The 137,542-nt window shown below is 37.2% G+C and overlaps 3 protein-coding genes across 6 annotated transcripts; all 3 read right to left on the minus strand.

The window, feature by feature from the left end:
• Positions 1-11,306: 11,306 nt before the first annotated feature.
• On the minus strand, positions 11,307-19,896 carry LOC114104032 (thiol S-methyltransferase TMT1A-like). 2 transcript variants are annotated; one of them, XM_071609188.1, is made up of 2 exons: positions 18,816-19,896; positions 11,307-12,635 (listed from the first exon to the last, which is right to left on the minus strand). In XM_071609188.1, exons 1-2 carry the CDS (start codon positions 19,290-19,292, stop codon positions 12,399-12,401), a joined length of 714 nt encoding a protein of 237 aa, XP_071465289.1. In that variant the 5' UTR covers positions 19,293-19,896; the 3' UTR covers positions 11,307-12,398. The 2 variants fall into 2 exon arrangements, with proteins under 2 accessions (XP_071465289.1, XP_071465288.1); XM_071609187.1 differs by having other exon boundaries at positions 18,795-19,892.
• A 15,983-nt stretch (positions 19,897-35,879) lies between these two features.
• Tmprss12 (transmembrane serine protease 12) lies at positions 35,880-62,624 on the minus strand. Its single transcript, XM_071609280.1, has 5 exons — positions 62,432-62,624; positions 61,326-61,482; positions 54,036-54,304; positions 38,601-38,743; positions 35,880-36,131 (listed from the first exon to the last, which is right to left on the minus strand). The coding sequence occupies exons 1-5, from the start codon at positions 62,622-62,624 to the stop codon at positions 35,880-35,882; spliced, it is 1,014 nt and encodes a 337-aa protein (XP_071465381.1).
• Positions 62,625-75,988: 13,364 nt separating this feature from the next.
• Positions 75,989-121,611, minus strand: Atf1 (activating transcription factor 1). 3 transcript variants are annotated; one of them, XM_071609844.1, is made up of 9 exons: positions 121,352-121,611; positions 117,971-118,071; positions 115,933-116,031; positions 102,507-102,626; positions 100,044-100,144; positions 92,507-92,637; positions 87,613-87,792; positions 87,368-87,527; positions 75,989-77,686 (listed from the first exon to the last, which is right to left on the minus strand). In XM_071609844.1, exons 3-9 carry the CDS (start codon positions 116,023-116,025, stop codon positions 77,542-77,544), a joined length of 930 nt encoding a protein of 309 aa, XP_071465945.1. In that variant the 5' UTR covers positions 116,026-116,031; positions 117,971-118,071; positions 121,352-121,611; the 3' UTR covers positions 75,989-77,541. The 3 variants fall into 3 exon arrangements, with proteins under 3 accessions (XP_071465945.1, XP_071465944.1, XP_027805787.1); XM_071609843.1 differs by lacking the exon at positions 117,971-118,071 and having other exon boundaries at positions 121,352-121,610; XM_027949986.2 differs by lacking the exons at positions 102,507-102,626; positions 117,971-118,071 and having other exon boundaries at positions 121,352-121,608.
• Between the last annotated feature and the right edge of the window lie 15,931 nt (positions 121,612-137,542).

The raw sequence follows: 137,542 nt of genomic DNA on the forward strand, positions 1-137,542 counted from the left end.
GAACTCGTCACTGGTCAACAGAGGTAACATTCACATCCATGCGGTAATTCCATTTAAAAGTATTAAGGAGTTAAAAATGCTTGTGATGTAAAGGAATTTCTAATTCGCCATTTGTACAGAGCTTGATTGAAACAATTTGCAATCAGCCACTCCCGCCAAGGGATTGGGTGTTCATCCCTAGATCCTGCTTGAGTGGTGGGGATTTTTTGCTTTGATGATCAACAGGACTGATTTTTGCTCAGAACAGGCAGAAAGAAATCGAAGGCAAGACATACAAACACCTGTGGACATGTTTTTAGGAATGGGCGAATTTATCAATTTGGAAAGACAGCTAAATTATGAATTTGCAGTGTACGATCAGATTACCACATGCGCTAAATGCGCCTGGTGCCAAATTGCCTCCAGGGTCCAATCTAGCTTAGTTTTGACTTAAGTTAAACAGGGTGCCAATGAGCTCTATTCTGACTTTGTCGCACGGCTTTACCAGACCACGAACCGATCAATTGGAGACCCAGGTGCTTGTGAACTTATTGTTAAACAGCTAGCATTTGAAAATGCAAATAAATTTTGTCAAGATGTTCTCAGAACCCATAGAAAAAAAGGAACAGTTTCAGAATTCATTCGCTTGTGTTCTGATATTGACCCAGCTCATTTACAAACTTTTACTCTCGCTGCGGCTTTAAAACAAACATTCCAACCACAAAAATCGGTACGCCGATCCCTTGGGTGATGCTTCAATTTTGGAAGAAATGGCCACTTTGCGAGAAATTGTAATGTCTGCCATTATAAACCCAGAGCTACCCCTGTTTCAAGTAATCGATATTACAGAGTTTGAGACCACGTGGCAGGGGAAGAAAGAGACCAAGATGGCCTCGACCCGCCTGCATTTTAGCCTTCACTTCCACCTAGTAGGGAGTCAAAAAACTTCTGATCGGCCCCTTCCTGGGCCGAAAAAAAACAGGGGAACCGGAAGAGAGGTCGCACAGCCTAACGTCATCGCGACCGACCATGGGGAGCTGCCATTATTACCGGTGGAGCCTCCCAAGCCATTCCTTTACAGCCATCAATGGTAGTTGATTTGATTCCTGAAAAAGGACCACAGCAAATCCCTACTGGGGTTTTCGCGCCACTCCCTAGAAAAAATATAGGGTTAATTTTGGGACATAACAATTTAAAAGAGGCAATCAAGGTGATACCTGGAGTGGGGGATTCTTGTTTTAAGGGAGAATTAAATGTTACTGTAAAATCAAATATGTCATCCAGCTTTCTCCTAAAAATACAATAGCTCAATTAATTCTTTTACCCTGTAATTCTGATGAATGCTCAGAAAAAAAATTTAGCTTCCAAACCGCTGGACAGAATGTACTGGTCTCAATTAGTGTGGCAGGAGTGCCCCTACTGGAACTTAAAATTAATCATAAAAAGTTCAAAGGCGTAGTGGACACAGGAGCAGATAAGTCAGTTCTATCATGTCATTTCTGGCCTAAGAATTGGCCCTTAAATATAGCATCAGCTAATTTAGAAGGAATAGGGCAAATCTCACAGCCTGCTCAGAGCACCCAGTATCTCTGCTGGGAAGACCAAGATAGAAATAGTGGAGTTTTTAAACTATATGTGTTAGAATCTTTACTAATAAATCTATGGGGAAGAGATATATTAAGCAAAATAGGATTATTATTAATAACTCCAAATTCTATGAGTTCATTTGAGGAAATTAATCAAGGGTTTCTTCCTGGAGATAATGAAAGAGATTATCAGAATGAGTATCTGCTTACAAACCAGTCTCCTCGACAGAGATTAGTAAATGCTCCAGACCAAAATTTTTACTAGGGGCCCTGAGTGTCTCCCCGATCCAAAAGACAGTAAAAAAAAAAAAAAATCACCTGGCTCACAGAAGAGCCTACATGGATTTCTCAGTGGCCAATCTCAGGGGAGAAACTTAAGATAATTCATATGTTAGTTGAGGAACAACTTAAGGCTGGTCATATAGAATCAATGCTTAGTCCTTGGAACACCCCCATTTTTGTTATTAGAAAAAGTCAGGTAATTGGAGGTTGCTACAAGATTGAAAGGCAATAGACCATGCAATTCAGCCTATGGGATCATTGCAGCCTGGACTTCCTTCTCCTATAGCAATTCCTTTAAATTATAGCTTAATGGTGATAGATCTAAAAGATTGTTTTTTCTCAATAAAGTTGCATCCTGAGGATTGTGAAAAATTTGCTTTCAGTGTCCCAGCATTAATTTTAAAGGACCTGTTAAGAAATATTTCTGGAAGGTTTTGCCTCAAGGGATGCATAATAGTCCAACTTTATGTCAAAAATTTGTGGGTCAAGCGATAACTCCTATAAGAAATAACTTTCCTGATGCACATATTATTCATTTCATGGATGATATATTATTGGCTCATGCTAATCCCAAAGTACTTTCAGAAATTTTTACTCAGTTAGAGGCATCACTTACAGCAATGGGTTTGTGCATTGCTCCTCAAAAGATACAAAAAATGCCTCCCTTTCAATATTTGGGTCAGATAATTCAAAGATGTATAATCTGTCCTCAAAATCTACAGATAAAAGTTAAGGAGTTACACACCCTTAATGATTTTCAAAAACTATTAGGAGATATCAATTGGCTGAGGCCATCCTTAAAACTAACTACTTCTGATTTAAGTCCTTTATTCCAGATATTACAAGAAGATCCTTCTCCAACTTCTTCTCGTCAACTGACAATAGAGGCTAGAACAGCTTTAAAAAAGGTTGAAATTGCAATTAAAAATGCACAACATACTAGAATTAATCCTCAAGAGCTGGTATATTTATTAATATTTCCAACTGTTCATGCCCCCACAGGAGCTATATGGCAAAGATTGGGAGTTATTGAGTGGATTCATTTAGCCCACTCTCCCCAAAAGACATTAATTCCTTTTCATGACTCTATTCCTTAATTAGTGATAAAAGGTAGAACGAGAGTTTTACAACTAATTGGATCTGAACCTGATATTATAATCATTCCATTTTCTGTTCAACAAAATAATTGGCCTTTTCAAGCTTCTAGTTTATGGCAAATAGCTTTTGCTGATTTTCCTGGTCAGACAGAAAGTCATTACCCTCATGATAAAGTTATTCAATTTGCATCAATAATACCACTTATTTTTCCAAAGATTGTACGTGCCTAGCCAATAGATGGAGCCCTAACAATGTTCACTGATGGTTCAAGCTCAGGTAAAGCAGGTTTTTATAGCTATGTTCACACAGAGGTAATATAAAACTCATATACTTCTGTCCAAAGAGCAGAGCTACAAGCTCTCATTTGTGCCTTAAATTACTTTACAAATGAGCCTATTAATATTTATTCTGACAGCTTATATGCAGTCAGAGTTACCAAAAATATTGAAACTTCAATTCAACTTCACAAGAGTTATTTAAATTATTTCATAATCTACAAAAGGTGGTGCAAATGCGAAAATACCCATGTTTCATAGAACACGTACGAGCTCATACTAATCTTCCAGGACCTTTAACTTCAGGTAATGATAAATTGGTAGCTGTTTGTCAACAGATGTCTCCATATGATTATACACAAGCTTCACATTCTTTTTTTTTTATTAGCTACACATGACATTACAATGAAGCTTCACATTCTTTACATCATCAAAATGCTTCTAGTTTACATAAAAAATTTAATATTACCAGAGAACAAGCTCATCAAATTATAAGTCACTGCCCCAAGTGTTTATACATACTCCATCTCTGCCATCAGGTATAAATCCCCGTGGATTAAGACCAAATCAAATATGGCAAATGGATGTAACTCATATTCCTCAATTTGGTAAGCAATGTGATGTACACGTAATAGTTGATACACATTCCAGATTCATTTTCGCCACAGCACGTACAAAGGAAAATACTCAACATGTAATTTCTCATTGCTTAGCAGCCTTTGCTGTGTAGGATGCCCATTACAGATTAAAATAGATAATGCACCAACTTATGTAAGCTCTTCTTTTCAACAGTTTTGCCAAGAGTTTTTTAAAGAGAGAGTGAGAGAGAGGGAGAGAATTTTAATATCTATTTTTTTTTTAGTATTTGGCGGACACAACATCTTTGTTGTTTGTATGTGGTGCTGAGGATCGAACCCAGGCTGCACACATGCCAGGCGAGCGCGCTACTGCTTGAGCCACATCCCCAGCCCTTGACAAGAGTTTTGAATTGACCATAAAACAGGAATTCCTTATAACCCCCAAGGTCAAGCCATTGTAGAACAAGCTCATTTATCTATTAAGCTGCAATTACAAAAATTAAAAGGGGGGGATAGGTTTATGACTCCCCAAAATAACCTCAATCATGCCTTGTTTGTTTTAAATTTTTTAAATTGTGATGCAGAAGGTCACACTGCAGCTGAGAGACATATGTCTTCCACAGCAACAGGCCCTTTAGGCCAAGTTTTGTGGAAAGACTTACAGACTGGTCAATGGAAAGGCCCAGATCCAGTGATTATATGGGGCAGAGGTCATGCTTGTATTTTTCCAGAAGGTGCTTTCCATCCTATCTGGGTGCCTGAACACACAATCAGACGTGGAAGAGATAGAGCCAAGATTCAAGCGACTGAAAATCGACGCGGAGAAGCCTTCCCTCAAAAGGAAGAGATATCGAAGAAAAATTAAGATGACCCAGCAAGACCCAGATGAAAAGCTGATCTCATGGGAAGACGTGAAAAAGCTGACAACACATGCTTCACGAATGATTCGACTTGTAGGGAGAAATAAGACCCCATTGATGATGGTAGCTACAGTGATTGCCCTGTTGGGCTGTCAGGTAAAAGGGAGTTGAGCAGACACTTACTGGACATATTTCGCAGATCCACCCTTGGTACACCCAGCTGTGTGGACTGGAGAATCTATTCCAGTGTTTACTAATGACTTATTCATGATGGGAAGATTTACAGACACTCATATTACTCCCAATTATGTGACTAGATTTAATTTTCCTGGCTACAGTGCCCAATTACCTTTGTGGTGGTCCTAAATAAACATGCTGGCTGTCTCAGAGTATCATTTGAGGAAAAGACAGTGATTGGGAGACCTAGACTGATTAAATGTACTATTTATGGAGACATAAAACCTTATACTAGATCAGTGATCAAAATGGGACTTTCCCATAACAAACCAGTCATTTCTACAAAATTTCCACTATACCTCATAGTATACAATAGTTCTACAATAGAAATTGGCACCTTTCGTAGTTGGATAGATTGTGTAAATACCTTTCCAGTGCAATATCAGGTGTCTAAAGATAGTGGGTATATTTTAGACTGGTCTCCAAAAATTGATAAAAGACAATTACGAAAAACTTCTCCTATGACACCTGCAGGATTTGTTAGCAATATTTTGACCTACAGTGAAAGTGGTATTCAAAAAGATGTTTGGCACTTAATTGTTGCCTCAGAATTCTTAAATTTTACAGACAAGCCTTTACCGAAATTTGTTGGCAAGAGCTGTAAGAAAAGTTCTCGCTATGGCTTACAAGCCTGTATCTGAGCCTGTGTCCAATCTCCTTACATTTTAATCTTTGGAAATGTAAAAGTTAAATGGATAGATGACAAATATATTGTAACATATAACAAATGTAACCTAACCAGTTGTATTACTAGATATAATAGAGGAAAAGAAGTGCTGGTACTTCATCAGCCCTCTTTTGTTTTATTGCCTGCTAATATTTCAGAGCCATGGTACGCTGATTCTGGTTTTCAAGTCTTACAACAAATTCATACCCAGCTAGCGAGACCTAGACGTGCCATTGGATGCAAATAGGAAAAGAAGACATCACATTGCAGGTGGCTCAGCCCCACCTGATCCCAGCCCTGTACTTAACCCTGTTGTGTAGGCCCAGTGGGGCTGCCTAGCTGCACTTCAGGGTAGTAGTATGTGGCAAGCAAGGGCATTGCAGTTATCACCCATGCATCTGAGCATGACAAGCATGTACTCACTAGACTTAGGCAGCTCTATTGAAGAAAACAGTAAAAAAGGAAGAGTACCGTTTTGGGAGTCATGCCTGTTCTGTCTTATGGCTCATGGACATTTGTTATGTGCCTTGCATGCATTCCAATCTCTTGTCCCAGTTCCATGTCCTCTTTTCATTAAGAGAATATACAACTTTCATTTTCTGAGTTCACATGCTTATGGTATGCTGAGCCCCCAAGGAGGAAGCTCTGTGATCTGTACATTAGCCAGTCAGCACAGTCCATCCCTGCCATCTTGCTGTAAGGATAGGCTCAGGAATGGACTTATGACACAGTATTGTCAGTCAGAGCTAATTTAGACTCATTTCAGGACTTAAGGTGGAGTTCTTGTGAACATGGACTTGCTCTTTCCACCTGGCCTTGGGCTCTGGAAGGATGAAAGTGGGAACTCATCTTTGAACTGACTACCTAATGGTGTTTCCAGTTGGCTGAGGGTTCTTTTGCTCAATTCAGATGGAAGTCATGCCCAGACAAAGTGCAGCTCCCTTAGAGTTAACAGCTCTGAACTCTGGGTGCCAGTGGTTCTCGACTCTTAGCAGTTCTCTCAGCCAGTCTTAGCAGCTGGAGTTAGCAAGTCCCCTGTAGCTCTTAGTCATTCTCTGGGACTCTTCAGAAGCCCTCTGGCTGCTGGATGTTCTCAGACCAGCAACCCTTGGTGTTAACAGCTGGGACCAGTTTAGCCTGCTCTACTTGAGATAGAAATCACAAATGGGCAAAAGAATTAAGTGACCACACAGATTTTCTTAAAAAAGAAATGAATAGACAAAATAAAACCATCTGAAAGAGGCTGTGTTAGGAACACATGCTGCATCAAAATGGAGAGAAGTAAATGGGAAGGAGACTTGCCCAGACTGATGCAGTGAGGGTGAGGGGAGTGCTGCTCATATGCATGGGCCCAAACATGTGTACAGTCTCTTGCCTGCTAACCACAGAGTTTTTGCATAGAGATGCCAGTCTGTGCCGAGTGTACTGTTGCTTCCTGTGCTGGCTGTCACAGGTGGGAAGGTGCTCTCCACAGACTGGAACACCTGAAGCAGCTTCAGGGTGGGTGGAGCCATCCAGAGAGGCTGCTAAGTGGAGTCATATGGAGGTGCTGTAGCCACAGCAAAGGTCTCTCATGGCCATCATGATGGCTGCTGTGGTTGCCCATGGGATTTCAGAAGCAGTGGAGAGATGCCAGGATCTGACACCATCTCCCTTGACCATTTCTGGGTGGCAGAGACCAATGCTGACATTACATGTGTTGTGGTACCAACTCCATTACCTGTCCTGCCTTCCGCTTGTCCCACTGACCTGGTTCTGCTGTGTGGCTGCATTCCAGGGCAGCAGTAGCTATATTCAGTTTGCCCAGCATTGGGGAGAGGCACAGTGTCTATCAGTTATTAGCTGAAGAGCCACAGCTCTAATATCTGCTTTTTGTAGCCCCAGGTGGTATTATGGTTTGGATATGAAGTGTCCCCCAAAAGCTCATATGTGAGACTACTTAAAGTTTAGATGTGAAATGAATGAGTTATGAGAATTTTAACCTAATGAGTGCATTAATCCCCTAATAGGAATTAATTGAGTGGTAACTGTAGGCAGGTAAGGTGTGATTGGAAGAGGTGTGTCTGATGTTCTGCCTCACTTTGGGCACACATCAATAGAGTCAGCCATCTTTGGACAGAGACCTCTGAAACCATGAGCAGCAAATAAACTTTTCCTCCTCTAAAATTGTTCTTGTCAGGTCATTTGGTCACAGCAGTGAAAAAGGTGGCCAAAACAGAGACTGGTACCAAGAAGTGGGTTCATTGCAGTGATTACCCTGACCTTGTGGTTCAAAAGTTTTTGTAGCTTTCTGGAGTTTGTGGGAGGAATTTTGAAAACTTTAGAGATGCAAGCTGGAAAAGCGTTAGAATATTCTAAGTGGAGTTTAATGGGTGATTCTGGTGAGAGTTCAGAAGACCAGAATGTTGATAGGACTGTGGGCAGTAAAGACTGGGCTTTGAGGTTCCAGAAGAGACAGAGGACTATTGGAAATTGGAATAGAAGCCATTTGTGTTTGTTCTAGCTAAGAAGTTGTCCATATTTTGCCTGACCTGAGATTTTCTGTGAGGCTGATTTGAAAGGTCATAGACTAATTAATTTGGCAGAGGAAATTTCAATGCTAAAATTGTTAAGACTATGGGGAATCTTGGAAATGGATGAAGGTATTTTGCATTGTGAGATGGGCATGAGGTTTTGGGAGCTAGGATTGGAATGTTAGGGTTTAGATATGAGTACAACATTTAGGTGGTGGCATGGATATTGCTGGAAGTTTTTAGCCAAGTTTACTCTGAGAATCAGAAGCAGAAAGTAGAGGAGAAAGATTTGAAAAAACTTGAAGTTTGGCCAGAAGAGTGTAAGTAAAAAAAGGAAATTATGGTTGTTAAAGAGATCATAGCCACTAAAGAAACTTTAAATACTTTACCTGGAAACAATAGGAAAAATGGCTTGAGGCCACCTTGGGAATTGGCAAGACCACAGCCATCTCAGGCTCAGGGTAGTAAAAGTAAAAATTACTTTGAGACACTGCTTGCAGGGGGTGGGGGTAGGAAGTTGTTTCACATGCTCAGCCACCCATGCACTAAGAGCCTGCTGCAGTCATGGTTTTTGGAAGCTTGACTACTGCTCGACATGGTAGCAGACGTTGGTAGCAAATACTTGGTGCTGGTTCTGCAGGAATGCAGGATGTTGGAGTTAGGGGGTCAGAGAGGCTCCCCAAAAATTTCAAAAGAAGGCCTGGGAGGCCAGGCAAAGTACAGGAGGGTCACAGCCCCCATAGGCAGTCCTCAAGAGAGTGATGCATGGAGATGTGAGAAGGAAGCCTAGGGTGTAGTGAAGACCCTTGGCAATACGATATGCCAGGAACATGGGAGCTGTCGGGGAAAGCTGCAGGAATTGAATAGAAACAAGTCAAGAGAGATGCCTTACAGGCTGCAAAGAGCTGGGTCATAGGGGCGGAGCTACACAAACTCTTTGGAGAGAATATCACAATGCCAAGTGCCCCAGATGCTCTACGTGGAGCTACTCAGCTGGATTTTGGTCTTGCTTTGGTCCCATCCCTTCTCTCTATTCCCCTCCTTCTCCATTGTAGAATTGAAATGTTTGTGCCTTTATATATTGGATATATACAACTTGGCTTTTTGGTTTTGTTTTGGTTTTTGGTACTGGAGATTGAAGCCAGAGGCACTTAACCTCTGAGCCACATCCCCAGGCTATTTTCATATTTTTATTTTGAGACAGGGTCTCACTAAGTTGCTTAGGGCCTCAATAAGTTGCTGAGACTGGCTTTGAACTTGTGATCCTCCTGCCTCAGCTTCACAAGCCACTGGGATTACAGGCATGTGCCACCGCAGTTGGCTGTAACTTGCTTTTGGTTTTTACGAGAGATCATACTGGGTTTGCCTTGGTCCTCAGAGGAGACTTTGGATTTGACTTGAGCAATGCTAAAATTGTTAAGACTATGGGGACTCTTGGAAATGGATAAATGTATTTTGCATTGTGAGATGGGCATGAGATTTGGGGAGCTAGGAGTGGAATGTTAGGGTTTAAATATGAGGTGTCCCCCAAAGTTCGTGTGAGACAATGCAAGAAAGTTTGGAAGTCAAATGATTGGGTTATGAGAATTTTAACTTAATCGGTGCATTAATGCCCTTATAGGGATTAATTGGTAGGTAACTATAGGCAGTTATGATGTGGCTAGAGGAGGTGGGTCATTGTGGGTGTGCTGTTGGGGTATATATTTTGTCCCTGATGAGAGAGAACTCACTTTGCTTCCTGACTGTCCTGTCCTGAGCTGCTTTCCTCAGCCGCACACTTTTACTATGATGTTCTGCCTCACCTCGTGCGTAGAGTTGTCTGTCTGTGGACTGAGACCTCTGAAACCCTGAGATCATGAACTATTCCTCCTATAACATTGTTCTTATCAGGTGTTTTGTCATAGTGGGGGGAAAAATTGCCTAAACAGGTCTGTAAAAAGTAGATACACAGAAAAATACCCCTTTGAGGGGAGAATAGGCCGTTCTATTCTATTTCGATAGGACAAACAGAGAAAGAATGTAAACATGATCCTAAAGTCCGTTTGGCTCCTGATAGCATTACCTGAGTCCTAAGCTACCTGTGCCTGAGGCTTGCTGCCCCTGTGCTTTTCACTAATTTGAGGCACTAAAGTCCTTTTTGATCTTAAGCCTGTTTGGGTCATGAGTTACATAATTTGAATCAGTGGGATCCTAACCAAAACAGGACTTGAAAGACATTGGAGGTTTTTTGTTTTTGTTTTTTTTAAATATATATTTTTTAGTTGTGGAGGAACCTTTATTTTTATTTATTTATTTTTAGGTGGTACCGAGAATTGAACCCAGTGCCTCACACATGCTAGGGAAGTGCTCTACCACTGAGCCACAACTACAGCCCCAACATTGGAAATTTTCTTTGACTTTTTCTTTTCTTTCTTTCTTTCTCTTTCTCTTTCTCTTTCTCTTTCTCTCTCTCTCTCTCTCTCTCTCTCTCTCTCTCTCTTTCTTCACAGTATTAAATCACTTCCGGAGGCCTTTAGAGAGATTTTAAGTATGTATTGTCTGGTTTGTAGAAGGGAGCTAAAAGAAAATAAAGTTGCTGCAATGATTGTCACAGCAGATTTTGTGGTTTGGGGAATCAGGGCTTCTAAACTTGCCAAGTGATATGTGGAATAATGTAAGAAATGTTATTTATTTCTCTACCCCTTAATTTTTTTAATCAAAAGTGAGGATGTTATTTGTCATGCTACTTAGACAAGAGGGATTTAATAAGAAAATGACTAGTACTTGGGTATTATCTCCCAGTGTGACAACATATCACTAAGTACACCTGGGTCTTTTCATCTCTCTCAGTCACTAGACCAACCTAACCAATAGTGAGGTGGGTAGATAAAGGAGGTTCCTACTTTTGGGAGACTGCAGGGAAGGAGATTCAGGTTGCAGAGCTTTAGGTGAACATCCCACCTCACTTGCACCAGGAATCCTTTTCCTGTTCAAGAGGCAGAACAATGCATTTCACTAATGGGGTCTTTCTCTGGACATGACCCTTTCAAAGCCCACTCTGATCCTTGCAAGATTGCTATTCCTAAGATTTACTAGCTGTGTTTCACTTACCCAGCTGTAGAAAGAAAAATCCAGAAGTTTAAGTACTTAGTTTACCACAATGAAGACCTCTTAGAGACATGAAGAAAAACAAAACCAAGATGACAAAGAGATCAACTCTCTTTTATTACTATTTTTAAAATGAATGTGAATTTATTGGTTGATTTGGTATTTAAAATAGTACTTTTGCAAAATATTTCAGAAAACACACATTTGTTAAAATACATACAAACTGTTGCTGAACATCCTATGAAATCCTCTGACTAACCAACCTAACACTTGTTTTCAAAGCACTTGTGATCATTTTCATGGCTCCTAGAGGTGCAGAGAACAAAGAAATCATCTTGGATGGAGTAGATTTTGATCAGAATAATCAAAGAAATGCTTGCCTACTTATTTACAGACTCATGGGTTGCTTGATTTTTAGGGGTTCTTATGGAGTCTACTAATTCTGCAAGTTTTCCTATTTGCAGTTTCTTACCTTGCCTGTAATCATCTATATTCAGCAAAATATGTGCTGGATTATAAGGACAATGATCCCCAGAACCCAAACTGCCTCATCTAGTTTTATGTTTATACTAATGTGTCAAGTGTAATCTTTATCTTAAGAAATGAGGACTGGAATGCAAGAAAACAAACTTTGGTGGGACTCTGGGATAAAAGACAGAAAGCTGGACAGAACTACATGTGACAGCCTAGTACTTTAACCCCAGAAGGCAAACCAGTGATATTGAGATGAACAAACAGGTTCATCTTTCTTTTACAGAATGTCTGTGCCATTTGTACTTGGATTTTTCAGTTAGCTCATATTTCTTTGTTCAGTTTGTGAATTGCTAATGTCTTTTCACTGCTCCCTGTTGGAAGTCATGTTTTGAAGTGATTTAACTGCTTCTTAGCACCAAGCTCTCCAAAAGGAGTGAAATGAAAATATGTGGGTAACAATTTAAAGAAGACAACTGAAAAAATTTCCAAATCCCTCAAGAAGGTAAATTTTGGACATAATGGTATTCTTCAATTATGAAATCTCCCCTGTTTCCTTTGAAGGGAGAGTTCCAAGTTGTTTTTTGTTTGGGTGGGTTTAATTCTTTGAGCAAACAATAAAAATGGCTAAATAAGATATAATAGAAACTCTTAAGGATGAATTCGACTTTACATAACATTAAGTATCCCTTTTCCCAATTAGTATTTTAAATGAAAAACTGAAGTCTTAAATTGTTCAAGTCATTCAGCTACTGCCACCCCATGCTATTTCACAGCATACCCATAGACATGAGGGCGCAACACTTTGCAGGACAGCGGAGGCTGTATGTGCTGCAGCTTCAGCTTAGAGAAGCTGGCGCGCTCCAGGGCCTTCCAGCTCTCTCTGGTCAGGTAGCATCCATCAAACACAAGGTACCAAGCAGGCTCCACGACCTGTTGCCAGAAGTAATTCCAGGTTGAATGCTTGTCTGCCACATGTTCTATGAAAAAGAAAGCCCCTCCCTGGGAAAGGAAAAAAAAAATCATTTCAAAAATTTTGGTTTTGGGAAAGCAGATTTTTAACATGATTACAGTTTCAGATTTCAGTGGCTTCGGTGGCCATCTTCATGAGTAGACATAGATGAATTAAGTAAGACTGTATTTTGGACAGTTGTTTCATCTTCTGTCAAAATTTTGCATAGAGGGGCTAGAGTTGTGGCTCAGTGGTACTGTGCTCGCCTAGCATGTATGAGGCACTGGGTTCGATTCTCAGCACCACATAAAAATAAAGACAATAAAGTCCATCAACAACTAAAAAATATTTTTAAAAAAATTTGCATAGAGCTACCAATCTGAAGCATGTGACGTATTTTCTGGTGTAGAAGCAATGCATGTTGGCTAAAACTTAAAACATGTACTGCATGCCAAGTGCTGCCCTTCATGCTTGCCACATGTTAATTTACTTAATCTTCTCAACAATGCGTTTTGGTAAATAGTGGTATCATCCCTCTTTTTGTCTATGAGAAAACCAAGTCACACACACACACACAAAAAAAAAAAAAAAAAAAAAAAAAAAGTAACTTGCCCAGAGTAACACAGCTTATAATTTTGAGAACCAGACTTTAAGCCCAGGCAGTCTGGCTTTAGAAGCTGGCAGTATTGCCTCAGCAACATGTTTATTGTAGAGAGCTTAGAAAATACAGAATAGTTGCTGGGTTAAGTGGCACAAGCATGTAATCCCAACTACTGTGGTGATGGAGGCAGGGGGATTGAAAGTTTAAAGCCAGACTGGTAGTGAGACCCTGTCTCAAAATAAGATTGATTAGAACAAAAAATAAACGCTGAAGGTATATTTGTCTAGAATGAGTGAGGCCCGTACTACAAAAAACAGACAAAGAGAAAAGTTTAAGAAAAAAATACATCAGCCACTATCACTCAGAGAAAAGTACTGTGAAGATTTTGAGTACAGCTTTTATATATAATTATAATGTATTAGTTAAAATAATAATAAAACTAGATAGGGAATCAGTAGAATAGAGCAATTGGATTATGGGGAGAGGGGAGAAGAGGATAAGGGAAGGTCCTGAGGAATGAGACTGATCAAATTATGTCCTGTAAAAATATGGCATCATGAATTCCATTATTATGCATAATTATAATACGTTGATTTTAAAAAGTAAAAAAAAAAGATTTTGTGTATGTGAATTTGTTCTGTTTTCCTAAAACTAGCCCTATAATGTACATTCTACTTTGCAACCTTCTTTATTTCACTTATATATTTGAACATTATTCTAAAAAATGATTTAAATTATTTTTTAGTTGTAGATGACAATACCTTTGTTTTATTTATTTATTTATTTTAATGTGGTGCTGAGGATCGAACCCAGTGCTTCACACACGCTAGGCAAGCACTCTACCACTGAGCCACAACCCCAAATCAAAAATGACTTTAAAATCTTTACATACTATTTCATTCACACATAGAACATATCATCACTTATTCAAATTTCTTTCTGATTTCCACTACTGTAAATACTGTTATAGTGAACATTGTTTGTTACAGTGAACAAACATTTTTATCCACGAATTCTGGTGACCATCTCTAATTACTATCAAAAAAAAAAATAACTAGCTAAAAGTGGAATTATTGAGGCAATCGTCTATGTCTTCTTTTTTTTTTTTTTCCCCAGTACTGGGTATTGAACTCAGGGCCAGGCACATGCTAGCATACACTCTACCATTGAGCTACAGTCTCAGGCCTGTGTGTGCCTTTATTTTTTATTTTTTAATTATTTAAATTTATTTTTTAGTTTTAGGTGGACACAATATCTTTATTTTATTTTTATATGGTGCTGAGGATCGAACCCAGTGCCCCGTGCATGCCAGGCGAGCGCACTACCACTTGAGCTACATCTCCAGCCCCTGTGTGTGCCTTTATTAAACTGTTGGTATAAGTTTTCAGATTGCTCTTTGGAGAAGTTGCATCATATTTATGTTCCAATTAGCAGTGGATGTGTCGATTTCCAATAAATTCTCAATCAACCATTTATTTTTTTCTATCTTTGCCAACTTGATGGGCAAGATGGTATTTTGTCCTCAAAATATGTATATCTTTAATATTCTTAATTGGCACAAAATTTTATACTAAGTTTATTGGTTATTTGGATTTCTTTTCTAATATGCCCATTGACATATTGTTATTTTTCTCATATAAATGTTAGATTTTCCTTTATGGACTAGTAATAGCTTTTATTAAACTAAAGATTATATAAGCTACAGATCTTTTTCCCAGTTTGTGTTTGCCTTTTAATTACTTTTGTTGTTGTTACTTTTACTTTTATCTTTTTAAACCTTTTTATATTTAAAATTTTTTTAAAATTTATTTATTTTTTATGTGGTGCTGAGGATTGAACCCCGTGCCTCACCTGTGCTAGGCAAGTGCTCTACCACTGAGCCACAACCCCAGCCCCCTCTTTTTAAACCTTTTAATTCACCTGCAAATTTGTTCTACCAAACCTCTGGGAGCACCATTGGGAATAGCATAGATTTCTAGCAGGAGAGGTGGAATCTACACCAATCACTCCCTGGACTGAATAGCCATTTATTAAACTTGTGTAATGTTTCATAAATAGGAAAATGATATGATTAAGGAAAATGTCCATTCATCTGAAAGCATTGCTGAATTCATGGCAATATTTTGTCATCAGGTTTCTTCTTCAACAAGTGGATGCTAAGTGTAGAACACTGCCTGAGATGGAATGAGCAGTACTCTAGGACAGTCCATGTAGGTCCAGTGTGGGCACCTGCGACACTACTACATATTACCAGAGGGTCTTCAGCTGTTTTCTATCTATCTACCTTTATGGGGAGGAAGGAAAAAGGGGGACCACATTCACCTCTGAATTTGAGTCAATTCCCACTCCTTTCAGCCTCTTCTTGGCCACCTGAGGTAGAGAGTTTAGAGACTGAATTCAGAGTTCATAGATGAAGATTCTTCAAATTATATGGGTAAGTATAGGTAAGATCTATGTTCAGGAACAGAAAATTTGGAATTTCCTGATTAAAGCAAAATCATTTCCTTAGGATAGACTGGAGACAGAGGAGGAGAGGCAGGTCAGGAGCGGTCCCGTGCCTTCTGGATACATGTTAGCTATTCCTATGTTAGGATGCCTGTGAGACTTCCAGGTGACTTACAGGTTTGGGGTGAGAAGAAAGATCTGGGGTAGATATTTAGATTTGGAAACCATCCATGTATATGTGGTAATTGACAACATTGGGATGCATGAGATAGCCTGGAAGTATATATAAGCAAAATGAGAGTCAAGAGAGGGACCCCAGTGTGTAGGGGACAGATAGAGAAAGAACAGCCAGCAAAAGTGGTAGAAATGTTGAAGTCAGAGAGGCAGAAAGCCCCAGAGACGAACACTGTGGTAGAGCAATAAGGAAATTTTTATTCAAAAGTCAGACCTAGCAGCTGTATAACTTTGGGCAAGTTTCTTAACTTCTGTTTCCTTGTCCCAACAGGAAGATTGTAAATATCTGCTTCAGAGGATTGTTGTGAGGGTTAAATGGGAATGGAACAACACTCCTGGTCTTATCTAGCAGAGAATGAGTGCTTTGTAGGGCAGAGGAAAACTACTGAGGTTATGATCCCTCTAAGAGTTAAATGTATTATCAGAGTTATAAAATGAGGATAATAATTACCTGTCTTGTGGGAAATTATTAACAGTGTCAAGAAAAATATCAACTAATGTACCTGTTAGTGCCCATGCTTTAGATATAAGAATCTAGCAATTGGTTATAAAAATCAGGTTGCATTGTTGTTTTTTTCCCCCTTGGCAACACTAAGGATCAAACCCAGCGGCCCCTTACCACTGAGCTACATCTTCACCTCTTTTTATTTTTTATTTTGAGATGTGGTCTCTGTAAGTTGCCAAGGCTTGCCTTGAACTTGTGATCCTCCTACTTCAGCCTCCCAAGTGGCTGAGATTATAGATGTGATCCAAGCCCAGCCAAAAACATGTCCTTCTCATTTACTGTTTGATATCGTTCTATTACGAGAGGGTCTTCAGCTGTTTTCTACCTATCTACCTTTGTGGGGAGGAAGGCCAAACACAGGATCATATTATGCCTCTAAAATCTACTGCCAAGCCCTTTCTTCTGGAGGAACTTCCTCTATTAGAAAATAAAAGAGGAGATCACAGAACATCCCTTTCCCCTAGAATACTAAATGGAAATGTTGATGTATTCATACTTTGTGTTCAACTTATTCAAAATAAAACTATTTTAACTCTAAGATTTCATCTCACACCAGTCGAATGGCAGTTATCAAGAATTCAAATAACAATAAGTGTTGGTGAGGATGTGGGGGAAAAGGCACACTCATTCACTGCTGGTGGGACTGCAAATTGGTGCAACCAATCTGAAAAGCAGTATGGAGATTCTTTAGAAAACTTGGAATGGAACCACCATTGACCCAGCTATCCCACTTTTATACCAAAGGACTTAAAATCTGCATACATGGTAATGCAGCTACATTAATGTTTATAGCAGCTTCATTCGCAATAGCTAAACTGTGGAAGCAACCTAGATGTCCTTCAATAGATGAATAGATAAAGAAACTGTGGTGTATCTATATAATGGAATATTAATCAGCATTAAAAGAGAAAAAATTATGGCATTTGCAGGTAAATAAATGGAGTTGGAGAATATCATGCTAAGCAAAATAAGCCACTCCCAAAAAACCAAAGGCCAAATGTTCTTTCTGATAAGTGGATGCTGATCCATTATGGGGGGTGGGGCATGGGAAAAACTGAGGAACTTTTGATAGGATCAAGGGGAGGGAAGGGGAGGGAGGGGGAAAGGGGCAGGAAAGATGGTGGAATGGGATGGACATCATTTCCCTAGGTACATGTGTGATTGCACATATAGTGCAACGCTACATCGTGTACAATCAAAGAAACAAGAAGTTGTCCTGCAATTGTGTACAATGAATCAAAATGCATTCTGCTGTTATACATACCTAATTAAATTAATTAAAAAATACTAACGGTATCATGGGAAAATCACATACAAGTATAAAGAATTTCAGACCTTAATAAAAGGTATAAAGTGAAAAAATTGCCTGGGGCAATGGTGCATACCTTCGGCCCTAGGTACTTGGGGAGGGCTAAAGCTAGAGGGTCAAGAGTTCAAATCCATCTTGGACACACCAGACCCCATCTTAGAAAGAAGAAAGGGAAGGAGGGCAAGTTTTTCTTTCCCTGCATCCAATCCCATTCCCAGGAAGTAACTACTACTAATATTTCTTGTCTGTTGTTCTTAGTTTCCGCCATGACACGGTGAGCCTTTTGCTATACATTCTATGCTTTGATTGCTTTTTCTCATTTAGCATTATTTCTTTTTATATCAGCATAGACCACTCTTCTTGTGTTTTAAAATAGCTGCTCAGTGTTCCTTTTTATTATGTGGCAATTTATTTAAACAGCCACCCTCTGATGAACACTTAGATTATTTACAGTTTGTGCTATTGTAAATACTACTGTAATGAATATCATGGAATATGGATAAGTTTTTTTCAAGTTCACAGTGTAGGGTAAATTACTATTGAATGACAGAGCGTACCTCTAAGTTTTGTTATAATTCAGTAATTCTTCAGAGGCTCTTCCTGCAGCATGTGTGAGGTAGTCCCCAAACTAAAACCAACATCACATTGACTACAAAAGTTACTGATGATATAATAGATAAAAATGATTTCTTATTTAGTAAGTTCTTTAACTGAAAGTTTGAGTGTTTTATCATTGGCTATTTTAACTTTCATTTCTGCTCCTGCTCATTGCTCATTTTATCTCTTTTCTACAATTCGAAAAAAAGCTTACTGATATTATTGGTTTGTAATGACTTTTAACATGAGGAAAGTTAATCCTCTGTCTTTCATCTTGGCAAATACCTTTTCCAAGTTCCTCTTTGTATTTGAAATTTATATATAAGACCTTTATTTCCGTACATTCAGATTTATCAATTTTTTTTCCTTTCTAGTCTCTGTACTCTAGGATTTAAAGAATTCAAACATGTCTTCTCTAGTAGTTTACTCATTACATTAGAATCCACCTGAAGTTAATAGGGCTGTCCTTGGGGATTAAGATAATACCAACTCCTCCTTCTCTCCTCCCCATCACTCACCGGCCTCAGCACTCTGCATACCTCACGGAGCATCTGCTCCTGGTTCTCCATGGAGCACAGCACTGTGGTGCAGACCACCACATCCACAGAACTGTCAGCCACCTGGTGCATGTTCTCCCCAGCAGCCACCAAGAAGCGCTCAAACTGCAGGTGTCTGTTCTCTGCAATGCTCTTAAATAAGAACTTCTCAAAGTTGGGGTTGGGATCAACACAGGTCACTCTGCATCCAGGGGGATAGAACTTGAAGTTGGTCCCAGTGCCAGAGCCCACCTCTAGCAGGGAGAGCTTCCCGGAGGGGCCTGCAAAGTCCTGCAGTTTGCTGAAGAGCTCCTGCTTCTTGCCTGCCATCTGTCCATTGTATGTTGCAGAAAATTTCATCATGTAGTAGGGAAACCATTTTTTGGAAATCTGGTTCCACAAGCCCAGAAATTTCAGCAGGTACAGGGGAAATGACAGGATGCGGACTGCCAGCTGGAGGATAAAGACAGTGAATGCCATCTTAGAAGAGAAACAGCAAGCAACAGTTGAAGGCCTGGCTCCTTTAAAATTATAAAACCAAGGCTCCTGGCAAAAGTCCAGACCAGTCAGCTGCAGAGGAGGAACTGACTGTGCTGGAAAAATTCAGCTCAGTACAAATCGTGGGCAAGAGGCCAGTTTTTGCTGAATTTTTGGCAGAAGTTGATTCGTAGCTGAGTTTTCGTGAAGTGAAATGAGAATGTTCCCAGCTTTCTGCAGAAGTTGGTTGCGATCCTTTATTCCAAATCCAATCTAATCCTGCTGCCCCTTCTCTGCGAGTCTCCTGCCCGGTGTTCTCGGTGCAGGGTACTTTCACTCCACGCTGGTGCTCCCCTGTCCTTTACAAAGGAAGGAGTCTGTCAGTGGAGCCTGGCAAGCCGAACAGGAGAATACTGCTATTCCTGTCCGGTCGATGGAGGTGACTGAGGAACAAAGGACCAAGCACCCGAGAGCGGAAACAAACACTGATCAGGCACTGACGGGCCGCCTGTCAATCAGCGGGGTCTCCTGGCCAATCCTGGATCTTACCCCCTGCCCCCTCCCCAACTCCAGTAGGGCTAGGGACTCTAAAAACCCCTTTTCCTGTCCCAAACCCTCCTTTCCTGCCCTAGCCCAATAAAAATCCCAGTCCAGTGGAGCACCCGCGCTTCTCCTTAGACCCTGATCTTACCCGCTCTGTTGGTCTGAGAGTTCCACCCAGAGGGAAATCTCAATAAAGCCTGGTTCAGCAGCCTTTTAAATCTGCCTCCTTTTGGTTACGGCTGCCTGACCTTACAATTCCCCTTCCCCCCTCCTTTCCAACTCTAAAGCCCTTTTTTTGTTTGTTTGTTGTTTTGGTTTTATTTGTATTGTTTTGTTTTTATGTTCCTCAGCCTGGCCTCAAACTTACATCCTCCTGCCTCAGCCTTCCAAGTAGCTGGAAATACAGGTATAGATAACCATGCCCAGGTCTGAACCCCCACACACACCTTTTTTATTCCCTGATGCTGGGGATTGAACCCAGGGCCTTGTGCCAGCAAGGCAAACACTCTACTAACGGAGTTATAACCCTAGCCCTCCAAACCCTATTTTAAAAAGAACCTGAGAAGCCGTGCTTGCCTGGTCACAGTCAACAAGAATTCCCCCTTTTTACTGTGGTGGGCTGAGGCTCTCAGATGTTAATTAACTCAAACGCTAATTTTGAAGGACAAATCTTAGTCTTCAAACTGTGCTTGACTACTGTGTAATTCTACTAATTTAGATAAAAGGAGTCCTCACAATATTCATATTTGGGAGCTTATAGGATTCAAAAAATAGTTGCAAACAACTATTTTCAACAAGAAAGCCTAGACTTTAGGGTGGTTAGGGAACACAAATTTTAAAAGTATATAATGGTATCTTTTTTTTTAAACTGGGCAATGGAAGAAGGACTCTTGTTTCATTCTTACACCTTATATGTACTTTACAAATATTGTACCTATTTAATGTTAAGAGATATTTGGAGATGAAATACACACTATTTAATGTGTACAGTTTGAGAAGTTTATATGCCTATGAAACCATCAGTCAAGAAACTTCAATCAAGATAAAGAAACATGGGGCTGGGGTTGTGGCTCAGGGGTGGAGCACTTGTCTTGCACGTGCAAGGCCCTGGGTTCAATCCTCAGAACCACATAAAAATAACTAGTTATTGTGTCCAACTACAACTACAAAAAATAGATATTAAAAAAAAAAGATAATGAAACATGGGCTAGAGAGATAACTCAGTGTTAGAGCTCTTGCCCAGCATGCTCGAGGCCCTCGATTTTATCCATAATAGTAGGGTGGTAGGATTGTTGTAGGGACAGACAAGGCAAGGCACCGAAGATAGCAGGAAACAGTTTTATTTGGCTGCAGCCAGGTTCAGAAGGCACAGCTTTTGCTGTAATCAATCAAACCCCTGAACCCCGAGTTCAGGTAGTTTCAGAACTTTATACCCAACATGAAAGGGGAAGAGTTCAGAAGTTCACAGTCTTCAGTAGTTCATATAAAAGCAGCTTTTTTCTTTCACTGTTCTGGGCAAGTTAGTTAACCTTTCAAGAACAACACCTGAGAAGGGGAGAATTTCTTCTCCCCTTTCTTTCCTCCCCCTGCCAGCTGTTCCCATGGAGCCCAATTAGTAACTTTTCTTATCTTAAAAATGTAGACATCTCTGTGAAGCCCAGCTCAAGGCCAGAGGCCTTGTTTGCACATTTCTACAAACTACTATACTGGATAGGTTTGTGAAAAACTAGTAAGGGGGTGTCCAGTACCTGGAGTGCTGATTTCTTCCTGGCCAGTAGCCAAGTAAGATAGGGCAACATGAAAATAGGAAGTTTATCTACATTGAACTCTTTGGCAGAAACTCTTTTGCTGACAGTCCCAAAACCAGCCATGGCGAATATTTCTGGAGAAGCCCAGTTAAGACTTTTCTGTGGAGAAAGTGGGTGCCACTTCAAGATGGTAGAAGAAAGGTAAAGAAACGTATCTACCCATCACCTGCAAGCTTCCTCTTGTTCCTTTGTGATCCTTCCTTCCTCCCTTCCTCATCACAAGGCAATCATGTCAGTAGAGATTAATTTGCTTTTTCTAGAATGTTATGTAAATTGAATTATATAGTATGTATTTTCGGGAGGTTGATTTTTATCACTCAGTATAATTAATTTGAGCATTTTTTTAAATCCTGGTTGCTGTGTGTACCAATGGATTGCCATTTAAAGGAATAAATATAGCTGCCATTTTGTAAAACCTTGGAGCACATTTTCATGATTGCTTGAATCTGCATTCCCATATTCCAATATATCCGACAGGGAGTTAATATCTGAAATATATAAGAAGTTTCAAAAACTTAATAGCTAAAGTAAACAAAAAAAATATAAAATAGGCAGTAGCTCTGAATAGATATTTCTCTAAACAAGAAATACAAATAACCAACAGGTACATGAAAAAAATGTTCAACATCAATAATTATCAGAGAAGGCAAATCAAATTCATGTAAATGAGACATCACCTCACTTCTGTAAGAATAACTACTATCAAAAAGACTAAAGATAACAAGTGCTGACAAGAATTTTGGAGAAAAGGAATCCTTGCATGCTATTGGTAAAATTTAAATTATTACTGCCATGATGGGAAATGGTATGGAAGTTTTTTTTAAAAAAAAGGAACTATCACTCCTAGGTATACAACCAAAGGAAATGAAATCAGTATTTGATGAGATATATGCACTCCTGTGTTTATTGCAGCATTATTCATAATAGCCATGAATGTAAACAAAGTAAGGTTCCATCAACTAATGAATAGAATAAGAAAATGTCACACACACACACACACACACACACACACAGTTTCTATTCAACCATTGAAAGAATGAAATCCTTTCATTTGCAACAATACAGATGGAGATAATTAAATCAAGTGAGGTCAGCTGGACATAGAAAGATGAGCACTATGTGATCTTACTCATATGGAATGTAAAAAGGTTGATAGAAATTGGGGGTAGAATAGTAATTACCAGAGGCTGAAGAGAGTTGGGGGGCAGCATGGAAGGGGGGAGGATGATCAATGTTTCAGTTAGATAGAAATAAGAAGTTCTAGTGTGCTATTTATTGAACCATAGGGTAACTGTGGGTAGCAGATGTGTACTATATATTTGAAAAAGCTAGAATTAAGGATTTTGGATTTTTCAGCATAAAGAAATGATAAATGTTTGAGGAGACAGATATGTTCAACTTGCCTGGGTATTGGGGTGCATGCATATGTTATGGTGAGATTGCAATAAATCACCAACTCAAGCTTTTTTTTTTAATATTTTTTAGTTGTTGATGGACCTTTATTTTACATGATATATTTTATCATATATTTCTAGCCATTTATGTTTCTTCTTTTGAGAAGTGTCTGTTTAGTTTTTTTGCCCATTTACTAATTGGGCTATTTGGAGGGGTTTTTTGTTAGTTTTCTTCTGGTGGTAAGCTTTTTGAGTTTTTTAATATATTCTGGATATTAATTCCCTGTCAGAGGAGTAGCTGGCAAAGATATTCTTCCATTTTGTAGGCTGTCTCTTCGAGGTCTTAATCATTTCCTTTGCTGTGCAGAAGCTTTTTAATTTGTTACCATCCTACTTATTGATTCTTGGCTTTATTTCTTGAGCTTTAGAGGTCTTGTTGAGGAAATCAGTGCCTGGGCCAATATGACAGAATCTTGACCCTATGTTTTTTGCTAGCAGTTGCAAAGTTTCTGGTCTAATTCCTAAGCTTTTAATCCACTTTGATTTGACTTTTGTACAGGATAAGAGATAGGGATCTAGTTTAATTCTCTTACATATGGATGTCCAGTTTTCCCAGCACCATTTATTTAAAAGGCTATCTTTTCTCCAACATTTATTTTTGGCACAAGGATCATATGACTATCTGTGGGTTTGTTTCTGTGTCTTCTAGTCGGTTCCTTTGTTCTATATGTCATTGCAGTTTTTGTTACTATCTCTCTGCTTTGTTCTTCTTGCTCTGGATTGCCTTGGCTATTCTGTGTCTCTTATTCTTCCAAATGAATTTTAGGATTGTTTTATCTAGTTCTGTGAAAAATATCTGGCATTTTGATGGGAACTGTATTGAATCTGTATACTTTTTTTGGTAATATGACCATTGGGAAAATATTAATTCTGCCTAAGAACATGAGAAATCTTTCCATTTTGTGAGGTCCTCTTCAATTTCTTCAGTTTTCTATAATTTTCTTGTGAAAAATCTTGTATAGCCTTGAGTAGATTAATTCCCAAGGATTTTTTTTCCAGGTTGTTGTAAATGGGATTAGTTTCCCTGATTTCTTTCTCAGCAGAATCACTGTTGGAGTATAGGAAAGCTATTGATTAATGAATGTTGATCTTGTATCCTGCTACTTTGCTGAATTCATTTATCAGCTCCAGAAGCCTTCTGGTGGAGTTTTCTTGGGTCTTTTAGTTATAAATCATGTTATAATTTGACTTCTTTTCCTGTTTGTATCCCTTTAATTGTCTTCTCTTGCCTGATTGTTTTGGCTAGAGATTCATGAATTTTATTGAGGGTTGGGGTTGTAGCTCAGTGGCAGAGTGCTTGCCTAGCACATGTGAGGTACCAGATTTGATCTTTAGCACCACTTAAAAATAAATACATAAGATAAAGACATGCTATCCATCTACAACTACAAAAAAAATTTAGAATTATATTGAATAGGAGTGGTGAGAGTGGACATCCTTGTCTTGTTCCTGATTTTAGAGGAAATGCTTTCAATTTTTCCATTCAGTATGATGTTGGCTATACATTTATCATATATAGCCTTCACAATGTTGAGATAAGTTCCATCTGTCTCTAGTTTATGCAGCATTTTTAACATGAATGGGTGCTAGATTTTATCAAAAGCCTTTTCTTCATCTATCAAAATGATTATATTCTTGTCCTTAATTCTGTTTATGTGGTGAATTACACTTATTTATTTGCATATGTTGAACAATCTTGCATCCCTGTGATAAAACCCACTTGATCATGTGTTTGCTAATGCAGTTTGTTAATATTAAGGATTTTTGCATCTGTGGTCATCAGGGATTTTGGTTTGTAATTTTCTTTCCTTGATGTATCTTTGTTTAGATTTAGTACCAGGGTTATACTAACTTCATAGAATGTATTAGGGAGTGTTACCTTCCTTTGAGTTTCATGGAATAATTTGAAAAATACTGGTGTTAGTTCTTCTTTAAATCTGGTAGAACTCAGCTGAGAATATCTGGTCCTGGGCTTTCTTTGTTGGAAGGCTTTTAATTGCTGTTTCAATTTTATTTCTTGATATTAGTCTTTGTAGGTTTTCTGTATCTTTCTGATTAAATTAAATTTTAACACATATTAAAGTCATATGTGTCTAAAAATTTCTATCCTCTAGATTTTCCAGTTTATTGGAATATAAATTTTCAAAATAGTTTCTAAAGATCCTCTGGGTTTTAGCAGTGTCTGTAGTGATACCGCCTTTTCCTCTTTAATTTTGTTTATTTGGGTCTTCTCTCTCTTTTTTTATTATTTTGGCTCAAGATTGATAAATCTTATTATTTTCAAAAAACTGTTTGTTGCATATGTCTTGTGTGTTTTATTTTATTCTTGATTTCATTAATTTTGGCTCTGTCTTTATTATTTCCTGTCTTCTAGTGATTTTTGAATTAGTTTATTCCTGTTTTTCTAAGGCCTTGATGTGGAACATTAGATTATTTATTTGGAATCTATTTTTTAATAATGTTATTGTATTTTTTATACCTTTATTTTATTTGTTTATATTTATGTGGTGCTGAGGATCAAACCCAGTGACTCATGCATGCTAGGCAAGCGCTCTACCACTGAGCTACCCCCAGCCCTGGAATCTATTTTTTAATGTAGGTACTCAGGTGATAAATTTTCCTCTTAGAACTGCCTTCATACTGTCCCTGAGATTTTGATATATTGTATCTCTGTTCTCATTTGTTTCTAAGACTTTCTTGGTGGGGCACGGTGGCCCATGCCTGTAGTCCCAGCAGCTCAGAAGGCTGAGACAGAAGGATTGTGGGTTCAAAGTCAGCCTCAGCTATGGCGAGGCTCTTAGCATTCAGTGAGACCCTGTCTCTAAATAAAGTACAAAATAGGGCTGGGGATGTGGCTCAGTGGTTGAGTGTCCCTGAGTTCAATCCCCAATACCCCCTGCCAAAAAAAGAATTTCTTCTGTCATTTCTTCTATGATCCATTCCTTCCCCCACCCCAGTCATACATTCTTTCTTATTTATTTATTTATTTATTTATTTATTGTTTTAGATGGACACAATACCTTTATTTATTTACTTTTATGTAGTGCTGTGGATGGAACCCAGTGCCTCACACATGCTAGGCATGTGCTCTACCACACCCAGCCCCTGATTCATTCTTTTTTTTTCCAAGAGTATTGTTTAATCCCCATATGTTTATATGGTTTCTATTATTTTTCTTGCTATTGATTTCTAGTTTCATTTTATTATGCTCTGCTAGAATGCACAGAATTATATACATTTTTATTGTATTTGCCAAGACTTACGCCGTGACCTAGAATATGGTCTATTTTGGAAACGGTTCCAGGAATTGCTGACAAGAAAGTAAATTCAACTGTTTTGGGGTGAAATATTATATAGATGTTTGTTAGGTCTATTTAATTTATAGTATTATTTAGGCCAGAAATATCTTTGTTGATTTTATGTTTGGATGACCAGTTGGTAACAAGGGTATGTTGAAATCATCCAGTAATATTGTATTGGGATTTAATGTCAAGAAGTATTTTAATACAGTTAGGTGCACTGACATTTGGGACACACACATTTATTACCATTATATCTTCTTGTTGGATTGTTCCCTTTACCATTATGTGGTGGTCTTCTTTGTCTTTTCTGAATAATGTTTGCTTGAAATCTGCCTTGTCAGATATGAGCACCACTACGCCTCTTTGGTTTTGGACTCCATTTGCATGGAATATTTTTTCCATCCTTTTACCTTCAGTCTGAGGGTGTCTTTGTCTGTGAAATGAGTATCTTGCAAACAGTGTATAGTGGGATCTTGTTTTTTTTTTTATTCAGTCTGCCAATCTGTATCTTTTAGTTGGAGTTAGAGATACAACACATTCAGTGTTATTACAGATAAATGTTTGTTTTTTCCTGCCACTTTTATTTGTTTGCTATATTTAATTGTCTTGATTTTCATTCGGTTCAATGCTCTTCTAGTGATCTTTATGTATATGGGAGCTTTGGGGTTTGCTTTTGTGTTCCTCTGTGTGCAATATGTCTTTGAGTATTTTTCCTAGTTCAGGATTATTGGTCATGAATTCTTTTATCATTGTCATAGGAAGTTTCATCAATTTAAAAAGATAGCATTGCTGTATATAGCAATTTTGGTAGGAAATTGTTTTCTTTAGAGCTTGGAATATCTCATTCCAGGCCCTCTTTGATTTTAGGGTCTGAAATGACAAGTCAGAAGTGAGCCTTATTGGTTTGCCCCTATATGTGACCTGATGTTTTTCTCTTGCATTTTAAAATATTCTTTCTTTATTTTTTATGTTAAGCATTTTGATTATGATGTGTCTTGGAGAGGTTCAGTTTTGATCTTGTCTATTTGGGGTCCTGTATACATTCTGTATGTGGACATCTATCTCATTTATAATATGGGGAAATTTGTCTGCTACTGTCACACTGAAGATATTCTTAATACCATTAACCTGTATTTCAGGTTCTCTTCTATTCCAATGACTCTGAGATTTGTTCTCTTGATATTGTCCCAGAGTTCTTGTATATCTTGATCGTGGTCTTTTATTTTTATTGTTCATTGCATGCTGAGTGTTCAAGTTCACATATCCTATCTTCAATGCCTAAAGTTCTCTTTTGTATGCAATCTAATCTGTTGGCCATGTGGTCAAGTTAATTTTTAATTTGATTTATTGTGTCTTTCATTTCCAGGACTTCTGTTTAATTTCTTTCCAATATCTCTATATCTTTATTTGAAATGGTCTTTCATCTTCTGTATTTGCTCTCTTGATTCATTCCTTAGATCATCTTTTACTTCACTGAACATTTTAACAATCTGGTTTTTTTCAGTCTTTCTTTGGAATGTTATTTACTTCCATATCTTTTGATTCCTTTGTTGGGGGATATTGAGTTTTTGTGGGAAATTTTGTTTGCCTATTTCCTCATGTCTTCAGAGTTCTCACATTAGTTGAGATGGGTTCCCTTTCCTCTTCTGTATGCATGTCCTTTTGTATGTAGTTATATTTTTTATTCTGGGACTTCTGTTTTTGAGATATGAGTAGAAGATCTTAGGTCCTCCTCTTATTGTTCCTACTTGGGGACTGGTAATTGGTTTAGGTTTTTTTTTCTTCCCTATTCTATGTGTTGAAGTATTGTCAAGGTTCTAGTGGGGCTAGATCATGTGTGGAATGAGGTTTGCTATTATTTGGGTGAGTTATGAGTATTGCTTGGCAGCATAATCTTTACTCTGAACTTGAAGGGAACTAACCACTTCCCAGCCCCTTGAAGAAGGAAGGGTTGTAGCCAGGAATAGCAATAATGTTAGCAACAGATGTATAACCTTAAGATAAATGTCCAGCATCTACTTTCACATCTGTAACACTAATTACCACCTGTATAGGAATATAGGTCAGCATATAACATCAGTACCAACAATAAACAACCATCAACTAGATCAGATATTAAACAGTAGGCATCTACTACACCATCCACTGTATTAATAATAACAACAATAAGAATGGGGTAGGAATTACATAAACTATATAATTATAACAGATGATGGAATTGCAGTTTTCTTTTTGGTACTGGGGATTGAACTCAGGGGCACTCCACCGCTGAGCTACATCGCCAGCCCTATTTTGTATTTTATTTAGGGACAGGGTCTCACTGAGTTGCTTAGTGCTTCTCTGTTGCTGAGGCTAACTTTGAACTCAAGATCCTCCTGCCTCAGCCTCCCAAGCTGCTGGGATTTACAGGCATGCACCATCATGCCCCACAATTGCAGTTTCTTGAGTGAAGAGAAAATAGGGTAGGAAGGTAAGGGAAAATTTGAAATGTTTAAAGAGTGAACATAGGAGAGGCAGGAGATAGATAGCAGATGACAGCTATATAGAAGGAGGATTAAAAATAACTAAAAGTAATAAAATAACAAAAGAGAGGAAGAGTTAACAGGGAAATGTAGCTATTAGTGGGGAAGAGAGTAAAGAAGAGGCAATAAGAGGAACAAAAACCAAGGTACGGGAGCTGAGGTTGCAGCTCAGTGGTAGAGCACTTGCCTACCATAAGTGAGGCACTGGCTTTGATCCTCAGAATCACATAAAAATAAATAAAATAAATGTATAAAAAATACAATAACATTATTTAAAAAAAAAAAACAAGTAAATGTAAGATCAAAACAGCTCAAACCCAGATCAAAACAGCTCAAACCCAGGTATAATTTTATCCTACCTAAGTCAAACCAAGGCTAAAAAATGGTTGAAGAAGAAAGCAACTAAAAGAAAGTAAAATTATAAAATATCTATATATTTTTTTAAAAAAATTTTTAGTTGTTGATGGACTATTTATTTATTTATTTATATGTGATGCTGAGAATTGAATGCAGTGCCTCACACATGCTAGGCAAGTGCTCCGCCACTGAGCCACAAACCCAGCCCATATCTGTATATTTTTGATCTGTCCACACAGTGAGAAAACACACACACACACACATCACACAGAATGAAAAAAAAGTAAAAAATAATAAATGAAATTTTTAAAAATTATAATTTTAAAGTTAGAAAGATTTTTCAAAATGGAGGGAGAATAGAAAACAAATAAAAATTTGAAATAAAGGGCTTGTTTCCATCAAGGTAGTCAAAACCATTGGCAAGCACGGATTTTATTTATTTATTTATTTAAAGATAAGCATCTGTTTTATTAGCTTTTGTATTGCTGCGTCCAAATGACCTGACAAGAAAAACTTAAGGAAGGAAAACTTTATTTGAGCTCATAGTTTTAGAGGCCTGGTCCATGGTCAGCGGACTCCACAGCTCTGGGCCTGAGGTAAGGCAGAACATCATGGCAGAAGAGTGAGGTGGAGGAAAGTGGCTCGGGACATGCCACCAGGAAGCAGAGAGAGACAGCTCCACTAACCAGGGACAAAATATATATTTTTATATTTACTTCTGGGCTCTGTAACCCTTGTGTTCAGTCCAACCCTTCTGTATTCCTCACCATGCTGCCAGCTGTGTGGCTAGGAGCCAAATCTAGTTGAAGTAGCTTTCAGCTTCCCGATTCCCAGTACCGGATGGGATCCCCTGGGAGTGCTGACAAGTTGTGTACTCCCACAGTGGGCTAGTGCCCAGTTCTAAATTGGAAATTCCAGTAGATGAAATTTAGTCTTAACTGACCTTTGCAACTCTGTCAGTGGGTATTGCAGATTTGATCGATACCCTCTGTTGCTGGGGAGATGCTAATCTCTGCTGAACATCTGAGTCTTGGCCTCCAATAAATTCCATTTTTAAGGTGTGGAGTCTAAACCTCCATGGGTTTCACATTCACCATTATGGATGTGAATTACCCGGGATCAGACCTGCAGTGCAGATGCTCCTATCTGGCCATTATTGGTGTCTTCTCAATCACTTTTATGGAACACCAGCAACAAAGCAAGCTCTCTCTCTTTGGTGTGCCAAACATGGATACCCTGTGAGCCTCTTTCTGTCACACTGGTCCAGACATACTCTGGGTCCCACAATAGGCAACTGGTGGGTAAAGGTGGCAGTTTCTTTTATGAGTTCCCAATCGCCTGCCTCTCCTTGCTGCCACTGTGCTTACAAATGGTTCCTGTGCTGGTGACCTTGGTTCCCCCCAGACTATCCACTAGTGGGCTGAGTTGGTTGCTTTTCACTCAACAACTTCCCTCATTGACTCTGGGTCCATTAAGATCAACCTTCCTCTCTAATCCATAGGTTCTCTGAAGCCAATTTTTTCTCCACTGTATTTGCCTCTCTCTTTCTGTGCTCCCTAATCCCACAACAGCTGGGGTCACCATAGATGCCTGTCAAGCTGGCATGTTTCTAAGGTGTTATTTACTATATTATGTTTCAAGTCTCCAATATTCTGTGTCTCTAGGGCTTCTTTTACTGTCTGTACTGAATTTCAGTGAGTTCCCTTAGTTACCCACTTCACTGAGGAACAGTCTTCCTGTTTCTTGAGCTAAAGAACCACTGGGAAGTGTACCCATCCTCTAATCCATCATCTTCTTTCTCACCCAGGCTATCTTTGAATGAGGCAATCCTCTTGTCTAGCCTCCCAAGTAGCTACAGGGACATGCCACCATGCCCAGCTATTTGTGCATTTTATAATTGAGTTGTGTTTCTCTTAAGTAGAAAGTGTTCTTTAGGTACTGTCAGACACATATTAATATGTGTATGTGTATGTATGTTTGTGTGTTTGAATGGCATCTTCTCCTTTTTATACATCTTACCTTTTTAAAATTTTCTTTTGGTGATGTCCAAATTATAATTGTTTTCCTTAGTTCTATGGATTTTTTTCCTAAGAAATCCTTATGTATTTCAAGGTTACAAAGAATTTATCCTACCTGGATGGTGGCATGTGTCCATGATCTCTGATATTGTCTGGTCTCTATTTATTTCTTCTGTGATCTTTATTATCCCCTTCCTTTTGCTAACTTTGGACTTAATTTGTTCTTCTTTTTCTAGTTCCTTGAGGTATAACATTAGGTTGGTTTTGAGATCTTTCTTCTTTTTTATTTATTTATTTTTTGAGACAGGGTTTTGCTATGTTGTCCAGACTGGTTTCAAACTTCTGGGCCCCAAAGATTCTCCTGCCTCAGTCTCCTTAGTAGCTGGGATTACATGCATGTGCTGCCATACCCAACCTATTCTTTTTTGATGTAGGCTTTTAAGGCTGAGCTTTCCTCTTAGAATTGCTTTTGCTGTATCCCATACATTTTGTTATGTTGTTTTTCCATTTTTGTTTATCTTAAGATATTTTGAAATTTCCCTTTTAATTACTTCATTGATCCACTGTTTGTTTAATTTCTATATATTTGTGAATTTTCTGAAATTCATGCTGTTACTGATTTCTAGTTCATACCACTGTGGTCAGGAAATATACTTGTTGTAATTTCAGTCTTAGGTTTACTAAGCCTTGTTTTATTCCCTAACATGCAATCTATCTTGGAGAATGTTCCATGTGCTCTTGAGAAGAATATATATTTTGTTGCTGTTGGATTAAATGTTCCATATATGTCTGTTAGGTCTCTTTGATATGAAGTGCTTGTTCAAGACCAATGTTATTATTAATTTTCTATCTGGATTATCAGTTTATTGTTGATAATGGAATACTGAAGACCCTTACTAGTATTATATTACAATCTATCTCTTACTTCAGATCCTTTAGTATTGTTGGTACATTTATATGTTCTCATGTTAGGTACATGTGTAACTGTTATATCTTCTTGATGAATTGATCCCATTATAATTATAAAGTACTTCTTTGTCTTTTTTTTTTTTACAGTTTTGGGAAATAAAGTGCATTTTTTTCTGACATAAGTATAGCTACACCTGTTCTCTTTTGGTTTTCATTCATGTCTTCTAGCTTCCAGCTTCCATTGTAAGAAGGATGATCATTAATATCATCATTTCCTGATTAGCTGAGAGTACAGGTGTATACCACCATGCCTGGTTGTGTGTGGGTTTTTTTTAAATAATGAATACATACCATATTTTTATGAACAAAATGAAAGAATATAAACCAGACGTGGTGGCACATGCCTATAATCTCAGCAGCTCAGGAGGCTAAAGCAGGAGGATCATGAGTTCAAAGCCAGCCTCAGCAATGGTGAGGTCTCAGGTGAGACCCTATCTCTAAATAAAATATAAAATAGGGCTGGGGATGTGGCTCAGTGGTTGAGCTCTCCTGAGTTCAATCCCTGGTACCCCCTCCCTCTCCCCAAAATGAAAGAATACAAAGTTATAGGACCCTAAACAGTAGATCAGTGAACCAAAGAAATGAGTATACAATTTATGAAAGAACTAACAAATTAGTGTTAAATTTCTTGGGTATGCATATGGTATTGTGATTATGTCCTTGTTTTCAGGAGATCCATGTTGATATGTTAGAGATGAAGTAATATGGTGTCAGCAATTTACTTTTTTAAAAATAATGTTTTATTGGTATGCTATAAGTTCATAAATCCTTTTTTCCCCCTAGTTGTAGATAGATGGCATGCCTCTATTTTATTTGTTTATTTTTAGGTGGTGCTAAGAATCAAGCCCAGTACCTCGCACATGCTAAGCAAGCACTCTGCCACTGAGCTACAGCCCCAGCTCAGCAATTTACTTTTAAGTTGTTCCACCGAAAAAGAAATAGATATGTGTGGGGAGAGGAAGAAACAAAGACCACAAGTGCAAACAAGACAAGAGTGTGGGCTGGGATTGTGGCTCAGCAGTAGAGCGCTTGCCTAGCACAGGCGGGACCCAGGTTTGATCCTCAGCACCACATAAAAATAAAGGCATTGTGTTGTATCCATCTACACCTAAAAAATAAATATATTTTTTAAAAAGGAAGTTTTTTTTTTAAAAAAAGAAAAAAACAAGACAAGAGTGTTGCTATTTGGGGAATAAAGGTGAAGTATGTATGGATAATCATAGTAGTATTTTTCAACTTTTCTGCAGTTTGAAAGTTTTCAAAATAGCTGGGGTACAATAATGTTTGGAAGAATTTGTAAGAATAATTATAGTGAATGGAAAAGGCAGGACTTTTTTTTTAGTAGCTGTCTTTGCATAGTTGGGCTATAAATTATTTTCTTCCTATTTTTCTGCACTTTCTCAATTTTTAATAATGAGGATATAATATTTTGGGAATTAGAAAAATAAGGTAAATGTATTTTTTAAAAAACAGTATATTTCAAAATATGAGTTTATAAGTAGAAAAGGATGCTTTGTTCCAGTAATATTTTGAAATGAAAGGTCTGAGATATTTTTCTGACAGGATAATGATCTTCATAATGAAAAGGAGCGAGTGATGCATGGATCTGGTATTAATAAGAGAAACCAGTTTTTGAGCACCTTCAAATATCAGGAACTTCACATCTTCAACTTACTTAATAATCACAGCAATGCTGTAAATAGGCATTAATAATCATCCAAATTCTTTAAGAAACGGAATAGTATCTGAAACAAAGTCCGTCTTGGATTCCCAAAGCCTGTGTGTGAATAGTCCCTTTTGGTGAAAAGGAATGTTTCTAACTTCATTTCAGTCAGCTGAACAAAGCTAGGCCAAAAGGAAAGTGGCTCCTGCCGGAGACTTAAAGTCTACTTTAAAAACATAGACTTAAAGAGCAATTAGGAGATGTCTTTGAAGTGTAAATCAAAGCCTTCCTCTCCAGTGCCATCAATGCATTTAGGCGAATTTCTTTTTATTAACATTCACGGCTACCACGTGAATCTGGATGATACCCAGTATAAATAGGAAGAGACTAACACATTATGCTACATTAGCAACTATTTCCTTATAAGACTTTGTCAATGGATAAACTAGGATCTCTTTGAAGACAAAAACCATCAACATCCCCTCAGTGTTGTTCACTCCTTAAAAATCATATTCATTTTCCTTTGAGAGTGTCAAATCAGTAATGATCTCTAAGGATATTAATAAGTGGGAAATTTGTGTTTTCTTTTAGTTAAATTCTGATATCAGAATAAGGCAAAAGAACAATAAGTATTAGGTTTTAGCTGGCTGAATGTAAAAAGCATGAGAAGATAATTATTTTTCATTTGTTAAATGTATTCTTTAAAGATCAAAGGACATATGAGTTGGCTAATAATAAATAGCAATTCAACCTTTTATTTCAATAATTCATTTTTTAAAAAATTTTTTAGTTGTAGATAGACACAGTTTATTTATCTATTTATTTCTATGTGGTGCTGAGGATCAAACGCAGTGCCTCACATGTGCCAGTCAAGCACACTACCACTAAGCCACAACCCCAGCCCTCAATAATTCATTTTTTTTATAAATTGATGTGTGTTCAAGAAGTATTTTTTTTGAGAGAGAGAGAGAGAATTTTAATATTTATTTTTTAGTTTTCGGCAGACACAACATCTTTGTTTGTATGTGGTGCTGAGGATCGAACCCAGGCCGCACGCATGCCAGGCAAGCACGCTACCGCTTGAGCCACATCCCCAGCCCCAATAATTCATTTTTGATTAATCATAAGGTTATCCCAGGTTGGCTTCCTGCATTTACACAGCATGCCTCTTGCTCACTTATCTTCATTTAATTCAGAATGATAGGATACAAATTTAACATGGGCTTCAGGAAGATAAACTTTAGAAGGCAGGTAAATAATAACAGAAAAAAGTCACATTACAAATTTCTAAATAAAAAGTAAAAGATTTGGGGATGTTTGTACCATAGTTCTTTCTTGGCACAGGAAATAAATATTGATATTCAATAAATTGATTTAATTAGAATTTAAATACTAAGTAGGGCTTCATGGTAGAGCCTTGCCTGGGAAGCATTACATTCTGGGTTTGATTTCCAGCACTGCAAAAACATTTTAAAAAGCTAGAATTTAAATGATAAGCAAACACTTGTTTCCATATCCTTTAAGAACCAGAAAAAGATTGTAATTTTAAAATATCATAGATCAAAAATTATGATAAATAAAGTAAAATCTAACTTAACAGGAATTTTGATTAATTTAACCAAAGAACAGTTTTGTTTTAATTATAAACTCTTTATTACTTGGCATTTACACACATAAAATACATATTTAATTGAATATTTTATATAAATCTAGGCAACTATTCTAAATACAAAATTATGATTATAAAACAAAGCAAATTCTATCAAGGAGGCATGTGATTTGGTGCTAGATTTACAACTGTCTATCTGATATGTCACAGTCATTTTTTGCAAAAAATTGTTCACATGAGAACTCAAAAAGTGAGCAATTCATTGTTAAAAAAATTGTTTTCATTATGTAGAAAATAGAACGGGACACAATGCAAAATAAAGATGGTAAAGTCTTCAGAATTTCTTTATATTGTTGCTAGTAAGATGCTAGAACCTAAAGCTATGAGGATCTCTCCAATTAAAATATGTACATCAAATATGCATTTAGTGCTTCCCTGGGAGAAATGATCTGTTAGCCACTTTTGGAAGAAGGATGGTCCACTGTAGACACCGGGAAAATGTTTTCGACCACAGCCATGTCCATAACTGGTAATTCCCATCACAAAAAATTGTTTATGTTCCGGTAAGTAGCACATTAATGGTCCACCACTGTCACCCTATTAAAAAAGTGTCCAAATAGTGTTAACCACTTCTAGTTCTTCAAGCAACAGTAGAGTTGAGATAAATTAATTACATTAAACATATATTTATATAAATATTCCTTTTCATATTCCTTCAAGTGATAGCATAGTATTTTTTGTTGTTGTTGTTTTCAGTCACTGGCTAGCTAACAGAATGAAGTGCAGGGAAGGACTTACAGAGAGATAGGTTGTGGTAGAGAGGCACCTAGATCACATAATTTTTTTTTTTTTTTTTAAGAGAGAGAGAGAGAGAGAGAGAGAGAGAGATTTTTTTAATATTTGTTTTTTAGTTTTCGGTGGACACAACATCTTTGTTTGTATGTGGTGCTAAGGATCGAACCCGGGCCGCACGCATGCCAGGCGAGTGCGCTACCGCTTGAGCCACATCCCTAGCCCGGTCACATAAATTTTAATATGCCCTTGTAGAAAATTATCATCATGCTTTGTAAATCAATAGATTTTTAGTTTAATATTCCAACTTCAGCAGGAGGTATATAGTCTGACCAGGTGTGTGGAGGAACCATATAGCTGGTGGATAAACTCGTCTGTATAATTTTGAACCAGAATACTATAAATGAAATTGGATTTTTTAATACAACTGCTCAGGAGAAATATAATTTGGGAAGTGTGCAAAATATTATAAAACCTGTTCATTAGACTATCTCTAATACTTAGTATAAAAGGCATATTTTAAGATCTATGAAGGATTCTTTTAGAGCTGCAGGGGTGGTTTGCTAGCTAGAGACCAGTAAATTGGCATTTTTGAAAGAGATTGTACGTTTTTGATTGTTGACATTAGCTAGTGCAAGAAAATGGAAAGAAATGATGAAGATTCTCGTAGTATTTTAAAATAACAAGTCATGTTGGGTATGGTGGTGCAGGCCTATAATCCCAGCAACTCAGGAAGCTGAAACAGGAGGATCACAAGTTTGAGGATCACAAGCCAGCCTCAGCAATTTAGCAGGCCTGAGCCAGGGATGCAGCTTAGTGGTAAAGAGCCCCTGGGTTAAATTGCCAGTTAAATAAATAAATAAATAACTCTTTTATAATTTAGATTTGACTGTTAATGAATCCAGAACTATTACTAAGGATTGTTAAAAATGCACTCAAAGCAACAGAGAGACATACTGAGATAACTATTTCAATGCCTAAAGCTTTGTTTCTGAGTATTTACAATGCACTATTCAAATCTCTATTGAATATTTTTAATTAGTTTTTTCCTTTTTTTTTTGGTACTGAGGATTTAACTTGGATGTTTTACCACTGAGCTATATCTGCAGCCCATTTTATTTTTTTAGTTTGAAACAGGGTTTCACTAAATTGCTGAGGCTGGCTGGAATTTGGGATCCTCCTGTCCTAGCCGCCCCAATAGCTGAGATTATAGTGTGCACCACTGTGCCTGACTTGGATAATTATTTTTTAATAATGAAGATGTTTTATGCTGGGATTGTGGCTCAGCGGTAGAGCGCTTACCTAGCACGGGCAGGACCCGGGTTCAATCCTCAGCACCACATAAAAATAAAGGCATTGTGTTGTGTCCAGCTACACCTAAAAAATAAATGTTAAAAAAAAAAAAAAAAGATGTTTTGCCTAGAAATACAGATCAACTAAATTGGATTTTTTTTACTGCTTTACTCATCAAAGGAAGGGCTGGGGCTGTAGCTCAATGGCAGAGCGCTTGCCTAGCATGTGTGAGGCACTGGCTTCAATCCTTAGCACTACATTAAAAAAATAAAATAAAGGCATATTATCCATCTACAACTACAAACTTTTTAATTTTTAAGGAAAAGACATAGGAAAGATAAAACCTAGATTGCAATATTAGGAAGAGTAGAAAAGTATGAACATGAAGAACTCTTGAAAGTGAAGGCCAGTAGATTTGGAAGTAGTGTATGAAAGAGGGTGGAGTCAAAAACCACAAAGAGGAGGCTGGGGACCTAGTTCAGCAGTAGAGTGCTTACCTGGCATCTATGAGGCCCAGAGTTTTATCCCCAGTATCATAAAAGAAAAAAAAAAAAAAAGAAAAAGAAAAACACCAGAGCCAGGCATGATGGCACATACCTGTAATCCCAGCAGCTCAGGAGGCTGAGGCAGGAGGATTGTGAGTTCAAAGCCGCCTCAGCAAAAGTGAGGTGCTAAGCAACTCAGTGAGACCCTGTCTCCAAATAAAATACAAAATAGGGCTGGGGATGTGGCTCAGTGGCTGAGTGCCCCTGAGTTCAATCCCTGATACAAAAAAAAAAAAAAATTTTTTTTTTTTTTTTGCCTGAGTAAAATCAAGGAATTGGGAGCCAAGATTAGATTATTGAAGTAGTTAAAAAAGAGAAGAAAAAAATTTGATTTTTTAGGTCTGATAATTAAGATCATGAGAAAATAATAAAAGACTTTATTCAAGTCCTCTTCTGGCTTTAGAAAATATCTTAAAGGAAATTTATTTGGTCTTACCCTGCATGTATCAAAGCTTCCATTTTCATCACCTGCACAAAATGAAGTGTTAGGAATTACTCCCCGATAACTCCACTCAGAATTACAAATTGTTCGAGAAATATAATGTACTTCTGCTTCCTGTAAAGTATTTGTACCATTACCTGTTAATGAAAAAAGAAATATATTTTTTTTGGTTCAGGCACTTTTATAATGATTTAAATGCTGCTGTTTAATAGCTCTTCTTTTCAAACCGACTTTTTAAAAAATTATGTAAAATTTTATCTCTATCTCATCACTGTCCATTTCCATAATCCTCCCCAGCTGCTAACAACTACAAATCTACTTTCTGACTCTATTATTTTCACATTTGGGACATTTCATTATATGAATGGAATCATTGGATACATGATCTTTTATGTCTGGCTTATTTCACTTACCATAATGTTATAGTATGTATTGGTATTTTATTCCTTCTTATGGTTTTATTTCATGATCTATTATCTAAATATACCTTATTTTGCTTATGCATTCATCACTTGATGTACCTTTAGAGTTTTTTCCCATGTTTAACTATTATGGATAATGCTGCTGTGAACATTTATGTACAGGATTTTGTATGGATATACATACTTATTGGATATTTATGTAAAAGCTGAATTTCCTTCCTTCCTTCCTTCCTTCCTTCCTTCCTTCCTTCCTTCCTTCCTTCCTTCCTTCAGCTTCCAAACAGTATTCCAAAGTAGCTGTATCATTTTGTATTCCAACCAGCAATGTATAAGGGTTGCAGTTTCTTCGTGGTGCTTGTTATTTTCCAGGTTTTTTTTTTATTATTATTATAGTTATCCTTGTAGCTGTTACATCTGTTGATTTCTAAAATTACATTGTCTAATTTTTGCTAATGTATAGAAATGAAATGGACTTTTGTGTATGAACCTGGCTACTTTATTACACTGTTAATTCCAATGGATTTTAGGTTCTGTTTTAGTATAATCACGTTGTCTGTGATTAGTGAATATCTTATTTCCTTTCTTAGTTATGTGTCTTTTGTATCTTTATTGCAGTGCTATTGTACTTGTTAGAAATTCTCCTCCAGTATTATATAAAATTGGTAATGGGTTGTAGCTCAGTGGCAGAGTGCTTGCCTAGAATGTGTGAGTTACTGGGTTTGATCCTCAGCACCACATATAAATAAATAAAATAGGGCTGGGGTTGTGGCTCAGCGGTGGAGCGCTCACCTAGCATGCGCAAGACCCTGGGTTTGATCCTCAGCACCACATAAAAATAAGTAAACAAAGTAAAGGTATTGTGTACAACTAATAATAATAATAATAAATATAAATATAAATAAGTAAACAATAAAGGTTAAAAAATATTATGGTAGGCCTCATGTTTTGAGTTCTAGTGTTTTATTTTATAAAAAGAAATTTAATTACTGATTCTATTCCTTTACCCTTATGGAACTATAGAGGATATCCCTTTCTTACTTAGTCAGTTTTGCTAATTATAGTTTTGGTTATTACAAAAGAATTTGTCCATTATATTTAAGTGTAATTCATGTGCCCCACAACATCATTTTGGTCATCTATGGACTACATGATGGTGGTCCAATCAGCTTATATTATCTATTATGGTTGTAGCCATCTTTGTGTAAGTATACTCTGTGATATTTGTATAGTGTAGAAATTGCCTAATAAAGCATTTCTCAGAACATATCCCTGTCATCAAGTGATGCATAACTGCATTAAAATTTAGAGCATAATACTGTGAAAAGTTTTGTGGACTGGAGATATAATTCAGTGATAGAACACTTGCCTCGTATACACTGAGTTTGATCCCCATTGCCATAAAAAAATTAAAAACCATTATGTTGGGCTGGGGATATGGATCAAGCAGTAGCGCGCTCGCCTGGCATGCGTGCGGCCCGGGTTCAATCCTCAGCACCACATACAAACAAAGATGTTGTGTCCACCGAAAACTAAAAAATAAATATTAAAAAAAATTATCTCTCTCTCTCTTTAAAAAAAAACCATTATGTTATCTTTTAATTCATAATTTTATTTATATTTGCGACTTTTCTCCATATTTTCATCAGTCTTACCAGTGACTTCTTATTTCAGAGAAGTAGAATTTGGGTTGGGAATGTGGCTTAGAAGTAGAATGGTTACCTAGCATGCATGAAGCACTGGGTTCAATCCCCAGCACAACAACAAATCACCATCAAAAAACTAGAATTTGGTCTTGTTCAATCTCTCTTTTCTGTCTTTATTTTCTGTTTTGTTAGTTGCTGTGTTTATTTCTTCTGCGGGATTATTATAATATTTTTAAAAACTGCTTTAAAGTTAGGTATTTAATTAATAATTTTTTTCAGACAATTCTTTCCTATTAGGTCAAATATTTGCTTTTCCATATATTTCAACCTACATATTACCTTGGTTGCAGTCCCCAAATTGTGCTCTGCAGTATATACATATCATTCCAGTATATACATAACTGTTCTGTTTTAAATATTTAAAGTGATTTTCTTTTTGACATATGAGTTTAATAGTGTTTTAAATTCTCCAAATGTATGGCTTTTTAAAACTTACATTTTGTCATTTTTTACAAATTTGTTAGTGTTTAATTTATTTAACACAAAAACCACACATTGTAAGCATGCCATTCAGAGATTTCTGGTAATTCATTATGAGCACTAAAACCTAGTTTTAAACTATTTCATTCTCAAAGAGACTTCCTATGCCCACTTCCAGTCATTTCTCAGCTCCATCCCCACATTTAATTTTTTTGGTTTTGTTTCGTTTTGTTTTTGCAGTGCTGTGACTCAAACTCAACACCTCACACATGGTAGGCAAATGCTCTGCTACTGAACTACATCCCCAACCCCAACTCCACGCTTTGGAAATAGCCGATTTCTGTCTCTGTTGGTTTGCATTTTCAAGAAATTTTGTACAAATGAAATAACAAAATTTGTAATCTTTTATATATGGTATCCTTCATATGTTTTAAGTTCATCTGCATTGTAGTATGTATCCATAAAAAGTTTTTTTTCCTTTTTATTGTTGAATAGTGTTTTGTTGAATGGATATATCATATTTTATATATCTGTTTATCTATTTGATGGATATTGGATTGTTTCCAGTGTTTGGTGTTATGGATAATACTGCTGTGAGAATTCATAGAGGTTTTTGTATAGACATGTTTCAATTCCCTTTGATAGATACCTAGGAATGGAATTTCTGGGTTGTGTGGTAGCTATGCTTAATATGGTAGATACACGTTAAGCTTTTTAATAACTACCAAACTGTTTTTGTTAGCTGCTTTGCCATTTTAACCCCCACTTTCCCAGAAATATAGAAGGGTTCCAGTTTCTCTACATCCTTCTCAACACTTGGTATTGTCCATTTTTTAGATTACAACCATTCTGGTAAATGAATAGTAGTAGCTTATTGTGGTTTCAATGATGTTAACATCTTTTCATGTACTATTAACCATTTGTATGCCCACTTTGGTGAAATGTCTTTTAAATCATTAGCCTGTTTCAAAAATTATTTATTATCTAAGTACTGAGTTGTAAAAGTTCTTTATATTTTCTGATATAATTCTTTTATCAGAGTTATGAGTTTTCTTCTCTTCATCTGAAGCTTACCATTTAATTTCCTTAATAGTTTTCTTTTGAATAGCATGCATTTTAAAATTGTAATGAGGTCCAGTTTATCATATTTCCTTTTATGGATGAATTGTACTTTTGGTGTCCTAAGAGATTGTGACCTAACTGAAGGTTTCAAAGCTTTTCTTTTATGCTTTCTTCTAGGAATCTTATAGTTTTAGCTCTTACATTTAGGTCTATTGTCCATTTTGAGTTTATAATTTGTCTTAGTACATTTGAGTTGCTATAGTAAAATATCATGAACTATGCAGTTTGTAAACAATATAAATTTATTTCTCACAGCTCAGGATGTCAGGAAATTGAAGATCAAGGCACTGGCAGATTTGGTGGCTAGCAAGGGCTGCTTTTTGGCTTATAGGTGATGCCTTCTAGCTATGTCCTCATGTTGTGGGAGAGCAAGGCAGCTCTTTGAGACCTGTTTTATAAGGGTAATAATCCCATTCCTGAGAGTTCTGCCCTCCATAAAGGTCTCCATCTTCTAATGCCCTCATCTGGGGGTTAGGATTTCAACCTAGGAATTTGGAGTGGACACAAACATTCAGACTATTGTATTATTCTTTTTTGTAGGGGAGGGGTACTGGGGATTGAACTCAGGGATACTCAACCATTGAGCCACATCCCTAGCCCTATTTTGTATTTTATTTAGAGACAGGGTCTCACTGAGTTGCTTAGCATCTCATCTTGCTAGGCTGGCTTTGAACTCTCGATCTTCCTGCCTCATCTTCCTGAGCTGCTGGGATTATAAGTATGTGCCACCATGCCCAGCCCATATTATTGTATTATCAAATATAGTATAAGGAGATTTTTGTGTGTGTGTTTTGTTTTTGCACATGAATATTCATTTGTCCAGTATATTTTTTGAAAAGATTATTTATCTTTAGCTGGGTACAGTGGTTCATACTGCTAATACTGGCTACTCTGTAGGCTAAGGAAGGATTATAAATTCTAGGCCAGCCTGAGCAACTTAGCAAGGCCCTTTTTTTGTCACTGTGACCAAATTACCTGACACAAACAACTGAGGAAAGTTTTTTTTGGCTCATGACTTCAAAGATTCAGTCCATGGTTGGCCAAGTCCATTGCTCTGAGCCCAAGGTGAGGCAGAATATCATGATGCAAGGGCATGGTGAAGAGAAGTTGCTCCTGCCAAGTGGCCAGGAAGCTGAGAGGGAGAATAGAGGAAGAGGCCACAGAGAAGATGAACCCTCTTAGGGTATATCCCCAGTGACCCACCTCTTCCAGCCACACCTCACCTGCTTACAGTTACCACCCCGTCCATTCAAACTAGGACAGACAGTTAGGTTACAGTTCTCACAATCTCACAAATTAAATCACATTTAATTTCCAAACATTCTTGCTTTAACACTGGAGCTTTTGGAGAACACCTTATATCCAAACCATAACATTCCACATTGGTCCCCAAAAGCTCTTGTCCATCTCACAAGGCAAAATGTATTTACTTATCTCCAAGATTCCCATTTTTTTGACCATTCCAGCATTGCTCAAAAGTTCAATACCAAAGTGTCATTTGAGACTCAAGTAAAATCAAGGCTGTGAGTCCCTGTAAAATGAAAAGGAAGTTGCGTATATCCAATATACAATGGCAGGGTAAAATTCTCATTCCAAAAATGAGGAGTAAGGGCAGAGAAAGAAGAAATGGGACCAAAACAAGACCAAAACACAACTGGGCAAACAGGTGCACATAGGTGCTGTACATGTTTGCATATACAGCATATGTATATGTTTGATTATAAAAATGTGCTGTATATGCAAACATATATAACACCTAGGACACATGGTGGTGATGTTCTCTCCAAAGGACTTGAATAGCCTCACCCTTTAGCCTTTCCAGTTATAGCACAGATGGCCTCTCTTTTATCCTGGTTCTCTCCACATCCCAAAGCTACTATCAGCAGACAGTCCACTTTATTGGGATCTCTTAATTCCTGGAATCTGCATTCCATCTTTGGCTTCACCATCATGGCTTCGCACATCACCCACTCAGGGCCCGCCTGCAGGGACTCTGACTCTGCTGTACATTGCTTGGCCTCCCAGTATTTCTTTTGAAATTTTGGTAGAAACCTCCATGACCTCCTAACTCCAGCATCTTGCATTCCTGTAGAACCAGCATCATGTGAATGACACCAAGGTCTGATGCCAGTTTGTACAGTAGCTGGTCCCCTTGGATCATGGCTATAGTGACTTCTGAGTGTCAGGGCATCTAAGCACAGTGAAATTGCTTTCTAGGTTCCCCTTTACAAGCAGGGCACTCCCAGGATCTCTTCTCAAAGGAACTTTCTCTAACCCTTGAATCTGAAATTGGTGTGCTTTGCAAATTCCCGAGATGCACTCAAACCATCTTTCCTGTTGTCTCTGTGCAAAGTAATTAGCACCTCTGTAGTGGTTATAACCTCTAACTCTCATATCTTCCTTGGCCCCAGTTTTACATGCACTTTTTTTGGCCAAACTGCACATTTTTATAGTCATTTAGTTCTGCTTTCAGTTTCCAATTCTCACAGTAAACCTAGCTAAAAACTCTCAGCAAGATCCGTGCCACTGATTGAATGCTGTGCTAATTTGAAATTTTCCCCACCAGATTCATTTGTCCAGCACTTTTAAAAACAGCTTCATACAAAATCATGGGCAAAATGTAGCCAAGTTCTTTGCCAGAATTTAAGACAAATGGCTTCTAGTCCAATTTCCAATAAAGCCCTTGTTCTCCTCTGATACCTCATGAGCATAGTCTGTACTATGCATATTCCTTCCTAGCTGCATTCTGGTCTTCTGAGCTCCTAGCAGAATTGCACATTATGCTCCATTTACAACATTCTAAGACTTCTCCAGCCTGTATCTCCAAACTCCTCCCATAAACCAGTTCCAAAAGTTTCTACATCACATAGCAAAATTAGTCTTAGCAACAAACCCACTTCTTGGTACTGATTTTATGCACAATATTTTGAGTTTAGTTCCTAGTACTGCCAAAAAAAAAAGTCTAGCTATTCCACATTGTATGACCTCGGCACCTTTATAAACATCAATCAATCAATAAATATAATCCCCACCACCATCTTATGTTTCATTAATCTGTAGGTCTATCTTTACACTGATATCATACTGTCTTGATTGCTATAGTTTTATAGTATATTTTGAAATGAGGTAGCATAACTCCTTTTGCTTTGTCCTTTCTAAAATAATTTTGACTAGGTTGGAGATGTAGCTCAGTGATAGGGCACTTGCCTATCATGTGGGAGGCCCTGGGTTCAATCCCTAGCATTGTAAAACAAAAACAAAACAAAAATAATAATAAATTTGTCTGTTCTAGATCTTTTACGATTCCATGTACATTTTACTGGGATTGGTTTGAAGATATTGCATTGAATGTAGGGATTGCATTGAATACATGGACAAATATGTGGATAATGGTCATATTAACAATGTTGAGTCTTCCAATTAGTGAAGGTGGTATGACTCAATTTATTTAAATATTCTTTCTCTGTTTTGTCATTTTCAGTGTATAGGTCTTGGACATCTTTCATTAAGTCGTTTCCTAATCATTCATTCTCTTTAGTGTTACTATGAATGGGATTGTGTATTTATTTTCAGATAGCTTATTTGTAGCATATAAAAATATGATTGATTTTTGTCTTATAGCTTATAGAAGTCTGAACTTCTTAGTTCTATTAGATTCTTTTTAGATTTCTTTTTTTTAATATTTATTTTTTAGTTATAGGTAGACACAATATTTTATTTTTATGTGGTGCTGAGGATCGGACCTAGTGCCTCACACATACTAGGCAAGCACTCTACCTCTGAGCCACAACCCAGCTCCTCTTTTTAGATTTCTTAAACTTTTCTGCATTTATAGAGTGATGTCATCTGTGTATGAGGATAGTTTTACTTCTTCCTTTCCAATAACTGTGCCTTTGATTTCTTTTTCTTGCCTATGTGAAGGCTAGAATCCTTGCTTTGATCCTGATTTTAGAGGAGAAGCATTCAGTCTTTTACCATAAGTGTGTTAGTTTCTGTCAGTGCTCTTTTATTCATTTGGTTTTTTTTTTAAGAAATTTTTTATTAAGCATGGGCACTAAGTCCCCAGGTACTGAGAAGGCTGAAGTAGGAGGATCACCTGATTCAAGGCCAGCCTGAGAAATATAGTGAGACACTGTCTTTAAAAAAAAAAAAAAAAAGTATGGATTTTGTCCAATATATTTTTCACATTAATTATGAGAATCTTGTCATTTTGTTTTTTATTCTATTAATGTGGATTTTTTCCTTTCTTTTCTTTCTTCCTCTCCTTTTTTCCTCCCAAGACAGGATCTCACTACATTACCTAGGCTAGTCTTTGACTTGTGGACTCAGGGGACCCTCCTGCCTCAGGTGCCCACCTACCTGGAACTTAGGCATGTGCCACCACATCTGGTTTTATTTTTATGTTTTTAATTGTGTTGCAGATGTTAAACCAACCTTGAATTCTGGGAACAAATCCCACTATGTCATAAGTATAATTATTTCTTTTTAATGTTACTATCTTCTGTTTGCTAGCATTTAAAAAATTTTTTTTCAGTTATAGATGGATACAATATCTTTATTTAGTTTTTAGGGTTTTTTGTTTTGTTTTGTTTTGTTTAACGCGGTGCTGGGGATCAAACCCAGTGCCTCATGAATGCTAGGCAAGTGCCGAACCACTGAGCCACAACCCCAGTCCTGTTTGCTAACATTTTCAAAATGGACTTTTCTTTTTATGATGGACATTTCTCTGTGGTTTTCCTGTGATATACTATTTTCTTTGGGTGTTGGGATAATACTGGCCTCACAGAATAAGTTGGAGAATATTCCAAAGGTTTTGTTTTGTGTTTGTTTGTTTGTTTATTTAAGGAAACACTGTGTGTTTCCATAAAAAAAAAGGAATCTATTTCTATTACTTAAATTTGAGCATTCATGCTTAACAAATATAATATTAATCAGTGTCTTAACTGGATTTAGGTCTTTTTTTTTTTAAGTTTTGTTTGTTTTTTTAAGGAACCACTGTGTGTTTCCTTAAAGGACAGAGTTTCTTTTCCTTTTTTTTTTTTTACATTTTTTTAGTGTAGATGGACACAATATCTTTGTTTTATTTATTTTTTATGTGGTACTAAGGATCGAACCCAGAGACTCTCACTTGTGAGGCAAGCACTCAACCACTGAGCTACAATCCCAACCTAGTTTCCAAGACTTTGTAAGATTAGAATTATCTCTTTCTTTCTTTTTTTTTTTTTTTAGTTGTAATTGGACACAATACCTTTATTTTATTTACTTATTTTTATGTGGTGCTGAGGATTGAATTCAGGGCCTCACACATGCTAGTCAAGCACTCTACCGCTAAGAACAACCTCAGCCCTAGAATTATCTCTTTCTTAATTTTTGACTAAATCTACCTGTGAAGTCATCTGGGTTGTGGTTTGTTTTCAGGGCCACAAAAGATTTTAAATTACTAATTTTATTTTTGCACTTGCTATAGTCCTATTGAGATGTTCTCTTTTTTATCCAGTTTTTGTGGTTTGTTTCTCCTTAGGAATCTATTTCTTTTATATATATATATATATATTTATTTTTTAGTTATCGGCGGACACAACATCTTTGTTTGTATGTGGTGCTGAGGATGGAACCTGGGCTGCACGCATGCCAGGCGAGCGTGCTACCACTTGAGCCACATCCCCAGCCCCATTAGGAATCTATTTCTATTAATGAAATTTGAGCATTCATACTTAACAAATATAATATTAATCAGTGTCTTAACTCTTCTGAATCATACAAGGACCTGAGAATGCTTTAATTCTGATCACTCCTTCTAAAATGCATTCTTTCCCCTATATATTAGACATTATATTTTATATTCAATAACCTAGGCATTAATGACATTTTAGACCAAATAATTCTTTGTGGTGGAAGGTGGGAGGACAGTCCTGTGAATTTGAGGATGGTGAGCAACATCCCTTTGTCTACTGACCAGATTCCAGTAGTAAGCTTACCACACGCCCAGTTGTAACAACCAAAATTATTTCCAGATGTATTAGCAAATATCCTCTGAGGGCAAAACTGTCCTTACTTGAGAACCAGTGTTGTATACAGACAATGTTTATTTGCATTCACCTATATATTTACCCATTTATTTGCTCCTTCTTCCTTCTTGCATCTAATGCAGTTGTCTTTCCCTATGTGTGGTTTCACTTTAAAGTTTCAATTATCCATAGTCAATAGTGGTCAAAAAATATTGAATGGAAAATTCCAGAAATAAACAACTCATAAGTTTTAAATACCTTTTATTATATTGCTATAATTGTTCTATTATAGTAATTATTTTACATCTTACTGTGCCTTATTAACTATCCTTTATTATAGGTATGCATTTAGAGGAAAAAATATAGTATAGATAGGGTTTAGTACTCTCTGTGGTTTCAAGAAGTAGAGAAACAACTTGTAATATATTCCCCATGGAAAGGGGACACTATTGTACCTCCCTTTTGGCATAATTTGCTTTGACTTTGATATGTCTTTTATTTCCTTTGATGAAAGATTATACTGATAGTAAACTCAGTATTTCTCATACTTTTTTTTTTATACACTGGACTGAACCCAGGAGTGCTTAACCACTGAGCAACATCCCCAGCCCTTTTTATTTTTTATTTGCAGACAGGATCTTGCTAAGTTGCTTAGGGCTTCACTAAGTTGCTGAAGCTGGTCTTGAACTTGTCATTCTCCTTCCTCAGCCTCCCGAATCACTGAGATTACAAGCCTACACCACCATGCCCAGCTTCACATTCATTCTTAAAAGATAATATTGCTGTATTCATGATATGATACTGTTGCTAGATAATTTAGTTTGGTTATTTTCTCTCAACATTTTGAAGAGAACATTTAGTTTCTTTTCATTTTCATTATTGCTATTGATTAGTTTACTGAATGCCAATCAGTTATTCGATTATAAGGATTTTTCTTTTTTCCATGACTATATATCAAATCTTCTCTTTGTTTTTGGTTCTACAACTTCAAGACAGTATGAAAAGTAACTTCAATTTGTTTTACCTGGTATAGTACTTCCTATATGTGAATTCATATCTTTCATCAGTTTTGGAAAAATTTTAGCCCAAATTCATTGGATACTACCTCTACTCTATTCTACTTATTCTTCTATCACTTTAAAATTTTTTTAAATGAGGTAACTTTTTATAGCTTTATTTTATTCATTTATTTTTTATGTGGTTCTGAGGATTGAACCCAGGGCCTCACATGTGCTAGGCAAGCACTCTATCACTGGCCACAACCCCAGCCCATCTCTAGCACTTTTATAGGTATATACTGTTTTCATACCATCCTTCTTATACTTTAATTTCTTTCATATTTTCTTTTTTCCCTCTGTGCTACAGTCTAAGTTTCTTCAGGTACATCTTCCACTTCACAGATTCTCTCTTCATCTGTGTCTATTATGCCTTATTTATACAATCTGTTTTAAATGTTAGCAGTTATATTTTTCATTTTTAAAGATTCTATTTAGTTCTTTTTTGAATGGTCCTGGTCATTCTAGATAGTCTTTTGCTTATTTCTAATTCTACTATTTTTATTCCTTTAAACAATTAACATGTACTTATTTTTTAATTCTATACCTAAAATATTAATATCTGAGATTCTCAGGAACTTTATTCTATTTTTGTTGACATTTTTTATGGTCTTGGGGATTGAATCTTAGGGCACTCTGCCACTGAGCTATAGCTTCATCCTCTTTTATTTTTTGAGACAGGATTATATTAAGCTGCCAAGGCTGGCCTCAAACTTGTCATTCTCCTGTCTCAGCTTCCCACGAAGGAATTTTAGGTGTATACCACCATGCCTGGCTGACTTTCATTATTAATAGTTTCTTTATGTGTTTGATGATCTTGATTGTGGACTTCTATTTGGTTAATTTTTATCTGTGGAATCATAAGTGCCTTCTAACTCAGTACCCAGTTAGTCCACTGAATTAGTTTCAGTTATTATATTTTTAAATCTTCACACTGTTTGGCTGTTTTTCATAAAATCTTTTACTAATATTTTTTAATCACATACTTACTTTCTCAATGCCTGTTAAGTATTTTTGATATTACATGATGATTCTAATACCTGAAATCTTTGTAGGTCTTATTCTGATGTCTCATGTTTCTACTGACTCTCATTTATGGTCGCTTGTTTCCTTGAGTGTTTAGTGATTTTTTTAAAAATTATAATCCATTTGTTTTCACTTCAACTTTATCTGCTAAAATTCTTTGAGGCCTTTCATGAAATACAGTACAGAGATCCAATGTGCTCTTTATGCAGTTTCCTGCAATGATTACATCTATATAACTAAAGTATGATATCAAAAACAGGAAATTAATATTGATATAATGAGTATGTCATTTTATGGCATATATAGATTCATGAACCTCCATAGCAACGCAAGTACAGAACTAATCCATAATCACAAAGATCTCCTTCATGCATCTAACCACATCCCCATGAACTAGTATTTCCATTTCTGTAATTTTGTCATTGTCAGAATGTTACATAAATGAAATTATATATTATATGGCACTTTTTTTTTGGTACTGGGGGTTGATCCCAAGGGCACTTTAGCACTGAGCTACATCCCCAGCCCTATTTATTTATTTATTTTGAGATGGGGTCTCACTAAGTTGCTGAGGATAGCCTCTAGTTTGAGATCCTCCTGTCTCTGCCTCCTGAGATGCTGGGATTACAGGCATATGCCACTGCACCCAGCTAATGTATGACCTTTAAAAATTGTATTTTTCCACTTACTCTAATTCCCTTGTGGTCCAGCTAACTTGTTGCATGTGTCAATAGTTCTTTTCTTTTAACTGCTTATCAGTATTCCATGGTAAGGCTATATACCACAGATTGTTTAATCATGCACCTATTGAAGGATACTTTGTTTCCAAGTTTTTCCCTACAACAAATAAAATTTCTTGGTGCTGCAGTTGTGGCTCAGTGGTAGAGTGCTTGCCTAGCAAGCGTGAGGCACTGGATTAGATCCTCAGTACCACATTAAAAAAAACTTCTATGAACATCTATGAAAATATATATATATATATATATATATATATATATATATATATATATATATATACACACACACACACATATACACATATACACACATACATACACACACATACATACATATATATATATCTATCTCCAGGGATTGAACTCAGGGACACTCAGCCACTGAGCCACATCCCCAGTCCTTTTTTGTATTTTATTTATAGACGGTCTCAGAGTTGCTTAACACCTGGCTTTTGCTGAGGCTGGCTTTGAATTTGCAATCCTCCTGCCTCAGCCTCCAGAGCCATTGGTATTACAGGCATGTGCCACCACGCCCATCTGAATATATTTTTGTTGTGGACATTTATTTATTTACTAAATATTTATTTTTTAGTTTTAGGTGGACACAATATCTTTATTTTTTATTTTTATGTGGTGCTGAGGATTGAACCCAGTACCTCAAGTGTGATAGGCGAGCGCTCTACCACTTGAGCCACAACCCCAGCCCTGGACATTTGTTTATATTTCTCTTGAATAAATGCCTAGGAATTAAACTGCTGGGTCATATGGTAAATATGTTTACATGTATGTTTTTTAAAAACATGTTTTTCTGTTTTTTGGTGCTTGTGCATCCTTCCCATGGAAAAATATTAAACAGGAGTACTTACCTAGCACATGTGAGGCACCAGATTCATTACTTAGCACCACATAAAAATAGACAACAACAACAAAAAAGGCATTCTGTCCAACTACAAAAAAAAAATTAAGAGGAAGAATGCATAGGTTAAGCACTGAGTAGGAAGATACTTTCAATCTATCTATACTATATTTGAAGTATACTGTAGGTATATGAACTACAGCTGAGTTATGAGCCAGGGGGCTCCAGCTTTATGGGAGCCTCTACATACCCAATTTGGGCAACTTTGTTTTCCTCACCAAGGCTAATGAAATCACCAAAATCAATATTCACTGTTACCAATTTGGCAAGCATCCTTGAGATAAAAGTCACCCTGGTGCTCCCATTCCTTCCCTAAGTTCCTGTCTTCACACTCAGTCTTTGACTATCATTCCTCCTGTTTAATAGTTTTCAGTGGGAAGGCTGGTATATACATGTAATCTACCACGTTGTTGGAGAGCAATTTTAATCCTCAAAACAACTGTCTAATGGGTAATATTGCTCTCATCTTAAAGATCATGGAACTGTACAACACTGTGAAAGATGATATAATATAGTGGAAACACATGAGCTTTTTGAGGCAGGCCAACCTGGGCTTCAATTCTGATTCCATCACTTAGTTAGCTGTATAACTCTAGGTAAGTAATTTAGCCTCTTTAAGCTTCATTTTACTCATTCATGGTATACTATTTCTTATAGTGTTGTTGGGGGAATTAAATGAGATAATGCATTAAAACGCTTAGCATTTTATTAAATACTTATCCCTGAAAAAAATGGTAATTGCTCCTTTCATTGTTCTACTTGTCAAAAATTCAGTAACTTTATTGAATGTCCACTAAAATACTCATGGTCATTTTAGCTAAAACATGGCAGGGCTGGAATTTATACTTAAGTCTACCATGCTCTATTCCCTAACCATGTTGGTTTTCTTTATCTTCCTTAGAAAGTATTTGTGGAAAAAAGAAAAATAATATGTGGAAAAAAGAAAAATAATAATTCTCTATCCTGTCTGAATAATCCACAAATATTTAAATGGACAGGGCTTGTGCAGAATAGGAAAAAATAGTTTCAGTATTTGATTTCATATATTCCTAACTGAGCTATGGTTCCCTCAAAAACAGTTTAATGCAGTAGTTATTATTCAGGCATTAGAATCACAAAGACCTAGATTTGAGTCCCAAATTCTTAAGATCTACGATCTTCAATTCCTGGTCTGTGACATGGGAAAAACATCATAAGCTTTGAGTTCCAATAGGACTATTGGGAGAATAAAATATAATAAAGTCACACTTAAAACAGGGCCTGAAACAAGGAAATGCTCCCAAAAAGTAGTTGTTACTATTACCAAAGACACAGACTATGTTTTCGGGATTTTGTTTTGTTTTGTTTTTTCATTCCTCCCATTAATTCAGTTGATCAACATTTAGTGCTTATGTGTATACTAAAGAAATTACACGGCAATGAACCTGCCTGGTATTAAATAGGGTATTAAATGAAAAGGAAACTAAATTAGATTCCTTATAAAAAGCTTATAATTGGTAGGCAATTCTGCCACAGAATCAGCTTAATAATCTGTGAGTCTTAGACTACAAAAGCATTTGTAACTAGCATTCTATCTGGGTACCCTGGCACATGCCGGTAATCCCAGTGACTTTGGAAGTTGAGACAGGAGGATTGCAATATCTTGGCATGTGTAACCAAAGAAAGTCTCTTCTGCTTTGGAAGAGAATTTTCTCTCTCCCTCCCATGTGGAAGAAAATATGGACAAAAAAATAGTTCCTTTACTCTGGTTTATAAAGATCTATTATTTATTTAGTCTCATAATAAAGAGGTAATATAGAGAAATTTTTTAAAAATACATAGAATGTGGTTGGGAATGTAGCTAAGTGGTAGAGTGCTTGCTAAGAATGCACAAAGTCCTGGATTCAATCCTCAGTACTGCAAAAAAAAATTAAAACTTTTAAAAAGAAATTTACAAAAGGATATTTATATATAAAAGTATTGACCCTCCTGTACCAGTAATCAGAAAGATTTATAGCAGTAAAATTCAGACTATAATTACCTTCTTCTTTTGTTCTTCCCCAGCCACTTATAAAACACTTTGTGTTTTCGTCCAGGTTTTGGAAAACATCAAAAGGTAGACAAATAGGCTGTATATAGTCATTAAACATCACAGGTTTTTTTAAATAAAAAAGTGCAATATCATTTTCGTAAGTTTCCATAATGAAGTCTGGATGAATACTGATTGCTTTAACTTTTATCCTCTTGGTGTATGCTTGACTCATATTTACTATATTGGTTCCCATCACAGCTCTCCACTGTAAAGGATCTCTGGAAGAAAGTAAATATTCTTATTATAAGCATGTTTATTTAATTTAGTAAATATTATTAATCTTTCACTAGTTTTTTTTCTTATGTTAGATTAATAAAAAAATTTTAATTCTACTTTCATGTGACATGAAATATAAATTAAAAGCCTGCTGGGTGCCCTGGCACATGCCAGTAATCCCAGTGACTCTGGAGTTGAGACAGGAGGATTGCAAGTTTGAGGCCAGCCTCAGCAGCTAACAGAGACCCTGTCTCAAAAAAATTTTTTAAAGGGTTAGGGGCCAGAGGTGGTGGCATATGCTTGAAATCCTAGCAGCTTGGGAGGCTGAGACAGGAGGACCACAAGTTCAAAGCCAGCCTGAGCAAATTAGCAAGGCCCTAAGCAACTCAGCAAGACCCTGTCTCTAAATAAAATATAAAAAGTGGCTGGAGATGTGGCTCAGTGGTTGAGTGTTCCTGGGTTCAAACCTTGGCATAAAAAGCGGGGAGAGGGGGGTAAGGATGTGGCTTGGTGATAGAGTACCCCTGGGTTCAATTTCCAGTACTGCCAAAAAACAAAATAAATGTGATGTAGGAAACAGGGAAAATACCAATAGGACAGACAATTCAGAAATAGATTTAAGCATATGAGATTTTAATATATGATTAAGATAGGATTTCTAACCAATGGACCAAAGGATGAATTATTCAATATGGTACTGGACAACTAGTTAATTGTTTGAAAAGAGAATAAAATTAGATCTCTGGACTAACACTAAGCACCAAAATAAACTGCAAATGGATTACATATTTCTATGAGTAAATCTTCTAAATAAAGAGTTCCTATCTTTTAGATATATCCAAAGTGATAGGCCTGAGATTTCCTTCAAAATAATTGGAAGGGGTAGGCTAAGGGTGTAGTTTAATAGTAGAGCCCTCACTTATGCATGAGGCCCTAGGTTTGATCCCAGCATAACCCACACATACACACACATTGGAGCAGGAAGTTGGTAAGAGTATAAATAAAATAAGATCAGATATAAGTTGATAATTTGAAGCTGTGTGATGGGTATATCAAAATTCACCAAATATTTCTTCTGCTTTTATGATTTACTAGAAAGAATTATTTTAAATTAAATGAGAAAGGATTTTGTAAAACACTTCACTGAAGGTAAAAACAAGAAGTAAATAATTTTCTTGACAGTCTAAAAAAAACCATCAAGCCAAAAAAAGGTCAAAAAGATCAACAATTAAATCCCCATTAGTTTAACAGTTGTTACATCTGGAATTCACTTAGGAAGGAAAAACTTTCACTTTATATGCTTATGTTTACAAATACTGAAACATTTTGGACCCTCCATGTTAGCAAAGTTTATATATAAGCATGTGTGTGTTTGATGATAGCAATATAGGTGAAGGCGGTACTGGGCTCCTGTTGTCTCTCACAGAAAGTGTAAATATGTGGACACTCTGGCAACGTGTGTCAGTAGTCTGTAAAATTTGGATTGCCTTTGACTCTGCAGTTCTACCTCCTAAAGTTTATCCCGAAGAAACAGAAGATGAACACAAAAGTTTAGCTATAAGAATATACAGAAAAGGCCTACATGCCCAACACGTGGCTCAGGTAAATTTTGGCACATCTATAGCATGGAATGTAGAAGTAACAGATGTGTATCGACATGTCATAAAGATTCTCATGTTATACAATTTAATGAAAAAGGCTATTTCACAGTAATAACTATATTAATATATAAAATAGTTTATGTACATGCATAGAAAAATTTAGAGTAAATGTGTAACAAAAACACCTGTTATTTCTGTGATATATAATGACTCATTTTTCTTTTCTATTTTGTCATTTTCTTATATTAAATATGTTTTACCTCTTTATTATGGTTTTGGGGACCAAACCCAGGGCTTCACAGCCTGAGCAAATTAGCAAGGGCCTAAGCAACTCAGCAAGACCCTGTCTCTAAATAAAATAAATAAAAAGTGGCTGGAGATGTGGCTCAGTGGTTGAGTGTTCCTGGGTTCAAACCATGCTAGGCAGCACTTCACTACTGATCTACATCCCAAGCTTTTTTTTAAAGTCTTTATTGTAGCTGCCTGATAGCATACATCTTTTATATATTTATCTTTGTGGTGCTGGGTATTGAACCCAGGGCCTTGTGCATGTAAGACAAGCACTCTGACAACTGAGCTACAACTGAGCTATATCCCCCATCCCCAAGCTTTTTATTTTTTATTTTGAGACACTATCTCTCTGTGTTGCCCAGACTGCGATGCTCTTGCCTCAGCCTCCTAAGTAGCTAGAATTTTAGGCAGGTGCCACTGTGCCCACTACTTGCATATTTTTAAATATAAAGTTGTACATACACTTATCATTTGACCTGTTAATCCCACTTGGGTATTCAAGTGAAATAAAAACCAATATTCACAAAAACCAATATGCAAACATTTGTAGTAGCTTAGCTCTTTTTTTTTGTTGTTGTTGTTAATATTTATTTTTCAGTTGTAGTTGGACACAATACCTTTATTTTATTTATTTTTACATGGTGCTGAGGATCGAACCCAGGGCCTTGCACATGCTAGGTGAGTGCTCTACTGTTGAGCCATAGCCCCAGCTCCATAGCTTAAGTCTTAATTGCCCAAATTGGAAATATCCTTCAAGTGGTATATTGATAAACAGTGCTACCTCCATAAAATAGATTACTACCCATTACTATTCCCATAAAAAGGAACAGTAATGGGGCTGGGAGCATAGCTCAGTGGTAGAGTGCTTGCCTAGCAAGGGTAGAGCCCTGGGTCCAATCCTCAGCACCATCCAAAAAAAAAAAAAAAAAAAGAACAGTAATAATACACACAATAACAGATAATTCTCAAATTTATATGCTAAGTAAAAGTGACCAAATTCAAAAGGCTACATACACTAAGTGTGATTCTGTTTATAGGACACTGGAAAAAGCAAAACTATAAAGAGAGGGGGAGGGACACAGGAGATTTTTGGGAAATAAAAAGAACTGTGTTTTGTGCTGGTAATTATATGACCATGCATTTGTCAAATTCACAGAACTGTATTCTAAAAGAATTTATTTTACTGCATGTTGAGTTATATCTTAATAAAATCATTTCTGTAGCTTGGCATGGTGGCACATGCCTGTAATCCCAGCTCTCCAGGAGGCAAAGGCAGAACGATTGCAAGTTTGAGGCCAGCCTGGGCAATTTAGTGAGACCCTGTCTTAAAATAAAAAATGAAAAGGACTGGGGGATGTAGCTCAGTGGCAGAACACTTGCTTACCATGCAGCAAGGTACTTAGTTTGATCACTAACACCACAAACAAACAAACAAAGAAAAAACCATCTCCCTTAGCAGGGTACAATGGCACACGCCTGTTATCCCAGCGGCTAGGGAGGCTGAGACAGGAGGATTACGGGTTCAAAGCCAGCCTCAGCAAAAGCGAGGTGCTAAGCTCACTGAGACCCTGTCACTAAATAAAATACAAAATAGGGCTAGGGATGTGGCTCAGTTTTTTCGTATTTGCTGAGATTTGCTTTGTGATCTATAATATGGCCTGTTTTCAAAAATGTTCCATGTGCTGCTGAGAAGAAAATGAATTGAGTTGTTGATGGAGGAAATATTCTATAGATGTCTGTTACATCTATTATTAATTGCATTTTTTTAGTTCTATAAAATCTTAGTTTTTGTTTGGATGATCTATACAGTGATGAGAGAGGCATGTTACAGTCATCCAATATTATTGTATTGTGTGTACCATGATCAAGTAGATTTCACCCTTGGGATGCAAGGTTGTTTCAACATACAGAAATCAATAAATGTGGGGCTGGGGTTGTGGCTCAGTGGTATAGTGCTAACCTAGTATGTGAGAGGCCCTGGGTTTGATCCTCAGCACCACAAATAAATAAATTAAATAAAGGTATTGTGTCCATATACAACTAAAAAAAAATATTTAAAAAATTTTTTAAAAAGAAATCAATAGGGGCTGGGATTGTGGCTCAGCGGTAGAGCACTCGCCTAGCACAGGCGGGACCCGGGTTTGATCCTCAGCACCACATAAAAATAAAAGGGCATTGTGTTGTGTCCATCTACACCTAAAAAATAAATAAATAAATTTTAAAAACCAATAAATGTAATTCACCACATAAATAGACTTAAGGACAAGAATCACATGATAAAGAAAAAGCAACTGACAAAGTATAGCTCCCATTCATGTTTAAAACACTTTAAAAAAAAAACTACAATGGAAATAACTTACCTTAACATTATAAGGGCTATATGTGACAAACCCAAGGCCGACATTATTCTGAATGGAGAAAAACTGAAAAGATTTTCTCCAAAAACATGAACAAGACAAGGATACCCACTTTTATCAATCCTATTCAATGTAGCCCTTAAAACTCTAGCCAGAGCAATCAAGCAAGAGAAAGAAATTAAAGGGATACAAATAGGAAGAGTTCAAATTATCTTTTTGCTGGTGACATTACCTTATATTTAGAATACCCAAAAAACTCCATCAGAAGATTTCTAAAATTGATAAATAAATTCTGCAAAGCCGTAGCATAAAAGATGAACACACATAAATCAATCACATTCCTAAACACCAATTAGGCAAACTATTCACAATAGCCTCAAAAAAAAAAAAAAAAACTCACTTGGGAATCAATCTAACAAAAGTGGTGAAATGAAAACTATAGAATACTAAAGAAAAAAATTGAAGTCCAGCTTAGAGGATGGAAAGACCTATGTTCCGAATTAATACTGTAAAAATGGCCATTCTACCAAAAGTGCTATTCATATTCAGTGGATTCCCATCAAAATTCCAATGACATTCTTCACAGACCTAGAAAAAGCAGTTACAAGATTCATTTGGAAAAATAAGAGATCCAGAATAGCCAAAGCAATCCTTAGCAAGAAACACAAAGCAGGGGGCATCACAATACCAGACTTCAAATTATACTACAGAACTATAGTAACAAGAACAGCATGGTACTGACACCAAAACAGACATGAAGACCAATGGAATAGAATAGAAGACACACAGACAACCCCACATAAATGCAGTTCTCTGATACTAGAGAAAGATGCCAAAAACATGTAGGAGAAAAGATAGCCTTTTAAACAAATGATGCTGGGAAAACTGGAAATCCACGTATGAAACTTAACTCCTATCTCTCACCCTGCATAAAACTCAACTCAAAGTGGATCAAAGACCTAAGAATTAGAACAGAAATTCTGCAACTGCTAAAAGAAAATGTTTACCCAACCCTCCAACATGGCAGCTCAGGAACAGACTTCCTTAACAAGACTCCTAAAGCATAAGAAGTAAAATCAAGAATCAATAAATGGTATGAATTCAAACTAAAAACTTCTTCTCAGCAAAGGAAACAATAACATGATGAGAAAGTCTACAAAATGGAAAAAAATCTTTGCCACCTGCTCCTCAGATAGGGCATTAATATCCAGGATACAAAGAACTCAAACTTAATGCCAAAACAAACAAACAAAAAAAACCCCAAATAACCCCATCAATAATTGGACAAAGGAACTAAACAGACACCACTCAAAAGAAGAAATATAAGTGGTCAATAAATATATGAAAAAAATGTTCAACTCTAGTAATTAAAGAAATGCAAATTAAAACTACATTGAGATTTTATCTCACTCAGTCAGAATGGCAGTTATCAAGACTACAAGTAACAATAAATGTGTGTGTTTGGTGAGGATGTGGAGGAAAAGGTACACTCATACATTGTTGGTGGGACTGTAAATTAGTGAAATCCTCTGGAAAACAGTGTGGAGGTTCCTTGAAAAACTAGAAATGGAACCACCATATAATCCAGCTATCCCACTCCTCAGTATATATCCAAAGATTTACAATCAGCACACTACAGTGACACAGACTTTATAGCAGCACAGTTCATTAGCCAAGCTATTGAGCCAACCTAAGTGCCCTTCAGCAGATAAATGGATAAAGAAAATGTGATATATATATATATATATATATATATACACACACACACACACACACACACACACACATACATACACACACACAATAGAGTATTACTCAACTATAAAGAATGACTTTATGGCATTTGCCAGTAAGTGGATGGAATTGGAGACTATCATGCTAAGTGAAATTGGTCAGTATAAAAAAGTGAAAGGTTGAATGTTTTCTCTGATATGTGGAAGCTAATCCAAAATGGGGGAGGGAATATAAAAAATAGAAGAAAGAGCAGTGGAGTAGACGAAAGGGAATGAAGGGAAGGGAGGAAGGATGGGATAGGGAAAGATAGTGGGATGAATCTGATTTAACTTTCTTATGTACATATATGAATATACCACAGTGAACCTCACCATCATGTACAGCCACAAGACACTAATTAAAAAAAAAAACAACTATAAGTAAATAGCAGAATGATCAGTAGAGAAGGGAATGGAGTGGGAGGGTGTACTTGCTGTACTGCTGAGCCACAACCCCAGCCTCCAAAGCATGTTTTTCACATTTAAACAGTTAAAAAAAATTTTTTTGGAACTGAGAAAAATATATGAATTTTAAACTTTAGTGTTCATATGTAAAGTTTTACTGGGGGCTGGGGATATAGCTCAGTTGGTAGAGTGCTTGCCTAACATGCACAAGGTCCTGGGTTCAATCCCCAGCACCATTTAAAAAAAAAAAAAAGTTTCATTGGATCACAGCTACATTCATTCAGTTATGTATTTTTTCTATGGCTACTTTCATGCTAAGTAATTGTGACAGAGACGACAAACTGCAAACTCTAAAGTATTCACTATCTTTACAGAGGTTTGCCAACCTCTGACATATAAATGATTCATTTCAACAAATACAGTGCTTTCTGTATAAGGCATGATTACAAACCTTGCAAACATGTGGCTTAAATGAAAACAGCTGAAGTCAAATGACCCTCTACCACTTGAAAATATCCCATAAGAGAGTAAAATGAGAATTATATTCTGAATACATACCTAGCGTCTCTAGTGCAGTGGGCAGCTGTGAGAACCCACCTGTCTTTCACTAGGCTTCCTGCACATATATGAGCAAGAAAACGGCCATATCGAATCTGTAGACTAACTATCCATGGCCATGCACCATCTTGAGCATCTGAGCCCCCTACAATCCGAGACCCTTGCAACATATCCCTAAGCGGTGCTGTTCCACAATCTAAAAATAAAAATGATATATTATTTGGACTGGGCATCTACATTTATATTTGTGTGTTACTTACTCATCTGACCACATTAATGTAAACCTTTAAATTCCTATTTTAAAAACTGGATACCTAAGGCAAGCCCAAATTTTGAGTCCTAAAGGAGAGTTAAGATAAACATGTCATAATTGATCATTTTTACACAGACATGAAATCAGTATAATTCATTAAGTTAAAGCTCTTTCCCAAAAAAGTATAAAAACAAGAATATCCTCTAGCCAGGCATCACATTATTGCCTGTATGAGATGGAGATTAAGAGCCTGAGATTTAGCCAGGTCCTATGGTGCAGGCCTGGATCATGGTGACTCCAGGGGCCAAGACAGATTGCAAGTTCCAGGCTAGCTAGTGAGAGAATTGGGGATGAAGCTCAGGGATAATAAAATGACCTGAGTTTAATCCCTAGTACAAAAAACCCCCCAAAACTCAAGTGATAAAAGAGCCTGAAACTTGGAGGCTGGGGTGTAGCTCAGTGGTGGTGTGTAGTTAGCATGTCCCAGGCCCTAAGTTCAACCCTTGGCACCAAAAAGGAAAAAAAAAGAAAAACCCTGGGACTGGCGAGTCCAGAGGTACAAGTTCGCTTCAAGTTCTGATTCTTGCCACTTAACATGCTAAGCTGATTGCTCTCAGCTGTATTATATAAAGGTCCCCTTCAACTCCGAATACTAGTGAATCAGCCATCTGTAAACTCAGAATGATCGGCCCCAGAACGTTTTGAGGAACAAATACAGAGGCCCAGCACAAAGGTATGTCCCTGTTCCTATCACTCCTACCGACATCATTCTGCGTCTAGAAGCCGCTTAGGTGTGTCGGGTTTGGGTTAAGGAGGCTGGGTCCACGGGCAGGAGCCCAGTTCACAGGCGGGCCGCGGGGAAAGGCAGGGGCTGCCAGGAATGAAGGGATACTGCCCTTTGCTGCCGGCTCTTCCTTCTGGGCCTCGTCCAACTGCTGCCAGCGCGCCACCCTGGCCCACCCAGGACCAGCGGCCTGTCCCTGCGAGGGGCCGAGCCCGTTCCTCCCGGGGAGCGAGGGGTGCTCGGAGGAAAGGAGAGCGCCCCCCACAAACAGCAGCGCAGCACCCAGCAGCGCCTGCCCCATCTTGGCACTCGCGGGCAAGATGGCGTCGAGGCCCGCGCTCCCACAGCCTCCAGGGAGGCCGCGGGCGCCGAGGTGCCCGGATGCGGATTTCAGTTGGCCTCCCCTTCTCGGACAAGGGTAGGTCAGTGCCTGCTTCCGCTGGGTTCTGCGGGTTTGTTTTCATTGGCAAGCCCCTCCCGGGCCCTAGCAGCACACTGCTACCCACGGTAGGGCGGCTGCGGTGGCGGGAAGGTCCTGGAACCCCCGGGCGCTGCCTGCTCAGACTTGGAGGGCCCGGAGGCTTTCCAAAGCAAGGGCCATATTTGGGGAAGGCAGAGGTACAACCGAGGCAAGGTGGGCACAGAGGTTGGGATTGGAGATGAAAAGGCCATTAGGGAAACCCAGCATCTGTGAAGCAGATTGATCTCTTCCAGCTTTAAAGTAGTTTACCTTGAGCACACAACTCAGGCTGAGCAAATAAAACTAGATTTAAGGATTGCAAAATTGAGCACAAACCCGACTGGGGGTAATTGCACCTCCCCTAACAAACACAAGCACTCATGCCCTGTTCAGTCTCTAGCCTGAGAGATCCATCATTCCTTGCCTCTCTAAGAAACCCTGAGATGCCTCTTGACTTTCCAAACATTGTATGGGAGCAGGGGACACAGATAAGTGGCCCTGGTTAATCAGTCCATTGAGTAAGTAGGCATTACCCACATGCTGTATGCCACACACCATCCTCCAGATACTCTCCTCATCTTGGCCTGTTTTCACCAAGCACCTTGTTCAGTGGATTTAATCTGAATCCCTGTTACTCTTGATGTTATCTCTTAGTGGATTTTCCATCCATTGGCCCTGTTCTTTGGCTATAAATTCCCACTTACCCATGTTGTATTTGGATTTGAGCCTAATCTCTCCCTACTTCAAAATCCATTGTCCTAGTTCTTTTATTTTCATTTTTTTTCAGTTGTCAGTGGATCTTTTATTTTATTTACTTATTCATATGCAGCACAGAAGATCGAACCCAAGGCTTCATGAAAGCCAGGCAAGCGCTCTACCACTGAGCCACAACTCCAGCCCCCCATTGCCCTAGTTCTTTATACCTTTGTATTGAAGGGGAATGCTGGGGATGATGGGGCTTGAACCCAGGGCCTTACTGCTGCATACTAGGCAAGCATCCTACCACTGAGTGACATCTCCAGCCCTTGCTGTCCCTGTCTTTATGATCCCAAGTAAAGGCTGCCTCACCATGCTTTAATAAATATTATGGAATATTTTTCTTTAACATGACCCTGAGTTTTTAAGAATGATGTGTAATGTTTGGTTCTAATTTGTTTCATCATTTCCCATCTTGAGTTAGGCTGAACTTTGCCTTCATTTGCCCCATACCTTCAGGAGTGAGAGAATAATGTGTGGGCTTCGGTAGTCTGGAAAGTTGGTCACGTGGTTGGGAATTAAAGTGGGGTCAATAAAAGGTCAATTGCCTTGCTCATTTTATCCCTCTAAAGCTGACATGGTTGGCAACGTTGAATAAAAGGAGTATATTAGGTTGGCACAGAAGGTAACACAGGAAAGTAAGCAGAGGCCTGGGGCCAAACCACAGTCAGTGGGTAGAAAGTAGGTACTGTTGAAGAAACAAGCTGCAGGTGGCACCTAGGGGCTAACAAAAAAACAAATTCCCTAATCTCCAAATGTTTTAATGGAAGGTAACACTTAAAAGGGGCCGGGAACAGAGTTGGGTATGTGCGTGTTTCTATGTGTGTGGAATGTGATCAGATTGTAGATGGCTTTGTAAGCAGGGGAAAATGATAAATTTTGCTATGACAGATGATAGGGTGTCAACAGATTCATAAAACAGGTGAGTGCAGCCAAATCATGAAATGGCTTGAAAAAGACAGTGTACCAGTCATTGCAAAGGTCCTCTCCCTAGATTCCTTCTGCCCTTTCTGGGTCTTCATTCATCTCTCCTGCCTTGTCATTTCCTCTCTGTGTGGGATCATCTCTATCAGCAGACAAACCTCTTCTGGCATGATAGACTTCCTTTACAGGGTGGGGGCCTTCTCTGACTCCTGATACACCCATGTTTGGTCACTTTCCCTTCAGTGTTGGCTGGATTTAGTGATTCACCTCTAGCAAGTAAAAGGTGGCTGAGGATATAGGTGCAGTGGTTTAGATATGGTTGGTATGTGACCCCCAGTGGTTCATGTGCTGCAAGCTTGGTCCCCAGCATAACTATGCTAAGGTGGTGGAATCTCTAAGAGGTAGGGCCTAAGACAGGAGTGGTGGTACATGTCTGCAATCCCAGCTTCAGGAGTTTGAGGCAGGAGGATCACTTGAGCCCATAGCCAAGAGTTTAAGAGGTAGGGCCTAATGGAAGATAATTAGATCATGGGGACATGACCCTCAGGAGGAATTGTTGATAGTCTTTCAGAGTGAGTTCTTATAAAAGTGTGTTGTTGTAGAGCAAGTCCACCTCATGTACTTTGTCCTTCTGCATGCAGTTGTTTTTCCTTCCACTTCTCTGCCATCCTGTGTATTAGCAGAGAGGCCCTTACCACAGATGCAACAAAAGGGGACCCTCATGCTTGGATTTCTAGCCCCACAAACTGTGAGCTAAATGAACCTCTTTTCTTTGTTGTTAAGTATCCAGTGTCAGATATTCTGTTATAGCAACACAAAATGGATTCATGTAGTGGGCTACCATTTCTAAGATTAAGTTTTAAGCCGATTGTGTCTTGCATACCTCTCCCTCTGGTTCTTTTGGTTAAATTGGCTGCCACATAGTGAGCTGCCCTCCAGCCAGGCCTCCAGCCATAGCCCCTGAGGCATTGAAGTCCTCAAATGGCCAAGTAGAACCAAATCAGGTAACAGAGAGCTGAGAAGTTTTTCTTCCTCTTCTCAGACCTTCACATAAGGCCACAGTTCTGGGACTGGGGTTGTGGCTCAGCAGTAGAGTGCTTGCCTAGCAAGTATGAGGCCCCAGGCTCAATCCTCAGCACTACGTAAAAATAAATAAATAAAATAAAGGTATTGTGTCCAACTACCACTAAAAAATAAATATTAAAAAAAAAAAATCACAGTTCTGGCTGACACCCTAACTGCAACCTTAGGAGAGACCTCAAGACAGAGGTGCCTAGCTAAGCTACACTCAGCTTCCTAAACCACAGAAACTGAGATATCAATTTTTGTTGTTTTAAGTCATTAAGTTTTTGGATAACTTGTTATGCAGCAATAGATAATACATGTGGTTTCTCCTACGTTTGAAAAATCTTCCACTGCCTCTATGTTTCCTGCTTTCCTTTTAGAGCAAAATTTTACCTAAAACATTATTTTAAAAAATTTCTATTGTCTTATTCCCCTTACCCTTTATTCCTGTTTGTTTTTAAGAATTTTTTTTTCCATTTTTTATTTTTAAGAACAGGAGCAGTGGACTGAGGTTGCGTGTCTCAGTGGTAGAGCGCTCGCCTAGCATGTGTGAGGCCTTGGGTTCGATCCTCAGCACCACATAAAAATAAACAAAACAAAGGTATTGTGTCCAACCAACTACAATAAAAAATAAATTAAAAAAAAAAAAAAAGAACAGGAGCAGGATTCAGTTTCTCAGAGGAAGACACCTCTTTTTTGTACACATACTCTTTTTTTGGCAGGAGGGCATGATGCTAGCTTGGAACCCAGGGTCTTGCCTGTGCTAATAAGCATGCAGCTCTATGGTTGAGATTTACCCACAGCTTTTGTTTTTGTTTCTGTTTTGTCGGGGGTGTGGGACTGGGGATAGAACCCAGGGAAACTCTACCAATGAGCTATATCCCCATCCCTTCTTTTTTTTTTTAATTTATTTTTTTATTTTGAGACAGGGTCTCATTAAGTAACTTAGAGCCTCACTAAGTTGCTGAGGCTACCCTCAAACTTTGTGATCCTCCTGCCTCAGCCTCCTGAGTTACTGGGATTATAGGTGTGCACCAACATGTCCTGTTCTCTTCTTTAAACCTAATCTATCTATTAAAATTTTCCAAACAAAATTAGGTGATCATTCAAACAAAATGTCTTCTTACCTCTCTTCTAAGTGAAAGCCTAGGAGCCAGTATTATAGAGAATAAGGGCATTAGTACCATGCCTGGGGCCTGGAGTTAGTTGGAGGTCCTTAAGCAGCAGGATTGTCGGAGTCTGAAGTGAAAGTGGTTTTTTTTTTCCCCCCCTTCCTAGTTGTCTTCTACTCCACTTGGGGGTATATCTGAATTAGTGGTAGAAAAAAAATTTTTTTATATTTATTTTTTAGCTGTATTTGGACACACTATTTTATTCATTTTTATGTGGTTCTGAGGATCGAACCCAGGGCCTTGCACTTGCTAGGCAGGTGCTGTACCACTGAGCCACAAGCCCAGCCCAGAAAAATTTTAATAGAAATATTTTATTATGTAGAGTTTAAGTAATAGCAATACAACATCCATGAATCCATCACCTCAAATTCACTATTTTTTGTTTTAAGAAATATTTAATATTTATGAAAAAACATGTATAGAATCCACATTTTAAAGAATAACAAAATATGAAAACCCATTTTTAAAAAAGACCATTATGGGACTGGGACTGTGGCTCAGTGGTAGAGCGCTTACCTAGCATGTGTGAAGCACTGGGTTCAATTCTCAGCACCACATAAAAATGAATAAATAAAAGAAAGGTATTGTGTCCATCTACAACTAAAAATAATTTTTAAAAAAAGAAAAGACCATTATTACTTTTGAAACCCCCTGTGTGTCACAGCCTCACACATTTGATTCCCTTTTCTTTCTCTTAGAAATAACCAATATTTTGGATCTTGTATTTATTATTCCATTAATTCTGTTTCTGTCTATATAATGTGGTAGCCACATGTGACAATTTGAGTTTAAATTAAAATTCAGTTCCTCTGTTACATTAGTCATATTTTAAGTGCTCAATGGCCACATGCTGTTAATTGTTACCATACTGGACAACACAGTTTTCACTACAAAGCATTCTATTGGACAGCACTTTTCTAAACAATATATTATTTAGTTTTGCATGTTTTTGAACCTAGGATTGTTCCACAAAACAGAACCAATAAAATAGAGAGGAAGATGGAGATTGATTATAGGAATTGACTCATGCAGTTATGGAGGCACAGAAGTACCCTGGCCTGTCATCTGCAAGCTGAAGAAGTAGGAAAGCCAGTGGTAAATTCAATGTGAACCAATGATATAAGTCCAGTTCAAGTCTGAAGTCCTAAGAACCAGAAGGGCTAATGTTTGAGGGCAGGAGAAAATGGATTCCCAGCTCTAGAAGAGAGATTTGTCTTTCCTCCACCGTTTTTTTTATCTGTTTGGACCCTCAACAGACTGGATGATACCCACCCACAAGGATGAAGCTGGATCTTCTTTACTTGATCTACTGATTCAAATGCTAATCTTGTCTGGAAACTCCTATAGACACTCTCAGAAAGTGAAGTAAATTCCAAGAATTACATAAGTTTATCCATAAATTTTTTTAAATATTTATTCTTAAGTTTTAGATGGACACAATATCTTTATTTTACATTTATATGGTGCTGAGGATCGAACCTAGTGCCTCATGTATGCTAGGTGAGCACTCTACCATTGAGCCACAACTCCAGCCCCCATAAAATTTTAATATTTATTTCAAAAACATAAGATCTTTAAGAATGTCACAATATCATTATCACATTTGAAATATGAATTTAATTCTTTAATAGCAGCTCATTAAATGAAACCAGCCTTATAGATACTAAATCCAAAGACATTACAAGAACAGAAAATTGCAGAACAGTATCTCATAAACAGATACACAAAAATATTAAATAAATACTAGCTGATTAAGTCCAGCTTTATATACAAAGGATCATATATCATGATCAAGTGGTAGTTATCTTAGGAATACAAGACTGGTTCAACACTAGAAAATAAATTAATAAAACCTACTATATAAACAAAAAAAGGAGAAAAAATACATATCTTATATAAATGGGTGTTGCAAAAGCATTTGATAAAATTCAACATCCATCCTTGATAAAAATGTGCATGAACTAGGAATAGAAGAAACGTCCCTTAAACTGATAAAGAGCTTCTAAAAATAACCGTTAATATACTTAGGAGTAAAATACTGAATGTTTTTCCCTGAAGTTTGGGAATAAAGAAAATCCATGCTCATCAATCCTGTTTTAAGATCTTACTGAAAATCTTAGCCTGTACAATAAAGTAATAATTAGAGGCATACAGATTTGAAAGAGCTAAAACTGTCACTATTGATAGATGATATCTACATAGAAAAAATCTACAAAGAAGTTCAGAGAATTAATAAGTGAATTTAGTATGATTGTAGGACACAGCCCTCTTTCTGAATATAGAAAGGAATAATTGGAAATTGAAATTTAAGCATTATCATTTCTAATATCTAAGAAAACCATTGTGTGGCTCAGTGGTTGAGCATGTGCCTAGCATGTGTGAAGCCCTGGATTCAGTTCCCAGTGCAGCAAAAAAGAAAAGGAAGTAGTAAATCCAACAAAAATGTACACAGTCTCTATGCCCAAAACTACAAATACTGATGGACCTAAGTAAGTGGACAGATATATAGTGTTAATTAATTGAAAGACTTAATATTGTTAGGATGTCTTCTTCCCAAATTAATTTATACATATGTTCAGAACAATACCAACCAAAATCCCAGCAGAATTTTTTATGGTTAGACAAACTGATTCTAATATTTATATACAAAGGCAAATAAACTAGAATAGTCAAAAATAATTTTAAGGGGCTGTGGTTGTGGCTCAACAGTAGAGCCCTCGTCTAGCATGGCTGAGGCATTAGGTTTGATCCTCAGCACCACACAAAAATAAATAAATAAATTAAAGATACTGTGTCCAACTACAACTAAAAAATAATTTTTTAAAATACACAAAAAACAGAACTTTAAAGAACTCATACTACTTGATTATATTATAAAATTTTGTTATTATAAAGCTCCAGTAACTAAGACAGTGTAGTTTTGGTGAAAGAATAGACACGTATAGATCTAAGGAACATGGTCTGTATGAAACCAATACTTTGAAACTTTGATGCATTGTCCAGTATGGTTTGTTTTCATAAACACCCTGGAGAACTATCTGAAGTTTGTCTATTCTGTATTGAATTTCACTGATCATAGGTACATAATCTCATATTTAATCATCTCTGAAATTAGTACTCATCTTACCACTATGGCATGTCACAATTCACTTGGCAGTGGTGTTTATTTTCCTGGTGGAACTTAAATAATAGTATGCCTTACAATCAGTGGTGACTTACAGTTGATGAAATTCGATATATTAGGTCAACTTTGTTAATTATTCCATTTGTCTCTTCATCAGTTATTTTCCTGCTTTTGTATTAGTTATGAGAGAGGTATGTTAAATATCTACTAGATTGTGAACTTTTTCTCATTGTATTTCTACATTTTGTTTAATATCCTTATTCTGTAATTAGGTGCATTCAAATTTAGATGTATTTATCTTCTATTTATAAAATGTATTTATCATTTTATAGTAACCATCTTTGTTCCATTTGTTCAACATAAATATTGCTATTCCAACTTTCTTTTGGCTAGAGTTTGATACAACTTTTTCTTGATTTTACTTGAAGTACAAATATTCAATCTTGCTATTTCTTTAAATTTTTTTTTTCAGTTGTAGATGGACACAATACATTTATTTATTTGTGGGAGGGGTGGGGATTGAATTCAGGGGCACTCAACCACTTAGCTACATCCCCAGCCCTATTTTGTGTTTTTTTTTTAGAAACGGGGTCTCACTGAGTTGCTTAGTGCCTTGCTTTTGAATTCATGATCCTCCTTCCTCAGCCTCCCAAATTGGAATTACAGGCATGTGCCACTGCACCTGGCTTATTTATTTTAGTAGATTTACTTTTTGTTTGTTTGGTACAGGGGATTGAACCCAGGGGCACTGCTTAGGGCCTCGCTAAATTGCTGAGTCTGGCTTTGAACTCAAGACACTCTGGCCTTAGCCTCCCAAGCCACTGGGATTATAGAATGCGCACCTGTGCCCAGCTGGATTTACCTCTTATAAACAGCATGTAAAGGGATCTTGTTTCCTAATTCAGCCTAACCATCTTTGTCATTTAACTAAAATTCCTTTTTTACATTTATGATTGCTGAGACATAGTTTTAAGTGTACTGTGTTATCTTGGCCTATTTGCCTGCCTTTTCTTGTCTCATTTTGGGTTGTTGAGTGTCTTTACTAGGAATAGAACTCTAGGTGTGTCGCTGTATACAATGAGAATGAAAAGAAGAGATACCCTTTTGTACTCTTGTCATCTCCAAGTAGAATATGACCTGCTTTGATGATCAGTGTTTTCAAAATTAAGAATTACCATAACTAGAATCTCCCTTTTCTTTGATGTACTTTATCTTTCATTTATAGTATGGTACAATATTAATGAACCATTTACGAACTACCAAAAAACACACTACAAGCTGGGCATAGTGGCACATGCCTGTAATCCCAGTGATTTGGGAGGGTGAAGCAGGAGGATCACAAGTTAAAGGCCAGCCTCAGCAACTTAACAAGGCCTCAAGCAACCTAGCAAGACCCTGTTTGAAATTTTAAAAAAGGGCTGGGGATGTGGTTTAGTAGTAAATTGCCCCTGGATTCAGTACCCAATACCAAAAACAACAACAACAACAAAAAAACATACTATAAGCTAGGCACAGTGGCACGTGTCTGTAATAGGCCTGGCCATGCTATTGATGGTACTGTGAATGCATACAAATTATTTTCCTGTTTGTCTAATTTAAAGCAATGTGGAGCTTATCAAGATTTAAAGAAAAATTTAGAGTGGATTATGGTCTAAACATGAAATCCCAGTGGCTTGGGAGGCTGAGGCAGGAGGATTGAGAGTTCAAAGCCAGCTTCAGCAAAAGTGAGGCTCTAAGTAACTCGAGGAGACCCTGTCCCTAAATAAAATACAAAAATAGGGCTGGGGATGTGGCTCATGGTCAAGTACTCCAGAGTTCAATCCCTGGTATAAAAAACAAAAAACCACAAATATGCACTACTTATGAATACAAGTAGTAAATATAAAAACATGGACTGGATCCACACTAAATTCATGACAGTGATTTCCTTTTTATGAAAGAAAAAATGGGACTAGGGAAAGGATTGTGAGGACTTGGCTCTCTGCATTTTTTTTTTTTTTTCTCTTGAGAAATGAGCTGAAGAGCCTGGCACAATGGCGCAGGCTTGTAATCCCAGGAGCTGGGAGGCTGAGGTGGGAAGATTGTGAATTCAACTTTTGGGTCCAAAGCCAGCCTCAGGGGAGGAGGTATGGACGTAGGAATGATAGTAGAATGAATCAGACATTTATTACCCTCCGTACGTGTATGATTACACAACCTGTCTAACTCTACATCATGTACAGCCAGAAGAATAAGAAGTTATACTCCACTTATGTATGTGTCAAAATGCATTCTACTGTAATGCATTCATAGTTCAATCACCATGCCAAAAAAAAAAAAAAAAGATCTGAGGACAACAATATTAACATTTATCCTACATGGTGGCTATACAACGATTTGATATATTGGTTGTAAAACTGATTTTAAAATAGAGGGTTGCCATCTAGTGGACACATTTGTTCATAAGAGGCAGTGGAATAAAGCATTTCAGACTCTTCAACACCTCAGGTAAGAAGATAAACTCTGATGGTTAAGATCACTAGGTCTGACCCTAGTTTTGTTATTTGCTGTGTATCAAAGCTTTCTGTATCTTAGACAGTTTAAACTCAAACCTTCATTAAACAAACTGTGAAGCACTCCCATGAACCAGACTCCAAAGCAGAGACGGTCTCCTCCTACAGTTTAATAATGGTATATTGGAGTGGGGCTGGGACTACTTTATTGAATAGTTAGATTGGGCTTAAATCTTAAGATTCCTAGTTATTCATGCTCATAAAACCTTAGGCCTAAGTACCAGTCTCAAGGATGACATTAAGATATGTCCACAGAGGGCTGGAGCTGTAGATCAGTGGCAGAGCGCTTTGCCTAGCATGCGTGAGGCACTGAGTTTGATCCTCAGCACCACATAAAAAATAAACAAATAAAATAAAGACATTCTGTTCATCTACAGAGCTGCTACAATGCTAAGTTCATCATTCTTTTCCTAGTAATGGTTGGCCTGTAAGGAACCTTTGATATATATGTGCTAAATGAATGGATAACATTATCTTAGTATTACCTTCACCCAGTTCTTTGTGCATAGCACATACTCAATAAATACTCGATATTAAAGAAATTAAATGACTATGTAAATAGGTAATCCTGGATTTCAAACAATTTAGATACTTCTAATTTTACAAGTTAAAAACTTATATGTACTTATTGAATGCAGCAAACTACTATATATAATCCTGTCAATTTGAAGGAAAAGGATCTTTTTTTTTTAAATTTATGAAAATGCCTTTATTTCACCTTTGTTTTTGAAATATATTTTCATTGGGGTTAGAAATCTAGATTTAGGGTTTTTTTTTTCAGTACTTTAAAGATATTGTTTCATTTTCTCCTTTCTTTTCGTAACTGTCATAAAAAACTAATACTGAAACATAAATTTGACCATTTTAAAAATTATTTTTTAGTTATAGTTGGACACAATATCTTTATTTTATTTGTTTATTTTTAATGTGGTGCTGAGGATCGAACCCAGGGCCTCACACATGCTGGGTGAGCACTCCACCGCTGAGCCACAGCCCCAGCCAGTAAATTTGACCATTTAAACAACTTTAAAGTATAAGTCAGTGGCACTTAAAGTGAGCAATTAAGTATGTTCACATTGTTGTGTGATAATCATCACTATCTAGTTCCAGAACTTCTTCCTGACCCCCAACAGAAAGCCTGTACTCATTATGCAGTCACTTCCCATTCCCCCATCTCCCAAAGCACTAATCTTACTGTCTCTATGGATGAGCCGATTTGCATATTTCATTTAAGTAGAATCATATAATATGTGGCCTTTTATTGTTTTGACAAGAAATCTGCTGTCATCTCTTTTTTTCTTTGTACATAAAGTGGGTTTCTGGCTAATTTTAGAGTTCTCTCTTTAGCACTAATTTTAAGCAATTTGAATATTATGTACCTCAATATAGTTGTCTTCACATTCTCATTTTTGGATTTCAATGGAACTATGATCTTCATCAAATTTGGTACTTTTTAGTAATTTCTTCAAAAATATTTTTCTATTCCTCCTTTCTTTCTTCACTTGTGGTATCTCCAAATGTATTAGGCCACTTGAAGATACCTTACAGTTTTGTACTCATTAGTTTGAATATTTTTTTTTCTGAGATTTATTATGGAAGGTTTTTATGCTGTAAATTCAAATTAAAGTTTTTCTATATTTTTGAAATGGCATAAACAATTCCTATGTTTGCAAGGAATTTACACCAATAAAAGGGGACAGAGTTATCATAATCTTTGTACAAACTTGATATGTATTCTTCCACTGTATTTATCATCTTTTAAAAAGCTCTATTAAAACAGATGAACTCTAGATAAGGCAGAGGGGTTGGAGGGGAAGGAAGGGGAGATGGGATAATTAGTGATGGTGAAATGTGATGATCATAACTATCCAAAGTACATGTATGAAGACATGAATTACTATGTATACAATCAGAGATATGAAAAATTGTGCTTTATATATGTAAAGTATTGTAATGCATTCTGCTGTCATATATAAATAAAAAAGTACATATTTTAAAAACCCCAGAAACTTAGGGGCTTGAGGTTGTGGCTCAGCGATAGAGCGCTTGCCTAACAAATGTGAGGCCCTGGGTTCGATCCTCAGCACCATATAAAAATAAATTAAAAAATAAACATATTGTGTCCAACTACAACTAAAAAATAAACTTTTAAAAACTTAGTTTTTATAATGTTTTGTTGCAAATTTTTATATAAAGCTGTGACACTTTGTTTCACTGTAACCTACAATTTTTCCTTTAAATTGGTTATCAAACCCTTAAGTCAAATTTCACTCACTTTATGTCAATTTATAGCATCTTCTCTGGGAATCTGTACTGCCATTATAGCAACTGATTACATTAACTTCAAGCCATATCCCTCCTAAGTTCACATCAGCTGGAGAAAAACAGAAGTTCAACCTGATAATTTCAGCATAACTGCTGAAAGAATAAACAAATAGCCAGGTGTGGTGGAGTACACCCGTAATCTCAACAACTCAGGAGGCTGAGGCATACGGATCACAAGTTCTAGGCCAGCCTCAGCATCTTACCAAGGCCCTAAACAACTTAGGAAGACCCTGTCTCAAAAATAAAAAGGGCTAGGGCTATACCTTAGTGGTAAAGTGGCCCTGGGTTCAATCCCCAGTACCAAAACAAACCAAAATAAACAAATAGCCAGGTGCTGTGGCTCATGCCTGTAATTCCAGTGACTCAGAAATCTGAGACAGGAGGAGCACGAGTTCAAAGCCAGCCTCAGCAATGGCAGGGCACTAAGCAACTCAGCAAGACCCTGTCTCAAAATAAAATACAAAATAGGGCTGGGGATGTGGCTCAGTGGTTGAATACCCAAGTTTAATCTTCAGTATCCCCCCAAAATAGGATGAACAAATATAGTTAAGAGTCTCAGAGCTCTAACAAATGCCCATTCTTTAGGCTCTGTTCAATTAAGAGGATATCTTACATGATGTGCCTTAGATGTGTTCATGGGTAGTAATTACTTCCAGAAATAAACACATAAATTGATAATTTATTTGTAAAATACTTGAGTTTGGTCTATTGTATTCTGAAATTTAATTTCATGTTTGGACCATAACCTACTGTAAATTTTTATTAAAAATCTCAATAAGCTCCACATTGCTTTAAATTAGACAAACAGGAAAATAATTTGTATGCATTCACATTACCATCAGTGGCATGGCCAGGCCTATTATGTATTGTTGGACTAAGTAATTGGGTCTAGTGAGCAAGGCCTGACATCAGAAGTCTTCAGGCAGCAAAGAATTTACAAATATTTGCAGGTATCTAGCTATAAAGGCATCAAGAACTAGACTGTTATAGTCAAACATAACATCTACTTAGTATACTATCTGTTAAAACACTTTTTACATAACTCAGTGACTCTACCAATTCATAATTGAAGCCTAATGCACCCCTGGTTTGAGAATCTGGCTTTACACAAGGTAAAATATGATGTAAGTAATCTCTGGAGTGATTTCCTCCAACCCATTTTCATAAACTCTTGACAAGTCAGTGGAGCCCCATTTAAAGATCCTTTTAATGAAAAATTTCATTAGGAGGACCAATCACAAATTTGTCAGGTAGAGATTTCTAAATCATAGACTCCTTAACAATGTCTTAAACACATAGAGCAGAAAGTTTAGTTTAGTTTATTATAACTGATTCTGAGTCAAAACAAATATATTCCCCTTTAAAACAGGTTGAATAGAATAGAACTGTTAAATGTATCCTGACTTTGAAACTAGAAAAGCAGTATAGTTAGTATGATTAATAGAATAGTTTATCAGCAAGGTTATCATTTGAATATCAAGCATTATATTTTACATTCAACAAACCTGATTTTATCAAATATCCTTTAATTTCATCAACAATATGAAGCATAGTAAAAGAAGCACACAATAGTTTTTTGCAATACAGTTTTAAAGTGTACACAAATTAGGGTACAGAGGTTAAACATTGGTATAATGACAGTATTTTGAACTTTAGATAAACTGCATATAAAACCTAAAATTTAAATATTAGCCAATCTGAAAACTTTACTTCCCATAATATAAAAATGATACTTTGAGATGCAAGTTTTAACTAAACTATATAAACATTTAAAATAATCATTAAAAACTCAACATTAAAATTTATAAAGATTAGCTATAAAAATATATTGGCGGTCACTCTTCTTATAAAGGTACCATTTGCTACATATTACAAATAGTCTCTAACAAAAATTGCCTTAAAAACTTTTACTATTTTAGAACCTGATAAACCTTACATTAAATTGATTATAAAATCTTGGAAAAACTTTGGTATGCATCTTTAGGTTTTTAAAAAATAGTATTTTAAGGGCCTGTAAACATTTCATTCTATTAAAGCACAACAGATTAATAATGGATATTCAACTGCATACAGGATACAGAATCAAAAAACCAATTTATTATACATTTGTTTAAAAAAAAATCTCCCTTACCAGAGTAACCAAAAAACAAATATTTAAAAGTATCAAAACTTTTAAATAGTTCCATTTCCATTCTGATAAAAATGTTACAAAATTACCATATTCCATTCATGTACCTTAGATGCTTTTTAGGACAAGACCTTAAAAATAGTTAACCCAGTCTCAAAAAACCCTCTCAAGTCCAATAAACAAACTTAAAAACCCATTTAAAAGACTTGACAATAGAACACACATACATAATCAGAACACATAATTTATATATTTAGAAATTAATCAGGTTTTCTTTTATATTTGTAATTTAGAATTTACTGGTAGAAATGAAATACACAACTGAAAAAGGTAAATTTCAGGAAACGGTAAGAAATGCAAACCTATAGGGTAAATTGATTTATTTTCTAAAATTCAATTTACCAAATCCATTTTATCTGTCATTTTTGGATTGACAACTATTATTATTTAGAAAATTCAAATTGATGAAAGTTCATTTCTTGCTTGAGTACGTTTAATTTTTACAGAGCTTCCAGTTGTGCCAGTAGCTTCCTTGAGGTCATTTTCCACTTTTCTCTGTCACCATCTTGCATAAGACATTTATCTTTGAGTTGCAAAAGCCTACATAAAAACTAGCTTTACTTTGACCTTTTAATTTATAAAACTCCACTAAAAAAAGAAAAAAAAATCCATCTATTTTTTAGGTAAGTCCACAAAAATACTTTCTTACGAATCAAACACTTTTATGAGAGTAAAGATCCTTCAGAGTTTTTAACTCTTCTATTAGAGTTTTATTTTGATTTTCCAAGACTGCAACTCGATTTTCCAGGCATTTCACGTATTCTTTCTTCTTTCTGCGACATTCTCGAGCAGCTTCTCTAAATATAAGAATTAAAAAGCATTAGGAAAAAACTTCATCTTTTAAATGGTAAATGTACTTAAGTAATTTCCCCTGCCCATCTTTTTTCCCACCTCATTTAAGAAATTCAAGTATCATCTACATTCAATGAAATACAGAGATCTTTTTTTTTTTTTTAATTTATTTTTATGTGGTGCTGAGGATCGAACCCAGTGCCTCACATATGCTAGGCAAGCGCTCTACCACTGAGCCACAAAACCCCAACTCAAAATACAGAGATCTTAAGTGCAGAATTCAATTAGCATTGGCAAGTACATACATTTGTATGACCCATACCTTATGAAGACAGATTTTTTACTATCCCAGAAAGCTCTCTCAGGTCCCTTCCTGGTCAGTCCTCTCCCAAGCAACTACTGTTCTGATTTTTATTATATAGGTTAGTTTTCCCTTTTCTAGAACCTCATTTAACAGTGACATTCAGTATATGCTCTCTGTCTGGTCTTTGTTTCACTCAGCATATCTTGGAGGTTCATTCATGTTGCGAAGTGGTTTGTTCCTTTATGTTAATGGGCATAGTCCATGGCATGAATATAACAAGTTTGTTTATTCACTCTCTTAGGCTATTTATAGAGTTGGCTGCTATGCATGTTTTTATGCTAGTTGTTGTGTTTATGTAAGTTTCATTTCTCTTGAATAAATAAATTTATGGGTCCTTTGGTTACCTTTTGATACATAACCTTTTTAAGTTTTATTTAGATTTGAATTAAGCAAATACTCAGTTCTCTGCATGGCCTCTTAGAACATTTTGGTGACACTACATGTAAGTTATATATATGTTATGTTTTTTTGGTTTTTAATATCATACATGTAGATGTTATCTTGGATAGTTTTAATTTTTCTACACTAGTACATAGATCTTTGTACAGAATCTATAATATGCCAAATTTATTTAACTGTCACCTAACAGACTTCTAAGTGTCTTCCAATGAAATTCTATATATCTCCTTGTCAGCCGCATTTTGCTCTGGGCCATATATTCATTCAAAATCAATGCCCAATTGCCCTCCAGAGAAACTGTTCCAATGTACATTCCCATGGACAATACAAGAGAATACCCGCTTCTCTTTACTTTCTCTAACACTTGATATTAGTAAAATTTATACCCTTTTGTCCATCTAATGGCTCAAAAATTATCTCTCCTTGCTATATTTTATTTCCCTGATTGATAAACAAAGATTAATATAATTTCCTGTTTATAGGCCATCTGTATTTTTCTTTCTCTTAGTTCATTTCTAGAACTAAATCTTCATGTGAATACATATACTGTAGTCATAAGTTGCAAATATTTTTTAAGATAATGGCATCTTTTACCAAATAGAAGTGAAACTGCTGGGTCAAAGAATGTATACTTTAAAATTTTATGTTTCCCTCAGTAATACACATGAAATACTATTTTCCTTATATGCTCAATGACAGTATTGTCATTTTTAAATTTTTGCCACACGACAATTCATTGTTAATTCCCTTAACTACTAACAAGATTGGATCTCTGGGTTCTTTTTTTTTTTTTTTTGCAGTACTATAGATTGAATTCAGGGCCTCATGCATGCTAGGCAAGATTGCTCTTTTGGATCTATTTTTCTATAAACTGCCTATTCATATACTTCCCCATTTCTCAGTTAGGCTGTCTTGCTCATCATTTCTAAGAACCCTTTGTTCGTTGTTTTTATATTCTTTTCTTATCTACCACTTGACTTCTGATATTTTATACCTTGTCCCATAAATTTTTAAAATTATACTTAGTGCTCCGTTTTTGCCTTTGCTCCATTGGTTTAGATAAAAATGTCATACATTATATATTTTTCTGAATTTTATTTATAAGGTTTTATTTAATTTTTTGCTTTTAAATCTTTAAATCTATCTGGAATAACTTGTGTATAGTATAAAATATGGGTCCAATTTAATTTTTTTCTGGATGAAGCTGGTTCTATCAGCATCATCTATTAATTAGCCATTCTGTACAAATGTACTCAACCAGCACAAGAAGCTACTTCTTTTTTTAAAAATGCTTTTATGGTAGATGAACACAATATCTTTATTTTAATTTTATGTGGTGCTGAGGATTGAACCCAGCGCCCCGCACATGCTAGGCAAGTACTCTACCAACTGAGCTATATCCCCAGCCCCACAAGAAGCTATTTCTGAGCTTTCTCCTGGCTATCCTTACTGTCTATCCCTTCTTCTTCTGTTTTTTTTTTTTTTTTAAGAGAGAGAATTTATTTATTTATTTAGTTTTTGGTGGACCCAACATCTTTGTTTTGTATGTGGTGCTGAGAATCGAACCTGGGCCGCACGCACGCCAGGCAAGCAGCTACCGCTTGAGCCACATCCCCAGCCCCCCTTCTTCTTTTTTTAAAAATATTTTCTTAGTTGTAGATGGACACAATACCTTTATTTTATTTGTTTTTAATTTTATATGGTGACGGGGATCGAACCCAATACCTCACACATGCTAGGCAAGCGCTCTACCATTGAGCCACAACCCCAGCCCCTGTCTATCCTTTGTTTGATACCCACTCTGATTACAATTGCTTTAAAGGATGACCCAGTGCCAATAAGACAAGTAACCTTCTATTCTTCACCATTCTCGAATACTTATTTTAAGGACTTTAATTTGAACTGCATTAAATTTGTGTGAAATTTGAATGAAATTTTTTATATTATCTCTACCAAAGGACATAGTACATTTCCTATTTGTGTAGATACTGCTTTAGCTCAATATAATTTTAAAATGTGGATCCTATGCCCAAGTTTTGTCAGTAATATGAATGTAGGGCTGGGGTTGTGGCTCAGTAGTACAGTGCTTGCCTACTAGCATGCATGAGGCACATAAAAATAAACAAATAAATAAGGGTATTGTGTCAATCTACAACTAAAAATTATTTTTTAAAAAATATGAATGTAAGGGGCTGGGGCTTTAGCTCAGTGGTAAAGTGCTTGTCTAGCATGTGTGAGGCACTGGGTTCGATCCAGCACCACATGAAAATAAATAAAAGATACTGTGTGTTCATCTACAACTAAATAAACATTTAAAAAATATGAATGTAATATTACTCTCCATAATTTTCAAGATAGTTACTGATAGCAGAAAAACATTTGTAATGGTTGGATTTTGTTGACTGGGTTAAGGGACACTCAGCTAGTTGGTAAAACATTATTTCTATAATATGCCAAATTTATTTAACTGTTACCTAACAGAGGGAGCTTGTAAAGGGATTATTAGCATTTAAATCAGTACACTGAGTAAAGACCATCCATCCTCACCATTGTGAGTGGGTATCATCCAACCCACTGAGGGCCAGAATAGAAGGGGGCCACTGAAAAATGGGGAATTCTCTTTTTTTTACTTGTAATGGGACATTGTCTCCTGTCCTTTGGACATCAGTGCTCCTGGTTCTCTGGCCTTTGGATTCTGGGACTTACTCTAGTCCCCCAACCCCTATAACCTTCCCTAGAGCTTAGACTGAATGCATCACTGGTTTTCCTGGTTCTCCAGATGGCAGATGGCATATTGTGGGACGACTTAGCCTCCGTAATCTTATGAGCCAATTTTCAGAATATCTCTCTCTCTCTCTCTCTCTCATTCATATATATATATATTTTTTTTTTTCCAAGAGAATTACATTCCCATCAACAGTACAAGAGAGTATCTGCTTCTCTTCACTTTCTCTAATACTTGATATTAGGAAAATTTGTACCCTTTTGTCTAATGGCTCAAAAATTGTCTCTCCTTGCTCTATTTTATTTCCCTGATTGATGAACAAAGATTAGTATAATTTCATGTTTACAGGCCATCTGTATTTTTCTTTCTCTTGTCTTTTATATTCATTTATAGAATTAAATCTTCATATATGAATATATATATATATATATAAATACACACACTGTAGTTATTTATTATTGTCAATTGAGAGAATTATTTTTAAGATAATAGCATCTTTTACCAAATAAAAGTGAAACTGTTGGGTCAAAGAATGTGTATGTCAGGGGGCAGGGATTGTGGCTTAGTGGTAGCGTACTTGCCCAGCACCTGTAAGGCACTGGGGTCGATCCTCAGCACCACATATAAATAAATATTTAAGGGGCTGGGGATGTGGCTCAAGCGGTAGCGCGATCGCCTGGCATGCGTGCGGCCCGGGTTTGATCCTCAGCACCACATACAAAACAAAGATGTTGTGTCTGCCGATAACTAAAAAATAAATATTAAAATTCTCTCTCAAAAAAAAAAAAAATTTTAAAAAGAAAAAAAAAAGGTCTATTGACAACTAAAAAATATTTTTAAAAAAGTAAACTGTTTTGTCAATTGGATGGATATAAATAGTATCAAAGTATGTAGTTTTAATGTGTACTTTTATGATTACTAATATATATCATGTTGATTCTGTTTCTCTAGAGAACCCAACACTTTATTAAATTTTAAATTTAAATATTACTATTGTTTTTAAAACTTCCTTCCTTTTAAAAATTTTTATTTATTTATTTATTCTAATATGTTATATATGACAGTAGAATGCATTTCAATTCATAGTAAATATATAGAGCACAAATTTTCATGTCTCTGGTTGTACATAAAGTAGAGTCAGCTGGGGTTGCAGCTCAGTGGTACAGCACTCGCCTAGCACGTGCAAGGTACTGAGTTCGATCCTCAGCAACACATAAAAATAAATAAAAATAGGGCCTGGGGTTGTGGCTCAGCAGTAGAGTGTTTGCCTAGCATGTGTGAGGCCCTGGGTTTGATCCTTAGCACCACATATAAATAAATAAGTAAAATAAAGGTCTTAAAAAAAAAAATAAATAAAATAAAGGTATTGTGTCTAACTACAACTAAAAAAAACTTTAAAAAAAGTATATTCACACCATTCATGTCTTCATACATGTACTTGGGATAATAATGTCCATCTCATTCCACCGTCTTTTCTCTTTGTAGTTCTCTGATTACTAATAAAAATGGGTACTCTTTCATATGATCATTATGCTATGTTTTCTGAGAACTGACTATTCATATTTTTTGCTAAGTTTTTTCCTATTAGGTCGTACTTTTTTGGTTTAGAATATCTTTATATTTTTTCAAACAAATTTTCTTAACAGATCTCCTCTGTAAGTTTAAAGCTTATATTTTCTTTGTGTTATCTTTTGATGAAAAGAAGTTGGGTTTTTTTTTTTGGGGGGGGTACTGGGGATTGAACTTAGGGGCACTCAACCATTGAGCTGTACCCCCAGTCCTACTTTTATATTTTATTTAGAGACAGGGTCTCAGAATTGCTTAGCACTTCGCTTTTGTTGAGGCTGGCTTTGAACTCATGATCCTCCTGCTTCAGCCTCCTGAGCCATTGGGATTACAGGTGTTTACCACTGCACCCGGCAGAAGTTATTCATTTTAATGAAATCATACACATTAATCTGAATCGTTTTGTGTGTGTTGTCCTGTTTAGAAAATTCTTCCCTATCCTGAGTCTATGAGATTATACAGTTTTATCTACAAGTTTTAAAATTTCATCTTTCACATTTTTCAATCTAACTAGAATGAATTTTTTTGTATGGTAACAAGGAAGAAATCTAATATTTTTTTCACATATTAATTAGATTGTCTAGTACCATTTGTTGAAGAGTCTCAATGATCTGTTCCATTGATCACCAGTGTTTCATATATTCACAGATCTGTTTGGGGAGCTCTCTATTCTGCTTCACTGGTTTATATTAATGTCAATATCACACAATTTTAATTACCACAGCTTTCAATAGGACTTGGTATCTCCTCGCCTTATTCTAGAATACTTTGGCTATAAATTTTAGAATCAACTTGTCAAGTTCTTTAAGCAACCTGCATGGAATTTCATTGGAAATGCAAAATCTAATGGATCAAACTGAGAAAAAATAGTCATTTTTATAATACTGAGTTTCTATATATATGGATGTAGTATATATTCCATTTATTTAGATTTTCCTTAATATCTTTCAAAAATGTTTTATAATATTTTCTATAAAGGTCCTAAATATCTTGCTAGATTTATTATCAAGTAACATGAATTGCTGATCACATAAATGATTCCTTCTTAAAAATATTTGTAAACATTTTATTTGCTGATGCAAAGAAATACAACTGACTTTTAAAAACTAATATTGTATCTAAAAAAACCTTTATAAATTCATTACTTCTAATAATTTTTCAGTAGATCCATTTGGATTTCTCTTGGTAAACAACTGTATAGCAACAGGAATAGTGTTAATTCAATCCTTATAATTTTTGTTTCTTTCTCCAATTTTATTAAATTAGCAAGGAGTTATAATGTTGAAGTGAACTGGTTCTTTTTCAATATTTCAAATAGTATTTTATTTTCTTAGATATTTTAGGCAAGATGAATATATCTTTGCTAATAACAATTTTATATTTTCCATTCCAGTTTTAATTTTTATAGTCTCCTGATCTTTAATGATTTTTAAATTAAGCATATATTTTTTTAGTTGTAGGTGAACACAATACCTTTATTTTAGTTTTATGTGGTGCTGAGGATTGACCCTAGTCACTTGTGCTAGGTGAGAGCTCTACCACTGAGCCACAACCCCAGCCCTCTTTAATGATTTAAGTTATGAGATATATTTCCTTCCCTTTATCCCTTAGATAACTTGAAGACTTCACAAAACTCAATTCTGTTGTTAATTGTTTCTGCTGACTTTCACTTGTGAAAGACAGTAGAGTATTTCTAAAACCTTAAACTCAAGCCTGGATTCCTGATTGAAATCATACTTTGCTACCACTTACTAAGCAGTGTAACTTTTGGCAAATCATTAACCTCTCTAAACCTCAGTTTCCTCAGCTCAAAATGATAGAAATAAATTTTCACCTAAAAAAAACTTTTGCACAAATTACATAAGGACTTGGCACATATCAAGGCTGCCTGATTCTATGGGTCTTCTGTGATTTTTAAACTTGTATTTGTTAGAACTTGATATATGGGAATTCACTTCTAAAGCCTGTATAAAGTGCTTTCCTCCAGGGAATTTGAGGGTACTGTGATTTAGACCATTTTTAATTATATTTCTCAGTTGATGGCATAGTGAATAATCTCTGATCTAGTTCCCTAGTCTACACAGGTCCAAGACACTGTCCCTAGTCTTCTTTGCACACCAAAGCTATATTGATCAAGGAGATTTGAATGCATGTCTAGACAGATGGGGCTGCCTCAATGGTTGGTTTTATGCTTTTTGCTCAATTCCTAACCTTAACAGATTTCTCTTACTTTCCTGTAGGCTTATCCAATATCTTCAAAAGGTGGTTTTTATATTTGCCCATTCTTTAAAAAATATCATATAGCCTACCTGGGCCCGGTGCCACATTCCTGTAATCCCAGTGACTTGGGAGGCTGGGGCAGAAGGATCACAAGTTTGAGGCTAGCCTTAGCAACCTAGCTAACCTTGTCTCAAAATAAGGAGGATAGGGAATGTATCATAGTGATAGGATGCCTCTGGGTTCATTTCCTAGTACCAAAATAGAAAAAAATTATAGCCAAGGTCATATTATGAGAAAGAAAAGTCTCATTCTAGTAATTTTTAACAAGTTTCTTGGGTTATCTAGGTATACAAAGAAATGCAATTCTCTTCTAATATTTAAATGATTAGTTCCTTTTCTTATACTGCTACATTTGCTGGTTCCTGCATTGTTACCAAGTTCATCTGCAGTGAATCTTGCTGTCAGTTTTTGGTTAAAGAAATATTTTATTTTTCAACAATTAAGTGCATCTATTATAAGGTTTTATGGTGATCTTTATTGCTTTAAAAATACGAATCTTGGGCTGGGGTTGTAGCTCAGTGGTGGAGCATTTGCCTAGCACATGTGAGGCCCTGGGTTCAATCCTTGGCACCACATAAAAATAAATAAATAAAATAAAGGTATTGTGTCCAACTACAACAAAAAATAAATAAATTAAAAAAATACGAATCTTTTGTTCTATTTTTCTTATTTATGTGGAACTGAAAACAGAAGCACACGGTAATTTTTAAAATCTATTCTAGCCAGGCACGGTGGCGCACGCCTGTAATCCCAGGGGCTTTGGAGGCTGAGACAGGAGAATTGCAAGTTCAAAACCAACCTCAGTAAAAGCGAAGTGCTAAACAACTCATTGAGACTCTATCTCTAAATAAAATATAAAATAGGACTGGGGAATGGCTCGGTGATTGAGTACTCCTGATCTATTCTGTATGTGACTATTTACGTTTTTTATTTCTAATACAATTTATTAGTACCTTTTTTCCCCTCTTGAACACAGTATAAAATGTTACCCATTATATGCATTTTCTCAAGCAGCAGTTACTCATATTTGATTTAAAGTTATGAGATATATTTCCTTCCCTTTATTCCTTAGTAATCTTTAAAATATATCGTGTATAGTAATGTTTAAAATAATTTAAGATGAAAGTAAATGTTTCTGGGAGTTAAATCACCCTGCTGTATTTTTATGAGCAAACTTCCCTGCTATATTTTATGTCTGACTATATATTATGCAGAATACCAATAACCCTCTCTTCTTTTGTTCTAGTCAATAGAAAGCAACAAATTATAGGATACTTTTTTTTTTTTTTAATTTGGGACAGGGTCTCACTAAGTTGCTGAGGCCAACTTCAAATTTGTAATCAATCCTCCTGCCTCAGCCTCCTGAGAATCTTGGGATTATAGGCATGCACCACCAAGCACACAGCTCTGTATTTTGTTTTATCACATTGTGCTTTACAAGTAATGTGTTGAGCCTACTTTATGATTCTGTGTCACATTTTGGTAATTCTTACAATATTTCATACTTTTTCATTATTATTATTTTATCTGTTAGGGCAATCTTTACTGTTACAAATATGTTTTGGGGTATCATGAACAGTGCCCACATAAGGCAGCAAATTTATCTCTTTCCCTCTCATTGGATTTCCCTATTCCCTGAGACATAATATTGAAATTAAGCCAATTTATAACCCTACAATGAAAGAAGAAAAAAACTGCACATCTTTCATTTTAAATCAAAAGCTAGAAATGATTAAGCTTAGGGAGGAAGGCCTATTGAAAGATGATAGGCCAAATGTTTCTTGGCCAAACAGGTAAACAAGCTGTGAGTGCAAAGGAAAAGTTCTTAAAGAAAATGAGAAGTGCTACTCCAGTGAACACGTTGGAAAGTGAATCAGCCTTGATATGTAGGAAGTTTTAGTGGTTTGGGTAGATCAAACCAGGGACAATATTCCCTTATGCCAAAGCCAAATATTTGAAAAGTTTTGCCCAACAGTGCTATTTTCAAAGGTCACAATAAAACTGGAAGAATTCTAGGTCATATGCCATATTGAATAAAGAGACTAATCAATGGGATTCACTGATCCATTGGACATAATAGTAAAATAAAATTGATATAAACCCCCTTCTTATTTCTAATTATACAATTTCAACTAGCATCTGGTTATGTTTTGAGACTTACAAAAAGCCTTACATATTTTTTTTAATATTTATTTTTCAGTTGTACACAATACCTTTCTTTTGTTTATTGATTTTTTATGTGGTGCGGAGGATCGAACCCAGGGTCTCGAATGTGCTAGGTGAGTGCTCTACCGCTGAGCCACAACCCCAGCCCAACCTTACATATTTTGATAGTATAACTTTATCACCTACCTGTTTTTCATCAACCTTATTTCTCTTTTTAATTGGGGGTCATCTGTCTTAGCTGTCTGAGATGTTAGAGTCACAGGGGATGTCATCACCACAGTTTGTGGCAGTGAAGTAGCCGAAGGTGTGGTGCGGATCTGATATGTCTGCATATCTCCTGATGCAGCTGTATAGTCAAAAAAGTACGTTAATTGATACGTGTATTTGAAAGAACTTTGGGACAGTTTCTATAGATAGTTAAATATACTTACTTTGTACAACCACCTGGTTGCTGGGCACAAGTATTTGTTGTCCATCAGAGGTCTGTGCATACTGTAGGATTGTGCCTTGCTGAGTACTGCCTGAATTTGTCATGGTTAATGTCTGAAGTCCCTGTACTCCATCGGTGCCTGGACTGGCCAACTGTAAGGCTCCATTTGGGGCAATGGCAACTTTAACCAAAAAGAAAAAATACTATTATAAGGCTGTATACACTAATTCAAAGCAGTAACAAATATTTATAATTACACCTGTTTTAATTCCTTATTAAAACATATTTAAATGCAGTTCTACTTGAATTGTCAACCACTCTTGAGCTGAAAGAAAGATATGGGTGCACTAAAATAGATAAAATGACTGTGTGCAGTACAGTGGCACACACCTGTAATCCCTGCTACACAGGAAGAGTGCAAGTTTGAGACCAGCTTCAGCAACTTGGCAAGACCCTGTCTCAAATTTTTAAAATATAAGGACAAGGATATAATTCAATGGTAAAGCATCCCAGAGTTCTATCCCTAGTACCACTAGGGATAAATAAATAGTGCATCTTTATAGTTCAGATGCACTATTTTAAATTCATCCTCAAGTTGTACAATACATAACTGATTGGGATAAATAACACATTCTGGAATCTGTGGGATACTTCATGCTAATTGCTAATGTTGTCACAAAAATTTGGCATTAAAAGAAGGCACCAATGGATTTTTTTTTTTTTGAACAGTATTGGAGATTGAACCCAGGGCCTCATACATGCAAGGCAAACAATATACCACTGAGATCTCTCTACCTCTTTTAATCTTATTTGGAGTCAGGATCCCACTAAATTGCACAGGCTGACCTCAAACTTGCAATTCTCCTTCCTCAGCCTCCCAAATAGCTGGGATTACAGGCTTGTACCACCACAACTGGCTCCAATGGCTTTTAAAGGGAATAGAAATATTATATATTTTTTTCAAAAGCAGCATTAATTAAAAATTATAACTTCAAAATATCTTTAAATGGTTAACATTTGCCTATGGAAATTTTTCAAATAGAATAAAAGGTTATATTATGAAAAAATAGGTCATCTGGGATGGGGACTGTAGCTCAGTGGTAGAGCGCCAAGTAGCTGGGATTATAGGCATGAGCCATTAAGCCCAACTTAGCTCCACTTTCTATTGCTACCACTGTTAAGTGTATTACATATTATTTACTTGATATTTTTAAAATGTAATCTCTTAATTTAATTCCTAGGGAAAATAAAGTCACTAGGAAGCCATTTATAGATCACATTACACAAACATTTTTCATTGAATTGCACTTGTATTAATGCTCTCCCCTCTTAAATGAAACAACAGAAGGCATGACCAAACAAAACACATTTAAGCATTATGCAATTCCCACATAACAAATCCCCTCCAGAATCTAATGCAGCATCCCTGTACCCTTTTAAAATAATTATCATACAACATTCCCCCTGCCTTATCCTTTGGCAAACAGGAAGCCAAAACACAATTGTGTGTGCTGATAATGGGAAGGGGGCATTAATTGAAAATAATTGCTTTCAGCACTTTCTAATCATCCCTACATCACTGTCACACATACTTTAATTCATGACTTTAAAAGACTCATTAAATTATATTTTGATGTAGAGATTTGTTTTGATGTTATATTTGTAATTAGTTTCAGTCTTTCTCCGCAACAACACATTATATATACACACATTTCTGTATGTATAAATATATAATTTAAAACTCCTTTTATCTATTCCTTTTTATTTGCCTTAGGATGGGGTTAGCCACCCTCCTCCACATCCTTAGGTAACTATTATTTTTTGGTATACATCTCCCCAGTTTTTTTTATGTTCACACAGACTGATAAAGTGAGACCTTCCCTCCCCCCCTCTCACACACACACACACACACGTAGAGGCATGTGTTTTGATGTTAAATACATAATACAATATAATACAGAATCATTTTCATTTTTGCAACCTATCATCCTGTTCTTGTTTAACATGCGGTTTGACCTGATTTTGTTTATTCTGAAATTCAGTACAGTAGCCATTAACCTCAGATGGCTATTAGGTAAAATTAAACAAAAAATGAGTTCCTCAATCTCACCAGTCACATTTTAAGTACTCAGTAGTCTCACCTGATTTAACATCTACTATGCTGGGTGATAACAGATTCAAACATTTCCAACATCACAGGAAATTCCACTGGACTCTGCTGCCTTAAATACTAGTTTGTATTGTACTTATTTCAATTTGCCTAAGTTTCATGTAAAAAAGGGGTTTTACTTTTTCTTTTCATTCATTCATACTGGGGATTGAAACCAGCAGTGCTCTACCACTGAGCTACACCCTAAGTGCTGTTTTTTTTTTTTTTCTTGAGACAGGTAAGGCTGGCCTCAATCTTCTCCTGCTTCAGCTTCCCAAGTAGCTGAAATTACAAATATGCACCATGACATCCAGTCAAAAACGGTTTCAGAATAAGCCATATTGATAGATAATTATTAATTTGCTAGTATGCTGCCTTTAAAATTTGGGGGTGAGTCTGTCAGTAATACATGTATGTGGCAAAGAAAATAATTTGTTTTGTTGAAACTGAAAGTGAACCTCTCCACTGTTATTAATCTCTGCTCCCAGTTTGTTTCTTTACACAGGTATTCTATGTATATTCTTTAACTAACGTATTCATAATAATTTTAACTTGAAAGCTGATGATAGTACCAGGTCTTATTTGCAAAGGATATGGCTGGGAGTGAGCAGAACAAGGTTCTTTCCCTCAAGGAACTTATATTCTAATGGGGAGAACAGATCATAAATTACGCTATAATTACACACAGTCTATAATTAAACTAATAGGTACTCTTAATTATCCATAAATGCTATAAAGAATAATGCACAAGTAAAAAGAATAAAAAAAATTAAAAAAAAAAAAAACACAGGGGAATAAAGAAAATTAAAGGGAAGGGGGAGCACATTTATTTTAAGAGTTGTCCTTGAAGGAGGTGGTACTTTAGGAGTGAGGATGCAAACCATGTCTGAGGAAAGAACATGCCAGCATGGAGGATGACAACTCTGAAGACCCTGAAGTAGAAACAAGCTTTCTTGACTTAAGGTACAGCAAATAGTCTGTGAATGAAATGATGGCCAGATTAGATCCTGAATGTTGTATCTTATGGCACCTGGATTTTATCCTGTGACAGATAAATCACTTTAGCCATAGTATGGAAAACTGATTATTACAGCAAGAATGGAAGCAATATGACCTTCTGCACTAATTCAGGTAAGATATTAAACCAGATAGTGGTGGTGGTTAGAGATACTGAGAAGGTAACATATATTTTGTTGACAAGAGCCAGTGAGACCACCCCTTAGGGTTGGGGTTAAGGGAAAGATTACAAATAGGCAGCACAAGTGAATTTTTTAGGGCAACAGAACTAGGTATTGACTGTGGTGGGTGGTGGTACACAACGGAACACATTTGTCAAAACTAATAAATTTATATACCTTGTTTTGGGCTAGGGGTATAGCTCAGAGGTAGAGTACTTGCCAGGAAAATTCTGAAAAAAAACTATATTAATATATAATAATTAAGTATGGAACTACATAAATGTAAGAATGTACAAAATATGACCCAGATATATATTAAATACCACCTTCCTCCTAAATTCTTAATTTTAGTAAGCTGAAAATAGACTTAAATATGTAAATCCCATAAACTAAGCAGAAAACAGGGGAAAACATTGGATTTTTGACACCAAAATAAATTTAAAATGTAAAAAAATGAAACCAAGAAAGTACTAAAATGAGAAAAATCTGAGAGATCAAAATCTTTATAGGTATTAACTGTAATTCCAAATACCATCAAAGAAAAGAAGCTTGAATAAATACATAAGGTGTGTGTATATATATGTACATATGTGGTAGAATCTGTTCAACTTTGCAGTATGTTCAAAGTTTTTCACAAAAAATGTTGGAAGCAAAACCAAAAATTAAATTTAAAAAAATTCAAAGACGGCTAGTTCATTACATACACATTGTTAATTTTGTCAAATGGCATTTTAATAAACCAAAAGATTTTACTTTCTAAATTAGTACAAAAAATTAAGTGTTAACACAAGTACAAATGACTAATATATATACACTGTTTCTGAACATTAGATAAGAATATATACAGATCTGTCTGTGGTAGGTATTTCATTGTTCATCATTTATCTCCTCTGACTATAAGCTTTTCTTTCAAAAGGTAACATCCACATTTACATTCTTAATAACTTTACCTTTATACCAGTAGGTGCTCAGTTTGTTCTGTGTACTAATTTTTGTAACAATATTTTCAGATACAGAGATTTAATTAGCCCTTGCTTATTCATGGTGGGCATGCTGTAAGTCTCATTGCAAAGTTTAAATTCTCTTTCTGATTCAAACTTCCTTAACCTCAAACTGAAACTTAAATGTTCATGTTTAATCTTTCATTATGTATCTAATCCAAATGTAATTTCCATTAGAATTAAGGTCATGGATATAAATGGCTAGTGTCCAAGAGAGCAATCTATATGAAGCAGTGTAGTTTTGGGGAAAAGTCTATCCCTAGATGAAGAAAAATCTAATTTTGAATCTTTGATTCATCACCTCCAAGCTATGTGACTTTAGGAATATTATCTAACTTTCTGAGCCTCCATTTCTGCATAAATTGAAAACTGTCTACTTCACAAAGTTTCTGTAGGAGTAAATGAGATAATGCTAAAAAAGAACTTTGCATTTTTCCTGGCTCGAAATGTTATCTATCTTTTATTAATTACCACTATTCTAGTATGACAGTCTTTCTACACACCACATTTTTCCACTGAAAAGTTGGTTTTGTGTGTCTATCACATGGAAACGATTCCTATACATACTATACTGTCCGCTGCTAGTCTGATAGATCGGAGTTGGAACAGACATAGAAGTAACAGCAGAAACTCCAGGGTTTTCTCCGTCTCCTTTTCTGCCTCGTGTATCTTCTGAAGAGAGGTCTTTCAAAATTTTTCTGTGAAAAACACAACTCTATTAACGTTGGTAATGAGAATGCCTTTACTTAGAAAAAAAAAAAAAAAACAGCCTTTTTCAATCTAAAATTTAAAGTACAATATCTAGCCACATTTGGAGTGGAGCACACCTGTAGTCCCAGCTACTCTAAGAGGCTGAGGCAGGAGGATCACTGAGCCCAGGAGTTTGAGACCCTTGTGGGCAGCAGAGCAAGACCCTGTCTCTAGGGGGAAAAAAAAAGCTTCTGCAAAGGAAATGATTAAGAGAGTGAAGAGAGAGCCTTATAATTGGGAGAAAATCTTTGTCAGCTACTTCTCTGACAGGGAACTAAAATCTAGAATATAGAAAGGACTCAAAAAATGCAATGCCAAAAATACAAATAGCCCAACTGATAAATGAGCAGGGCTGGGGTTGTGGCTCAGTGGTAGAGCACTTGCCTTACATGTGTGAGGCACTGGGTTCAAGTCTCAGCATTACATATAAATAAATGAATAAAGCAAAGGTCTATCAACAACTAAAAATAAATAAATGGACAAAAGAACTAAATAGAAACTTCTGAAAAGAAAAAACACAAATGGCCAACAAATATATAAAAAAAAGTTCAGCATCTCTAGGAATTAGGGAAATGCAAATCAAAACTAAACTAAGATTTCATCTCACTGCAGTCAAAACAGCAATCAATAATGTGAATAGGGCTATGTTTGTGGCTCAGTGGTAGAACACTTGCCTACCATGTGTGAGGCACTGGGTTCGATCCTCAGCATCACATAAATAAACAAAATAAAGACACTGTGTCCAACTACAATTTAAAAAAATGTGAATAATAAATGTTGCTGAGGACATGAGAAGAAAAATACACTCTTACATTGTTGGTGGGACTAAAAATTAGTACAACTACTCTGGAAAGCAGTGTGGAATGGAACCACCATGAGATTCAGCTATCAGTGTTTATCCAGAAGATTTGTAAAACCAGCATACTACAGCAATACAGCCACTACAATGTTTACAGCAGCACAATTCACAATAACCAAATTATGGAATCAACCCAGATGTCTGTCAATACCTGAATGGGTTAAGAGAATGTAGTATGTAAACAATGGAGTTTTACTCAGCCACAAAGAATAAAATAATGGCATTTGCCAGTATGGATGGAATGGAAAAAATCATGCTAAATGAAATAAGGCAGACTCAGAAAATCAGAGGTCAAATATTACTCATATGTGGAAGCTAGAGCAAAATAAGGGAAAGAAGGCAGTGGGGGAGCAGGTTAGATATGAAGACACAGGAAAGATCAGTGGAGTAGATATAGGAGAAAGAGAAAAAGGAAGGGAATAAGATGACGACAAATGGAATGAATTTAACAAAATCATGTTATATTTACATATAAATATACCAAAGGGAATTTCACATTTATGTTTATGTAGAAGAAAAAAAAATTAATAGAATAGAGAAGGGAGAATAGGGAGAAGGAGGAGGGGAGAAATAGAGGGAAATAGGACTTGAAATCAAGTTCCTTGAATGTATGAGTTTGCCAAAATGAACCCAACTACTATGTATAGTCATGATACCCTAATAAAAGTATTTTTTAAAGCCAATAATCTACTAGATCCTTAAACTATTCTAACACAGAATAGTTTAAGGATCTAGTAGATTATTGGAATCCTTTTGTGTTTAGGAATCTATTTGTTTAGCATAATATGTACTTCAGATCAATTACACTGTAATTTATGACTGTTTAAAAAGAGACAGTTAAAAAAAATTAAAAAGAGACAGTCATACACTAAAAAAATACAGTGCCTTTCTAGGTAAAAGGACCTTACAGAGGCATAAAACACATCTCTTTCCCCTACAGAAGTGATGGTGCTATTGTGAGGAATTTCATATATATATATATATATGAAATATATATAAATATATAAATTTTTTAGTTGTAGTTGGACACATCACCTTTATTTCACTTGTTTATTTTTTTATGTGGTGCTGAGGATCGAACCCAGGGTCTCACACATGCAAGGCGAGCGCTCTGCAGCTGAGCCACAACCCCAGCCCCAGGAATGGAACCTGAATAGTTCACTATTACCTGAAAAGTGCTAGTGAACTTCACTTAAGAAGGTCCATTTTGATTTTTTCTTTTTTTTTTTTAACATTTGTTTTAGTTGTAGGTAGACACAATAACCTTTATTTTATTTTTATGTGGTGCTGAGGATTGAACTCAGCGTCCCATGCGAACTAGGCAAACGCTCTACCATTGAGCCACAGCCCCAGTCCCCATTTCGATTTTTCAAACTTCAACTTTACAGAGCAAGAAAAGGCCACAATTCTCACAAAGAAACAAGATTAGAACTTCTACTACAATAAAAATGCAGAGTAATTGTGGAAAATAAAACAGATTATTTGAACAAAAAAATAAATATCTCACAGAGGTATCCCTCTCCCAGCCCACAGAGGAATGAATTTCTTTCCTCTTTCTTTTTCTTCTTCTTCTTCTTTTTTTTTTTTTTTTTTTTTTTTGAGACACGGTCTGGATAAATTGCTGAGACTGGCCTCAAACATACAATCCTCCTGCCTTGGCTTCCCCAGTTAACTAGGATGACAGGTGTGTACCCCTGTGCCAGGCAGAATTCCTTCTTAAATGTTCCTCACAACTTCTACTTCCAAGAATGAGGCACCTGACTGTTTCCCAAAAGTAAACCATTCCATTCCATTGTTGAACAATGAGAGTTCTTCCTCAAAGCCCAAGCTGGTTCCACCAGTGAAGCTACAGAAATTTAAGCACACCCCAAATAATACACTTTGCAATATCTGTCTACTGTTACAGGTCTTCTTTATTGCAGGCCAAATACTTTGTTCTTTCATGTGTTTCCCTATGGCATGATAAGATCCTTCAGTTTTGTCTCCCTTCTCAGGACAGTATCCTCATTGAAAGCTAATATAGGGGGCTGGGGATGTGGCTCAAGCGGTAGCGCGCTCGCCTGGCATGCGTGTGGCCCGGGTTTGATCCTTAGCACCACATACAAACAAAGATGTTGTGTCTGCCGAAAACTAAAAAATAAAGATTAAAAAAATTCTCTCTCTTTAAAAAAAAAAAAAAAGCTAATATAATTGTAGAGTAACTGAAGCTCCACACAGAGAACAAGGGAAATAACTGTCCATAGGACTCTGAAGCATTTGTAGAATAGTTGTGGTGGTTCCTAAATCTGCCTATATATCGTTATTATCTGGAAAGATTTGCTAATCCATATTCCCATCTGATGCCTCCAATGACTGAAGAGGTCTGGGTGTAGAACTCCAGAATCCATTTAACAACACGCAGGTGGTCTCATGTAGTCAGTTTAGCCTGACACTGTGGAATGCTGTGCCGATTTCTTTTTTTCTTTTTTTTTTAGTTATACATGGGCACAATATCTTTATTTTGTTTATTTATTTTTATGTGGTGCTGAGGATCGAACCCAGGGTCTCACACGTGCAAGGCAAGTGCTCTACTGCTGAGCCACAACTCCAGCCTGCCCATTTCTTATTCTTTCTTTCTTTCTTTTTTAAATATATTTTTAGTTGTAGAGGGACACAATACCTTTATTTTATTTATTTATTTTTGCATGGTGCTGAGGATTGAACCCAGTGCCTTAGACGTGCCAGACAAGTACTCTACCGCTGAGCCACAGTTCCAGTCCTTGCTCATTTCTTTTTCACTTCTAAATTATGAAACATTCTGACATAAAGAACCTAAAGTAAAACATCCACGTACCATATACAAAGAATCAATAGATGCTAACATTATGCCACGTCAGATAATCTTAATGAGAATCAAGTTACAGATATACTGAAATATTACCATTAATCTCTTCCCTATAAACAGCACCATTATCTAAATGTTGACTTTGATTCTCATGTATATTACTTTGTTTTTATCATATAGCAGCTGGAGATACTATTTGCCATTGTTTTATATTCTTCCTCATCTTCCCAGCACAGTCTTAGAGCATTATAGTATAGTCTTTTTTTTTTAAATATTTCTTAGTTGTAGATAGACACAATATCTTATTTATTTATTTATTTTTATGTGGTGCTGAGGATCAAACGCAATGCCTCTACCACTGAGCTACAGCCCCAGCCCCAGTCTTTTTGACTTCTCTAAGTTTTATTTCTGCTGACTTCTTATGAGCTTATATACCTAGTGTTCCTTGATGGCCTCCGAATTACTTTTTTCCCATCCTCTCACCTAAACTTGACTCCTGTATCCTATTTAGTACTGCACACTTGCTATCAATAGGCACTTCAAAATTAACATATCCAAATCTAATGTTAGTGTCCTTCTATTCCTGGCAGTCTTCCCCGTTTCAGTAAATATCAACTCAATTATTCCACTGCTTAAACCAAAAATTCTGACATCAACTTCTCTTTTTCATAACATATCACCAATTTGGAAGCAAATCCATGTCTCTATCTTAAAAATATATCCAGAATTTTACCCACCCCCAATCCTCCACTGATGCCACCCTAGTCCATGCCATAATACCTCTTGACTGGAAGTCACAAAGTCTCTATTATAATCCCATGTTATAATCTGTTCTCCACACAACAGTCAGTCATCTTTTTAAAATGTCAAATCAAGTCATTCATCTGCAGTGGCTTCCTCCCTCACTCAGAATAAATGTTATGGCCTACAAGGTTATAAGGAGTCCTCCATGACCTCTTTAACCTTATCCAACCACTCTCCCACACCTCCCACCTGCCAATTGCTAAAACACTACCAACTTCTTTGATTTTTTTTTTCAAAGAAACTTTCAATTATCTCAATTATTAGTTTTCACTTTTCAGTTTCATTGATTCTGTTCTTCCTTATTTCCTTTTTTCTGCTTTGCTTTGAGCTTATTTTTCTATTTCCCCCTTGTTTCTTAAAGTGGGAACTTGCTGATAAGACCTTTCTTCTTTTCTATTAGAAGCATTTAATACTATTAAATTTTCCTCTGATATTTCCCATAGTTTTATCCCACAAAATTTAATATTTTTTACTTTCATTTCCATCAGTTCAAATGTATACATACACACATATTTTTGTGGGGATACCAGGGATTGAACTCAAGGGCATTAGACCACTGAGTCCCATCCCCAGCCCTATTTTGTATTTTATTTAGAGACAGGATCTCACTGAGTTGCTTAGCACCTCACTTTTGCTGAGGCTGGCTGTGAATTCACCATCCTCCTGTCTCAGCCTCCCAAGCTGCTGGGATTACAGGCGTGTGCCACCACATCCTACATGTTCAACATATTTTCTGATCTCCCTTAACAACTTCCTGTTTAGTGAATGAATTGTTTTCAGTGGTGCTGTTTAATTTCAATGTATTTGGAGATTTTCCTGTTCTCTATTATAGATTTCTAGTTTAATTCCAGCATAATCAGAGAATATACTATGCATGATTTCAGTTCTTTTATATGTGTAAAGTGTATTAGAAACCTGGATATGGTTATTTCTTGGAGGATATTCTTTGTGCATTTGCATTTGAAAATAATGTGCATTCTACAGCTGTTTGGTGAAGTGTTCCAAAATTTTCAACCAGATCTCAATGATTGCTGGTATTAATTAAGTTCCTCTATAAATCTGATTTCCTGACTACAAGTTCTATTGAATACTGAGATAATTGTACTGAGGTCTTCAATTACAATTAGATTTGTCTTTTTAGTACTGGGTTTTTTGTTGGTTTTTGTTTGGGGTAATTAATGGCTGTTGAACCCAGGGGCCTGTAAACACTAAGTCACATCCCAGCCCTTTTATTTTTTATTTTGAAACAACATCCCACTAAGTTATATAGCGCCTTGCTAAGTTGCTGAGGCTGGTCTCGAACTTGCAATCCTCCTGTTTCAGCGTCTCAAATCCTTAGGAATGTGCCATCATGCCTGGTTTCTGGTAGTTTTTTTTTTTTTTTTTTTTTGGTTGTCAATGGACTTTTGTTTTATTCATTTATATGTGGTACTGAGAATTGAACCAAGTGCCTTATACTTGGTAGGCAAGCACTCTGCCCCTGAATCACAACCCCAGCCCCTTCTGTTAGTTTTTTTTTTTCCTTAAATATTTACTTTTTAGTTGTGGATGGACACAATATCTTTATTTATTTATTTTTATGTGGTGCTGAGAATTGAACCCAGGGCCCTGCACTTGGAAGGCGAGTGCTCTACTGCTGAGCCACCACCCCAGCCCCTTCTGTTAGTTTTTGATAAATGTACTCTGAAGTTCTTTTGTTATGTGCATATGCATTTGTACTCTTATGTCTTCTTGCTGAGCTATCATTAAGTAATGTCTCTATGTTGGGCCGTTTTCTTTACTCTGAAGTCTATTTTGTATGATACTAATATAACCACTTTTGTTTTCATGGTACTTCTTTAGCTATTCTTTTACTTTAGCCTAGCTATATCTATATCTATCTATCTATCTACCTACCTACCTACCTATTTGTGTGTGTGTGTGTGTGTGTGTGTGTGTGGTGCTGGGGATTGAACCCAGGGCCTTGTGCATGTGAGGCAAGCACTCTACCAACTGAGCTATATCCCCAGCCCTATATCATTATATTTAAAGTGAGTCCTTTTAAAAAATCCATTATACTCATCTTTGTCTTTTTAAGAAAAAAGAATGTTGAAAAAGTTCATTTAACATACAATTAATTCATTGAAAGTGATAAAATAAAATCATACTGCATTTGTGTATGTTTCAAAGATGCTATTTTATCATTTTGTCTCCTACTCTTCCTACCACACAGTCATCAGGTTTGGTCAGTTCTACCACAGAGGTGTCTCAAATTCCCTCATTCCAAAGAAAACCCACTACTCATATGAAGCCATACAGATTATTTCAAAGGCTTTCTATCAAATTAGTTGTAGCAAGTAATTACTGGCTATCTATTATGAGATGACCACTTTACTAGGCCCTGGGATCACAAAAAATAATATATGGCCCATGTCCTAAAAAGAAGTAGAATTCCAACAGAATGAGAAGTACTATAAATAGGAGTCAGTAAAAGAATACCATAGAAGAAAGACCTAATCTAGTTTGGGGAAAGTCAGAAGGAGGTAATCAGAAGCTTCTAGAAAGTATGCAGGAATTAAGCAGAATGTAAAAGAAGGTATTTCAGACAAAGGAACACAGAGAGTCTCTAAGTCTTGCTTTCATATTGTTATTAGAGTTAACTATCTGAGAGCAAATAGGGAAATATAGTATTTTGCCAGAATACAAGTCTAAATTCTTCTTCAGTTCAGCAAAGTAGGCCTTTTATAAAGTGGCTCCAGTCTGCCTCTCTTAATACTTCCCTTCTTTAACACAGCCACATTCTCCCTCTTAAGTATGCTTTGCATAGCAACATTTGAACTCATTTAATAATACAACAAATGGAGGGTTTGGTACAAGAAAGCACTGACCTGTAAGATGGGCGCCGTGCTAGGATCCCGTGAGCTTTCTGTGAGGAGCCTATGCTGTCAGATGAGTCCTGAGACTCCTCACTTTCCGATAAAGATGATACCTGAAAAACAGAACTGGTTTAATATGATGAAGAATAGGAAAAAGATTTGAGTTTTTACTTTTAAAAAATGTCTCCTGGGCGGGGTTTGTGGCTCAGCGGTAGAGTGCTTGCCTAGCATGTGTGAGGTTTGATTCTCAGCACCACATAAAAATAAATAAAAATAAAGGTTCACTGACAACAACAACCCCCCCCCAAACCCAAATTCATATACATATTAAATCTAAGGTCTAAAAAAAAGGAGCAAAAGGAAAAAGGGAGAAAGTTTATTCAAGGAGCCCAAACTAATGAAAGGAGTAAATATAACACAGTAGACCCAGAGTTAAAAAATAAAGTCTATCGCCCAAATACAAACAATACTATTCTACTAGAGCTTAAGACTACTCTGTGATCTCAATCTCCATCCTATTTCTACAAAAATAATCAAAAATATTTTTGTTTCATTTATTAAGTCACTAATGCTACTGGATTTGGATTTTTGGACATGATAAATTTGAAAAGCCTATTAATGTCCAACTGCCCACACTGAGCAGTCTACAAATCAGGGAAGAGGTTGTGGTGGATAACATAAATTTGGAAGGCACAGCTCTCTGGAGTTCATAAAGTCATAAGATTAGATAAGCTCATTAAGGGTAAATATAAAGAAGAGAATCAAGAACTAAATCTAGGAACATTAAGAGATTGTAAAGAGGAGGAACCAGCAAATGAGAACCAAATAAGTGCAGTCATAGGAAAACTAATGTAGAGAAAAAGAGATATATCATATGCTGTTTACAGGTAAAACAAGGACTGAGAGTAGATGATTAGATTTAGCAAGGTGGAAGTGACTACAAAGGCAGATATAAATATATACAATCTGAAGATCTGTAGTAATCAGCTTTATCTTATTTTACAATGAAATGAGTTAAAACATTTAAAGCCCTTAATGTATGGCACATGCACAATAAATATTTTTTCTTAATAATTATAAATATTTTATAATCAGAAAAAACGTTATTTTCAGTCTTTAAATTTATTAAATTCCCCAACATTTGTTCAAACCAGGAGTATGATACCTGACTTAATCCTCATTTTAAAAAATAAAATGGTCCAGCACTGTATATGTAGATTAGTGATACAGTGCTTGCCTAGCATGTGCAAGGCCCTGGGTTCAACCCCCAGCTCCACAGAAAAATAAAATTAAATAATCCCAACAGACTTGTGGAAGAAACATAAGATTTCAGTTCTCTAGGTTAGTTAATTATCTACGTAAAACCTTCCCCTAAACTATTTAGACTTAGACATTAAGTTTCCAGAGAAGTTTGTTCTATATTTTATCATCTTCAAAAGTTCTACATATAACTACTTATTTATATCTTACATTGTCTCTATCTTCTGACAGAAATCAAAGAACTGGCTACAACCAGATAAATTAAGAAATAATAATAATAGAAACAATCTAAAATGAAAAAAAAATCTATCACTGTCTTGTCTTAAAGCATCACAGACATTCCATTTCTAATCTAAATCTTTAGCTATTTTCACTATTTGTCTGACAGTTTACTCAAGACCTCTCACTAACCTCAAGTAAGAAAACAATTTCTAAACTGAGGTATTCCTTGTAACTAAGATCCAGTAGGTATTTCTCTTTGATGAAAACACCAGAAAATATAATTAAAACCTTCACATAAAAACTCCAAATTCAACATAGCCACCACCTTTTATACAGGTGCACTCAATCAAGATGCGCTCCAGAGTGACAACACTGCCAGTCACTATATATTCAGGAGGAAAAGATGAAACATAGCTTTTCTTCCCATATAGCTGCTTCTAAAACTGACAGAAGACCATTGGTATTTTCAGATTCATAGGAGCCAGAAGATAAAATGGAGAGAAAATAGAAAAAAAAGGGGGGGGGGGGAAGACCAGGGTGGCCCTTTCATTCCTAAAGTTGCCATATTAGTAATGAAGTTAGATACAAATTCCTCTACTTGAGAGAGAACTCTCTTATTTAACCTCTAAAAAGCCTCAAGCCTAAGATACTTTTTTTACTTTGCTAAGGCTCTCAAATCATTACCTTTGCTTCACAAGTTCTTTCATGAGGATACCACTTGGATAAAAGGGTTTTAAGAAAGTTTCATTTCCTTAAATTCTTAAGTAATAAAACTTCCCCCCAAAATTGTTTTCTAATTTTATTGGGAAATATATACATGGAATTAGAAATTCTAAAACATTTCTATTTGCCTCATTTGGTATGCAGTCTATCTAATTTCTAAGAAAACTCTGTTGTATTGGTTTGTCATATTGTAACTTCAGCAACTTGAATGTCTGAAGACTTAGGGTATAAAGGTCCCCGTGTTTGACCACTGTCTTCAAATTTCTGTACCGTTTGCACATGTGGTGGGTGAATTACAGAAGAATGAGCTGCCTGGATGACCCCCTGAACCTGTACTTGCTTTCCAGGAAGAGGTACAATTGTCACTGGCGCAGATCCTCTTAATGACATCTAAGAACAAATAAAAATTCAATTAACAAAAAATATATTGTACCTATGCACATAAGACAGCTGAGATCTTAATACTGGAAAACACATTTAATCACATGTATTACCAAGCATCAGGCACAGCCTGTACACCAGAGACTAAACTAGGAGGTGAGTGTATAAACTAATTTTAACAAGTAGAATAAGAGTTGTAATACAGGAAAAGTAGAAAGTACTGAATTGTGGAAGCAAAGAAAGAATATTTAACTTCAGCTGGGTCTTAAAGGACAAAATTCCCAGAGGGTATGTATGTAGGTAAAGAGGGTTAGGAGGACTAGAAAGGTATTTCAGACAGAGGAACTGATTGCAAAAACATGGAGGGATCTTTAGAACACATTATTCTGAGGAGATGTGGTTGAAAACCAACTAAGAAATCAAGAGTCTAAGTGACTGAAATTCCAACTTTGGGCAGTCTCTTCAAGTCACCTTGAAAGAGAATTCAGTTACTGACAAAGTCAACTCTACTTTGTTCCTTTCTGACTCCATTTACCTTTCTAAGCCTTTTCTTTTTCTTCCTCTAAGCCACTTTCTTCTGCAGTTACATTGTATTCTAGGAAGTATAGGCCTGCTAAACAAGTTTCTTTAGAACAAGGAACCAAAACTATCCCCAGGCAACAGCAAGCCTTGCAGAACAGATCACCCCACGATAAGCTTGCCCCACTAAATATCCCAGTAAAGGAACCAAGGCTGGCCCCATGCAGGAGCAATCATCTCACTATGGGAACCAAATTACCCCTCTCAGAGTGATGACCTTCCCAGAGCTTCACAGAACCAGTCTGAGAAAAGGTTCAACCAAACCATGGCTTGACCAATATGATTTCCTCTGTCACCTATACAAACGCTCCAGCTACGCAAGATACCAACCCTAGCCTTTAATTCCATTTTTTATAAAATCTCCAAGTTTCTATCAATCCCTTGATGACAGATCTTTGGTCACTATACCCCCATGAGGTATTCTTTGTATGGCCACACCCATTAAAAGTTCCTTTTCTTGAGGCTGGGGTTGTAGCTCAGCAGTACAGTGCTCGCCTAGCATGAGCAAGGTGCTGAGTTCTATCCTCAGCACCACATAAAAATAAATAAATAAAATAAAGGTATAAAAAAATCACAAAAATCTCAAAAAAAAAAAAAAAGTTCCTTTTCTGTCCTTCATTGTTGCTAGTGTCTTTGATTGGTATATTAGGACAGATGGCTGATCCTGGTCTGTTGGGAACACTTTGCCCAAGGTTGCCAGTAAACAGTTCTACCTCTTTTTCTTTTTTTGTACCCAGGATTGAACTCAGGAAAATTTAACCACTGAGCCAGCTCCCCAGCCCTTTTTTTGTATTTTATTTACAGACAGGGTCTTGTTAAGTTGCTCAGGGCCTCATTAAAGTTGCTGTGGCTGGCTTTGAACTTGTGGTCCTCCTGCCTCAGCCTCCCAAGCCACTGAGATTACAGGCATGCGCCACTGTGCCCAGCACCTCTACCTCTTTCAAGAAGATTTCTCAGATATTTTTGGTTAACAGAGATCTTATCTTCCTTGGACAACTCTAGTTCATACATTCGTCTTGGCTTAAATCACAAACTAAAATTCTAGGCTCTGAAAGTCACCTTCCTGAAATATGCCTTTTTTATTTTTGGCAATAGACCCAAAGAATAAGAATAAACAATTCACAAATCTTAAGTCCAGCTGGTACAGTTATCATTATACTCAAAAATAATAAAAGATCCCCTTACCTTTCAGACCCCAAGTGAAGCCATTCAATTAATGGAGAAAGCTTATAATGAGATTAATTTTCAGTTCTAAAAGATTAAGAGCCATCATTTCTAAAGAGTTTCTGGCAATCCATGTGATTTAGTACACTGTGGTCTGGCAAATGGAAAGGAAAAAAAATAGGGACCAGATTTTGCTAGTAGCTGTCCCTCACCCTTATTAACACTATTCTTCCAACCTCACAAAATGCTCATTACTCAGGGTCTCAAAGTCCACACCCTTCTGACACTCACTCTGAAACCTGATAATTTAAATTCTAAGAGACTTCTCAAGGGAAGAAAAAAAGCTGGTCCTGAGCCAGGCAATGTAGTGCACTCCTGTAATCCCAGTGACTTGGAAGGCTCAGGCAGGAGGATCACAAGTTCAAGGCCAACTTTAACAATTTAGCAAGGCCATAAGCAACTTAGTGAGACCCATCTCAAAATAAAATAAAATTTAAAAATAAATTAACTAATTCAATAAAATGAGTAGCCAGCCATGGTGGCACATGCCTGTAATCCCAATGGTTCTGGAGGCTGAGGTAGGAGGATTGTGAGTTCAAAACCAGCCTCAGCAACTTAGTAAGGCCCTATCTGTAAATAAAATGTAAAAAAAGGCTGGTGGGGCTGGGGATATAGCTCAGTTGGTCGAGTGCCTGCCTAGCATTCACAAGGCCCTGAGTTCAATCCCCAGCACCACCACAAAAAAAAAAAAAAAAAAAAAAGGCTGGGGATGTGGTTCAGTGGTTAAGTGCCCTGGGTTCAACCCCCAGTACCAAAAAATAACAAATACAGTATGATTACTTATCCATGTTAATCTCAAGTGCTTGAAATGTGGCTGGTGTGATTTTTAAATGTATGTAAGCTTAACTAATTTAAATTAAAACTAAGATACCAAATTGTGGCTAATGGCTACCACAGTGAAAAGTGAAATTTTTCATCTCAAGAGCTGTGGAACCTACTGGCATATTGTGGATGACCCCAGAACTCCTTTGAAGAGATAAATGAAAAATTAGAAAGGAAAGGATTTTTTAAGGGCTTCTAAATTGGACTAAAGCCCTGATTTTTCTCATACTCCGTGGGATATCTGAACTTAAAATGTTCTCCCTAGCTAGCTAATTGGGTAACCTAAGATGGTAAATGCTTGGGTAAGGAGGTAGGGCAGGGAATTCGTAGAGTGTCATAAGAAAGAAGCCTCTTCAGCCAGTGTTTGAATCCAAGTTCCAGAAAAGCATACAGGATTTGGAGCCTGATAAGGCAGGACTATTTCTCAGCTAAAGGGCACTCACTAGCCTTTGTGATGCTTATCAAATCACTTACCCTTTCAAGGCCTAAGTTTCTTCCTTTGTAAAAAGAACTAATACTATATTTTTCACAGTTATTATAACAACAATTAAAAGAATAATAAAAGCAAAATGGGAAGGTAGGGAAAAAAAGCCTACATCTATGTTTCTTATTTGGTTCCTGTTTCAACAAGGTGTTAAAAAATGTGTGTGCCTATGTGTCCTATAAATAACAGGAAAATTTAAGAACTGTATGGATATTTCATATTATCTTTTTGTTTTAAGTGTAATAATAAAGTTATGGTTATGTTCTTTAAAGGAATCTTTATATTTTAGAGATACATATGGACATACTGAAAGCCAAAATGATAAATCTAGGATTTACTTTAACATCATTCAGTCAGCAGAGGTGGGGGCACGAGACAACATAAAATACTAATTACTGAAACTGGGTGATGAAAACCATGATGGTTCAACCTAATTATCTCTGATTCGCAATAGGTTTGAAAATTTCCATAAGTTTTTGAATAAGACCAACAACAGTAAACACTAAGTTGCTGGTCCTGTCTGGCTCCAGAGCCCAGTGTTCTTTCCATGATCTCTTATGCCTCCAGTTGCCAATCAGGACATTTTTACAGCCTCTCACTTGGTATTGGTCAACAGGCATGCCTGAATGCTAAACAAACAACTGTTCAGTGAATTAACTAATTATTTCCCAATTAAAGACACTAAGCGAATTTCTACAATTTCTTCTGGGTGTCTTTTTGATTTTTCCAACTTGAAAGATGTAAAGATTTATATTTCCTCACTTAGAACATTTGACCAATTTTTCATTTTGCGCCAAGTAACAATAAAGGGGGGACACAGATGATATGCTAACTTTCCTAGCTTCCTTAAGCCCATATGGCCAGGGAAAAATGTTTTCTACTTTTAAGTTTTGGTAGGCCCATTCTCACTGTTGACAATTCATCTTGTTCCAAGTCAGTGCCCTCTCAAATGAGAAATCTAATATCTTTGAATACAATACCTTAAAATAAAGCTGCAAAACAGCTGAAAACAAAGAGAAAACTCTAAAAACATACATAGCGGGGTCTCTTCTCCCATTAGAGTAGAATTAGTACACATTTTATACAATCTCTTCCAGAAATGACAAGGGAATATTTTCCAACTAATATTATGAGGACAAATAAATTACCAAAAAGAAAAAGAAAACCACAGACCAAGAGCTCTTATAAATTTCAATATAAAAATTATCAACAAAATATTAGCAAATTAAATCCAGTAACATATAAAAAAATGCCATGTCCAAGTGCAGTTTATTCCAGGTATGCAAGGCTGGTTCAACATTTGAATACCTATGTAACACAACCCATCAACAGGCCAAAGAAGAAAAAAAATTCGTAAGATCGTACCAACTGCTGTACAGAAGATATTTGAGAAGTACAAAATTTCTTTTCAAGACAGGGTCTTGGTATGTTGCCCATGCTGGTCTCCAACTATGAGCTCAAGTAATCCTCTCACCACAGCAGCTGGGACTACAGGTATGTATCACATGCCCAGCTCTAACATCATTCCATTTAAAAAACATAACAAAAACTCAGAAAACTAGGAATAGTTGGGAATTTCCTTAAACTCAGAAAGTAAAAACCTAGCTGACATCAAACATAATGGTGAAAGAATGTTTTTCCCTCTAGGTTCAGGAATAAAGCAAGATGTCCATTCTCACTACTCAATGTGGTTAAGTTCCAGTCAGTGCAATAAAGGCAAGAAAAGACTGGAAAAGAATAAACAAAAACATCCCTATTTGCAGATTACATGGTTATCTACAAAGAAAATCCCCACATCTTAAACACAATAACAACAACAAAAACCCACAACTCATCCTTCCTAGAACAAGTGAGTTCAGTAACGTTGCAGGGTACAAGATCAAGATCAATTTACAAAGTCAAATGCTTTTCTATACTCAAAAAATGAACAAGTAAAATTTAAAATCAACACAATATTATTTACAACTGCTCCAAAAAACTATACAATACTGAGGGCTACTTGTCTATCTAGCTCAGTGGTAGAACACTTGCCTAGAAGAGTTGTTGGCAGAAAGTGTTAATTACTGGCCCTCTTCAGATCTGCCTCAAGGAGAGTCAAGGTTGTATACTATCCTTCCTGGTGCAGTCAGAATCCAATGACTGGTGCTGACAGGAAATATAAACGACCTGTTGGCCCCACACCTCAATCCGGAAGAGCTACTTGGCTTCAGAGCTTCCTATGGGGTCATTTGAGGCCTCTGTTGAGACTGAATCACAATTCAACTTCTCCCTCTGCCCAATCCTATTCCTTCTCTTCCTTCCCATCTACAGGTGGTAATTCCCCAGATGTACCCCTAATAAACCCTTTGCGTGCTAATCTCCCTTTTCTAGTCTGCTTTCTGGAAACCCAAACTGTGAAAGACATCAAAGAAAGGGCTGGGAGGCAAATCATGTCTCTACTTACTACTTGTGTGACCTCTAAGACCAGAAGATTATAAAAGAACAGGTTGATACAAGGTAAGGCCTTAAAATGTATAAATGCTTAGGAAATTCACCTGGCAGGTAAATTTAGCTGTAATCATTGTTATCCTTTATTTCCTATGCACCTGGTTAAAGTATACAAATTTCTCCATAATATGAGTATCACTGACAGTTATGAGCTGGAAAAGACCTTAGAGATCACCAATTCTAACACTTTTAATTTCCAGATGATGAATATCTGGTCTTCTTTAAGAAGTAAATTATACAATGTACCAGAGTCAATAAAGTAAGTGACAAAGCCAGGACTCAAACCAGGTCTTCTGACTATATCCACTGTTCTTTCTAATAAACAACTCGGTCTCTCAATCTACATATACTTTATAATTCAGTGAAATTCTTCTTGCCATAACTGAAAGTTGGCTACTGTCTAAGGACCACCACCTCTACTACAGTTCTTCACTGCACTCCTCATGAGCCTACACATAGGTGAGTGTTTCCCTTCATACTTCCATGTCCTTCCCCATAACTCCCAATTTTGAAGTTTGTAACACAGACTGCTCATTCTTGGGACAGTCATGTCCCTTTATTTAAGACTTCAGAATCTGGCTCAATCTGTTCTCTCCCATCTACTCCTCATATAATCTGGTGATTTTAATATGCAACATCTAATATTTCCATGCCCAGGCATTTCATCCATTATCTTTCTTTTTTTTTTTTTCTTTTAGGTACCAATGACTAAACACAGACACAGAGACATGTAACCACTGAGCCACATCCAACCCTTAATTTTTTTTTTTTTTTTTTTTAATTTTGAGACAAGGTCTTGCTAAGTTGCTTTTAGGGCCTCACTTAAGTTGCTGAGGCTGGCTTTAAATTTGTGGTCCTCCTTCCTTAGCCTCCCAAACTGCTAGGATTACAGGCTCCTGGCTTATATTTCATTTATTTTCAGTTATATTTTGTTTCATTTCATTTCAAATGAGGTCTTACTATGTTGTCCAGGCTGGCCTCAAATTCCTGAACTCAAGTGATTCTCCCACCTCAGCCTCCCAAGTAGCTGGGACTACAAGTACATACCACTGTAACTGACCAGGCTTCTGTTTTTGACAACCTCTATTTCAAAGCCCTGTCTTTCACTCTCCTCAGGCACATATTCCTCTTGTCATATCCTAAAGAGTTTCTCATCAGACATTTTGGAAAGGACAATTCTTTCATGTGCAGGAATATCCTGTTCAATGCAAGACATTTAGCATCTGGCTCTGCCCATTAAGTAACAGGAGCAACCCTACCCCCCCCCCACACACACACACACAATTTCCAGACATCTCAGTAGGGAAGCAGTACTACCCCTCCACCCCCAGTTGAGAAACACTGACTTAAACCCTTTCATTACAAATATATGCACCCCTCCACAATGTCAAATTCAAATATCCCTCATTCTAAGCACTACCTCCTTCCAAAACTTTCTACCTCTGGTACATGGACTCAACAATTTGTATACAACAAAAGAAACTACCATCTATTGATCCTACTCTCTTTTCTTGGCTCTTGATCCCACTGAGGCCCAATTTCCTTCTTTAAACAACTTAAATGTCATGTCCAGCATGATAATCACTATACTGCATGCACTCATGCACTCTCAATGTTCTTTTTTCTTGTTCCACTACATATATATAGTTCAAGTACACTTGAATATGACCAGAGGAAAACACAGAACTAAACTTCTCCAGTAGATCATTAATGGTCTCCAGCAATCCTACCATACATCCCTACTCTACTGAAATTTCTTTCTTTCTTTTTAGAGAGAGAGAGAATTTTTAATAATTTATTTATTTTAGTTTTCGGCGGACACAACATCTTTGTTTGTATGTGGTGCTGAGGATCGAACCCGGGCCGCACGCATGCCAGGCGAGCGCTCTACCGCTTGAGCCACATCCTCAGCTTCTGAAATCTCTTCTTAGTAGACTATTTTATAAACTATTCTTCCTATATTCTGAAAGCATTTCACACACAAATCCCCCAAATTTATAAGAAAACTTTCAGAGTATCTCATCCCCAGTCTACCCACCTGACATGTATTTACTTTCTAATTATACATAATATACTTGTGCTCATATCAAGTTAATTTCTCCACCTGTAGATTAATTTTCATCTCCTTTCATAAGGACACCATACCAGAATTGTTCTTTTTTTTCCTGTATTATCAAATTTTCTCCCTCTATGCATCATTCCCTTTGGTACATAAAAAGCTGTTAATTTATCCCATCTTTAAAAATAATCAAAAGAGTCAGGTATCTCGCATATATACCTATAATTCCAGCAACTCAAGCTGCTGAGGCAGAGGGATCAAAGTCTGAAGCAAGACCCTCCCCAATTTAGCAAGACTCTGTCTCAAGATAAAAGATAAAAATAACTAGGCGTTTAGCTCAGTGGTAGAGTACCCCTGGATTCAATCCACAATACCACCCACACACAAAAATAAAATAAAACTTTCACAATCTACAACCCCCTCAGAAAACTTATTTCCTAGATCACTTTTGAAAATACTCCTCAAAGAAGTTGTTTATTCATTCAGGAGTTGTCAAATGAGCTTGCATACTCATTTTCTCCTGTCTTTCCACGCTCTCTTGGATCAAATTAGATTTTTACTGAAATAATTCTTGTCAAGGCTTTCAAGGAGCCATGTTGTGAAATATACCTGATTACTGTTATCTGTGTTAGGTATAAAATTGCCACATACAATGAATTATCAAAAAATGAACCACTGGGGCTGGAGTTGTGCCTTGCACATGCAAGACCATGGGTTCGATCCTCAGCACCACAAAAAAAATAAAATGAAATAAAGGTGTTGTGTCCAACTACAACTAAAAAAAAAAAAAAAAAAAAAAAGAACCACTGCTCCTTAGGGGAAACTTTCTGCAGGTCCCTGGGCACAACATTCTCAAAAACTGATCAATATATAACCTTGTTTTATGTGTATTTCTACTTAAACATACCTTATTTAAAACATGTTGTTAAGCCATTAACATTGAGCTCACAGTCAATAGCACTATAATTCATGCCTAAATGAAATTTATCAAAAACAACATGCTGTTTTCTCCATTACAGCCTTCTTGCACTTGGGAACACAAGAGAGCACTAAAGTACTATGTTTGGAGCCATTTTAAACAGCACAAAATGCAAAAGACAAGGCACTAAGTAGATGGCAAAAAGAACAACTATTTACAGAATGATAGTTGAAACAAAAGAGGCCCAGAATCACTAACTTCATTCTTTGTTGATTGTATTAGGGTTCTCTAGAGGAACAGAATCAATGGGAAGTATAATTACAAAAAGAGGATTTAGTAGGTTGGCTATGCGACCAGAAGCTGGATAGTCCACAATGGCCGTCTACAGGCTGGAGAGCTGGAAGAACCAGGAGCTGCGTAGTCCAAGAGGCTGAAGCTCCAGAACAAGAGGCATCAATGGTGCTACCCTAGTCCAAAACCAAAGGCTTCTGGAAACTCCCTAAAGAATCACTGGCAGAGTCCACTTTAGAAGAGTGAAGAAGTGACAGTCCAATATCCTCAGATGATCACAGCAGCAATCAAGAACCGTTAAAGCTGCTGCTTCCTTGTTCTTCCAACTTTTATTCCACCCAAGCCATCATCCTATTGGATGGTGCCGCCCATGCTTAGGGAGGGTCTCCCGTAGGCTATACCACATGCCAATCATTCCTGCACACACCCTCGATGACACACCCAGAAACCTCTTAATCATTGGCATCTCTTAATCCAATCAAGTTGGCAATTCAAATCAACCGTTACAATGATATCCACCTTTCAGTAATCTCATCTAGTTCCATGACTGATTACACTTACATTAAACAGATGTAGTCCCCCAGTTCTTGAATGTTCTGTTTTCCATTTTGACAATTTCTACTGGCTCAAATTCACAGATTATTTCCTCAGTTGTGTTTGAGGAAACTCTACTAATAAATTCAAACACCATTTCATCTATGTTACCATTTTTATTTCTATTTGATTTTTCATATAGTTTCCATCCCTCTGCTGGTGTTCCCCATCCATTCAGGCATGATGAACACTAGAATAACATATTATTTTAAATTCATTATCTGATACTTCCAACAGCTAGATCATCTTGAATCTGGTTCTGTTAATTATTTTGATTTCTGGAAAGTCATTTTTTTCTTGCTTTTTTGATGTTTCAATTCATAATTTCTGCCTGAATGATGGACATCATGTGTAAGATAGTTCAGACTGAGGCAAATAGTATTTATGCTTAGAAATGGATATGATTCTTCTTCTATATCATAAGTGTGTGTTAAGTGGGGGAGGATTGAGCCAATCTATTCAGAAATCAAACTGGGCTGAGTTTATTATGGTTAGCTAAAGTGTACCAACCAGCTTAAATCTCTAGTGGGGCCTGCTTGGGGTGGTGGGGGGGCTGGTTTGCCAGAGGGTTTTTCTCACTGCTCTTGCTCCATCCTCAGCTTCAGGCTGTCTCTCTGCAGTTCCCCCCAAGAGGCTTTCTCCATACTCCTGTTCCTCCCCCAGGGATAGACTGTTGTTGCTACACTTGAAAGCAGAAGAGGGAAGGTTCTCTATTATCCTGTCCCTGTCTCAGTTTCAGGTGGGACCTATATTCTTAGGTTTTAGTAGATGGGCTTTCTCCTAGTGGCAGAAACACTAATGATGTGAAACCAGGACAGTTTCCTGCCTTTCCTCAGGGTTGTCGGTTTTCTTTTTCTTTTCTATTTCTTCCAGACACCATGGAAAAAAGGGTTTGATCCCTTTCTCCAGTGGTTTTAAACTCTTTTTCCATAGGAAAAAAATGGTCCAAGCAGGCCTGGACCCATACAGACAGGTTTTCTCTGGTTTCTTTTGCTCACCCCACCCCCACTCCTTGCCCCAGCTTTCTTATGAGCAAATGTTAGCGATCCTTCAAGAAAAGCCTATAAAAAGATAAGAACTCTCTTATGTCTGCAGCTCCAAATTTTAAGAGACTGACTATGTCAAGTGGTAGGAGAACCACTAACAAAGAGATTGGTAAACTGGTGCACTGGAGGCTAAGACAGGAGGATTCTGGATTCTCATGCTAGCCTATTCCTGAACTTTATAATTCATTAAAAATTTAGCTAAATTATTCTTTCTCCCTGGTAAGACAGTCTGACCTTGTTTTGTACTCTGCCACAAATGCCATGCACATATCCTATCTCTGTGGGTTCAAGAAAATTTATGAGTCTGCAGATTACATAATTTTTGTTTCAGATATAAGCAACACTCTATCCAGGTTTCTACATCCTAGGCAGCAGCTAGAGCCCCCATTTTTTCAGTATTATCTATATGTCCATAATTCCTAAATGTAGACCTCTCCCCCAAAATCCAGACTCAGGTATATCCAACTCCTACAGGATAAATCTACTTGGATTGTCTGGTAGACAGATTTTAAGGTGGTCCTTGTGATCCGAATCTCCTGGTGTTCATGTCTACTCTCTCTTTGAGTGTGTCTTTTTTTCTGGGGACAGAAGGAGTAACTAGAGATCAAACCAAGGGCTTTGTGTATGCAAGGCAAACACTTTGCCATTGAGCTACATTCCATCCTCCCCCCTTGAGTGAGGGAGGACTTGTGATTTGCTTCTAACCAACAGAATATAGCAAAGTTGATGCAATATTATTCCCATGATTATGTTACATTTTATGGCAAAGAAATGGGATATCATTTCCTTGATTATGGTATATATTACACAAGACTCTCTTACTGGACTTAAAAGAAGCAGGAAGCCATGTTGTGACCTGCCTATGCAAAGAATCACATGACAGGGAATTAGAGGCACCCTCTAGGAGACAAAAATAGCATCCAGCCAACAGCCAACAGAAAACTGAAGCTTTCAATCCTACAGCCACAATGAAATGAATTCTGCCAACAACCTAACTGAGCTTGGAAGTGGAGACTTCTCTAGTCTAATCTCCAGGCAAGAACCCAGCCCTAGTCAACACCTTGACCACAGCTTGTTGAGATCTCAAAGAAGAGAACCAGCTAAGATATGTCTGATCTTACAGAAACTGTGAGCTAATAAATGTGTATTGTTTTATGCCCCTAAGTTTGTGGTAATTTGTTCTGCAGCATAGAAAACTAATACAGAAAGAATGAGAAACTTAACGAATCTAAAAGCAAATTTATCTATTTATTTATTTATTTTTGGTAGTGCTGGGAATTGCACCCAGGGTTTAGCACATGCCAGGCAGGCACTGTTCCACTGAACTACATCCCCAGCCCTTAAAACCAAATTCTTGATTGTCAATATCCCCTTAAAAAGCAAAAAAAAAAAAAGAAAAATGTTCCATTGTCCATCTCAATAAATGGCAACTCCATTCTTCTACTCTCAATCAAGCCAACAACTATGCAGTTAATGTTAACATCTTTCTCTAAAACTTGACATCCAATGCAAGAGCAAATATTATTTGCTTTACAATCAACAGACATCCAGAATCAAACTTTCTCTCACTACCAACACTGCTACCTCATTGGCTCAAGCCACTATCACTTCTCATGTACATTTCTATAACAGCTCCTAACTGGTTTTTCTGCTTTAATTCCACAAAGCACAAGAAGGATCCTGTTGTGTATGCTTGGTTTTTTTTTGTCTTTTTCAGTACTGGAGACCAAACACAAGGACACAAAGGACCAGATAGGAGAATTTTGTGTTTGAGGCCAGCCTCAACACCCAGTAAGACCATCTCAAAAAAATTTTTAAAAAAGCGGGCGGTGGGGGGGTGGGGGGGGGCCCTGCAGCTGTGGCTCGGTGGTAGCACACTTGCTGCTGGCATGTGTGAGGTGCTGGGTTCAATTCTCAGCACTGCATATAAATAAAATAAAGGTCAATCAACAACTTTAAAAAAAATTTTTTAAAGGAAAAAAAATTTAAGCTAGACAGAATGGCACTCCTATAATCCCAGAGACTCAGAAAGTTGAGACAGAAGGATGACAAATTCAAAGCCAGCCTTGGCAACTTAGCAAGAACCTGTCTCAAAATTAAAAACAAAAAGGGCTCAATGGTAGAGTACACCTGAGTTCAAGACCCAGTACCACAAAACAAATAAATAAATAAATTTCCAATATAGCCAGGATAAATCTGTTGAAATGAAGATGATTCACCTCTTGAAACCATTAGTCTATGTCTCAAGTTAGCACAAAAGTCAAATAATCACATCTTTCTGATGTTACAAATTAGAAAATATTCTAAATCACTGTTCTCCATGAAATTCTACCTCCATTTCATGTAGGTAGAATTCTCCTACATGAAATCTACTGCTCTAGGTTTTGAGAAGTCCATAGTAAAACAACTCTAAATATACTTTATATAAAATACAATAAAACCAATTGGTCTTAACTGAATGTGTTGGCACACAACTGTAACCCAAGACTCAGGAAGCTGAGACAGGAGGATTACAAGTTTGAGGCCAGCCTGTGTGACTTACTTAGCAAGACCCTGTCTCTAAAAGTTTTAAGAAGAGCTGGGGTTATGACTCAGGGGTAGAGCACCACTGGATCCAATGCCCAGTACTACTTACTGGGAAAAAAAAAAAAAAAAAAAAAGTCTTTGACAAGAGATTTAAGTCAAATCCACCTTCCCTCTTTATATTTCAACATTTTAAAGTCTTGTCTAGTTCTTTTTCTGAAGATTAGTAATAAAATATCTGAAATAACTTTCCTACAACATATTCCTAACTTTGGTCCTTGCCTTACCTGTTGAGCAATATGAGAAATATGAGCTCCCTGAACTGCTGAACCAGGTTGAGGTGTAGTCTCTGAAGTGTTACTCTTGTGGGAATCTTCCATAATCAACTAAAAGGAAAAAAAGTCAGTTAAAATAAAAAATGCCACAAAATACTTATCTCATACTATATAATCATGTAAAACTCATCATTTGGTTGCCACCATGAAAGGGAAAAAGCTGTAGTATATAAAAAAGAGATATTCCTTGCTTACTATTTTAAATTTTCTGAATTCTGACACACGTAAGTACATGTTTAAATTTAGTAAATAGCATAATATGACTAAATTTTCAATGTTACCCACTCAGAATGTGTATGTTCATGAACACATACTCCTTAGTACAAGCTAGGGAATAGTTTCTAATTGCATACATAGTTTCATGTAAACAATGTATTGAGTATAAGTTGAACAAATAAATAAATAAAACCATTCCTAAGGAGTTTCTAAAGATCTAGATGGTCAAAATAATCAACTGCAAGATATGCAAACAGGGTAAGAACGAGAATATGTAAATTTTAAGAGACTGACTATGTCAAGTGGTAGGAGAACCACTAACAAAGAGATTGGTAAACTGGTGCACTGGAGGCTAAGACAGGAGGATTGCAAGTTCAAAGCCAGCCTCAGCAAAAGAGAGGCACTAAGCAACTCAGTGAGACCCTGTCTCTAAATGAAATACAAAAATAGGGCTGATTTAAATTAGTCGAGTGCCCCTGAGTTCAATCCCCAGAATTACCGAGAGAGAGAGAGAGAGAGAGAGAGAGAGAGAGAGAGAGAGAGATAGATAGATAGATACTGGTAAAAGATCTGGGTAAAATGTAAGGTATTTATGGTTACATGCAAAGATATTTAAAAAAACAGCTGGTTAGCAAGCATATGAAAAGACAGTTAACATCATAATCATTATCACTAGAGAAATAAAAAAGCAAAACCACAATAAGATACCACCTCACATCTATTAAAATGGCTAATATAAAAACAAAAAGAAAGAAGTGACAAATATTGGCAAGGATAGGGAGAAGCTAAAATTGTACTTTAGAAGTGAAAAATGGTCCAGCTGTTATGGAAAACAATACGGAGGCACCTCAAAAAACTAAACAGAATTTCCAAATGACTCAGCATTTCCCCCTCTGGATATACATATCCAAAAGAGTTTGAAAGCAAGCCAGGCATGATGGTACAGGCCTGTAATCCCAGAAACTTGAGAGGCTGAGGCAGGAGAATTACAAGTTGGAGGCCCACTGGGAAACTTAGCGAGACCCTGTCTCAAATTAAAAATCAAAAGGGCTGAGGATGCAGTACTACTAGCAAGTACTACAAGGCCATAGGTTTGATTCCCAATACCACCACCAAAAAAAAAAAAAAGCAGGGTCTTGAAAAGATATTTATGCATACACATAGCAGCATTATTCACAATAGGTGAAAGCAAAAGGTAGAAGCATCCCAAATTTCATCAATGGATGAATGGATAAATAAAGTGTATGTACTTGCAACAAAGTATTATTCAGTTTAGAAAATAAGGAAATTCTGACTATGCTACCATATGGATGAACTATGGGTACATTACACTAAGTGAAATAAGCCAGTTGCAAAAAGATAAACACTGACTTCACTCATATGAGCTATCTAGAGTAGTTTTAAACCAGACTGCCAATGACTGGGTGAAGAAATGGAGGGTTGCTTAATGGGCATGAAAAAGTTCTGGAAAACTTTTTCACACACTGTACAACCATGTGAATATACGTAACACTACTGAATTATTTACATTTCAAAATGCTGAATTTTATGTTATGAGTAGTATACACAATTAAAAATTTGAGATAGCAAATCTAGGTATATGCCTCTTAATATCACCAACTTAACTGTGAAGTTTAAGCTTACATACATATTCTTTTTACCTCCTTTTGTTTTTTGAAGTCAGAAAACAAATTCCTTTTTAATGTCTGAATTGAAGCTACTGTTTTTAGTCATTGAAAAAAAAGATGCAGTAAGCTATGCATGGTGTGCACACCTGTAATCCTAGGAACTCCGGAGTCTGAGGCAAGAGAATCCCAAATTCAAGGCTGGCCTAGGCAACTCAGTGAGATACTCAGCAACTCAGCAAGATCTGGTCTTGAAATAAGACATAAAAAAATGACTGGGAATGTAGCTCTGTGGTAAAGCACCCCATGGTTCAGTCCCCAGTCAAAGAAATAAAAATTTTAAGAAGAAAGATAAAATGCATAAGATCACCTCATGCATAAAGCAGCTTTAATTTTTCCCTCTTAATTTTTTTCCCTTTTTTCTAACTTGGAAAGTTTACAATAGAAAGAAAAAAAATGGCAAATCTTAATCAATTCCAGGTGTGGCGGCACACACCTATAATCCCAGTGCTCAGGAGGCTGAGGCAGGAGGATCATGAGTACAAAGCCAGCCTCAGCGTCTTAGCAAAGCCCTAAGCAATTCAGTGAGATCCTATCTCTAAATAAAAAATACAACAACAAAAAAAGTAGGTGGGGGTGGTTAGGGATGTATCTTACTAATTAAGTGCTGCTGCATTCAATTCCTAGTACCAAAAAAAAATTTTCTTAATAAATTAAAAATACTGTCTGATTTCTTCTCAGTCTTCTAAAAGAAGATAACCTATTTTCTATCATGTCATAAATAATCACTCCTATGATTCTACCATTTCCTAAACACAGCCTTATGGTTTTATCTTATTATAAACCACATGCTCACATGTGTTTTATTGAAATTATCACAGCATAACCTTTATTTGCTCACTTTTTTTTTTCTTGGGGGGGGGGGGTGTGGTACAGGGATTAAACTCAGGGACACTAGGCCAATGAGCCACATCCCCAGCCCTATTTTATATTTTATTCAGAGACAGGGTCTCATTGATTTGCTTAGCATCCTGCTTTTGCTGAGGCTGGCTTTTGAACTGAAGATCTTCCTACCTCAGCCTCCCAAGCCACTACATGCTCACTTTTTCTTAACTAATATTCCTAAAATTGAGGTTAAAATTAACAATGTTTTAAAAAAAAATGTTTAACAGAAGAAACTTTATGTGTACAAACATTTGGGGCAGGGTGGGTACTGGGGATTGAAACCAGGGTGCTACATCCCAGACCTTTAAATTTTTAATTTTTAAAACAGGGCCTCATTAAATTACTGGGGCTGGTCTTAAACTTGTGATTTTTCTACCTCAGCCTCCCAAGTTGCTGAGACAGAGAACCTGACTAAAAAGCATTTTCTCTAAAAATAAAACAAGCTCCAAGCTGCAGCTGAAAGCTTATACAAACAGGGCAGAATCACAAGACGGCAGTAAAACATAGATTCAGAGAATATAAGAAAGGGCACTCTTGGGGCTGGGGTTGTGGCTCAGTGGCAGAGTGCTTGCGTAGCATGTGTTAGGCACTGGGTTTGAGTCTCAGCACCGCATATAAATAAATAAAATAAAGGTTCATCAACAACTAATAAAAATATTTTTAAAAAGGGCACTCTTAAGAAAACTTGCAAAGAAAGAAACATTATAAGATAGGCATCAGATTATGGGGGTTTTATTATTTTTTTGCAGCAGTTTGGGGGATCAAATGCAGGGCTCTCTGCAGGCTAGGCAACCACTCTACCACCGAGTTACATCCTTGGCCACCTAAGAGTTTTTAAATGTCATCCTGGATTTCCTGTTTTAGAGATGTGCAAATCAAGGTTCAAAGAAATTAATTTGCTATGTGGATTAATTTGGATGTGAATGAAAGACCTGAAGCTAGAACTGTATTAATCGGAAGTCTCTGTGTTCTTTTATTCAGTATTGCTTCTCTTCCAAGAGTATCAGAATACCCTTCGATTAATCTTTCCTGACTGCTCCAGGTTCCTCTTAATGTTTACAGTGTCTTGCACATATGCTAATGAGCAAGACAGCATAAGTTCCCCTTCTTCTTATAGCACTTATCATAGTATTGTAATGGAGTAATTTTCTGTCTCCCCAGCAGAAAGTTAAGTCCTAGGAAGTCAAAGACCACATCCTGTTCCTAGGATAGCAATAATAAGCTCATATTAACGTTGAATGTTTTTTTCCCTTTTATTTCCTTGTTTACTTGGAAATACTGATTTAAAACTAATAGGACAATGGCTAGAGAAATATCCTTAGAGGATTACTTCACCCCACCTTTAGAAACGGGGCAATTAAAGCACAAGAAAAGTTGCAGCCATATCACGCCCTGCTTTGGAAATTCATTATAATGAGATGACATTACTAAAAGGCATTTTTGAAAGGACTACCACCTACTGGGGATACAGCAGTATTGCACAGATATATCAGACCAAACAAGGTTAAAGAGCTATCACATTCAACTCGGAACCGTGGATTTTAACTAAAAGGTACATTGTAAAGTCGACAGGAAGAAATCCAGCATTTTACTAAAACGCATATTCTGTTAGTAGCAAGTGTCTCGGGATAAAATACTGTACAAACTCTCATAGGTGAGGCCAGTTTAACAATGATCCCTACCAGACCTGCACTGAAATGGCCTTAGAAGTGTTAAGTGCTCTCAAAAACTATTGGCCCAACGCTCTTCAAATGCTAACAAAACTAGCAAACATTATTTAACATTCATGATAATTTCAGTGATAAGCTTCACGCTCCAAGGCATAGTTGAAGCTGAGAAATACCAGGCTTCACTCTTCCTTATGTGTTTGTTTTTACAAGACTGGAGATTGAACCCAGAGCCTTGAGCATGTTAGGCAAGTGATCTACCACTAAGCCACATTCCTAGTCCTTGCTTTATGATTTAAAAAAAAAAAACAGAGAAAAGTGTCCTCGGCTTATCCGTCGTCCAGGCGGGAAACAAATGACTTTTTGTCAGTGCCAGCCACGTAAAAACCTGTTCTCTTTCCTGCCCATCAGCCGCACCCTTCCAACACGGTTCGATTACGGCACTAACTGCGTCCCCACTAGATTGTAAGCTGCTTGAGGGATGACAGTTCTCGTCCTCCAAAGCAGGCACACACGGGCCCAGAACGGACACCGCACCCCGGTCAAGGCCACGCTCCCCTCCCCGGTTGCTAGCCCAAGACCGCGACCTCCGGCCTCCGACCGCAGAAGGCGGGCCTCTAGCCTAATACCGCCCGCGGCACCAAACTCTTGGCTTTATTTTCATTTGGGGCCGAGGGCAGGGAGGAGACCAACCACTGAAAGGACACCTCTCACAGCAAAGGCGCGAGGGCCGGAAGCGCACTCCTCCGGGCCCCCACGCAGCCCCTCCCCCTTCCGCCGTGCCCCTCCCCCACCTGAGCCGCCAGCGCGCGACCCCCACCCGGCGCGCGACGGGCTCAGAGTCCCCGCCGGCACCGCGCTCCCGCGCCCTTCCCGCCTCGGGCCAGGGGCGCTCGTCCCACCCCGCCCCCCACTTACCTGTGGCTGCCGCCTCGCTGCAGTCCGGGGCGGGAACTTCCACTCCCCCCTCCCAAGTGGATCCGAATTCACTACCCACTTCCCCACCCCCCTTTCGAGGCGAGGGACGTGCTTCTTTCTCAGGGTCAGGCGGGGCAGGGAGAATCAGTGTCACTCAACAGCCAATTGTTTCTCGGCAGTCAGGGCCGCCACTGGCGGCATAATCTACACCAAGCAGGGGGCAGGGGAGGGGGGCAAAATTCAGTGCAAGTGTGCGTGGGGGGTGAGGCTGGGCGGGGCCTCCGTGCGGGCCGCAGTGTGCGTCATTGCGCTACTCACGTGACGCGCCGCCATTTTGGCCGGCCTCTATCAAGTCATGAGCTGTGCCCTCGGCATTTGCTAGGAACGCTCTGAATGTTGCCTGCGGTTTCCTGTCGTTTCTGGCTGTGTACCCCAGCTCCTCCTCCAAGTCCGTTTCCGAAGCCCCTCAACAACTAGGTGCTTTTTGGAGTCTGTTCTGCGTGGAGCAGGTTTCTTCGCTCTCGGCTCTGCTCCTCGCAGTGGTTTGGGTGGTCAGACTCCGTTTGTGCTTCCTGACTTTGATGCCTGCCCTATCCGCTTCTCCTAAGGAGAAAGGGCTTGAGGCTTGTCTTCCTCAGCTTTTCTTAGTTCACTCAGAGCTTTGTTTTCGGTATTGGGGATTGAAGCCGGGGTGCTCTACCACTGAATATTGTACCCTTTTTATTTTTTGAGGCAGGGTCTCACCAAGTTTGCCAGGCTGGCCTCGAATTGCAGTCCTCTTGCTTCACCCCACGGAGTCGCTGTTAAACAGCCGTGTGCCGCCACACCCAGTGATAATTCTTATTTCTATGAGTAGAGTTAGATCATCTATGTGAAAGAATTTTTTCTGTTTTTTTTCGATGCTGGGTATTGAACCCAGAGCCTCACACATGCTAGGCCAAGTCTTACCTTTGAACTGCATCCTAGCTGAAAGGACTTTATACACAGATTGATTTAAAACAAAGCAAAACGAGGCGCCAGTAGAGTGGCATTTTGGTGCACAGATTTCTTCCAAATTTTTAAAAAGTATTTATGAAAAGTTTAGTAGAAATTAGATGCTATGGCACACACCTGTGATCCTTGTGTCCTGCAGTCCCATCTACGCAGGAGGATCCAAAGTTTGAGACCAGACTGAGGGACTTAGTGAGAGCCTGTCTTAAAAAAATTTAAAAAGGGCGGGGCGCGGTGGCTCACTCCTGTAATCCCATCTCATCAGCTGGAGGATTGCGAGTTCAAAGCCAGCCTCAGCTACTTAGAAAGGCGCTAAGCAAAAAAGGGCTGGGGGTGTGGTTAAGTGTTCCTGAGTTCAATCCCCAGTACCAAAAAAGTAAAAAGGGCTCGGGATGTAGCTCAGTGGCAGAGTGCTTGCCTGGCACATATTATGTTTTAAAAAATAGTTGTAGATGGACAGCATGCCTTTATTTTAGTTTTTTTTTTTTTTTTTAATGTGATGCTGAGGATTGAACCCAGTGCCTCACAGGTGCAAGGCAAGCACTCTGCCACTGAGCTACAGCCCCAACCCTAAACTATTACTATTACCATATATATATATATATATATATATATATATATATATATATATATATACACACACACACACATACACACACACACACATACCTACTTCTCTGGATAAGGAATTACTTTATTCTGAGTTTTTTTTCTTTATGCTTTTAAAAATTTTTCTAGATGTTCTTTTATGGCTTTATAGTGATATAAACTGCAAATGGTGAACTTTAGTATGTTTTGGCAAAAGAAAAAGTTACACAAAGTTTTTGTGAAATTGTACTTGAGATTCTTATTGTAGAAACCTGATTTAATAGAGATAACTCTTTTTCTGCTTTTTAAAAAATACATATATTTTTTAGTTGTAGATGAACACAATACCTTTATTTTATTTATTTTTATATGATGCTGAGGATCAAACCCAGTGCCTCACGCATTCTAGGCAAGAACTCTTCCTCTGAGCCACAACCCCGGCACCCCTTTTCTGGTTTTGACCTTTTGAGCCAGATAGTGATTTAAACCTAAGGAGTGTGTATGGCTCACACTCTGAAGAACTCATTAAAGTGTAGCCATGGTCTTTCATCGAACTTTGCTAATTACCTATTAAGAGCTACAAAAGGTGGCTACTCTTAATTTACTTATTTAGGAGTACTAGGTTTTTGATTGATTAGGTAAGTTACCTGATCTCTGCATATGTCTTCTTGAAGCAGGAGTGTAGGGCTAAAGTTGAAGTTGATGCCCATTGAAAGAAAATGATTGCACTCTATGCTTGAGATAAATTTCTGGAGGTCTTTTCCCAAAAAGGGACTGAGCTAGAATGGAGGACTTAAGAGTCATGAAACAATGTCTAGAAGAGCCAAATGGCCCACTTCTCAAAAGGTGGAAATTATCTAAGCTAACAGATGTAGGTTTTGGTAGTCCATGAAACAGGATTAATTACTCTTGGTGTGTTTTTTTTGTTAGACCTTGAAAAATGATCCTCCAAAATGAAGCCCTTAAAAGCAACTCAGAAACAGTCTCTGACCTCCTCCTGCTTTCCTATCTCATCCCCCATTCTCTCTGGAAGCAAGCCACAGAAACTAGAATTCCTCTTTCTCAAAGTGGGTTATAGAAGTCAGAGTCCCTTTTCCTCAAAGCCAGCTAGAGCCTAAAAATTTAACTTTTCTCTACCTTTCCATGTAAGAGTTGACCATAAAAAAATTAAGACCCTCAGGGAGGAGGAAAAACTATAGCCAAGGAGCCAGGAAGAATCTGAATAGCTCCTGCTAGTTTCTCCTACTCAGTCTGTCTTTATTAGTTCATACCTTTTTTGTCCAATCACCTTTCTACTTGGTTGTCCCTGCTTCATTCAACTTAAACATAGAAATGAATGCTCACCTGGGGTCACTCTGCATCTTTGCATCTTCAATCTGAAGTCTGTGTCATGTAAAACTGATAAGTGATCACACCCACCTGCAATCCCAGAAACTTGGGAGGCTGAAGCAGGGGATCACAAGTTCAAGGCTAGCCTCAGCAACTTAGCAAGACCCCATCACAAAAAAACAGAAAGGACTGGGGATAGAGCTCAGTGGTTAAGCACCCCTAGGTTCAATTAATTAGGAGTACTAGGTTTTTAAACAACTATGATCAAATAAATTAGTTATTCTTTTCTCTTGTTGCCGCAGTCTGGCTGGGCACAAATGCCGCAGTCTGGCTGGGCACAAATGCCGCAGTCTGGCTGGGCACACAATCACGAGCCACCACACAGCTTGTAGATTCAAACAGCAACTCTTTATTCCCGAACTCACACCAGCCGTCTATAATCACGTTCTGGGGAAATCCACGTTCTCTGCCCAAATCCACGTTCTCTGCCCAAATTCACCTCCACTGGGCTTCTGTCTCCCAAAATATACTGTCTGAATCCCGTGAGAACTCAAGGGGAACTCAGGCAGCAGGATACGCCCTATTCCCAGCAGGAATAATCTTAAACCTTAAACCTGGAACCTAAACTGGGAACGCCCTAAACCCGATTATCTTAAACCAGGAACACCCTAATCCGCCCTGGTCCTTGAGCAAGGTCACCTATATTCAATGTCACTGCAACATGGGGTACACTGGCAAGGAAATTGTCATACCTACTTGGCTAATGGCTCCCAGCATCTCCCCCCTTCTGATTAATTAAACAATAAGCAATGTGGCTTAAGGACCGTGCCTGGTAGGTTGTCCAATTCAACATATGGTTCTTACCCGTCATCGGAAAACTGACCTTTAGGCGTCAGCCTCCTGTCTTAGGTTGATACCACTGCAATTGGATCATACCCGTCACTGACTACCGGTCCAGCATAAGCCATTGGCCCCCAAATTTTAGACCATCACTAGCAGAAGGGAGGAGGATACAGAAATGCCACGACACCAAGCCAATTGACGGCTCCTTGGGAAAAATTGCATCACATTGGGGCTGGGGATGTGGCTCAAGCGGTAGCGCGCTCGCCTGGCATGCGTGCGGCCCGGGTTCGATCCTCAGCACCACATACAAAGATGTTGTGTCCGCCGAAAACTAATAAATAAATATTAAAAAATTTTCTCTCTCTCTCTCTCTCCCTCCCTCCCTCTCTCACTCTATCTTTAAAAAAAAAAAAAAAATTGCATCACTGGTGACACCATCAGCAAAGATATGCCAGCACTACCACAATTAACATGGGGTGCGCTGGCAAGGAAATAAAAATTGCATCACTGGTGACACCATCAGCAAAGATATGCCAGCATTACCACAATTCGCTGCACCAAACGATAGTTACATAGTCCAGGCAAGTTCTGCAAGCAGTTCAAAGCGGAGGAATCTATCAATATGTCCATTTCCTCCCAAAATCCGTTTCCTCCCAAAGTAAGTTGACTCCTTGATTGAGCATTACTTGTTGAGTTATATTCATTGATGCATCAGTTTATACAGTTTACTGTGATAGCTATCATAGAAGCTGTAGTTTGGTTTTATCTTTGTCTTCACCGGCACTGGGATGAAGATAGGAATTCTGGCAATGATGCTAAAGAGACATTACCCTGAAAAGAATTATTAAATATAATGAAAAGGAAAGGTGAAAGTAAACAAACAGATCTGTTAACCTACTTTAAAAACAATCCTTAACAGCTGTTTACCTAATTTAAATTAAACCATTTAAATCACGTGAATAAAAAAAATAATAATTCGGATCCATTTTTTCATGAGCGCTCCTCATATAAGAAATATGGACATACGCACATACAGACATACAACACAAAACACAAGAGTGTACACAAACGTACAACACATAAGAAAATAGTAAAGGCCTTGTAGCTTTACCTGGGTGAAATCTCCATTGCAATGTTTAAAAACTTCACAGTTAAAAAATAAAACTGATCAGAAAAACATTAACCTAAGTTTGTATGCGCTCAAAAAATAAAAATAGAACCTTATGATGTGGAAAAATGCAATAATAAAATAGCTATTGAAAAAAGCATCCTGGTTAATCACTGTCGCAGATGTAAGAATGGCCAAGCTGGAGTTCTGGATATCAGCTGTTATGGATTTGAGTCAAATCATCTTTTTTTCTATCTGTAGAAATTGTTTTAGTTAATCTCTCTGGAATCCAAATCGGCTGCTGTTCTCCCTGTGGAAAAACACAAACAGACCCCCGACTCCAGACAATCACTGGGTCAGCACCTTTCCATTGTCCTGTTAGAATATCTTTCCAAAGTACTTTAGGCTTATGTACATTTTTTGGATACATGTGTCTTTCCGCAGCACTAAGTCCTGATGAATCCAAATTTAAAAAGTTTAAAGTAAAAAGCGTTATTTTAAGTTTATCTTTGGGGGATATATACCCCCTTCCAATTCCCTCTTTTGCTTTAATAAGTATGTTTTAATAGTTTGATGAGCTCTTTCAACTATGCCTTGACCCTGTGGATTGTATGGGATTCCTGTTATATGAGTAATACCAAATGATGAGCAAAATTGTTTAAAAGAGGTAGAGGTATAGCCAGGACCATTATCGGTTTTTAACTGTTTAGGAACGCCCACAGTGGCAAAATTTTGTAAGCAATGAGCTATAACATCTTTAGTTTTTTCTCCGGCATGAAGGGAGCCCATCAAAAATCCGGAAGAAGTATCAACTGTAACGTGTAAATATTTTAATTTTCCAAATTCTGGCAAGTGTGTGACGTCCATCTGCCAAATATGGTTAGGTATCAGTCCTCTAGGATTGACTCCAAGATTAACTTGTGGTAAAAATGTCACACAATTTTGACATTGTTTTATTATATGTCTGGCTTGTTCCTTAGTTATTTTAAAACGCTTTTGTAAAGTATTAGCATTAACATGAAACCTTTTATGAAAATTTGTAGCTTCTTCAAATGTAGAGAAAATATGTATGTCATGTGTAGTTTTATCTGCTAAATCATTGCCTAAACTAAGGGCTCCAGGCAGTCCTGTATGTGCCCTAATATGTCCTATAAAGAATGGATCTTTTCTGTCCCAGATTAGACTTTGTATAGTGGAAAACAAAGAGAAAACAGTAGAAGAAGGGGAAATCCTACCAGCATCTTCAAGAGATACTATAGCATTAACTACATACTGACTATCAGAAAATAAATTAAATACAGAATCTTTAAACATCAAAAAAGCTTGTAAAACTGCATTAAGCTCTACCTTTTGAGCTGATTGTTTGGGTACTAAAAATGTAAAAGTTCGATCTGGGGTAACTACTGCTGCTGTACCATTATTAGACCCATCAGTGAATATATTTGGAGCATTCATGATAGGTGTTTTTCTTGTCATTTTAGGAAAAACTACAGGATGCTTAGACCAAAAAGACAACAAAGGATTAGATGGTAAATGATTATCAAATGAAACATTAGATTTACACATGATTATTGCCCAAGTATTTAACTCATTAGCTAACTCATCAATTTGATCCATAGTATATGGAGTAATAATTTTATTGGGAGAAATTCCAAACACTCCCTTTGCTGCTCTTATTCCTTTGAGTATTAATTGTCCTACAGCCTCAGGATACCTAGTAAGAATAGTGTTAGGAGAATAAGATAAATGTATCCACAATAATGGACCTTCTTGCCAAAATACTCCTGTAGGAATATTTTTTGTTGGTAGTACAATAAATAATAAAGGCAAACTTATATCAATTCTATCCAAATGTATATTTTCCATATATGTTTCAATAATTTTTAATGCCTTTCTTGCTTTAGGAGTTAACATGCGGGGTGAATTTGGATCTGATGGACCTTTTAGAATATCAAATAAAGGTCCCAACTCTCCTGTTGGTATACCTAGATAAGGCCTTATCCAATTTATGTCTCCCAATAACTTTTGAAAGTCGTTAAGTGATTTGAGTTGATCTACTCGTATTTGAATTTTTGGTGGACGGACCATGGTTGAGGATAATAGAACTCCTAAATAATTAATTGGAAAATTTAATTGTACTTTATCTATTGCTATCTCTAGATTATAATTTTTTAATAAGTTTGTAAGTGTGGCATAACATTCCAGCAATATGTTTTTATCTTTATGTGCCAATAATACATCATCCATATAGTGAAATATTTGTAGTTCAGGATTTTGATTTCTAAGTGGCTGGATTGCTTTGTTTACATATATTTGACACATAGTTGGACTGTTAGCCATCCCTTGAGGGAGTACTTTCCATTCATATCTCTGATCAGGACCTTCATGATTTAATGCAGGGATAGTAAATGCAAAACGTGGACTATCCTCGGGATGAATTGGAATTGAAAAAAAAAACAATCTTTAATATCTATAGCTAAAACATGCCAGGTTTTTGGCAAAGCAGACAATTGAGGAATCCCTGATTGAGCAGGTCCCATAATAACCATCTCATTATTAATGGCTCTTAAATCTTGCAATAATCTCCATTTACCAGATTTCTTTTTGATGACAAAAATGGGAGTATTATGGGGAGATATGGAAGGTTGTATATGTCCTTCCGCTAATTGTTGTTTGACCAGATCATGGGCTACTTGTGTCTTTTCTTTAGTCAGGGGCCACTGAGGAACCCACACTGGTCTTTCTGATTTCCAAGTAATTTTGATTGTCTCAGTGGCCCTTTCTGAAAATCCAACCCATGTCTGTCTGTTCCTTGATCTATTTGTATTGGTGCTGCTATACCTTGCCCTTGTTTTCCTAATCTTTTTTCTTTCCTAAAGCCTTGTCTAGCTCTAGTAGTGGGCGCATTAGGATTGATATTATTTGTTAATGTCAAACCTAATTGATCTAGGACATCTCGTCCCCATAAATTTATAGGAAGATGATCCAATACATATGGCTGTATAGTTCCTTCACATCCTTCAGGATCCTTCCAATCTAATATCATAGAACTTCTATGGGGATTAGTCGCCACTCCTAGGCCTCGAAGCGTTTGAGTGGCTTGTTGTAATGGCCAATGTTTTGGCCATTCTTGACGAGATATGATGCTAAGGTCAGCTCCTGTGTCCAGTAGTCCATTAAACTCATGACCTTGAATATTTAGTTTTAGCATTGGGCGAGAATCTAAATTTAAAGACAACATAGCCCAATCTACACCTGTGGAGCCTAATCCCCTGGAACCTCTTTCTACACTATGACTAGGAAATTTATTATGTAGGCTGGGTATTATTAACAACTGTGCTATTCTATCTCCAGGTGAAATTACTGATATACCTCTTGGAGAACTAGCTATAATTTTTATTTCACCTACATAATCGGGATCAATTACCCCAGGACTTATCATAAGTCCTTTTAATGTAGATGAACTACATCCCAATAATAAGCCTACTGTTCCTTTGGGAAGAGGTCCTTTTACTCCTGTGGGAATGATTTGAACTCCCATCTCTGGAGTTAATACTGCTCTGGCAGAGGCGCAGATGTCCAACCCTGCGCTCCCTCGGGTTTGTCTGATGAGGGATTTAATGGACAGTGTGTCCTGGGCACTACCCTGATGGTGTTGCTGGGTTCCTCCACTGCCCCGTATATTTGTGGTTGTGGGCCCCGGAGCATTGGGCCCCCCTGTCCGTTTTTTGGCAATGGAGCCTGATGCCTTTCTCCACGATATCGTGGATAAATACCTGGTCTTTGTCCGTTTTTTGATAAGGGAGTACCCTCTATGGTGGTTTGAGAACGGCATTCATTAGCCCAATGTCTCCCTCTATGGCATTGTGGGCAAATACCCGGTATTCTATTCCTTTGATACCTACTTTTGTTAAACCCTCCTCCTATGGGGCAATTCCTTTTAAAATGTCCTGTTTGTTCACAATCATAGCATGTTTTTGGCCTGGCATCTAAAGCCTGTTGTACTGCAGCTGCCAAGACTTGTACTTGTTCATCAATGTTTCTACATAATTTAATATATGTGTTTAAATCTTCATGTCTCCATGGTCTAATAACCTCTCTGCAGCAACGATTTGCTTGGTCATAAGCCAGTTGTTTTATTAATGGCATTGCTTGTTCTGTATCCCCAAAAATTTTGGCAGCCGTTTGAATTAGCCTATCTACAAAGTCAGCGTAAGGTTCATTAGCTCTCTGTATTACCTTAGATAGCTGACCTTGTAAATCTCCATGTCCTTGTAAAGTCTTCCATGCCCTAACTGCATCTGCAGCAATTTGTGCATATATAGCAGGATCATATTCAATTTGTTGCCGTTGACCCTCATAAGGTCCTTTTCCTAACAACATATCTAGATTTCTTTGAGGGTAACCGGCTGCTGCATTTCACCTAGCTGTCTCCTCACAAAATTCCTCATTGGCAACCTTCCATAACAAATATTGTCCTCCATTTAGTACAGATTTACACATGCTAGCCCAATCTGCTGGCGTCATGTCCAAGTTAGTAATGGACTCGACCATGCTTACCGTGAAGGGAGCTTGGGGGCCATAGGTTGTTACAGCCTCCTTTAACTGCTTCACTGTTTTAAAATCTAAAGCACGGTGAATTCGCTGCCCTCCTGCCTGTTCAAGTACAGGGCATGCTAATCTTTGAGGTCCTGTCTCAGGATCCCATTTATCAACTACGGGGTTTGAGGGCCACTCAGCTGTCTCCATCGGTGGGGCTGTTGGTTGAATTACGCCCTCTTGTGATAAAACGGAGTTAGTAACAGCCTCCTGTTGTGGCCTTTTTCCTAACAACCCCTTTTCCTTTAAATTTTCTTCCTGTCTGACTAGCTCGAGAGACCTTCTCTTTTGCTTGATCTAAAATGTCTTTCTCCATGGTCTGAACCTCTAACAATTTACTTAACATCTTTTCGGTTTGTTTTTTACTAATTTCTAATCTACTATAAAGATAACGCAACCCAATAAGATAACACAAAACAAAACCGAAACTGAATGAAACAAAAATGGAATAAAAAATCGTTGTATCAATTTTCTCTTCCTCAGGGCCGACAAACTTCAAACCTTTAGTCAACCATTTTTTCCAGTTTGCCTGAGAAATTTCTAGGGATAGGCAGCTTGAAACAAAAACAAGATAAATCAAAACAATAACACATTGTTTTTTGAATTGGTCACCCATTCTTTCGCTCTTCCTCAGGGGCGAGCAATTTCACTTACCTCCAAGCTTTAGACGTTCCCCGTACGAGCCGCCAAATGCCGCAGTCTGGCTGGGCACACAATCACGAGCCACCACACAGCTTGTAGATTCAAACAGCAACTCTTTATTCCCGAACTCACACCAGCCATCTACAATCACGTTCTGGGGAAATCCACGTTCTCTGCCCAAATCCATGTTCTCTGCCCAAATCCATGTTCTCTGCCCAAATTCACCTCCACTGGGCTTCTGTCTCCCAAAATATACTGTCTGAATCCCGTGAGAACTCAAGGGGAACTCAGGCAGCAGGATACGCCCTATTCCCAGCAGGAATAATCTTAAACCTTAAACCTGGAACCTAAACTGGGAACGCCCTAAACCCGATTATCTTAAACCAGGAACACCCTAATCCGCCCTGGTCCTTGAGCAAGGTCACCTACATTCAATGTCACTGCAACATGGGGTACGCTGGCAAGGAAATTGTCATACCTACTTGGCTAATGGCTCCCAGCATCTTGTTATAACCTATCTTGCAATGGGGTGTCAGCCATGACCCTTTATGATAGGCAGGAAAACTATCACCCTAGATTCCCACCCCTACAAGGACCACAACCATATTATTCCAGGTAATACTTCTGAAACAGGATTTTTCCAAGTAACATAACCTCTGAGAATGTTTGCTGCCTCATGTTATCTAAGTTTGAATGGAACCATAGTGTCCATGAGGCCCTTGGAGTACTTAACAACTACAGGTTTGTCCCACTGTGTCTCTGTCTTCATAGGAACTTCTCAGACATCCATCTTATCAACAATGGATACCTGGCTGGGCCATCAGAGTCTCCCCCATGGTAATTTGGCTTGGACAAAAATTAGTATCATTTAATAAATGGACCTAAAACTTAGAAGCTTTCTAGTATTACCCACCTGCAAAAAAAAGGCAGTTGAACTGAGAGAGCAACCTAGTGACTTTTTAGACACCAGTTCCAGAACCTGCCCTAAACACAAGTGCTTACCATAGCCACTAGATTCCATGAGCTGACCTTTATCCTTATAGTGAGTAAACAAGCCCCTGCTTTCCTTTCTTTTCTTTTCTTTCTTTTTTTTTTTTTTGCTACTGGGGATTGAATTCAGGGCCTTGTGCATACAAAGCAAGCACTCTACCAACTGAGCTATATCCCCAGCCCCTATGTTAACTTAATTTCACTGTAATACATCTACACTGATACATTTAATTTTTAAAATGCATTTTAATTACACTTTACTAAAAATTGCCCCCAGAGTGGTTATACTAATGTGTAGTCTCACAAGATTTATACAGGTTTTATTATGTGGGAAGAGATTATGGAATGTTTGCTAAGTGTCATTTCATTCCCCATCAAGTGCAAAGCTTGACTCCATTTATTCTTCCCTGCAGTTGTGTGTTGCCAAGGATAGTCCTGGTAACATGTGAGCAGAAGAAAGGTATGGTCCTTCAGTCACTGTGACCCAGGCATGTGTCTTCCTCAGGGTCTCTTCCCCTGCTCACCAGATGAATGCAGAGTGCTCTGAGGACCTTGAAGGGACTAAACTTTAAGATGTGAGGAACTGGGCTTCCTCAATGACCTCCGTAGAGATTCAATAGCCAAAAATATGCCCCCTGAAGTCCTTGTTCTCCATCAGGTGGAACATGGACAGTTAAGGGTATTCAGCATCAGGATAGTGCAGAGGTCCATGGTGGCAGTTGGTGGGTGATTAGCTTAGAGGCAAAGGTCTGCTGTCTTTTGAGTAACTCCATTAGAAGCTGCATTCCTCTTTTATAATATGCAACCAGAAGCTGGATAGTCCACAGTGGCTGTCTGCAGGCTGGAGAGTTGGAAGAACTAGTAGCTGCACATTTGAAGAGGCTGAAGCCCCAGAACAAAAGGGATCAACAGTGCTTCTCTAGTCTGGGAATGAAGGCTTCTGGGGAATCACAGGCACAGTCTGCTTTGGAAGAGTGAAGAAGTGAAAGTCGACATCCTCAGACAATCCCAGCAGCAATCAAGAACTCCCTCAAGAAGAATTGAGCTTGCATCTGCTGTGTGCTGATTTTTTTTTTGAGGAAAGGAAAGCAAGATGCCAAAATTTGATTTTTACGTTTTCAGGGATATCCCAGCATGCCCCTGCTCATTGGACATTTAAATCCTCTAGAATTTATTTCCTATCCTTGCACTTGATTTAAAAATGCTTTAATATACTAACCACTTGTTGTGGGCCCTGTTTGATCAGATAGATATCATGTAACAACTCTGGGCGAAAATGAAAATGTATATTCTTGTCTTTTTCATGTTAATGGTTAATGTGAACTATTTCTAATTTTTTTTCTGGTACCAGGGATTGAACCCAGGGGCACTTAATCACTGAGCCACATCCCCAGCCTGTTTTATATTTTATTTAGAGACAGGGTCATGCTGTGTTGCTGAGACTGGCTTTGAACTCATGATTCTCCTGCTTTGGCCTCCTGAGTTGCTGGGATTATAGGCATGCACCACTGTGCCCAGTGGTTCTGATTCTGTATCTTGATTGAGATAGAAGAGGGTATATTTGTTATTTTAGGGCTACATACCATGTAACTGACAACATATTAGTCTGATCCAGCAAAGATTAGGTTAGGCACAGCAGCTGCAATTAAAGCTACTGTTTGATTGACCTTGAAGTAGTATATTGTCATCATTCAGAATCCATGAGTTTCTGAAGGAGCCAGATGGTTTAATTAAACAGAGCTGTGCTAGAAACTACCAACTCTGAATTCTGACATCTTTACAGATGGCACAAATCTTCACTATTTCCCCTAGATATTTTAAATTTATTAACTTAGCTGGGGTATGGGTAGTTTCAGAAGTTTCCCTGTTGTAAAAGTTTTTGATGCAAAGGCTGAGGACCAAATTTGGGGGTTACTGCAACTCCAATTCTAATTATAAATTTATAAATCACTATTGTAGACAGCTCTACAATGGGGTATGAATTCAAAGGATCATGAGTAATATTCCATGTGTATATGTACCACATTTTCTTTATCCATTCATCTGTTAAAGGGCACCTAGGTTGATTCCATAGTTTAGCTATTGTGAATGATCCTCCTGCTTTGGCCTCCTGAGTTGCTGGGATTACATGCATGCACCACTGTGCCCAGTGGTTAAACATTGGTGTAGCTGCATCACTGTAGTATGCTTATTTTAAGTCCTTCGGGTATAAATCAAGGAGTGGGATAGCTGGGTCAAATAGTGGTTTCATTTTAAGTTTTCAGAGGACTCTCCATACTGTTTTCCATAGTGGTTGTACTAATTTGAACTCCCACCAGCAATGTATGAGTGTACCTTTTCCCCCACATCCTTGCTAACATTTATTGTTGCCTGTACTCTCTTTTTAAAATATTTATTTATTTATGTATTTATTTATTCATTCTAATTAGGTATATATGACAGCAGAATGCCTTTGGATTCATTGTACACAACTACAATACAACTTTACATTTCTATAGTTGTACATAATGTAGCATTGCACCATATATGCAGTCACACATGTACCTAGGATAATGATGTCCAACTAATTCCATCATCTTTCCTGCCCCCATGCCTCCTCTCCCATACCCCCACTTGGCCCAATCACAGTTCCTCCATTTTTCCCATGCCTCTCCCCTCTCCATTATGGATCAGCATCCACTTATCAGAGAGAATATTTGGCCTTTGGTTTGGGGGGATTTGCTTACTTTGCTTAGCATGATATTCTCCAGCTCTATCCATTTACCTGCAAAAGCCATAATTTCATTCTCTTTTAATGCTAACTAATATTCCATTATGTATATATACCACATTTTTAAAAAATCCATTCATCTGTTGAAGGGCACCTAGTTGATTCCATAGCTTAGCAGTTGTGAATTGAGCTTTTTTATATAAAAAAAAAACACATTAACATATATACATATAAACATTGATGTGGCTGTGTTATTATATTAAGTCCTTTGGGTATAAACTAAGAAGTGGGATAGCTGGGTCAAATGGTGGTTCCATTCCAAGTTTTCTAAGGAATCTCCATACTGCTCACCATAGTGGTTGCATCAATTTACAGCCTCACCAGCAACATATGAGTGTGCCTTTTCCCCCACATCCTCACACCAACATTTATTGTTGTTTATATTCTTGATAATTGCCATTCTGACTAGCATGAGATGAAATTTTAGAGTAGTTTTGACTTGCATTTCTCTAATTACTAGAAATGTTGAACACTTTTTCATATATTTGTTGATTGATTGTATATCTTCTTCTGATAAGTATCTGTTCAGCTCCTTAGCCCATTTATTGATTTTTTTTTTTTTTTTTGGTGTTAAGTTTTTTACATATCCTGGAGATTAGTGCTCTTTTTTGCATGTGGCAAAAATTTTCTCTCAAAATGTAGGCTCTCTTCATCTCATTGTTTCTTTTGTTGAGAAGCTTTTTAGTTTGAATCCATCCCATTTATATATTCCTGATTTTATTTCTTGTGCTTTAGGAGTCTTGTTAAGGAAGTCAGATCTTAGGCTGACATGGTGAAGACTTGGGCCTACTTTTTCTTTTATTAGGTGCAGGGTCTCTGTTCTAGTGCCTAAGACTTTGATCTACTTTGAGTTGATATTTGTGCAGGGTAAGAGAGGTTTAACTTCATTTTGCTACATCTGGATTTCCAGGTTACCCAGTACCATTTATTGAATAGGCTATCTTCTCCAGTGAATGTTTTTGGCACCTTTCTCTGTTATGAGATAACTGTATTTATGTGAGTTTGTCTCTGTGTCCTCTATTCTGTACCATTGGTCTACATTTGGTGTCAATACCATGCTGTTTTTGTTATTATTTATCTCTGTAGTATAGTTTAAGGTCTGGTATTGTGATGCCTCCTGCATCACTTTTTTTTTTTTTCCCTTGGGCTAAGGATTGCTTTCGCTATTCTATTCTAGGTCTCTTATTTTTCCAAATGAATTTCATGGTTGCTTTTTATCTTCCTATGAAGAATGTTATTGGGATTTTTATAGGAATTGCATTATATATGTATAATATATGTATGGCCACTTTGATAATATTAATTCTGTCTATCCAGGAGCATGGGAGATCTTTTCATCTTCCGAGGTTTTCTTCAATTTATTTCTTTAGTGTTCTGTAGTTTTCATTGTAGAGGTCTTTCACCTCTTTTGTTAAATTGATTCCCAAGTACTTTATTTTATTTTTTGAGACTATTGTGAATGGAGTAGTTTTTCTAATTTCTCTTTCAGTGGATTCATTACTGATGTATAGGAATGCATTTTGACTTTATGGGTGTTGATTTTATATCCTGCGACTTTGCTGAATTATTTATTAGTTCTAGAAGTTTTCTGGTGGAATTTTTTGGATCTTCTAGATATAGAATCATGTCATCAGCAAATAGTGATAGTTTGAGTTCCTCTTTACCTATTTGTATCCCTTTAACTTCTTTCTTCTAATTGCTCTGGCTAGAGTTTCAAGGATGATGTTGAATAGAAGTGGTGAAAAGAGGACATCCTTGTCTTGTTCCAGTTTTTATAGTGAATGCTTTCAAGTTTTCTCCATTTAGAATGAATCTGGCCCTGGGTTTAGCATTATATAGCTTTTACAATGTTGAGGTGTGTTCCTACTATCCCTAGTTTTTCTAGTGTTTTGAACATGAAGGTGTGCTGTATTTTGTCAGATGCTTTTTCTGCATCTATTGAGATGATTATATAATTCTTGTTTTAAAGTCTATTAGTATGATGAATTATGTTTATTGATTTCCACTTGTTTAACCAACCCTGCATCCTGGGATGAACCCCACTTGATCGTGGTACACTATATTTTTAATAGGTTTTTGTGTGCAATTTGCCAGAATTTTTTTTTTTTTTAAAGAGAGAGTGAGAGAATTTTTTTTTTAAATATTTATTTTTCAGTTTTCGGCGGACACAACATCTTTGTTTGTATGTGGTGCTGAGGATTGAATCCGGGCCGCACGCATGCCAGGCGAGCGCGCTACTGCTTGAGCCACATCCCCAGCCCCTGCCAGAATTTTTAAAAAATATTTATTTTTTAGTTGTAGTTGGACACAATAGCTTTATTATTTATTTATT

The sequence above is a fragment of the Marmota flaviventris genome, chromosome 3, assembly GCF_047511675.1.
Source record: "Marmota flaviventris isolate mMarFla1 chromosome 3, mMarFla1.hap1, whole genome shotgun sequence".
Classification (NCBI taxonomy): domain Eukaryota; kingdom Metazoa; phylum Chordata; class Mammalia; order Rodentia; family Sciuridae; genus Marmota; species Marmota flaviventris.

Coding starts and splice junctions, on each gene's coding strand:
- Tmprss12 (XM_071609280.1), bottom strand. CDS start 62,624: ATGGGGCAGGCGCTGCTGGGTGCTGCGCTGCTGTTTGTGGGGGGCGCT. Junction 61,483..62,431: donor AGAGCCGGCAGCAAAGGGCA/GTATCCCTTCAT, acceptor TTTTATTTTTAG/ATTGTGGAACAGCACCGCTT. Junction 38,744..54,035: donor GGGAAGAACAAAAGAAGAAG/GTAATTATAGTC, acceptor TTTCATTAACAG/GTAATGGTACAAATACTTTA.
- LOC114104032 (XM_071609187.1), bottom strand. CDS start 19,292: ATGGCATTCACTGTCTTTATCCTCCAGCTGGCAGTCCGCATCCTGTCA. Junction 12,636..18,794: donor TATGCAGAGTGCTGAGGCCG/GTGAGTGATGGG, acceptor TTCCTTTCCCAG/GGAGGGGCTTTCTTTTTCAT.
- Atf1 (XM_071609844.1), bottom strand. CDS start 116,025: ATGGAAGATTCCCACAAGAGTAACACTTCAGAGACTACACCTCAACCT. Junction 102,627..115,932: donor TTTCTCATATTGCTCAACAG/GTAAGGCAAGGA, acceptor ATTTGTTCTTAG/ATGTCATTAAGAGGATCTGC. Junction 100,145..102,506: donor ACCCACCACATGTGCAAACG/GTACAGAAATTT, acceptor TCTGTTTTTCAG/GTATCATCTTTATCGGAAAG.